At 38.9% G+C, this 144,179-nt stretch overlaps 7 protein-coding genes, 1 long non-coding RNA gene and 2 pseudogenes across 17 annotated transcripts; 8 read left to right on the top strand and 2 right to left on the bottom strand.

The window, feature by feature from the left end:
* The first annotated feature begins 855 nt into the window (after positions 1–855).
* LOC143853993 (uncharacterized) lies at positions 856–12,440 on the top strand. 7 transcript variants are annotated; one of them, XR_013237322.1, is made up of 11 exons: positions 856–1,397; positions 3,200–3,308; positions 5,389–5,621; positions 5,952–6,095; positions 6,503–6,655; positions 6,832–6,929; positions 7,054–7,206; positions 7,371–7,523; positions 8,635–8,769; positions 11,492–11,593; positions 11,756–12,440. XR_013237322.1 is itself a non-coding variant. In XM_077363688.1 (9 exons), exons 4-8 carry the CDS (start codon positions 5,987–5,989, stop codon positions 11,494–11,496), a joined length of 555 nt encoding a protein of 184 aa, XP_077219803.1. In that variant the 5' UTR covers positions 864–1,397; positions 3,200–3,308; positions 5,389–5,621; positions 5,952–5,986; the 3' UTR covers positions 11,497–11,593; positions 11,760–12,440. The 7 variants fall into 7 exon arrangements, 4 of the variants coding, with proteins under 4 accessions (XP_077219801.1, XP_077219803.1, XP_077219802.1 ...); XR_013237323.1 differs by lacking the exon at positions 6,503–6,655 and having other exon boundaries at positions 857–1,397; XR_013237321.1 differs by lacking the exon at positions 6,832–6,929 and having other exon boundaries at positions 858–1,397.
* Positions 12,441–12,977: 537 nt separating this feature from the next.
* LOC143855357 (U5 spliceosomal RNA) lies at positions 12,978–13,129 on the top strand (annotated as a pseudogene).
* Positions 13,130–13,649: 520 nt separating this feature from the next.
* LOC143854098 (uncharacterized) lies at positions 13,650–14,480 on the bottom strand. Its single transcript, XR_013237366.1, has 2 exons — positions 14,403–14,480; positions 13,650–13,953 (listed from the first exon to the last, which is right to left on the bottom strand). It is a non-coding gene; the product is annotated as an uncharacterized LOC143854098 (long non-coding RNA).
* A 2,500-nt stretch (positions 14,481–16,980) lies between these two features.
* ESP1 (hydroxyproline-rich glycoprotein family protein) lies at positions 16,981–32,691 on the top strand. Its single transcript, XM_077364262.1, has 7 exons — positions 16,981–17,193; positions 17,291–17,368; positions 25,221–25,259; positions 25,347–25,901; positions 25,992–26,087; positions 31,886–32,095; positions 32,200–32,691. The coding sequence occupies exons 1-7, from the start codon at positions 17,101–17,103 to the stop codon at positions 32,320–32,322; spliced, it is 1,194 nt and encodes a 397-aa protein (XP_077220377.1). The 5' UTR covers positions 16,981–17,100; the 3' UTR covers positions 32,323–32,691.
* A 6,099-nt stretch (positions 32,692–38,790) lies between these two features.
* LOC143854839 (zinc finger protein STAMENLESS 1-like) lies at positions 38,791–46,530 on the top strand. Its single transcript, XM_077364950.1, has 5 exons — positions 38,791–39,161; positions 43,345–43,469; positions 43,772–43,903; positions 45,103–45,184; positions 45,569–46,530. The coding sequence occupies exons 1-5, from the start codon at positions 38,791–38,793 to the stop codon at positions 46,023–46,025; spliced, it is 1,167 nt and encodes a 388-aa protein (XP_077221065.1). The 3' UTR covers positions 46,026–46,530.
* Positions 46,531–50,480: 3,950 nt separating this feature from the next.
* LOC143854840 (F-box protein At4g18380-like) lies at positions 50,481–54,233 on the top strand (annotated as a pseudogene).
* A 3,426-nt stretch (positions 54,234–57,659) lies between these two features.
* On the bottom strand, positions 57,660–60,787 carry LOC143855129 (DNA ligase (DUF1666)). 4 transcript variants are annotated; one of them, XM_077365327.1, is made up of 6 exons: positions 60,524–60,787; positions 60,104–60,450; positions 59,458–59,760; positions 59,005–59,379; positions 58,173–58,378; positions 57,660–58,089 (listed from the first exon to the last, which is right to left on the bottom strand). In XM_077365327.1, the coding sequence occupies exons 1-6, from the start codon at positions 60,682–60,684 to the stop codon at positions 57,832–57,834; spliced, it is 1,650 nt and encodes a 549-aa protein (XP_077221442.1). In that variant the 5' UTR covers positions 60,685–60,787; the 3' UTR covers positions 57,660–57,831. The 4 variants fall into 4 exon arrangements, with proteins under 4 accessions (XP_077221442.1, XP_077221443.1, XP_077221444.1 ...); XM_077365328.1 differs by having other exon boundaries at positions 58,173–58,384; positions 60,104–60,421; positions 60,524–60,782; XM_077365329.1 differs by having other exon boundaries at positions 58,173–58,384; positions 60,104–60,399; positions 60,524–60,781.
* A 29,548-nt stretch (positions 60,788–90,335) lies between these two features.
* On the top strand, positions 90,336–92,714 carry LOC143855115 (ribulose bisphosphate carboxylase small subunit, chloroplastic 5-like). The gene is made up of 3 exons (XM_077365307.1): positions 90,336–90,609; positions 91,098–91,229; positions 92,211–92,714. Exons 1-3 carry the CDS (start codon positions 90,418–90,420, stop codon positions 92,433–92,435), a joined length of 549 nt encoding a protein of 182 aa, XP_077221422.1. The 5' UTR covers positions 90,336–90,417; the 3' UTR covers positions 92,436–92,714.
* Positions 92,715–110,320: 17,606 nt separating this feature from the next.
* LOC143854841 (uncharacterized) lies at positions 110,321–110,869 on the top strand. Its single transcript, XM_077364951.1, has one exon. It carries the CDS (start codon positions 110,321–110,323, stop codon positions 110,867–110,869), a length of 549 nt encoding a protein of 182 aa, XP_077221066.1.
* A 19,114-nt stretch (positions 110,870–129,983) lies between these two features.
* LOC143854857 (uncharacterized) lies at positions 129,984–131,847 on the top strand. Its single transcript, XM_077364974.1, has 2 exons — positions 129,984–130,551; positions 130,665–131,847. The coding sequence occupies exon 2, from the start codon at positions 130,817–130,819 to the stop codon at positions 131,507–131,509; it is 693 nt and encodes a 230-aa protein (XP_077221089.1). The 5' UTR covers positions 129,984–130,551; positions 130,665–130,816; the 3' UTR covers positions 131,510–131,847.
* Positions 131,848–144,179: the final 12,332 nt, after the last annotated feature.

Below are 144,179 nucleotides of genomic sequence, written 5' to 3' on the forward strand. Positions count from 1 at the left end.
TTAAGAGACGTGGGGTCCAGCTTGCTACTAAGTAGGAAAGGGGGTAGATATACATTGGTCAGATAAATCCTACCAATTTATCAATAAGTATAGGATGCTTAATGAGTAAATACAAAAAAAAAGAAAAAGAAAAAAACAGTATGCATTTGATTAGGGGTGCAGTTTGGGTTGAGTCCGATGGGGTTGAGCTTTTGCGTAAAAGAAAAGAATTATAAAAAAATAGAAGAAGAAGAGCTGGAATCAACCCAAACCCAACCCGAATTCTGTGTAAAAGCTCAACCAAAATTCCTGCTCTGTTTGGTTGCCGGGTTTTTTTTTTGTTCCTGGGAGTTATGTGGGAGAAAAAAATACCCTGGGAGATAGGTTGGAAAAAAAAAGTCCTAGAAGTATCCTGGTAAAATAAAAATCCCATGTTTGGTTAACCGGATTATGGTGGGAAAAAAAAAAACCTTTGTTTGGTTGCTTGAACTGTTGGGTAGAAAAAAAATAATCTCAAGCTTATTTTTGGTTCCTGAGTTTATTTTTGTTCCTGGGGTTATCTTGGGATGGGATGAAAAGGCAATTATTACAAAAGTGAGATTAAAAAATTCACCCCACAAGCAATAATTACAAGAGTGGGATTAAAATAAACCTAGTGCTAAAAGGCAACCAAATATGGGATGGGACCAAAATTTAACTTACTCTCCCACAAAACTCCCTAGTTACACCTCTACATTTCAACATATTGTTCGTGTGGACCCTAATCCACACACAATATCAACTCAAGAATGGACACTAATGGCCCCGACGGAAAAGTGGGCCCGCAAATAAGTAGCAGGCTATCCTTCAATTACGTCTAACTCTGGTCAAAGTTACATCAAAGGCTGGGCTATTTTCCCAAACAACCAACTTTCCCACGGAATCCCCTTCCAAATCTCCTTCTGCCGAAATCTCGAGATCTTAAATCTCCGTAGCAACAATTTCTCACCCGGCCGGAATCTCATTACCAACACTAGTGGGAAAGGCAAAACATAATGGGAGGAAGCAGACATGAAATTGGATTCTCGGGATTTTGGTCGGCACAATCGCTGGAATCATCTCCGGAATTCTATTCGCCCTGCTGTTGATCACGCATCACAACCAAACTTATGAGTGTTGTCGTGTTGAGCACGCATCTCCACCAAACTTATGAGTTGGTGATCACGCATCACCACCAAACAAACTTTCGGTGGTCTACTGAAGTAGAAGACTTGTAACGTAGGATTATAACGTCACAACCACTCCTCCGCTTCATCTTAAAGCCAACGTTTCTTCGTTGTTTCTCATGTGGAGATTTGCAGTCTGTACTCTTCTTCTCCGTAAGGGCTCGTCTTCTCCAAAGTGGGGAGGTTTCAAGCTCGAGGGTTTTTTTTTTCCAGGTAGGTCGCTCTCTCTCTCTCTCTCTCTCTCTCTTACATCGTCTTAAACATGACAGGTTTTCCGAAACCCCCTTTTTTTAATTTTTTTTTTTTAAAAAAAAAACAGAAGGTTTTTGTGGGATTCTTTTCTTACTGGATCATCTCTGTTTTTTTCTTTTTCTTTTTTGGCTCTAAAAGGGGCTTCTGTCTCTTTGCATAAACACGGATTCTTTTCTTTGCATAAGATTCAGAGAAAAACCATCTCTCTTTTCTCTTTCATCGGTACCTTGTTTTCGGATTTGGGGATTTTGTAGCTGGAAGAGGAAGACGCGGTAGAAATTGAAGTCTTCGAGTTTTCTGATGGAGAATTGCATTTTTTGGATCAGTTTTGATTCTCTTTCTGGATCGATTTCGGAATCCGAAGGGATCCATGGCTTCTCTACTAGGGTTAGGGTTTTGGGAATGGGGTTTCTTCTTTTTTAGCCCGACGAGGTACAATGACAGTCCAAACCTCGTTAGGGTTTTCGTGTTTCGAATTTTCTAGCGCAGGAGTAAGAATTAGGGTTAGGGTTTTAGCAGACTCCCCTTCCTCGCCTTTTCTTCAAACCCTAATCCCACGGAAGAACAAAAAAAAAAAATCTCCTTTTTTCTCTGCTCTTTCTGAATAAATTTTAGGAAGTGATACATTCTCCCCCTTTACTTCCCCCGGGCTAACCCACTTCGGCGTACTCTGGAGTCATGAGTCATGTCTACTTTTTTACACTAGAAGGGGGTGTCCCAGGGAAGAAAAGGGGGATAATATATTTTTTCACTAAATTTTCTTGCGTTTGGGGCATTCCCAATTGGTTTAGTTCGGATCAATCCTAGGTCCGGATGGGGATCTGTGTTTTAATCGGGACTTGTTAATGTAGATCAGTGAAGACACGTCTGCTGGGCCCGGGTCCTTGAGTAAGATAATGACGTAATTAACTTTACTTGTATGTAAGCCAACCCGGTATTTTTCAAAATATACTGCCCACACCATAGGATGATCCAAACCGTCTACTTGATGAGACACAACTCATTCAGGTTGTACCAAAAAAATAATTTCCATAGGGTGATCCCAACCGTCTGATCTATAGAAGTTTCCACAGAGAGATGATATATTCAACCCCCTTTTAAATGCGCCCAGGAAGGAATGCTGGGACCTGATTGGCATCGTACCCTGCAGGTAGGTGTACCAATTCCCAAGTAATGAAAAGAGGTGCATTTATCATTTCTGGGCACCACTTATTTTGGTGTTCAACCACTCATTTCTCGGTTTTTATCACCGATTTATCACAGATAGGACGTGCCCCAAAAAACTGCTTCTTCATGGAATAATACTAAGAAAACACTATAAAAATAGGGACCCAGCAACGTTTTGGAGAAGGTCTAGTTGTAGATGTTCAGAACCTCAAAATTAAATGTCACTATGGGTATTTAGCCTCAAGTTGTGACTAATGAAAGGGTCTTCTTAACTCTGGACTAGGCCACCACAAAATTAATCTCTTCATTTCTTCCATTCCTTTCATAAAATAAGAGCTTGTAACCCAAGTGGGGGCCAAGGTAAAAAGAACTACTGGTTAATACCAGGGTTGATTTGAGTCTCTGCTTGCTGACTCGCCCTTCCAAGTCACGAGTTGAACTCAGGAGTCGACTCCTCTAACTCAGGGCGTATTATTTTTCAAAAAAAATAAAATAAGAGGTTTTTTTCTGAAAATTAAAGGAAACGATAACTATTTTTTTCAGTCCGAACAATTGATTGATATTTATCTGCTGAGTTTTGTTTTTCGATGATGCAGTAAGGTTTCGATAGCGATACCACAGAAGTAGAAGGCTGCTTTGAGGGTAGCCTACAAGAAGGAGAAGCATTTTCCGCTTGATCCTAGTCTGAAGAAGACCAAGCACCAGGTACCATTTTAAGTGTTTTAATTTAATAAAATTGTGGATGTTTTTTTTTTCGTGTCCGCTTTGGTAATAAATATTTATTACCGTATGGAGCTGGGTATTCTCTATGACTTGATGTTTCAGTAGCTTATAATTTTGTAAATGTGTTTACTGGGGAATCTCTCTCTCTCTCTCTCTCTCTCTCTCTCTCTCTCTCTCTCTCTCTCTCTCTCTCTATATATATATATATATATATATATATATATATATATATATGAGGAATGATAGATGCAAGGGCCCTCTTTATGAGGAATATAGATATATATATGAGGAATGATAGATGCAAGGGCCCTCTTTATGCAAGGGCCGGAGAAGGGCCCTTGAATAGATCCACATCATTGTTAAAGTCGGTTGAGAAACTGAATTTGGTTGCACTTAATGACGTGGATCTATTCAGAAGCCCTTCTTTAGCCCTTGCATAAAGAGGGGCCTTGCATCTATCATTTATATGTGTGTGTGTTACTCAACAAATATCTGATTCTAGTATTATTTCGCATTGTATTGATGCATTGTTTTGGTAGAATGAATTCATTGTGGTCTGGTTTAAAATCCGAAGGGCTGTGAGCTAAAATTTTGTGAATAAACAATGAGGCTGCAATTCTGGTTATATATATATATATATATATATATATATATTTTTTAAATTCTGGTTATATCAACCCTGAACACTATTTTAACCTTAAAAATGCAAACCATTAAGGTTTCTCTAAGCTATTTTAACCTTAGATAATTTGAGTTTCATTATTACGACCCTGAACACTTCACATTGTGAATATCTGTTAACAGATGAACAAAAAACCCCTCCAAATAACTGTATGGGTTCTGTTCTCTAGTAGGTCTAGCCTACTCCAAGAGAGAGCATGTACTCTCTAGATTATAGATCTACAAGAACCATTCTCAATTATAGATGTGTCATAATTAAAAAAATTAACTTTTTTTTTACTTCAATTCATGTATTTAGACACTTGGTAAAATTCATTTTTATACTTGATGCAATTGAATATTTTTAATACAATGAGTCTTCAAACAAAATGGAATACTTCACAAAAAGTTTTCATAAAATACGTTAGCCTTCATAGACGCTTCTATTTTGTAGGATTATTTTGTGGATTAAGGAAATTAAGCTACTTGGATCTCTCATATGACACATTTGGTAGTAGAATTCCGCCATGTTTTGACAAAATGCATTCTCTTAAATATCTAAATCTAAACCTCAGCCAAAATAAAATGAAATGGAACTTTCTTCATCTCCACAACCTTACGTCACTTCAGATGATTTTTTTTAATAATAATCACCTGAATGATATTAACACATTTTCCATATTTGCCAACTTCTCCCAACTTGATGAAATTAACCTTTCAGAAAATCCCCAATTAGAGGTTGAATTTGAATATACTTGACGTGGGTGAGAGTGCAACCACATAGGCTCACTTTTCAACAGATTTTATATTTATTCATGAGGTGGCTGCTCTCTCAAGCATCATACTGCCCGTGAAATGCCTTCTGTGATGGTCCCTAGCAAATAACTTTTTCAAAAACTTGTTTCTAAACTATTTTATTTTGAAAATATCTAAAATCTTACGATTCGAGTGAGGCAGGTGTGATGTGGAATGGATCTAGCAAGCTATGCTCTACTTTTTGTAATAATAAAGGTAATAAATAATGAATTAATAAAAGTAAAAGTGGTACTGAATTTTGTGAAAAAAATAATTAAAAAATTTATAATTCAAATCAAGTATTTGGATAGCGAAAGGGAGATGATATTTTCTCCCCCCTGCATTACGTGCGCACCCCCCCTTTTACCTGATTTGACGTGAAAAGTGGGCAACTTTATGTCAAATCACGTTATAAGGGGGGTGTACAAATACAGTAGGGGGGTGAAAATATCATCACCCTAGCGAGATTCATTTATATATTTGAAACAGTTGATTATTTTTAATACATTGAGTCTTCAAACAAAATGGAAAATTGTACAAAAAGTTTTTAAAAAAATCTCCACATACGTCAAGCTTCTTTCATGCTTTTGTTTCTTTTATTTTGCAGTATTATTTTGTGGGTTCGCGAATCTAAGCTTCTTAGATGTCTCGCATAACACAATCGGTGGCACATTTCTTTCATGTCTTGGCAAGGCTACTGAATGGTTCGTATATAGACAAAAGTGGGATGGAATTCTTGCTAAACATCTCGTTCTGCTATAGTGACTTACCCTCTCAGAAGATGCATCTCCAAGTTGGAAACATTATGGTTACCAAAAGGCCATTTTTGGATCTCAACAGGTACAAAAAACATGAAAACATGCTCCGTGTACAACTATGCATATAAAGAAAGATTTCTTATAGATTTTTAAAAATGTTGAAATTCTTAAGTGCCATCACCACTTTGCTTCCACTCTGTTTTACAACTTTTTTTCTTCTTAACTGTCCATTTGATATGTAAATAGTTCGATCTTTGTTGTTTTTGAGACATAACTCATGAACAAGTGGCCTGTAAAATCTTTTTTTTTTTGAAAGGTATGTGGCCTGTAAAATCTAGTCATAAAAAAATTGTTTCATAAAAAATGTTGAGAGTGACAAACATAATGAGACTTAATGTTCTATTCTTTGCAGGTTTATGCAAGTTGAATAATCTCAAGGAGTTGAGTATGGAATACAACAATCTCAATAAGAGCTATCTTCATCTTCCCTCTTGTATGTCCAATCTATCTAAGTTGGAAATATTAATATTAAGGGGCCATTTTGGAATCTCAACAGGTATAAAAAAACATGTTCCTTGTACAACTATGCATATAAAGAAAGATTTGTATTATATTTTTTAACAATGTTGAAATTATTAAGTGCTATCATCACTGTGCTTACATTCGGTTTTACAACTTTTTTACTTAACCGTCCATTTGCGGTATCTAACGATGGGATATGCAAAATAGTTCGATCTTTGTTATTGTTTGGCCACAGGTCATCAACAAGCGGCCTACAAAATCTAGTCATAATAATCATATCCTATACACCATATGAAGTCAATATTAGAAATATCTTAGCCATTCTTTGATCTATGAATCTTTGGCTTTTGGGTCTTGAATTTTTTTCAGGGAAAAAAATCATTCGATAAAAAATGTTGATAGTAACAAACATAATGGGACTTAATCTTCTATTCTTTGCAGGGCTATGCAAATTGATTAATCTTAAAGAGTTGCATATGCTAGGAAACATTCTCAATGATGACCATCTTTCCTCTTGTCTGTGAAATCTAACAAATTTGGAGACATTGGAATTGAACAGTGATAAGTTAGGAGGCCGTTTTGTGATCCAAACAAGTACAAAAAACAAGTTCCTTATACAACTATGCATGTAAAGAAAGATTCTAATATATTTTTTAAAATGTTGAAATTTTTAAGTGCCACCGCCACTTTGCTTCCACTCCATTTTACAATTTTTTTCCTTACCCATCCATTTGCGGTATCTAACATTGGTTCGATCTTTGTTATTGTAGGGCTACAGCCCATCAACAAGTGGCCTGCGAAACCTAGTCATAATAATCCTATCCAATACGCTATATGAAGACATGAAGTCAAGATTAGAAATATCTTAGTATTCTTTGATCTATGAATCTTTGGCTTTCCGGTCTTGAATTTTTTACAATGGAAAAAAATTATTCCATAAAAAATGTTGATAGTAACAAACATAATGGGACCTAATCTTCTTTTCTTTGCAGGATTATGCAAGCTGAATAATCTTAAGGAGTTGTATTTGGCAGAAAACAATCTCAATGATGACCATCTTCCCTCTTGTCTATGGAATCTATCCAAGTTGGAGACATTATTCTTATCCTCTAATAAGTTAGGGGGCCATTTTGGGATTTCAACAAGTACAAGAAACACATTCCATATACAACTGTTCATTTGAAGAATAGATTTCTAATATATTTTTTTCAAGACTGGTTTTGAATTTTTTTCAAGGGAAAAAAAATTATTCCATAAAAAATGTTGATAGTAACAAACATAATGGGACCTAATCTTCTTTTCTTTGCAGGATTATGCAAGCTGAATAATCTTAAGGAGTTCTATTTGGCAGAAAACAATCTCAATGATGACCATCTTCCCTCTTGTCTAAGGAATCTATCCAAGTTGGAGACATTATTCTTATCCTCTAATAAGTTAGGGGGCCATTTTGGGATCTCAACAGGTACAAGAAACACATTCCATATACAACTGTTCATATGAAGAATAGATTTCTAATATATTTTTAAACCGTGGAGGAATTCCTTAAGTCTTGCGAACTCATCTATCTTTCTAAATGTTTATTATTCCTAGATTGGTAGTTATTTAATGGCCAGTCGTAAAGTCCGGTCACTACTTTATGTCCTTTATGCAAACGCATCCCCAATTGTACACGTGGCATCACATTAAGGCCATATTCGTTTAAGATTATGACAACCGATTGGAAGGGCCAAACCAATTATTGGGCTCAAATTTAAACGTAAAGTTGAGTCCAATAATAGGTTTGGCCCTCACAATCGGTTGTGATAATCTCAAACAAACAGGGCCTGTGATCAAGGTCATTGTTCGGTGGGCCACAATGACAGATTATTTTGGGGTTGTTGATATCTCGGTGGGCCACAACAACTATCTTTGTTCGCTCACTTTTATACTCAATTTTTTTTCCTGTCATTCACAAGTGTTAATCCATTTTGAGGAGTAGCCAATAGTATTGCTGCTTCTAGATATGCAATTTATGCTATGGATTATATGAGTTTTGGCCTCTCTGAAGGGCTACATGGCTATATTCCAAGCTTCGATGAATTAGTTGACGATGTTATCAAGCAATATAAAAGCATCAAATGTAATCATCTACTATTTTATTATTACTGTACTTGTTCTTTCCACCATCTTTTTTTTGGTTTCTATCGTAATTAAGGATCATATCCTTACAAAGAAAATGAATTCAATCCTTAAGAACAATACAAATTCAATCCTGTTGAATGGCTGTGCTAAACACATAAAATACATGCACGGCACTCAGAAAATCAATGAAGAAGACAAGCGATATAAGTGGAAATCAATGGCTTCCCTGAGCTACTATGAATAGCGGAGCTCAATGTACACATGTCATTGTACATCCCATGTTGTTACAATGTTATCGGGTTATGGCTGCTCTGTTTTATACCATACGGATGGACATGGACTGTTTACTCTCAACATATCTTTACTTTTTGATTAAAATGATACAAGAAAAGAAGAAAAAGAAAAAATAGAAATGAAGCTTAGGGATGATGTTTCCATTTGGTGGTCTGCAGCAAGTTCAGAAGCAAGTGGATTACCCCAATTTCTCATGGGGGAGACCATGGGAGGAGCTGTTGCTCTGAAGGCTCATCTAAAGAAACCACATGAATGGCATGGTGTAATTCTTGTCGCCCCCACCCATGTGCAAAGTAAGACATTCAACACTTTTAATGATATTCAACTAGTCATCGTTGTATCTTCTATGAGATATCTAGAATAACTCTACTTCTCTGAATTCGAATGATAAACTACAAATCTTGTTATTGTAGTCAGCAATTTTTGTGGTTCAAGTCTGTCACTAAACTTTGTTTGTCCTTGCATCTAAATTCTGTAAAGAATTTAAGGCCAATACTTAAAACTGGGATTTTGTCTTTTGTTTTGTAGAGTTCAACTCACTCAATGTTCACCCATTATTCGCCTAAATCCTTTCCATTGGCAATTTTCTGTTCTTTCTTTTTGAAAAGACACAGAATTTTAATATGAACAGAAACAGAAGTACAACAGTTTACAATAGAGGAAAACACTGCCCCCCCCCCAAAAAAGGGAACTTCTATGACCGTCCGCTTAGCCAACGGATCTGCTACACATTGGCATCCCTCCAGAGTATGATAAAAATAAATTTTCTTTCCCCTAAACAAATCTAAAACATTCTCAGTTCAGTACAGTAGCCTTCATGATCCTGGACTGCGGCCAAGAGAAAACGAAATAACATTAGGGTGCGTTTGCTAACTAACATTAGGGTGTTCTTTTAAGCCCTTATATTTTCGAGCGACTTTTTGGTACTTCAAAAAATACGGAGTCATTCCTCGGAGTGCTCTCACCGTCGCTCTCAACAAAAAAAATTCTCCCCTTCATCTCTTATTACTTCAGCCAAGAAAGAAACCCTAATACCCTCCGTCTTTGCTCTCTCTTCGCCCCACGATAGCAGAGATCAAAGAGATTTCAGAGGCTGTCACACTCTTCCCCTGTTCTTCACCCTCTTGAAACCCCCTCTCTGTTGAAACTTGAATCCCTCTTAGAAATGGCGTCACCCTTTGAAACCCTTTCAGAAACTCTCCTCTTCTTCTCTTTTCTCCAACCAAATCGAGGATGCAATTTGCAAATTCGATGCACAAGGCGGGGTATTCTTGGGCAAATGGCAATTGCACAGTGAGCGTTGTTAACCCATGCATAGTGGGTGTAATTTCTATGTAAATTATGAGTTTTTATATGATGAAAGGCCTTATAGTCCATTATTTTTCAAAAAGTACCGTACGGCCCACACCATAGGATTGATCCAAAGTGTCCATTAGATGGGCCACAACCTAAATAGGTTGTGCCCCAAAAATCATTTCCATAGGTTGATCCTAACCCTCCGATCTGTGGAGGGGCCGCACATTAGAGTGTTGATCCCAACCCACTAAAGATCGGATGGTTAGGATCAACCTATGGAAATGATTTTGGGGCACAACCTATTTAGGTTGTGTCCGATCTTTTGGACGGTTTGTATCATCCTACGGTGTGAGCCGAGCCGTACGGTACTTTTTGAAAAATAATGGCTATGAGGCCTTTCATCATATAAAACTCGTAAGTTATAATCTAAAAGAGAAATTGAACTGGTCAAGGGCTCTACCTTTGATTGATCTGAAATCTGAATGGTCCACTGAATATGCCTTTCCTTGGATCTCATATGGTCCAAAAATCGAATAAGGTGTCAATGGACTGTGACCTAGACGGTGTGATTGATCCAAAAGTTCCGAATGTAAATGAACATGATTTGGGCTTAGTAGCTGGAAAGGAATTCGGCAATAAATCTACATTAATCAGTAACCTTTAGGCAGAGTATACCGAGCTGGAATCATAAGAATGAAAACATATCCACTGGAGAAAATGTAAATATTTGAAATGGGTTAAGAAACATGATTCTATTTTTGGAAGCACTCCATAGAATAAGAATTGATTCTAGCTTTCATAATGAGAATCGATAGAATGGTTAAAGAACACACCTTTAATGGAACCTACGCTGAGCATGCCTTGGGGTGCAGGCTCATCATGCCCCAATCAACTTAAATAAGTATTTTGGGCATAATCTACGAAACTCAAAATAAGGACACAGCAAACCTTGACAACCGAGAGTACACATGACATTGAATCAGCATGTGGATGTGAATCGTCTCACCATCACAACACTGAGCATCAGCTGATTATTACCCGATTTCAATAGATCAACTGGTTAAACTGTCCAAATCCTACACAAACCACGCAACTCAAATTTAGACCTTCTGACTAATTTATAAATTGCCAAGCTAATTTAAATTCATCCCGATTTGAAATATCTAAAAGCTCAATGTCTGAACTCTGAATTCGATTCAAACGAAACTCAAGCTGTGAAAATATTTAAGTTACAAGTCAAAATTTGACTGAACTTTCCAATCAAGTTTTTGGAATAACTCCGTTGAGTTTCTCCTCACTCCCTACAGCTTTTCCAGCTAGACTGAATCTGCATGACTTTGCAGCTTCAGCTGAAATAGAAATAAATAAATATTTCTAATGTTTCACTCATGTTACCAAATGATAAAGAGTCCAAGTAGCCTAACACTATTTCAAATCTACTTCCTGTTACTCCCTCAAAAGTCCAAACTCTAGGCCTACTTGATTTGGGGATATTATTTGTGGTTCATCTTGAAAGCCGTGTCCCTTTATTCAAGCCACCATTCTCAATGGGTGTAAGGGATATAACTCAGTAATAGAGTGTCACCTTGATGTGGTGGAAGTCATAGGTTCAAGCCTGGTTATCCCTAAACCCAATGTGAGATTTTCTACTGTTTAGTACATACTTTCTACTGTTTTATGTGGTTTTATAGGTTGATGCTTATTAAATGGTTACATCAGGATGAAGTTATTCCGCACTTGGACCCTGTAATGGTGCCTTCTCCAGTTGATCCAGATGCAGCTTGGTTTGCAGATAGAGTAAACAAGCTGCCAGAGAAGGCGGTACGAATTAGTACTTATGTTAGAAATTCGTCTATCAGTCACTATTTGAGAGATATCTGCTTTTAATGTTTGCATTTTAGATGCTTTTTTTTTCTTTTTTTCCTGTCCAAAAAAGAATCCAGCAGTCGCTAATTGAGAGATATCTGCTTGTAACATGTTAAGTCAGTAGCTTGGATGCTTTGGTGATTGTTCAAACAGTGGGAGCAAGATGTGACATCATTCTTCATGCTAAGCATTTGTTTGGTTTCTTTAAGAATCTTTAGAAACATTTTCTTCATATGATTGTTTTCGAATCGACAGTAACTGAGAGTTCATAGGCACTACTACTTTAAAGCTGCTTATGTTTTGAAAGGATGATTCCATTCAAGGAGAAGAATGGAGGAACATAGAAGGCTTGTGCTTTGACAACAGAGGAACAAGATAAAGGACAGGCTGGATTAATTTTGTAGGGAGTTGGTTTTGCCATCAAGAGTAGTCCAAGTATTTGAAGCGATCCTGACTACATAGGGGAAGAATTAGCTGACTATGTCAATGGGTTCCAATTTATTCACATAATGCCCATTGATTATAAGTTTATAACAACTTATTGCAGAGTTGATCATTGGGATGGTTCACGGACCTATGAATGGGGTTATTCTCGATGCTCAGAGAAAAAGGACGTGACTTGGACAAAAAGAGTAGTGATTGAGAAAGTTCGATCAATCAAAGATTAACCGAGACAAGATGGCAGGGAGGGGGGAGATGTGTATGTAGAGAGAGAAGAGGACTAGATGAGCACGATGTACTGGTCGTCTCTCTGATACCATGTAAAATTTTGTATCTAAGTAAATATAAAATATTTTTCTTAGTATTGTAGTTTTTATTTCAGGGGAAAATGCTTGTGAGCTGAAGCTCATATAAGCTGAGTTTTTATATGATTTTTTTTTTGAAATGGCATATTTTAAAAAAGAAACAGAAGGGACACCCGAAAGGGAAAACCCAAAGATACAGAATAAAAAATAAAAACTAATTACAAAATGACTAGGCCATCAAATAGGAAATTGATCAGACCAATACAATGAAAGGCCTTATAGTCCGTTATTTATCAAAAAAGTACCGTACGGACCACACTATAGGATGATCCAAACCATGCATTAGATGGGCCACAAAGTAGGTTGTGCCCCAAAAATCATTTCCACAGGTTGATCCTAACCCTCCAATCTATAGAGGGACTGCACATTAGAGGGTTGATCCTAACCCTCTATAGATCATATGGTTAGGATCAACCTATGGAAATGATTTTTGGGGCACTAGTTATTGCCACTCACTTGTTTTGGCCATTTCTATTAAAGTATAAAAGATTAAATAACACCTTCTCCAATGTCTTAAAAGGCTCTGGGGTTCAAAACTCCTTGATAATACGCAGAGCGAACTATTCTTTTGCCTTTTACTAAAGAATACCGTGCGTCGCCACTCTAAGAGCCTTTTGCTAAAGAATACCGTGTGCTCGCCATTCTAAGAGGCATACGCCTATTTTTGGATGGTTTTTTCACCGTTCTGTGCTAACGGCTTAAATACATTGTTATTTAAAAAAAAATAAAAAATCCTTGATATAAAAAAGCCACATGTGATGGCCAACCCAAAAAAAGGGGCCACACGAGAGCGGTAAGGCTAAAGTATAAAAGATTAAATGACACCTTCTCCAAGAATACCGTGTGCTCGCCACTCTAAGAGTCTAAGAGGCATTGGTTGTTTTAATATTTCCACCATCTATTTCAATTGAAATCTTTTCGCGGGTAAGTTCTATAAACCGTTTAAAACTCCAAAGAAAAACGATGGGAGGTAATAACCAAAACATATGTGCTGCAGTACCATTTCCTTTGCCCTTATTATCCTTTTTTCCGTAGGTAAGCTGGGATCGAACTGCGACCTCACCGTTAATACAAACCCTCTCTACCATTGAGCTACAGGTCCAACCCCACTTATCATCCTTTTGTAACACAAAGTAGATCAATAAATTTATGTCACGTTTTTTTTTTTTTTGAACCTTAAATTTATGTCAAAATGTCCCCACATAAACTATAGAACCAATGCTTTTATTTATCATCTCATTTCTAAGAACATACAAAAAAGATATAGATCATTTTAATAAGACCCCTTAGAAGATGAATTATTCTGTTCACATGATAGCTTCCAATCCTAATTTCAGTTTATTTTTTTAGATAGAACACTATTCATATTTCGACAAACGCAGTGGCCACTTTTGCTGCAGAAGGGAGGGTCCGGGCCACATAGTTTGGGCGGGCAATCACGGCTGGTATTGCACTCTCTATGATCCGCTACCTCGCCTCCGATTTCCTCTGCCGTCGAGAGTGCTGCACCTGCATAGGTTGTCAAAACGTATATTATTCATTAGAATGGTTAAACATCAGAAAATTGTCTTAAGAGATGTTACAGGGGAACAATACAAATCAGTGTCAATCTAAAACCATCCAAGTGGAACAGTACTTGTCATAAACTAGACCGTTGATCTGACCAGTGACACGTTAATTGTTCCACGAATCTATCATCGACAGGACCCACTAGATAAATGGTTTAGTTATAGAGGAAAACAACCGAAACTAATCAGGGATCAAGACAGAGATGTAGTTGTTGTTAATTTGACTAATGCAGGAAGTATATTGATCACAGCGCCTACTCTATGCGGCAGCTAAAACACAAGGAAAAATGTGAAGATATGGGTAAGTACTTCTTCATTTACTTGTTCTTGGAAAAATCATTGAAGCAAAGAAAACTGATCAGAGTTGCAAGAGAAACGAGAGAAACAAACCAGATGCCATGACGAATAGGATGACTAAGAAAGCCAACTTGAGGGAAGTCTTCTCCATATCTCCTTTTGAATGGTGCTTTACTGTGTCAACATGTCTTCGGGATTGGAGCTTTTTATAGGGGAGAGGGGAAACGTAAATACAAAATATCTACTAGATGAAAAATAAATCATCTAGATACGTCTCTGGATCTTCAGCTGCCAATTGTAGCTAGTAACATTTGTAAGAAAATCTTTTTAAATTTACATAGATTTTGTGTGGGTCCTGAGTGGAGGCATGCCTATAGTTAGCAAAAGGCCGTTTAAAACGGTTCTTTTTTCAAGATTTTCTTGCGCTCTCCTCACTAAGTCCCTCTCATGTCTATCCCTCTCCCATCCTCCCTAGCCACTGGGTAAGCTAATATTGGAAAGAAAATCATGGTTGCCAACATGTCCTAAAACCTGTAAGAATTAAAGAAACAAACGAATACAAGGTTTAAACCAATAAACCAGAAGTTTAAACAAGATTTCGGCTAACTTTCGGTACCAAACTTCATGGATTCAGAATATTGTCCTATTGGTCCAAAATCCCAAAAAAGAAAAGAAGAGAGAGAGAGAGTGTACAAAGTTAGGCCACTGATATTGGCACTACATTGTTTTAATAATTGCACAAACTCAGCTTGTCTTTTCTAGAGCTTTTTGGGAATTCCAATAACCTTCGACAACTTTTTAATTAATAAATGACAAGATGGCCCAACGCAACTGACAAAACATGGTAGTGCCAACATCAGGAGCCCATATTCAATGTCCACTAATTAGATGGTTAGTAAATGGGGCTAGTTTTTTAGCTATGAACTATTTATGTGGGTTCACCGCATCTTATCGTCTTTCAACCAAACTTCGTGTCATATAGTCATATAGATGCTAACAAACTTAGAGTCCCCCCTAGTAGGCAATACTAGGCATCATTTGGGCCCCGCTTTTATTGGATGAACTAAGCCCTTTGATCCATCATGCTTCATTTAGGGTTTTGTTGTCTTCTTCGTGGATGGGATGTTAATTCTGGCATGGGACTAAGACTATATGGTCACCTCATGATGCTCTACAATAACAATGGTCTTGATTGTGCACGCATATCCTTGGATGGGGCGTAAAAATTGATTATTTGTATTGGGAAAATCATACATTCACCCTTTTTCTTCCCCGTGCCACCCCCTCGTAGTGTAAAAGAGTGGTCATAAATACACTAGAGAGGGCTGGCCCAGTCGTTCTCTATCATATAAATCTAGACCTGGCAAACGGGTAACCCGCGCAGGTACCGGTGTAACCCGTGTGAGTACTAGTAAGAAATACCGGTGCGGGTACGGGTAGCCTTTCATGAACCCGGAACCCGCCGGGGCGGATACAGGTATACCCGCGGGTAACCCGGCAAATTTAAATAAGAAATTATATATATATATATATATATATTTACCAAGAGAAATTATATGATGAATGGGTGTATGAACACATAAAGGTGGTACGATGGATGTACAAGCCTTGATATTTAATCCAACAACGGCTTCTTAACAAGTCAGCTGCTGTTGGATCAAATATCAAGGATGAGATGATGAGTACATGTTTATACGCCCATTCATCATACAATTTTTCATTTACTTTACCAAGTGTTTGTTTTAGTACAACCAAAGATACCAGTCACATAGTCTGATTGCTTTGACTTGTTTTGTTGGCCGACTCACATAGTCTATTTTTTAGTGTTTAGTGTTTATGCCTTAAGAATAAAAAGTTGAAAACCGAATGCCGGGTAACCCGCGGGCACCAACGCCCAACCCAGATCCACCCGCGGGTCACGGATACGGGTTGGATGAGGGTATTTTTTTCGCGGGTAATGAAATTGGTACCCATACCCCTGCGGGCCGGGTGTACCTACGGGTATGGGTCCCATTTTGCCTGGTCTATATAAATCCAAACTGGAACAAACACGGATATGCGTGTAGTGATCATGGCCACTGATTTGGTGAGCCCCACAGGACTGCACGCTCCTGAGCCTCTATTTCACAAGGCCACAATAATGATCTAACCAAGGACCCTTTTATTTTATTTTTTTGTGAAAAGAAGCTTAGATAACTAATTCAAAGTGGGACCCATTGTACTCCACGAAAATCAACGGTGGATATAACAAGTATAATAACAACCTACGATTAGGCAAAAAGTGACCCGGACCCACCCGCCCGTAATTTACGGGTCCGGGTCAATGATTAGAGGCCCGTTTCAAATTTTACCCGGCCCGTACGGGTCCCATAAAAAATGGGCCGAGCCGGGTGGACCTGCGGGTGCTGCCATTGCCGGTAAAAACCAAAACGTCATTTAAGTGATATATCCGCCTCTTTTGCTTACTAGGGACACCCAATGCCAGTGTACGTGGCAATCAAACCCACTGAATTCTTCTGAGATCAAGTACATCAACACCTCTTTAGTCATTGACTCACTGACGCCGGGTGTCCCTAGTAATCAAAAGGGGCGGATATATCACTTTACGCGAAAACTTAAAAAAGAAAAACGTTAAAATGTGTTAATTGGTTTAAACTTTAGATTGGTTTTGTATTCTGCGCTATAAAAGGCGATCAAATCCCTCATAACAAAACGACACTTCCTCTTGTTACCCTTCTTCTTCTCAGTGAATTGGGTTTTTCTCAGTGAATTAGGGTTTTGCAGAAATTCCATGGCCGGAAAGCAGGGGACAAGCGAAGGTTTCTCCTCTCACCTTGCTGGAATGTCGAAACACCAGCTCTACGACATTATGTCTCAGATGAAGGTACGGACCATCCTTTTCATTCCCTTTCTCTATATCTTTCTATTCGAAGACAAAATAAAGGAACGGTTTTTTTCTTTTCTTTGTCTTCTTTATACAGACTCTGATCGAGCAGAACCAGCAACAAGCCAGGAAGATCCTCGTGGAGAACCCTATTTTGACTAGAGCTCTCTTTCAGGTACTTTTTTTCTTCACAAATTTGGGGATTTCTTGGATTTTTTTTTATTAGGTGGAGAATATGTAGAACTTTTGTTTTTGTATGCCTGATCTACTATAGCAATGTGGATAAATAAAACATATTAAAAATAGAGATATTGCTATGTGAAGCCTTTCGATGCAAGGATTTCTGTCAATTTCAGGAGTACTAAAGATAAACAGAAAAACCTTAGTGATTATTGATTTTAAACCTAAACCCTAATTATTTAGCCCAAAACCCTTAACCTAAACCCCAATAAGAAGAATTATAGTGATGATTGATTTTAAACCTAAACCCTAATTATTTACATAAACCCCTTTCTGAAAGCTCCCTAAGCCTATTTCTGATTGAACACAATGGAAATATTGTTCATTGAATCATCTTCAACTAGTGAAAAGATGTACTTGACATTTTTTTATGTTTACATGTATTAGGCATTTCGAATGAAATCACTGAAATGTTTCTGTTTCGATCCCCACCAAAAAAATACCAAAACCAAAACCGTAAGTGCATTAGTGGTTTACTATGTTAGTATGTGTTGAAATAATTATATTTATATGAATCGAATTTGAAATGTAGTGTGTTAAATAATTATATTTATATGAATTGAATTTGAAATGTAGTGTACGAATTATATATAAATATTTTTATGAATTGTATGTGAAATGTGGTATGTACTGATTTATTAGACATGCATGACAACTCATGTTACTATGTGTTCGATGTTGTTAAACCATTATAGGTGGTTTTTTTGCTTATGTGATGGTTTTTTTAATGTGAATTTGTGTTTATTCTAGCACTTATTGGCGTTCTATCCTAAATCTCCATCTTTTGCACGCATTTCTATTCATTTTTTGTAATTCTACAAGATTTCCACCGAATTTTCCATCTGAAATCGATATGTTTCCATTTCCATCACCATCAAAACACACACCGAAAGTGAAACTTGAAACCTTGAATCACATTTAGGAGGAATTTCGACGTTCTAACTGTGACAGGCAGGCATTTTGTCACACAGATCATCATAGAGATGAATTTCCTGCCTCATATTGTAAATGTGATGTTCATACAAGGTGGGTATTTCATGGTTCTAAGGCCAACTGCAAACATATGATTTTTTTTTGAGTGCTGTGGAAAGTTTTTCTATTACACTGGTGTACTAGAAGCATTGTTTCAAAACGCGAATGCGGGTCAAAACGCGCTAAAGAAAATCGTAGTAGGCTCGGCACGACGCAGTCATGTACTCTGTTGATGCAGCTGAGAGTACTTAGTTGTTGCAGTCATAATTGGGAGAGTCAAACGAGTTTTGATTGATTTTGTAGGGCAAAATGCAAACTCTGACAAGGATGTGGCCAAGGTAAAAGGGAGTTGACTCGGGGGAGTTTTAAAACTATGACCGGAAGTCAAAAGGTGAATTTTTTCTTTTTCTTTTTGAATAGAAACATCAAAAAGTGAAGTTAGCGGCCTTAAAATTGAAGGATATGGTTCCACTTGGTATGGTTGGATTTAGATGGTGAAAAATCGCCTTGAATATTCTCAAAGAAATTTTATTGGATTTTAGAAGGTTTCTACTTTTGATAAATTGAAGAGAGCTTGATCTTTCATGGAAGTTTCTGAAAGAAGAAATGGGAAAAGATGTAATTGGGTTACTATAAGATGGGGTTGAGCAGGGTTATGATTTTAGAGGGTTTTTTAGTTTTACAAAGTTTTTAGTAGTATACATTTCAATTTCGATATGCGTTTCGGTGAGGATGGAAGCAAAAACATTTGTCATCATGTATCGCTTTTGGTGGGAATTCAAAACCATCAATTAGGCTTCTTAAGTCTAGAAGGCTCTAGATATGGTGCAGAAATCTATTTATTGTTAGCCTTAGGGCCACCAAATTTATGATGTTATTTGTAAAGAAAATAGCCTTTTGCAACTTTATGCAATTTGTGAATGTGATGTCTTCAAATCGAGTTGTGATGCCTTGATCTCCTTCGGTGCGATGCGCTTGTATCCCTTTTGTGTGAGGTACTCCAACACAACTATCTTTTCTATCAAAGTTATTAATACTCCTTTTTGTTCTAGTTCTTGTTAGTTGTTACTGTTTCTGTTTCTAGTTTTATCTTCTAGTTCCAACTATCCTCTTTACTAATCTTCTATTTCTTTCTTTTATATCTCTACTCTTTAGTTGGTATTTTTTAATTTCAGATCTCTTTCTTTTCACAAGTTCTTTTCTATTTTTCTTCTATCTCACAATATTTTCTTCTTCTTATTCTCGTATGCATCTAGATATAATGCCATTAAAAAAAAATCATCTAGGGATAACGTATACACATGGTTTTAAATTTTTACCGAAACATTTCTTTTTGGCCGACCAAAACAAAAACCACTTGGTTTCGGAAAAATACAAGATTTCATTCTAAATTTCGGGATTTCGTCTGAAACATGTAACTTTTCGGATAAAAAAGCAAAGTAGCAAAGTTTCTGTCGAAATGTCGACAGTTCGATAGAAACCCTGACAAAAATCAACTCTGCTCGCATAAAAGAGAAGAACAACAAGATTCTTTTAAGTTATTTCTAATAAACGACAAAACCTAAAAGAAAAACCAATGGTGAAGAATCTTACTTGGATTTTGGCCATAATTTTGTACCGAAATGTTTTCATGATTTTACAAGATTTGGATTGAGATTTTGTACCGAAACCAAAATGTTTCCATTTGGACGATGGCCGAAACCAAACTTAAACTTTGGATATATACGAAACCGAAATGTTTCCTTTTTGCCGATGGCCGAAACTGAAACTTAAAACCTTGGATATATATCTCCAACCCCACGATCATTAGATCTAGGTTGTTCATTGTTCTATTGCATTTGAAATCACATAGATGCCCTAATTTCATCTTGCTTGCGTATAGGACTCTTAGACCTGTCATTTCAAGCCATATTGTCTCCCATCATATTACATCCCTTCTTTTTTTCCCACACCCCAATCATTAGAAAATCCTTGATCTCCTTGTGGTTCCTTTCCCCTTTGGTTCTACATCATTTTTGGTATTAGAGCTACAAGAACTAGTTTCTTCTCTTTTGGTCTTGCATCAAGATATGGGCGTTTGATACGGTAAAGGATTAGGTATGAACCCCAAAATCTTAGGATATTGGTATAACAAGGATCCAATATGCTTTTGTTGCACATGGCCAAGGATCATTGTCAGTAGGACGCATACATTTCCATTGCCAAATTAGTGAATAATTGTGACCATCAATTCAAAATTAATACATCAAGTAATAGAAAATGCAGAAAAACTCATCAAAGCCAACATGCAATGTTGAACTATTCTAATTAGGCACAACTCACAATAATGCTATAACATTCTATGATCCAAGTTGAAATACAAATAAATCAATGTGTAGTATGAATTAGATTAGTTTTTAATTTAGTCTTTCATAAAGATAATGATTTCAGCCTTAGCCGCAAGTCAGATTGCAGCCCATTTGGCAAGTTGGCTTCGTTATCAGCCCGTCTCTCGTGATGCAAAATTTGTTTAACTAGGAACACAAGTAAAAGAAGTCCTTGTTCTTTCTTTTTCAAAAGGGCAGAGGATTTGGTATGTCGCATGGCATCCTATGCAAGAATAAAAGCATCAGGTATGGGCACTAGGCACTACGAACCTTACCTAAATCGTCAAAAAAGATAAAGAATAAAGTAAGGGAGATGGTATTTTCACCCACGCACCCCCCCCCCCCCCCCCCCCCCCCCCCCTCCCCCCCTCCCCTCCCGCAGTACGCATGCGCCCCCCTTATACCATGAATTGACGTGAACAGTGGGCAACTTTAACACTTTTTGACGTCAAATCACGTTAAAAGGGGGCGCATGCGTACTGCAGGAGGGTGAAAATATCATCGCCCTAAAGTAAAACAGCGTGCACATTAAGAGTGTTCGTGGTGTATCGCTGACCCTTCTTCGAGTATCCTTATCCAATACTTGGATACTCTGAATTTTGAAGTATCCGATTATGAATTCTGAAGTATCCTAGTTTCATAGTAATAATATAAATAGCAGAATAGGATGTAGTGTCCTGCCTATGTTTTACTAGCCCTCAAGATGTGTTAGCCTATGTTTTACTACTCCCCCTCATACCATGAATTGACGTGAACAGTGGGCAACTTTAACACTTTTTGACGTCAAATCACGTTAAAAGGGGGCGCATGCGTACTGCAGGAGGGTGAAAATATCATCGCCCTAAAGTAAAACAGCGTGCACATTAAGAGTGTTCGTGGTGTATCGCTGACCCTTCTTCGAGTATCCTTATCCAATACTTGGATACTCTGAATTTTGAAGTATCCGATTATGAATTCTGAAGTATCCTAGTTTCATAGTAATAATATAAATAGCAGAATAGGATGTAGTGTCCTGCCTATGTTTTACTAGCCCTCAAGATGTGTTAGCCTATGTTTTACTACTCCCCCTCAAGTTGTGTGAGAAGCTGTACTTGCCTAAATTTCTAAGCTAAAATGTTGTTACTCTCTGATAGCCTTTGTGAATACACTAGGGGTGCAACTCGGGTCGGGTTGAGGCCAACCCGAACCCGACCCGAGGTATCATTTACTCAACCCGAACCGAGTTCCAACCAGATGAGGTTCAACCCGACCCAACCTGAGGAACTCTTTTCCCAACCCAACCCGACCCGAGTTCCAATCTAACCCGACCTGAGTTTTTAAGCTTACTAAAAACTATAAATAATAAAAAGTAAATAAAGGAATGTTGGGTTTCACTCCGGTCGGCTTGCTCAAACCTTCAACCTGGGTTAGGAAAACTGAACCCGAACCCGAACCGTCCCGACCCGAACCACATCAACCCGACCTGACTTTTTTCCGGGTTGAACTCGGCCCGAGTTGCACCCCTAGAATACACTAATTAAATGACTAGAGGAAGCCATATAAATGGTTTTTTTGTCTCCCTGCATATGAGTTTTTCTCGGACAAAGTGCTATCCCATTTCAATATGTTCATCTACCTTGAAAAAATGTTTTTGTTGGACAAAGTGCTATCCAATTTCATTATGTTCATCTACCCTAAAAAAACATTATTGGTGACCATGTAGATTGCTTCAGGAGTTCTGTGCGATCGTAAAATACCTTCCAAGTTGAAGGGAAAGTTTTATAAGACAGCTGTGAGGCCAGCCATGCTATATGGCTCAGAATGTTGAGCCACCAAGAAGCAACATGTGCATAAGATGAGTGTAGCAAAGATGCGAATGCTTAGATGGATGTGCGGCCACACAAGGTTAGATCGAATTAAAAATGAAGACATCCGTAAAAAGGTAGGGGTGGCACCAATTGAGGAGAAGATGAAAGAGCACCGCTTAAGATGGTTTGGGCATATCCAACGTAGGCCTTTGGATGCTCCAGTGAGAAGAAGTGACTCGTGCCAAGTTGATGGAGTAAAAAGAGGTAGGGGCAGACCGAAAACAACTTGGGTAGGAACAATGAGGAAAGACTTGAGGGCTAGAAATAGACATAGAACATGACCTTGGATAGGATCGAATGGAAGAAATTGATCCATGTAGACGAACCCAACTAGTGTCAGGATTAGACTTGGCCAATTTGAGCCGGATAGATCCTTTCACGTTCTCCATGAAAATTTTCTAAAGGATTCATCAGCCGACCACAACTAGTTTGGGACAAAGGCTTAGTTGAGTTGAGTTGTTGAGTTGGTGACTATGTAGGTATTAGACAAGATGTCACATCGAAGAATGACCATAGTTGCCAGAGTGGCAAATGAGTGAGAAGCGAAAGCAGGAAGTTTATGAAAAAAGAAAAAAAGCAGGAAGCGAAATGCTTTATAGGAAATAAATAGAAAAATGTGTGGGAAGCGCCATTGAAAGCCAACATGAAGCATGTAAGAAGCCTCATTGGAAGCGAACAAGTACTTAGAAAGAGGAGGATTGTACTTGGCTAGGGAGGAAGGATTAATATGGTTAAGGATTACAAGTAGAATATAAGAAGTCGCGACTAATTAGAATTACAAATTTTAGGAATTTATAGTTCCACATGTTTTCTTCGTGTATATTTAATGTCTAAGTTTTTGGAAAAAGGATAAACATAATTTTCATTTGAAACTTAAAATGAGTTTCTAAGTTTTAACTGCACTCTTTTTTTAAATACGCCCCTTTATCATTATCAGAAGGAGAAAATATACTTTTAGGAATAAATAATCACCTAAATAAGAAGCGTACTTAATTAAGAGGAAATGCATAGGAAGAGTCCGGAAAGCACTCTTCCCCTAAATTTGGGAAGCGAGAAGAACTTGGCTTCCGAAGCAAGTTTACGGGGAAGCGAGCTTCTCATCCAACTACTCAAGGGGGACCATTTTGAGCTATAATAGTTCACCGAATATGGATCCCATGTCACAATTTAGTCTCAGCTTTCAGCACTAAAATCGGCAACACTAGATTGTATCTTTCCACATCATGGAGGGGTTTGATGCTAATGAAGTCCCACATCATGATGATGCGGAGCTGTTGGGCTTAGGCAATGAATCAAGATGGGCGGCCCAGTGCACGAGGCTCCCGCCATTGTGGCGTCTGGGGAGGGCTAGATGTACGCAGCCTTACCCCTGCTTTACAGAGAGGCTGTTTCCGTGACTCGAACCCGTGACCACCAGGTCACAATGGAGCAACCTTACCATTGCGCCAAGGCTCGCCCTCTGCTTTTCAATGAATCATAATGTTAATCACAATTTTGGAATGAGGTATTCAACTCCAGGGATTTATGATAAATGATTCGCTTGCCCCGAAATGACCTGGCCCAATAGGCGACAATACTAAGATAAATTTCGATTTCAGTCATCAGTGAAACGGAAAGATTTCAGTTTCGATACTAAATTTCAGCCAAAATCTTGTAAAATTGCGTAAACATTTTGGTACAACATCACGGTCGAAACCCAGCTGAGATTCTACATCACTGGTTTTTCTTTATAATTTTTGTCGCTTATTTTAGGAATATCTTAAAGGAATCTCGTTGTTCTACTCTTTTCTGTCTTGGAGTGCAGTTGATTTTTGTCAGGGTTTCTGACATTTCGACAGAAACTTTGCTGTTTTTTTACTTATTTTATCTAAAAAGTTGCATGTTTAGCAAATTCTGACTAAAATATTAATGAAATCCCAGAATTTCAGGCGAGATCTGATATTTTTTCCGAAAACAAGTAGATTTTGTTTTGGTCGAAATTTAAAACCACGGTTTCTAATTGAAGATTAAGATCATTCTATTGTTGTTTTTTATGTGTTGTGTTTACTCTTAATCATCTTGATCAAGGCCACTGTTTTATCCTTTTTTCTTTTTATATAAAATCATCATTACCATTTTAAAAAGAAATAATGTCCCAATAACCAGTGGTTGAATGGTGATCATCTGGATAGTCAGCACAGCTAACATCGGAATAGGTGGAGAGATGCTAGGGAGAAGAGAGACATATGGAACTTCCCTTTTTCATTGCTGACTTTTAGGGGTGTTCACTGACATTGCTTATGTGGCTAGGCTTGGCTATTGTTTTCTTTTAGTTACGTGTAGGAGAGCTAGGTGAGGACTATAAATCTTTACTGGAATGGTACTGATCTGTGTAGAAAACGGGGTCGATGATGTCTTCAGGCATTTTTATTGAGTATGTAGCTACTGAGTGTAGTCTTCTGTGATCTGTTTCTTTTCAATCAAATTCCTATGTGAAACATGTTTGAATCATATTACCTTACCGTGAAAGCTCATAGAAATACAGGCTGTATTTAAATGTTATTTTAGTTCTTAAAATGGCATGCTACTCACTACTGTTTCTTGTTTATACATTTTCTTTCAGGCACAAATTATGCTTGGAATGGTTCAACCTCCTCAAGTGGTATGTCTTTCTCCTTCCGCCTCAAAATTTGTGCCTTTAAATTTATAGCATTCTGTGTAAAAAATTAACTTCTGTTCTCTTGTTTAGATGCCAAACATTCAACAGGCATTATCTCAGAATCCTCAACAATCAACACAATCAGGGCAGCCCTTAAATGTTCAAGCTGCCCATCCATTGTCCGTCCAAACCGGATTGCAAGGTCAAGCAATTTCATCTCAGCCCCAAATCCCAGCCAGACAGCAACACCAAAATCAGCCATCCATTACCATCCCACCCACATCTGTTCCACCAATAACCCTTCAATCTCAGACCATTTCATCAAATTCTCTACAGACAGGGCAGCAGGGTAAAGGCCATTTGAATGCACAGGGGACCTCCATATCATTTCCACAATTTTCCCAGATTCATAATCCATCTCTACTCCCAAATCAGTCCAATCCACCCTCAATTCACCACTCCCATGTACCTACTTTGTCTAGCCAGGCACAACAATCTTTGCAGCCTTCTGGAACTCTTCTTCAGCCGCTACAACCACCCTTGCCTTTGCAACCGAGGCCACCTTCCTTCCAGCCATTCTCACATCAATTTCATTCACAGATGGTCCCCAATACTGGCTTCCAGCATTCACAACCTTTGTTTCATGTGAGCTATGCACTGAAAATGTTTGATATTGTGCAAATGGTATTGGTTGTACAGATTGTCTGGAATAACACAGTTATTTGAATTGTTCAGTCAGGTACCAATTCTCAGTCTAACATAGGGTCTTCATTCTCGCAAGGACAACCGCCACCACTGCCGAGTCAACCACCGCCTCAGCAGCTCTATCAGGTATACTAATCTTTTGGTGCTATAACTCTTGAGTGGGTGCTCGATCTCTCACGTTCTATGTTTCCTTATCCATCCATTTCTAGATGTCATACTTTGGCACTTGATTGTGATTTTCGAAATGCAGTCTGGCGTGTATGACTTTCAATACTCAGTTTAGAAATATTAATTCCTGCCTAACCAAATCATCACAACATAATCAAAATGTTATCCTTTTGAATCGTAAGTATAAGTTGGAGGCTTAGCTCGCCCGCCTATCAATCAAAGAGGGTGAGAGTAAGTGTAAGCTCACGCGGAAGCTCGAAGAGCTTTCTCTGCAAAGAGAATGGAGAAGGGGAGACACAAATCATCATATAAACCTCTGCTTCCGGGACGAAGCCAAGCCTAAAAGATCGGACTAGCTCATGAGACCGGACATTCTGGGTTGAAAGGAGGCAAGCAAATGAAGGGAGGCATTATGGGCCGACTACAAGAAGCTAAATTTCATAGGCTCGACAGGTGTGTCAACCACCTACATATCTCCAACTCCCGTACAACTGTGTGAGCCACCTCCAACTGGCCACATAGATAATGATTCGTACGAAGGCTGAGTTTAATAAGTGACTAACTATTCTAGAGTAATAAATAAACAATAGAGGGTAGAAATTATTTCTGTGACAATTATCTTGAGCAAATAAAGTCCTAAAATCTGTTAACGTATGAATCTAGGAATGCGGAGCGACAAGAGGACTGTAACATCGGGCTGTAGTGGAGAGCGCAATATTCATTCAAGTTCTAAATCCTAATGGTCCAATGGGATCGGAGTTGAAGTTTAATTCTTAGTACAATCTTTGATACAATCAAGAAATTGACCTTGTTGTAACAGTTTTAAGCAAATAACTTGGATGCACTTGTGATTTATGAAAATGGGAGTAGCGTACAGTCCGATACAATATAGATTAAATGCTTTGTTAACTGATGGACATATAACCTGATAAATGTTTTAGAATTTGTGAAGTAAGGGATCAATGATAAATCTCAGACAAATCTATGATCAGAGATGTAAGCCAAGTTTAGTGTAGTAAAAAAAATCTAAATCTCTGTAATAATGTGAAGCTTAAAATCTCAGATTCGTGTAAGCGGTGCAAGTAGTACAAAATGAGTAATAAGGTTTGGTGTTGTGAGAATGAAATAGTATTCCTATAAGTTAATATGATATGTGACAATGGGATAAATGCAGGTAATCTGTGAATAAAATAAAGTTCAATTTGCACTTTATTTTATAGGCTACTATTTAAGAGATTAGCGAAGAATAAACTCAGTAATATAAGTTGACATGTTTCTATAATGGGGTAGTATCAGAGTCTAAGACTGAGCGTAAAATGTTATGAATAGAAATGAAAACTAATTCTGAGTGGTAAATGAAAGACGAATTTAATAAGCTTTGAAACAAAAAAAATCAATATAGAGATTGATCAATATTTTTTACAGTTTGAAAGGATTAGATGGTGAGATTTATATGTATAAGGATGAATAAAACCCAATAGAATGCAACTGCTAAATATCCTTCAATGGAATTTTTTTTTACAGAAACCTTGTTTATCACAAAGTAAATTTAAACTAAACAGAATATCAGGATAATGAACTACTGCATGAAGTAACTATTAGAAAAGAGGGAGTTCAGTCTTTTCCTGTTTGTAGAGATGGCTTTGAATTCTGAACCTTGTGAAAGAGAAATTGAGGCGAAGGGGCATGTGAAGGGATGTTTGAAGACCTTGGAGATGAAGTCCAAGCCTCGTTGTAAAGTAACAAAGCAGAAAAAATAAAAATAAAAGAGAGATTGCAGGAAGTGTAAAAAACAGATAGAAGAGAGCTTGGATGCTTGATAGCTTGTAGGGAGCTTTTGCTCTTGACTTTTTCGTGGTTTTGAATGGTTGTAGAGGTGAAAAGGTGAGAAAAATGTCATTTTTGGGATTCAATGAGGGTGTTTTTTGAAATCTGATTTGATTGATCATTGATCATTGGGCGAAATTTTGTAATGAAATTAGTGTAAAAAGGGTCGCTTGAAAGGTATTTGGTAAGGTGATGGAAGATCTTGGTAGAAATTAGGGATTTGAAAGAGATATGAGTGTTTGGGGAAAGTTTTTAAGAGGGAAATCAGATTTTTTTGTTGGAATAGGATATCTAGGGCGCAATTTTGGGATTCTCGAGTGAATTCGGCCATTTATGGGAGATTTGGGTGGGAAAATGGGATAGTTTAGGACTGGTTTTCCATTTTGGGGGGAGAAGATGAAAATCTCGTTTTTAAGTGCTCGATGGCATGGAAACGTAAATTCGAAGGGTTTTTTGGGCTTTTGCATACTTAAAAGAGGAGGGGGCATGAGTTGTAAATATTGGAAAATCAAGGGTATTTTGGTCGTCTTGAAAAAGTGGTTTAAAACCAAATACCTTTCAAGCGACCCGTTTTACACTAATTTCATTCCAAAATTTCACCCAAAGATCAATTAAATCAGATTTCGAAAAACACCCTAATTGAATCCCCAAAAATGATATTTTTCTTACCTTTTCACCTATAAATAGACCCCTCTACAATCCTTCAAAACCACGAAAAAATCAAGAGCAAAAGCTCCCTACAATGCATCCAAGCTCTCTTCTCTCTTTTTTACACTTCCTGCAATCTCTCTTTTATTTTTTTATTTTTTTTGTTTTCGTTACGTTACAACGGCCAGCGGCTTGTACTTCATCTCCAAGGTCTTCAAACATCCCTTCACACGACCGTTCGCCTCAATTTCTCTTTTACAAGGTTCATAATTCAAAGCCATCTCTACAAACAGGGAATGACTGAACTCCCTCTTTTCTAATAGTTACTTCATGCAGTAGTTCATTATCCTGATATTCTGTTTAGTTTAAAATTTACTTTGTGATAAACAAGGTTTATGTCAAAAAAAATCCATTGAAGGATACTGAGCAGTTGCATTCTGTTGGGTTTTATTCATCCTTATACAGTTTTATAAATCTCACCATCTAATCTTGTCAAATTGTAAAAAAAATTCATCTATCTCTATATTGATTTTTTTTGTTTGTTTCAAAGCCAGTATTTCAAAGCCTATTAAATCCATCTTTCATTTACCACTCAGAATGAGTTTTCATTTCTATTCATAACATTTTTACGCTCAGTCTTAGACTCTGATACTACCCCATTACAGAAACTTGTCTACTACCCCAAGAAGATCCCTTACTGGTAAAATTCTTCACCACAAGTTTTTTTTTTGGTCGTTTTTTAGAAATAAAAGGAATCTTCTTGTTCTCTTTTTTGCGGGTGGAGTTGATTTTTGTCCAGGTTTCTATAGAACTGTCGACGTTTCGACATAAGCTTCACCCTCAATTCTTCACTCCCAAGCAAGGTTTTAAATTTCGGTTTCAGAGAGCATTTCGGTCTTCATCGAAATTGAAATTTTTGGCCGAAATCCCGAAATTTTGCGCGAAATCCAGGAAACAAGATAAATGCATATTTTATTACGTAGAAAATTTTGCCCGAAATCTCTGAAATTTCGGGATAATATTTAGTAATGAATAAAAATCAGATTTTTTGGTGATATCCCCGAAATTTCGAGGAGCCATACTGGCCACTGATATGATGTAAGATGACCGGGAAGTACTGGAAATGGCAGAGAAAGTAGTATGGACAGAAAGGCAGCAACCAAGAGCTAATAATCGGACTAAATGCTAGGGTAGCAGTTCTAGAAAATTAGAGAAAACAACAAGGCAAACTGGCAGAAAGGGCAAAAGTAGAGAATGGTCCTGTAGGGAGGTGTGGTACGATGAATGAAAAACAGCAGCCACAAGGCTGGCTGTTGTGTAGGATAAAGAGACAGCAGATCAATTGAGATGTTGATCGAACATAGAAGGAATGGAGGAGAGACTGTTGGCTGCACTAGTATGCAGATTTGATGGCCAACCAGTAGGAGGGAATTTGGGCAGGAAGACATTGAAGGCAGAGGGAGAGAAAGACAAGTGAAAGGAAGAAAGGATGCAAGAGAATGAGGAGAAGGGAGGATAAGAAGGGAAGGAGGAAGGAGAGGGAAGAAAGGAGAAGGTGAAGTGAATGGTGGGGAGAGAGGATAACCGCGGGGAAGGGAAGGATGACGGCTGCTAGGGGAAAATCTCCAAGTCAAAAAACCCCCTCCGGGCTTCCCCTCTGGATTTTATAAGGAGGGTTGAGGGCTTTTAAGTGGTGGACCCTGGTGGCAACCAATAGGGTTATAACCAAGGAAGCAGAATTCTTCCTTGGGAGCCTTCGATTCCCGCTTTCGATTCCCGCTCTGGCAACCTTGAGCAGGATTCTTCCCTGGGAGCTTCGATTCCCGCTCTGGCAACCTTGGTTATAACAACCCTCTTAAGTCATTTTAGTGACTTGAGTCACTTAAGTAACTTAAAAGAGTACATATGAGCCATGGTATATGCAAGGGTAAAATAAGATGATAAGTGATATGTGGGCCCTAGATGATTGTGGGTAGCCCCCACATCTAGGACTAAGATAATAAAATGTCCAAGAAATGGAAATAAAGCGTGACTAAAACAGAAAGAAATCCTAATATAGAATGTCTCATACTCTCATATAAGTGAAAGGAACTTGAGGCTCTGCAGTAGGCCGTGTCACATCACATTGTGATCCACCAAAACACGCACATACACATATATACCCAAGGTTTTAAATTTCGAACGGAATCCGAAATTTCGGGTTTCGGTTGAGACCGAAATCGAAATGCCTATTAATCAAAACATTAATTAACTTCGATCTAAATTTCGGTCAAATTTCGCTTATCCTGAAATTTCGTCCGAAATTTAAGGGATTTCACCCAAAAATCTGGATTCTAGATAATTATTTAATATTATCCCAAAATTTCAGCCGAAATTACCGAAATTTCAATCGAAATAATGTACGAGATAACATAGGCGTTGAAAGATGTCGTTAGATTTCGTCCGAAATTTCGGCTGAAATTTCGGTTTCAGTGAGTACCGAAACACATTCCGAAACCAAAATTTGAAACCTTGTATATACCATGTGTACTTAGTTAAATCATTACAAATAATTGTAACCATTCATTGGGCAGCTGCCCTTTTATTTCTAGATAATTAAATTGCTTTCTTTATGTAAGTCATTACCATGAAATGAAATCTCATAGGCATTCCTTCATGCAAAGAACGAGAGGCTTCTAGATGCAAATTGAAACAAAGTACAGCATGTAACTAATGTAAAGCTACTCGATGCACCTAATGCAGAAGGCTAGATGACATTTTGATTTATCTTGGCCATTATGCCTTCTGGATGAAGTTGCCCTTCCTAACAAAAGATTATTGCGCCCTTACGTTTTTAGTTAAATTACACTTGTAATTACATTGGATAGACTACTAAACCACCCTCATTGGAACCAAAAACCCAAATTGTCCCTTCTATTTAGCATCCTTAAAAGACCTTTAATTCGAGTAGCGTGGAGGATGCCTTTCCAATGCCATCATCTCTCTGTCTAGTTGAAAAGCCTGCAAGATGCCTGTCTTATGGTGGAGGATCTTTTTCAACATTCTATAGGCAAAAAGTTCATTGATCAGATGTTAAAGGTTTTCAAATGGATGCGATTTCTATTTCGTGGGCTCTTCGTGTAGATCCAACCATATGGACTGTTTATATCATTCTACACAGCCGTGTGTTCTTAACATTCTTAACAAAATGTTCTTTTCCGTAAGTTTTTATTATGTTAATATGTGTGACTGCACTTGCTGTATATGCATATCCTCAGCCTTTATCAGCATTTTTTTTTCAGGCAAGTTCACAAATAGGAGACTTCTCTAATCAATCAGGAGGTTCCATCAGTTCCATGAATCAAGGAGGAAGTTCTCTCACTTCCATGCAAGTGGAGAGAGGACCTTGGATGCCTGGACCGCCAGAGAATACAACAGGTGGAGCCCAGTTGCCAGGCCTACCACCACCACCACCCTTGGTTTCTGGACAGATGGGCTCTCGCCCACCACAGGTGATTTTTTTCGACTTAAAGCATAGCAACTTTTAAATTTGGAGTTTCCAGGTTTGTGCTGTCAATGATTTCAAATCTTTCTTTTCTTTCGGGCAATGGTTTAGTTGACGCCGGAGATGGAGAAGGCATTGCTTCAGCAAGTCATGAGTCTCACGCCTGAACAGATTAATCTCCTGCCACCAGAACAAAGGCATCAAGTACTTCAACTACAGCAGATGCTCCGGTAGCGACCAAAAGGAAAGATCTCTTCCTCTTTAATTTGTCGATGATTATGCCTGCCAATTATAGGGAACCCAGAAAACCAGAGCATCTTATGGCACAATGATATCTGATTGAAGGGCTTTATTTGATCATCAAGAATTCAAAATTTGGATGATGTGATATCCACGGCAAAGCCCACTGAACATGTTAGAACTGTTGGGAGCTGCTGATCAGTGCAGCTCTACTGGCAGCCAGTAGCGGAGCCAATGTGGTTGGGCGGGGAGGGGGGAGGGGCAATATCCCCCTCTGAAATTTAGGTTCGATAGCTTATATTTGATTATCGTAAAGTTGCCCCCTTCAAATCAGGCAGATTTTTTTAGGCATATCCATCTCTCTCTCTCTCTCTCTCTCTCTCTCCTTTAACTTCTGGATTTTTTCATCTCTCTCTCTCTCTCTACAGTATATTTAATGGCTGGGTTTCTATTCTAATTATCTCTCTATAAGGAATGGCACATTTGTTGCACAATTAATTATGAGATGGCCCACTTCATAGGGTGATCCAAACTGTTCGTTATGTAAATAATCTCCACAGGATGATCCAAACCCTCCAATCTATAACGGGATTGGCCATTATAGAAACCTCTATAGATTGAAGGGTTAGGATCATCTTATGGAGATGATTTGTCCGGTACAGATTATTTACCTTATAGCCCAACAGATGAACGGTTTGGATCATCATATATAGTGGGTCCATAGTGTTTTTTAAAATTATTAGACTACTAGGGCAAGCATATTAAATCTGGAGAATTATTGAGATTTTCCAAGTAAAAAGCAATCTTTGTTTGGGGCTTGGAATTTATTAAAAGGAAGTGATATATCCGCGTCTTTTGATTACTAGGGACAACCTTGGAATTTATAGCAGCAGTGAATCATTGCCTGCAGAGGGGTTCATGTACTTCATGTCTCAAGGATTCAATGATGCTGATCGCCACATACACTGCTGCTGGGTGTCCCAAGTAATCAGGAGGGGCGGATATATCACTTCCCTTTATTAAATCACAAAGATTCTTGAGGCCATGTTATGCATGGGTGTAAAATTTTTGGTCCCAACCATTAAAACATGAGGTGGTGTAAATAGTACATCAAAATATGAGGTGTAAAACGTGGACACCACCTTATGCATAGGTTAGGGGGAAATGGTGGGCCCCACCTATCAAAACATGAAGTGTAAAATGGTGGGCTCAACATGCTATGCCTATAACAACCATTATTTGGCCCCCGGAGCAAAATTCCTGGCTCCGCCCCTGCTGGCAGCACATTTATGTATGCGTTTTTTGTGGAGTGATTCCTGGATATTGTGCTATAACCCCATTCCTTTACTCTAATTTTAAACTTCAAAATCCTGAATAATTGAAAAACCGAACTTTGACTGATATAATTCATCAATTTATGATGTATTATTATTTGCAGGTCTCGAGAGAAATCCAAAACTAAAATAAAAAACCTAGTTTTTTCTAAACATTTGCCCTCCCTGAATCCCTACTTTGCAGCTATATATGGGGAGTGTTAGAATTTTGGAGTAGCGGCTGGGATCAATTTTTCGCGATGGTAAAAACCATTCATTTTCTTGGTCTTTCTTTGAAAGAATGCTTCCTAAAATTCTTCTCTACTGCATGATTCTTACCACTTTAATTGCATTTAATAAAATGGAAAGAAAATTGCTACAAAAATCTCAACATATCTAAGGGAGTGTAATCCGTGCGGATGTGTGGCTCTTTGGCTTAATGTCATGGGTATGTTCCCCATTGACGAGAGCTCAAATTCCCGGGCTTACCTGATGTGTGTGTTCTGCCCTAAAAATTGGGCTGGGATACGCTGTCATCAAAAAAAAAAAAAAAAAAAAAATCTAAGGGAGTGTAGGAAATCTCTACTTAATCCCTACCGATGAATGGTTTGGATTCGAAAAATCACTCAGCACCCCCTTGTACTTAGTCTTAAGCCAATGTTGTCTTTCCTTAAATATCTATGGAGTTGTACCATATATTTAAGAAAACAATTACATAGGTGTCATCTTTAAAAAAAATAAAATTATATAGGTGGGACAGTCACCATTGAGACCAATGCTATTGATCAATTTTGATGTTTCATGTGGAGAGACATGTGCAATCAAGACCATTGATCTTATAAAGAATCATGTGATGTACATTTCACAAAACCCAACTTCAAATTGTTGGAATAAGGAAATTCTTTTTAGCATCATCTGTCCATGGTAGAGAGAAAACTAATTATTTCCAAGTTTAGACCATAGTGCAAATGGGCCTCCCTCTACTTTTGCCAAGGACCGGACACTGTAATGTCACTGAGTAAAACCACACTACCCCATCTAGAATTTCTTCGCCCACATCGTGAAAATCATGAATCTCTGTCTCTATCCGTAGCCTTGCAAATTCAAAAGGTTTGTTCTGTAGCCCACAGAGACACTAGCACTCTGAGAAAAGATAAAAGAAATTAAAGCAAACCCTCTGATGAAAAAGATGTATCGATTTCCTGGCAATGAAAAAAATCAGAGGTTATAAATAGAGAAAGGACGGCCGCCAGGAATTATCAAACCCAAGACTCGTCCCTTTCACCTTATCACAGAGAGATAGAGAGAGTCCTTTCACCGACCGACCGACCACGAGTCGTATTACTTTGTGGGCTTTGCACTCAAGAGCTAGCCTAGAAAGAGATTTTATCAGCTTTATTTACTTAATAATTAGATAGATTGGAAATAGTGGTAAAGGTTTGCAAGAGAAAGATAAAGCTACTGCCTCTTTAACGAGTTTTTGTTAAAAGATGCATAAACAAATAGGGCAGATGATTTTTCCGCCCCCTTAGGATTATGCGTCCCCCTGTTAACGTGAAATGTGATATTCCAAGGCAGAATTTGCTTGTATTTTCCTAGAAATGATTACATTCTCGATTCCCTTTTGTTTTGACTTTGCAGAAAAAGACAAACGAATGTGGGTTGAAGGTCTGGAAAAGGGGATGAGAATATGTCATGCCCCGACCCTACTGTGTAGATATTGTCCTGTTCTGGGTCATCTACCCCCCATCCCAGTTTTGTTTTCCAACAGCACTAACCATGCCTGACCCACTCCGTGGGGCCCGCCCCATGGAGATGCTGAAATCGTGTCTACACAGGAAGATGAGAAATCCGCATATATAGCCCAGCAACTTTTCCTCCCTTTTCGAGGTGGGATCTTTCATAATATTAACTACCTTAAATTTTAGAAAGATGCTTTTATTATGAGAATATCATTTACCTTAGAAAGATGCTTTTAACTAGGAATTTAGGATCACTTGGGATACTTGTATACGCACTATCAAGAGGATTATAATAGTTGCTACAAGGTTGTTTCACCTCTCACGACTGACTTTGTTCAAATTTCAGCCTTTGGATTTTTTTGTGAAGTAGTGGGGATTTAAAAACAAAATAAAAATTGGTGGCGAATGGTGGCATTTAAAGATCTATTAAGATTTGAATTGGATCAGCATAGGGGTGTAAACGAGCCGAGCCGAGCCGAGCTTGGCCAGGCTCGGCTCGGCTCGTTAAGCTCAAAAGCTCGGCTCGGGCTCGAACTAGGCTCGGGCTCGGCTCGGCTCGGTCAGGCTCGGCCAGGCTCGCGAGCCTTACCGAGCTCGGGTTATATTATGTTCACACCCCTCATCTTCCCTGGACAGCCCTATTAGTGTAATTTGACTACTTTTTTTACACTATGGGGGGTGGTCCTAGTAACAAATGGGGTTCCAAAAATGAAGTGACATATTTTGCCCCCCCCCCCCTTTCACTCCCTGGACAACCCTTTTAATGTATAAATTAATATATAATATATATATTTAAATATATTAAATTCTTAACGAGCCTTAACGAGCCGAACCGAGCCGAGCCTGGCCTAAATTGGGCTCGGCTCGTTAAGCTTAACGAGCCTGGCGAGCCGGCTCGGCTCGGCTCGTTAAGGATTCGAGCCGAGCTTTTTTCGAGCCGAGCTTGAGCGAGCCTCCGAGCCCGAGCCAAAATTGACACCCTTAGATCAGCATAGTTGCTACACATATTTATCTTCTTATTTTCTATTTAAAACCTTTTAAGGGTCTCATGTAAACAATGACCCATCATTAGTGGTTTCTCTGCGGTTTTTTCTAATCATCACGTATTATGATTTTCCAATATGGTATCAGAGCCATGCCTAGCTTTGTTTTTCTAATCAAGCTAACCATCATCTTAGAAATTTTGCAAGCAACCTACATACACACACCTCACCCGTTTGCCTCTATATATTCGCTCTTGCTTCTAGCACAGTATCATTCTAATAAAGTGTTTTTTTCATCAACATCCTCTTACCCCCTTCATAAAATCAAAATTGGGACCATTGATCATCTTATGTATATTTTCTTTCCACTCTATCCAATCACATGCATTGGGACAGTACATGATTTGATTAGATCCCATGACTAGTGGCTCCGAAGACTACATACATGAGCTAGGTACAACTGAGATGAACTTTACGGACCAGCTAAGAACGATCACCAAGTGACTATCGATGCCAACATAACCAGCCTTTTTCTCAAGATCAGTGACTCATATTTCCTATCCACTCTCAAGTTTCTTTGCACCGGACATGAGATTGAACAAAATTATTAGGATATAGGATATAGTTGTAAGTAAGAAAATCAAGAGGATTAGAAAATTCGCTATAGGTAAATTTTTATGTAAGATTAATTTGAATACAATTTGTACACTTGTTACATTTATCTTAGCATACGTCGTTGCTGATACAAACACATTGTGGTTGGCTTTTGATACGGTCGTTTTAGATATTTTATGTGGATACTATTAGGGCCTGTTTGGATGGCGAGAGATTTTGATTTGGATTTCTCACATTTGCATCCCTTTTTGCATTGTAATTTGGATCGGATCAAATTCTTGGATTTCTAATTCAGCAGCTGACAGTGAAAAGAATCAGATTTCTAAATATGATGTGGAAATAAGAAATTGGAAATCCATAGATCTGGCAGTTTCCTCCACCCTCTTTGCTCCTCAACCTCTCCCCTCCATTAGGAAGTACCCTCTTCCCCCTCTCTCTCCCTCTACATGAGCTGCCGGATCTATTCAATATGTATTCAAAACTCAATTCCAATTCCAAATACAAAATGAGAGGTATCCAAACGGGCCCTTAATTCCTATAAGCTAGCTTACGTGAATTTATTTAATCTGTTAGATTTATGCCTTTCGTTGATCATAGTGATATTAGTCTCAAAACCCATATTTGGTAATAGATACATCCACGAATTAATGAAGTAGTGAGGTGCATATCTTGAGCCCGACTCTACACCTCGGATAAACAGGTCCTACCTTGGATCTTGAGTTGCATAAATGTTACAATGATTAGATGATCCTAACCATCTGTTTAGAAGCCTATGAAAATTATAAAAAGTGTAGGTAATTAAATGATCCTACCCATCCATCCATATGGATCGGACCCACCTATTCACTGAGGAAGGGCCGCATTTTTCCCTGAGGATTGCGGCTGCATTCATTTCATCTTTTGCTTTTTCAAGGGAAAAGGCATTACAAAACTGGAAAAACCTGCCTTCATCTATCTGTTTATTGAAATACGTGTGGGGACATGTCTGTTTATTGAGATACGCGTGGTGACCATAGACTCCTCTCTATCTCATCTGTATTTACACCCCTGTTTTGGCCTGTAGTTATATTGAACTCTTCCCTTTTTAGTTCATAAAGCTCATTGGGAATTGTAACAGCCAATGGAAGGAGTTAAGAAAAAGGAAAACAATTCCGAAACCGAACTCCGTTTCTGAAACTAAACTAACTTCTTTCTCTTTTGTTCATTGGCTTATACATTTTCCCTAAAAATAATACTAAATAGTTCTTACTGTTAGGTAAGGTGGGATTGAACCTAACAGAGGATACAAAGCCTCAACCCTTGAGGCCCTAACAAGACATGGTTGCAACATGAGGACTTCACACCATGTCACCCATCCTAGTACTACTCTTGCCCAAGCACGCTTAACCTTGGAGATGGGATCCAGTGCATTTGTGCTGGTATGGTCCTTGGAGATGGGATCCAATGCATTTGTGCTGGTATGGTCCTTGGAGATGGGATCCAGTGCATTTGTTCTGGTATGGCCGACCCTAAATCAATGAAAGAGAAACAAAGGGAATCAACTCCACTAGGGATCGAACCCAGAGTCTCCATGGAGGATCATGATCCATCAGCTTCCGAGCTACCAGAGTCAAACTAAAAAGGTGTACAAGTCACCTCTTGGATATTTCATCGAGACATAATTGCAGTGGTCCGAACAATGACTCCTGTGCCATATTCGAACCCACCAATAGCAGTGGGAGAGGCACCGCCACCGCTTAGCATATCCACTTCCAGAAGCAGATGAAAATAGAATAGAAGATCAAAATAAAGTCATTTATCCAAAACCAGATGAGGGCTTATTCTATTCACCGAGCGGAAGCAGCAGTTCCACCAGCAGCTCCAGTTAAGATTTTGACTAGGATTAGCATAAGTACTATGCTAAACTTCTTATCTTCATTCATGTCGGATAGGGATTCGAAGTTTGTTGGTCCATTTTGGAGAACATTATGGGCAAAGTTGGGGACTAAGCTCCACTTTAGTTTGTATCACCATCCTCAAACCGATGGACAAACGGAGGTAATTAATTGGATTCTTGGCAACCTCATTCGGAGCTATGTAGGTAGCAATAGGAAACAATGGGATCTTGTTCTTGCACAAGACGAATTCGAATACAATCGCTCTACTAGCCACACCATTGGTGCTAGTCCCTTTGATGTAGTGTATGGTTGTAATCCACAGTGCCCTCTTGATTTAATTCCTCTTCCTATTATTACAAAGTTGAGTGGATGCAGAGGCAAGAGAAAAGGAAATTAAGAAAATTTATGAAAATGTTCAATCTAATATTGAGAAGAACACCCAAAAGTATAAGACAGGGCATAAAAGCATAAGAGAAAGGCTGATATCAATGAAGGAGATCGTGTATTGATTCATCTATGCAAAGAGCGTTTTCTACCTGGAAACTTTGCACACTTCAAGATCTTGCGGATGATCCTTTTCGCTTTCTTAAGGAAATTGGGGATAGCGCATTTAAGATTAAATTACCCGGTGATTATGGTTTTTCCACTACTTTCAATGTTTCTGATCTTATCCCTTATCATGAAAATGACCTAGTCAACTCAGGGATGAGTTGACATTCAACTGGGGGAGATTGATGCAAGTGCTTTCCCGCCATAATGATTCAGCCCATTTTTAGCTTGACTTTTGGACTACTAAATTGTAGAATATGGAAAAGTGGTAAACTAGGAAGTTGTAGATCTTTCTGAGATCTTTCCAACGAGTATAGACACTCGGAAATTAGAAAAGTGGTTAGAGAGATGACTGTTTTAGTGGACTGTGTCAGTAAGTTCATAGGCTAGTTACTGTGTTTGTGAGTTACTAAGTTATTTATTAGTATGTGAGTCACTAAACTAGTTAGTGGGCTACCTTGAACATTTTTTCTCATGCAGTTCTCCATTAAAAGTGCAACAACCTTCTGCAAAATGAAGTGTTGTTGAAGAAGAAATGATTTGTAATATTTTGGCAAGAATTTTACTTATTCTTCCTCCACAAGGATTGAGTTTGTCGATACTAACGGTATCAATAGTGGCTATTGTTAAAGATCTATTTAAAATTTGAATACTTATCTTCTATTTAAATCCCTTTAGGGTCCTCTTCTAACTAACAACTCTCATCCATTGACAAAGATAAGTCGGGATTGCATCTTCGACCTCTTAGTTGAACAACAAAGCCTTGACCATTGAGCTAGAGACTCAATTCTGATATTGTTTGTTTTGTTATCATGCAATCTTCATAGATCCTGGTCAAACTTTAAAAAAAAAATTTTTTTTTATTAGCGACGGATTTTTTTACCACCAAAGAGAATTTTAGAAAAATCATTAGCACAGTTATTTCTGCTGTCAAAAAAAATTTCTTTTTGAAAAGTCATTTCATTACAGATGATTTCTTTTCGTCGCTATTAGTTGAAAAATAAAAAATAAAAACAATAAGAAATAAATAATGGCAGAAGAACATCCATCAGCAATAAATTTATATATAGTGACAGATAATTTAGCGAAAGATATGTTTTTCCTATAAATATTAAATATTATTTTTTTAAAACGAAAATAATGTTTGCGACTGAAATTTCCGTCACCATTTCTTAAATATGCGACGAATAAATATTCGTCGCTAAATGTTTATAGTGACGGATTTTCAAACTTTGGTGATGCATTTTGTCCATCGCCATTCAATGTAATATTGTTAAGAGAAATACAAAGGCCTTCGGCCTATCAAAAATGTGTGCTGCACCATAAGTAGAATAATACGTTGGTTTCAAATTGGAACTAAATCCAAAACAAAACATAGCACATAATAATTCAATAGAAAGAGAGCAAGATATGGTGCGGACTTTAGACATAAACTTTCCAAAACCTTCTCCAGTAGGGGTAGGGGTTACTAATCTTAGGCACTTCCCAACTTAAAAAATGACTTAAAGGACTTCTATTGTAACTCAGATTCTAATTAGAATTAAAAATATAAATTTTCAAGGAAAACTAACCAAATTTCCTTCAGAAACATAACTTCATTTCTAAACTTTCTAATTATAAACCAGTCCTAATCCAATCTTGATACTTCAGCTTAGATCTCCTCAATTCGAATAGAAACTCTTAAAGTTTTACTATCCAAAAAATTTCCAAAACATGGACTTTCTAATACCCCTCAAAAATACTCTTTAACATTTATTTAGTACTGTGAACTTTCTAATATCCCACAAATTTCTTGGGAACTTTCTTCGTAGGTCTTGGAAAAAATATATGATTTGAAGGACCTACGGATTTTCTCTACATTAATTTGTGTATATTTGTTGTGACATCTGATGGGGTGTAAAAACTAAAGCCTATCACAGGCCGACACCTGCCCTGGAGTAGGTAAACTCAAGCCTATCACAGGCCGACACCTGTCCTGGCGTAGGTCATCCTACGTCATCGAGTTTCCCTCTATAAAAGGGGGTTCAAAGCTCAAACAAAAAGGTAATGGACAACCTCTCCAAAACTCTTAAACCAGCTCTGCACTCCTGCTCATATACTGACTTGAGTGTCGAAGGGCCTGTCCGGAGTAACACCCGGGTTGGTCGTCTGACCTCGTTTGCTTTTGTGCAGAACATAGTTCCTTCATTTCAGTTTAGCTGAACTTAGCTCCCTCACTTCGATTTCTCGGGACTCAGCTCCTCGGGTCATTCAGCTCAGCTCTTACGTCACTGTCATACTTGTTACCGATTTTCGGTCTAACAACATCTATAAAGATGTATTTGTTGGAATATTACTCATATCTGCTCTACTTTAAAAAAAAAATTAGTAACGGTTTTGGCTGTCGATTAAAGACTACATTTACCGACGGATTTCTTAACCCTAGTAAAAGCTTTATTGACATCACATTTAGCGACAGGCTTATGACAGTGGGTAATCTGCCCGTATAACCTTTAATGGATATTTTTACTTTTACTGGCGGTCTTGACCGCAGGTGAAAATCAATTTTCTTGTGTTGAGTGATTATGCCAATGTTCATTAATGTTTGCATAATTTTTTCTTATATAAAAATAAAAGAAAAAAAACATAAACACAATGAAATTAAGAAAAAGACAAATTCCTCATGTGGGTGCAACTCTCCAATACTAATAATGGTTGTTAATTATATTTTCTTGAAAAGAAAGAAAAGGCCTAAGAATATCTGTTATGATGTTATAGGGCCATTGTAAAGATCTATGAAAGCTCTATGACCATCATCTTTTCCAGTCATTATAATGACATAAAGAGTGCCATTTGAGTTCCCCATTTCCATACTCCTAGAATGGCAAAAAAAATAGTCATTTTAGTTTCCTAGACCTAAGTTTAGTTTATTTTCCGCCTAGATTGATCGTTTTGACCGATGGATGAACTCTGTATTGAAGTATTAAATGATTAAATAACACCAACTCTAACCACTTAAGCTTTAGTTGTTTCACACCCACTAGTCCCAAAGAAACTGCTTATTTTATTTGTTACATCGTAGCTATGTCATAAGGTCATAAGAGCATGCTGGGGGAGATAAGATAGTAACAATTCTATCGATCGAAAGAACCAGGTACTTTGAGGTCTTAGCATAGACTTGTAGCATGCCCTTTTGTAGTTACTAATCGTGCAGCACGTAGTAAGGGGCGGCTTCTCTTTATCTCTACGGAGTAAGTGTTGTCTATAATTCAGACACACTTTAATGCAAAAGAACAAAAGGAAATGGCCATTTGATTGTCATCTAATGTGTTTGCTTTATGGAAATTATTTCCATGATTTATGTTATTGGATACCATACTAGTGCTTGTAGTAGCAGTATCAGTTGTAGTAGTAGGGGGGAGTACATAGGCTGCTTCTTAGGGGAAGAGAAATGTAACGTCCCTATCATTCCTTCTCAACTTCATGAAAATAACAAAGCCACTTGCCTAAGCCCTCGCCCCATAAAAGTCACGAGAACCAATGTATCTTTCTTCTTCATAAGATAAGAGAGAGAGAGAGAGACCTTTAAAGCTCACTTTCACAGCACACTCACTGCCATTTGTATTGTAGTCTCAAACTGCAGTCTTATATTTTTTTTTAACCTTTCATTATCATCAACGTGAAATTTTAATTTTTAGACCTACCTATCTTCTCTTCTAAGTACCCATGTCCAAGTAAGTTCCTTTTGCTCCAGTTATCTCTTCTCCTCTGTTCCTCAAAAAAACAATCTCACTTTGATGAGCCCTTGTTCGTGAGATTTTCCTTCTTGTTTTCCTTTGTATTCTTTTGATCATCTCGATCGCCAGGGTCATCGCTGTGTATCTTCTTCTATGTTAATATAATTCTTAGCTATTCAAAAAAAAAAAAAAAACTCTCTTTGATATGCTATTTTTTGCAGGAGGCCGGAAAAAAGTTCACTAGACCTCAACAACTTGCCGGAGGAGTATGACGAACGGTATAGAGAAGGAAAACAAGTCTCGGAGGAGAGTTCGACAGTGGCAACAGAAGAAACGGATGAAAGTAGTAAGTAGTAAAAGAAACCAGAATGCTTTGATAGAAAAAAAGTGCCAAAATCTTCTTTGTGCTTATGTTTTGCCTCTCCAAGGCTTATAGCATGGACTGCATTTTTCTTGTATCTATTTTTTCTCCTTTTTTTATTTGTCACAAAAAAAAATCTCCTTATCTCATCATATTTTAAGTTAAACAAGTATATGAAACAAGACTTAAGGTGGTTTTTTTTTTTTTTTTTTTGTAATTTTGCAATATCTTGGGCTTTTTATTAATATTTCTTTAATTTGGGTCGCTTTTTATTTGGTTTGCTGCAGGGTGTAGGAAAAAGAAAATTAGTGGGGAGGAGGGAAATGAGGAGTGTGAGAAGGTGTACGAGTGTAGGTTTTGCTCTCTCAAGTTCTGCAAATCTCAAGCTCTTGGTGGCCACATGAATCGCCATCGCCAAGGCAAGAGAATATCAACACACTCATACCAATTTTAATATATATGAGCCACAAATCTACAAGGGGTTGCTCCATTTCTTGTGGTGCCATTCCATCACTCCCACCAATGAAACAAAATGGAAGATTACCTTTCTCCTTTAATATATATTTATCTTTCGCTCAACAATGCATACTATTTTTAATCAACTTTAGCTCGTCCTATCCTTGGCGGTTTGCAAGTTGGATTGATGAGTTCTCGGATTGGCATGAGTGGAGGGAACATCAATCTCTTTTCATCATGTAAGAAGATAAGCCAATAGCTAGGTCGACAGGGTGCATCTAGGGTGGAGAGTAGGAAGCCTTTGATTTCCTCCCCCTTAATTTGTAGTTTTTTGTTGTTGTTTGTATTGACTTGATCACCTTGATCGTCGGGGTTTTCCTGTGCTCTCTTTTATTAATTTAATTCATTTCCATTAAAAAAAATGCATACCAGTTTCAAAATATCCATTTTTCTGGAATTTTTTCCGAGGAGAGGGTCGGACGTGGGTTGGATGCCATACATGTGGCAAGATGTAGAGTGATCAAAGCTATTGATCTAGTTGGCCCATTAAATCAACCTCCCCATCAACATACATGAGTTGTGTGTACAGCAGCCCTACCTATATTCAAAATCAAAAGGGATTACTAGTCCCACAAGCATTTTTTTTCTTCTTCTTTTTCTTACCAAGCAAAGCAAAGCATCAACTTGTAATGGATCAAAAAAAAAAAAAATTTAAAAAAAAGAAGAAGAAGAAGAGAAAACGAAGGTAGTTAGCTTTGATCCCAATTCACATTGTATGAGAGCAAGAATTTCCCTCCAGCCTTTCTGCAGCCTATCCTCCAAACCGATTTGTTCGTTGGCTCCTATTAGATGTAGTTAGCTAGTTTTGTAGGCAAGAAATAGAAAAAAAAAAAAAAACTGTTTCAATAACATTAATAATAACATATAAGAATAGCAAGTTAGGGTTTTGATGAAGCATGATTCCAGCATATATTTTTTGCTGCAATAATATTATGAATTATAATTGTTTTCACAATCGATATGATGCAACACATTGATGGGTGCCAACTACAAATTTTGCACACTGAATATTATAACTACCAACAATATTATCATATTTTTTCTCTAATTTAAGCTAGGAATTTTCTGAAATCCTTGATGGGTTTTTGGTTTCTTTGTGCAGAGAGGGAGACAGAGACTCTGAACCGAGCTCGGCAGCTGGTATTCGGTAACGAAAGCCTAGCAGCACAAGGATCTCATTTAGGGTATGCAAAGAAAACTCAAGGCCTCCAATTTTCCCTTTTCATTTATTCAAAACTAAAATTAAAAATGCTCTGTTGTGTGGGTACAATCTAAAAAACTGCTTGCTTTTTAAATTTTCCCTTTCCATTTTAGGGGGGTAAGTGAGCATATATTATTAATTGAAAAAAGAAAAAAAGGACACAGAGAGGAGCTGTGGAAAGGAGGCATGAAGACAATTATGCATATAAAGAGCACACTGTCACAAGTACATATTGTCATATTGACATTGATCCTTCAAACTTACATGAAAAGAAAAAAGAAAAAAAAAACACTTTATTTCAACAAAGATGCCATTTTATTCTTCTCCTTTATCTTATAATGTCAGTTGATTGTTTTGTCTGAAAAAATAGGTGCAACCAGCAGCCCATGTCCTCCGGAAGGTTCCATACATCTTTACCCTTCAGATCAGTCTACACAAAATTTCCTTCACCTAATCCACCCCCCATTTTATCACCACCACCACCACCTCCTCCTCTTCAACCATACATCTATTCATCCACTTCGCGCTTTCTCCCCTTCTCGTCGCCATATCCTCTGGTAAATGACTATATCATTGGCCAAATCCTCCCTGGCAATTCACACCACAACCCAAATCCAAACTACACCACCGAGTCGAGTTACACTTGTGTCGGAGCTCCTCTTGATCATGGATTTCCCATGGAAGTTAGCCAGGCTCCGGCAACAGCGGTGGCTAGAAACACGAGACCACGAAGTATGGGGGATCAAGCCAATTGGGATTGTAGCTATGGAGATTCACAGGTCTCAGATCCTTCTATGATCAATCGATTTCATGACGAATTTTAAGATGGGAGTGAAAGTTCAAGTCTTAAGCCTAAGTATAGCATGCTGATCTTAAGAAACTAAAGCGGGTGATAAGAGGGAAGAATAAGAAACTATTCAAAAACAAAAAGAAAAAAAAAAAAAAAAAGAGGGAAGAAGAAGAAATGCCAAGTTGGCACTGCATCAGAAACCAAACATCTGACTAAGTGTTATGCCAGAAAGGATAAAGCCTTTTTACAGGTAGGACATATGGGTTGGCAGCTTTTATGCTCATAGACACACCAGCTATTTTGGCTTTAAGCTGCCTTAATTTAGGGTTTGTGTACCAAGGGTAGGTAGGTGAAACTGTGAAAGCGAAACTAGAGATGGATGGGGCAGATGGCACAGGAGTTAGATATCAACTCAAAGATTGAAGAGCCTTTTCACATCTTAAGTTAGGTTGCATGCCAAAGGACATTTTTGTCTCTCAGTTTTGAGTATTTTTATCTTTTGTAGATATTGGACTGATGTAAAAGCCATGGATGCTCTCTCTCTCTCTCTCTCTCTCTCTCTCTCTCTCTCTCTCTCTCTCTCTCTCTCTCTCTCTCTCTCTCTCCTCTCTGCCTGTTTGAGTCCAACGTATATGAAAAACCAACTTCGTCATTCTCTCATACGGTAGTGGTGGATTCCTTCTTTGAACATCCAACATATTTCAGTCATTGTCCATTTAACACAATTAGCCCGTTGTTGGGCATCACTATTCCGGACAATAAAAAATATACATACTTTGTATAAAGTGATATTGTCCTATTAAGATTACCAATATCCTTAATTAGAGTAGTTAAAATGGCAAGTAGCTATGGTTAGCTTAGAAATTGTTTTTTTTTAATGGTTAGAAATTGGCTTTTTATCCCATTTAGTTACTTTGAATAGGATTTCAGCGTTGTTTTTTTATATTTTGGATGCTTCTTTTAATATTACTTGTAGTTAGAAAGAGAGTTTAATTAGAAAGAGAGCTTAGCTCTATACATATGGTCGAATAGAATGACAAGAGCACCCACCTTATTTTTTGTACGATTAAAACATGAAATGAAAAGTGTGTTTTGTGGAGAGAAGTGTTCTTACACTTGTTTCGTGGAGATTCCTTCCAAATGTGGGTTAACTTTCAAGTCCCACGATTATCCTTCATAATCCTTTGACTGGATCATCTTTGCCGTTATAAATTGTACGTCCTTCCTACATCATTTCCCCTCTCCTACCATGGGCTGCACCTACTCCTAGCTCGGCGACATCCAGGCACCTCTAGACTAGTTCCAACCAATGATTAAAACCAAACACAATCAGAAATTTTTTCATGGAGACATCTTTCCATTCCTTTCCCTTTTCCAGTTTCCACATCATTCCTTTCCCTTTTCATTCCAGCCATCAAGCAGACCCCTAGTTTATAGAAAACCATTAGTACACAATTACCAATGTTTTCGGCCACTCAAGGTCATCTGATCAGGATCGAGAGAGAGGTGATGAAATAGACACGTGATGGACTACCAGATAAACAAAGCTAATCACCATAAAGTGCCCTATGTAGTTTAAGACAATGGTAAACAAATATATAGTGGCTGCCAAATAATTAAGATAGGATTATTATATAGGGCCCAACCTTATTTCTAAATTAAAATAAGGGCAGTGATAAATCGACTCCCAGATATCCTAAATCGACCCCCTATGTGTCTTTCTCTCTCCTCTGGGTTAGAGAGAGAAAGAGGAGAGAGATAGACACATAGGGGGTCGATTTAAGATATATGGGAGTCGATTTATCACTCCCCTAAAATAAGGATGGGTAAACAACCATCTGTCCACTTATCAAAACCCTTCCATATGTTTGAATGGATAGGACATCCACAAAAACACTCCCAGCTAAATTATCTTTACCATTCATATTGGCCTTTATGATGGAGGGTCCAAATATTAAGTATATGAGCTCCATTATCGGCCCGGGTCCACGAGATGAAGGGTCTTTTGATCAACAAACAATGGAGCTCAGTTGCATTAGTATTTTTCGTTCAGAAATATGTGTGGAGACAGTATAATTCCTCTAAAATAAGAAGTCGTACACTAATACAGTACCCCGTCCTCGAAGGGGAATAATCATATGAGGTATAGATTATTTTTCTCCAAAGAATTATTGTCCCTTTCTGGCCCTATTTTCCAATTCGAAAATAAGGTCTAGTGAAAAGTAGAGGGAGGACCACATTTTCATCGATTCAAACTACTTGTATTTTTCGTCCCTTACCATTGATAAGATTACTACAGAAACCTCTCCCATTGCATGGTCCAAATTATTCACATTGTGGCCTGTAAAGTGACTGCATCTTAAAATTATTAACACATGCTGCAACTATCTTTACAAATTGGAGGGTTAGGAGATTATCCGCTCCAGGAGTCTTTAGTATATGACACAACTATTTTAGGGTTTTGTATCTATGTCTCAAATTCTATTCAATGTATATTCCCATGCCACTTGTAAAATCTATTTCGGGTAACACACAGAGAGAGAGAGAGAGAGAGAGAGAGAGAGAGAGAGAGAGAGAGAGAGAGAGAGAGAGAGAGAGAGAGAGAGAGAGAGAGAGAGAGGAAATTCCTAAAAACAATGAAAAATAATATGCTACTTCAAATATGGTTTTCATTACAGTTTTCAAGGCTTTCATGCTCCTGTTGTTCCAGGCCTCTCAAGTGAGACCTTGGTATTTTGTAATTTTAGCATTTAGTGAAGCTCATGGGTTGCCCTCACGCATAGATGTAATGTGACGACCCAACCCCACTGTGTAAATATTGTCCGATACTAGGTCTCCTATGCTCCCCGGTTCTATTTTCCGGTATTGCTGCCGCTCATGACCCACCCCGCAGAGCCCCACATCTAGGAGATGCTGAAAACGTGTCTACACAATTGAGGGAGATAATACACATATATATAGCCCAACAACTTTTCTTCATTTTCTAATGTGGGATCTCCGTACTGTGGGAAGTCCCGCTCTGATACCATTTTGTGATGACCCACCCTCACTTTGTAAATATTGTTCGGTTCTGGGTCTCCTGCCCTCCCCGATTTTATTTTCCAACAACACATCTACACAGTAAAGAGAAAGAGTCCACATATATAGTCCCGCAACTTTTCCTCGCTCCCCTATGTGGAATCTCACATTTAATCACTTAAAGAGAAGCCATATAGATCTCTTGTGTTCTCGATTGTAATTTTACGAGTAATTTTCTTTGGATCAACGTTAGCTACAAATGTAGTCACAGGAGGAGATGAACCACATAAATCTCATGTTCTTTTGAGTGAATGAAAATTGTATTAGAAGAGAGAAAATATTACATGTTCAAGTCAGCAAGCAAAGATTGCCCAACAAACAAGGAATCTCGGGAGGCCCCTAATTTGACCAATCGATCTGCAAGGTCGCTGGCACTCCAAGGAACATGGACAAAAGATATAAATCTCTCATCATACATTGCAGAAATTTAATTAAAAAACCTAGCCAATCTCCGAGGACGTAAACTCTTACCTTGAGCCCAGTAAAATACATCAGACGAGTTACCTTTCAGCTGCAATTTACCATCCATCTGCTCCCTAAATATGCCCATGCCAGGGTGGATAGCTCGAACCCCGGCCTCCGTGAAGTCTATTAGTCCTATTGGACTTAAGACCGCATAAATGATGATGCCATTGCTATCTCTAAACACACCTCCAATTCCCCATTCCCAATGTTGCTAAGCGAGTGACCATCAACATTGAGTTTAAGAGTATGGCGGGAGATAAGGTTTTCACAAAACTGATGTCTTCTTCTTCCCAGCGGCGCCTGACGAGATTGCCTCCCAACAATAGCATGCAAACAACAATAAAGAAAAGGTTGATGATCTAGAGCTCACCCATGTCAATTGTAAATAACAATCAATCTTAGAGTACTTTTGACATATGGACACGTGGGTGAGATCGACGCCATTGATCTAATATGATTTAAGGTTATATTGCCCCTTAAGAGTAATAAGCACTAGTTATAGTTAACTGTAATCAGCCAAATTTAGTGAAATTCACTATTCATCATTTAGGAGACCACCCCACCCAGTGGCTCAACCAGGCCTGAAAATTGAACTAAACGAAATTTCTTGAACAAATGTATAAGACATGGGATTGCCTTAGAGTGACCCATAAGATGAACAATCCCAATCACCGATCTTTCGAGCCAAAGATAGTTGGCAAGATGACACGGATTCCTCAATATCTATGAGACACCGACAAGAGAGAGAAGGAAAGAAACGTGTGAGGATGTCAACTCACCACGTTTTCCGCAATAAACAGAGATAGTGGCAGAAAATATTTTGGGCTTCCCTTAAAAGCAAAAGATGAAATCAATGCAGTTGCAGTTACAGCCGCAATGTTAAAGAAGTAAAAGCAGCTCAAAAACTTAAAGCTAACATCTTCTTTCCTTATTAATCACGTCAATGACTGCTACCACAGTAACAAATAAAGCAACAAATAAAGCAGTGATCAGGTGGTGATATGAAAAGCTGGTTAGGGTTATGGTCTTAACTCTTAATATTCCGCCTTTTCTTTTCCTATTGCATAATGTCAACTTTATCTCGTGGCTATGGTCTCAAATTTCGATGAGCGTGATCAGGCTTCACCACAATCGATCTCTACTAAGCTTTGCAAGTTTAATTTTAAATAAACACACATCCAGTGTGTTTACAAATTTCAGGCACCTAACCATCGATATATAACTGTGAAATATGCGCCGAGTTTCCTGTTTACAAATTTCTCTGATGAATCAGTCAAGACTCAAGAATGACTTACGCCATCTCAATTCTCTCCATCTAACCCAAGAGTGACTCAAGGGTCTATTCATTTACAACCATGTTTGGGCCAGGCCAGGCCCGGCCCATTGATCTATTTTGTTGATCAAGGCGTTTAGGTCAGCTCCCCGGAGCATAAAATTTCTTCTTCTTCTTCTCTCTCTCATTCGCACTCTCTACTTCTCAAAGGTTAGGGTTTCCCTTTTCTGCTCTTCTTTCTCTGCATCTCCAGTTCTACGGTTTGCAAATATTTTTTTTGTTGTCTTTCTTCCTTTTCCTTATATCGTTTCGATTCTAGGGTTTGTCATTTCACTTTTCCCCATCTAGGGTTTGGAATTTCTTTTTCTTCCCCTAAATTGCTAGTATCATTGCTTTATTCATTTTGCATCTAGGGTTTGTAGTTTCTTTTTCTTTCCCTGAATTTCTAGGGTTTTGCTAGAAATGTTAACAAATCTAAGCTTGAAAGAAGATCACTTCGATCGTCTCCCCAATGCGCTCCTCTCGCTCATCTTCAATCGTCTTCACGATGACAAAACCCTAATCTGGTGCTGCGCTGTCTCTAAGCGTTTCAATTCCATTATCCTTGAGGTAGAGACCAAGACCGTCCTTATGGGCTACTTCATTGGAATAAGGCCATATAATGTGGCTCTTAGGGATCACTTTGCAAGGAAATGGAAACTCGATTTTCAGATCTTTTCCCTCAAAGAAGGTTTCTTCCTATTCAAATTTGGAAACCCAACTGATTGTACCCAAATCTTCGGAACCGCAGGCCATAGCTATGGAGGAAGAACCCTTATCCTCCAAAGATGGACCCCAGGAATGTCTCTCGAGAGGCTAAAACTAACCTCAATCCCCATCTGGGTTCGTTTTCCTGGACTCCACCTAAAGTTTTGGAGCCGTATAGGCCTTAGTAAATTGGCTAGTATCATAGGTAACCCTATCTGCATGGATTCCCATACCGCAGATGCAACAAGGCTTCTCTACGCCAGTCTTTGTTGAAGTCCCTGCAGGAGAGGAGCTTCCAGACTCGATCCGAATTCGCACCTCAACTGGAGTTGAAACGCAAGAGGTTGTCTATGAGTGGAAACCAATTCCATGTCACTACTGCAAAGACTTCAGTCACTCAACTGAAAACTGCATGCACGCCCCCAGGGCCCAACCAAATCCTCCAAGACAGGAATCACGATCAAACCCTAAGGCAGCCCAGGGCCCCAGGCCCCAACCAAATCCTCCAAAACAGGAATCGAGGCCAATCCCTAAGGCAACCCAGGGCCCTAGGGCCCAACCAAATCCTCCATAACAGGAATCACGATCAACCCCTGAGGCAACCCAGGGCCCCAGGGCCCAACCAAATCCTCCAAAGTAGGAATGGCGACCAATTCCTAAGGCAATCCATACTTCTGAGGAGCGGAAGGAGACTGATACGAAGCACAAAGGAAAGGCTGTGAAGGAGGCTCACCTTACAAAAAAAAAGGCATCCGGGTCCAGGCCCACTCACCCAAACCCCATCAACAGAATGATGAATAGTAACCCAATGAACACAATTAGAGCAACCGACAAATTGAAGAACAGTTTCTCGACCATAGCGGCGACTGATGTCGAACAGGATCAAGAGCCCTCCCAAGCAGGTCTTGAGGGGGAAACTAAGGGGAGAGATGTGGATAGATGATGCAGGAACATCCCCTTGGAATCTGCACATCAGCCTTCATTGCTCTTTAGTTTAGTATTGCTCTTGTTTTATTAGTAGTTAATTGCAATTAGTGTCATTTTGTGCTCTTTTGTGCTTATTTGTCCTTTACTAACTGCTTACGGGTAGTTTACGAATTTGGTGTTTGTAATGGGCTATAAAAGTCCGCTGCCTTTTCATTTTTTTTTTCAATTAGACCTTATGTTGTATTTTGAGAATTTGGAGGATATTAAAAGTTTTCGTTTGGAAGGAAGCTTATCTTGGAGAGGGTTCCTTCTTGCAAATCCATGGAAGGAGGGTTTGAAGAACCTGCTATTGGATAATCAAGAGAGCTGGTTCTTCAGCTCCTACCTCAATTCATCATCTTTGATCCTTGTTTGGCACGGAAATTTGGGTACAAGAGAAGCTAGGCACCTCCTTACCTAGTTCTGCAAATCATTTTCAAGATCTCAAGAAATTGATGCAATTTAGCTGAAGCTAGAGTGAGCTCGTCACTTGAAGAAGTAAGAAGAACCTATTGGTGTAGACTCTGTCCAGATTTACAAGCAATGTTGAAATCCATGGAAATTTCTTGAACTCCTTGGCTTAATCCCTATATAATCTTGCTGTGGTAAGTATCTTCTTCCATCCTCGATAGATCCCAAGCAGGTCTTGAGGGGGAGACTAAGGGAAGAGAAGTGGATAGATCCCAGTCCAAAGATGCCTCAGAAGATGAATTATTGATGAACCACATTGACTCCGAAGGTGATTGAACCTTAGCAGAAGGTTCCAAAGAAGAAATACCTCAGCATTCCTTGCCTATGGCGCTCCTGAAGATCCCAACATTCTCCCATCAAGCTAGCTGATTATGTAACTCAAGAGTACTGAGCAGTTTGAACTCTTAGGTTTAGTGTTCTTTTTTTCCGTCTATCCCGAGTTTTTGGATCTCCCTCTGTCATGTATCCAAGTTATAGGGATGGTTTCCTGTGCCCTTGAATGTAACATCTTTCTCTTTATCTAATAATCCCGTAGGGTCCCTGCCAAACCCCAGCTTGCTCAAGAACTGTGTGAACCTTGCCTCTACCTCCTTCCAAAAGAAGTCTTTGGACAATGGCAATTCTGAACCTCCTTTGTCAATTGAAGATCAGGGCAGCATTTCGGAGTCATTCTGCACCAATGGCAATTCTGAACTTCCCTTGAATGATTACAGCCCTGATAGCTTCCTCTCTGTGGCAATACCTTTTGCAGCAAATTGTCGCGGATCATTCCACGCTTCAGAATCTAGTTCTAACAGATGCTGATGGGCAAGGAATGCTCTCTATGGGGAAAGAGCAGCTCAAGGAGTACTGAAGTTTGCCATTGGCAGCATCAACATCAGAAAACCGAACACAGGTGCCGGCTCTGAACATGAGGTTTGTGGTATGCACCCTCCCTAGAGTTAGGATCAGGTTATGCGCTGGAGGGAGCAACACTTGTCGCAATCAGAGCGGTTGACCATTCTATCAATTGGGAGAAAGATGTTCTTGTGGCTGATGCTTTTGACAGACCATTTGGTGGTGAAGAGAAAGACATACCTGTTAGAAATGAATCCCTTCTGAGTTGCGCTTTAGAAATATTGTTTGGAATTCGAAGGCTTTTGGGACTGGAGATGAGGTATACCTTTATCTCTACCAATTTCTGTTGTTGGTTGTATCTTGCTTGCTTAAAGTGAATGAAAAGAAATGCTTTCTTGACATGCAGTTAGAAATGTCTCTAATGTTGCGTTGTTTATTTTCTTTCCTGTATAATTTTATTCAGTATGCAGAGTCTTGTGTGATTCATTTAGGAGTTGTTATTATGGTGCATGAGCATAAGTACAAGTGTGGGCCTTTTGTTCAATTATCCAAATCATCTATCGGCTTGGTCTTGCTATGCATATAAGTGGTTAGGATCAAATGGAACACGTGGCCCCAACATTTGCTTCTGTCACACATATTTTTCCAACAATGCACATGCTTCTTGTAACAATTGAAGTTGATTTCTTTTCTTTTTTTAAATGGAATTGATGTTGATTTCTATTATTTTTCTTTTGTAGTTTGGTGCGATTCAGTAATGTAAACTTCTGACAGATCTTCTAAATTTCAATACAAGTGAACTGTAATAACTTTGTTAAGGTAACAAACTCTTCCAGCTTACCTATAAAAAAAAAAAAAGGTAACAAACTCTTCATGATAAATTGTATCTTTAAAAACTACACTGCAGTTTGTAGTAGCATCCCCTCCTGTCGTTATTTTATTATACAGTACTGAAAAAAATATTTAACGGTTCATGAGTTGTCTTGGGTGATCTTACATGGTTCTTTGCCTTGGGGGAGTGAATGCTTAGAGAGGCAATACTGTGTTAGAGTATAAGTGTATAACTGTATCTGCAGGATAAGCATGAAGAGCGTTTTGAGTCGTCAGTTTACCCTATAAATAGTTTTGAATCCTACTAGCTCAAGAATATTATGTATCTAATGGAATTCAGAGTCCAGGGCTTGAGTGCTTGTTTCTTTTGGTTCTGTAATGAGCACCTAACCATTGACCACAAAGGATATTAGATAAATGATTTGGGTTGCTATTTTCGTTTGTCCAACAAGTCAAAAGTCATGATATTTGTTGTTTATGATATAAATCTCAATTTCATGGTGTGCACAATATGGATCAGTAGTGAATTTTAATGTTGTTGGTCATCATAGGAATCATTGTGTTACATGTAGTTCTTAATTCTTATGCAGAGAAAACTAGTGTGGAGGATTGTTAGTTTACTGTGTGTGCAAGTTGTCAATTTTGAAACACACACATTGCCGCCCTTTCCTCTTCACGGTCTAAGAAACCGATTAACATGTCCCTCAGCACTCCTCCTTTAGCTGACAAATCCGCTATCTCATTTGCCCGTTGGGGGATATGGTGGAATGATATAGCGAGGCGTTAACATATGTCAGAAATTCATTGATAACACTTGCCAACCTTCATGGGACTCGAGATTGCTCCTTCACCCATGCCGTCTCTTTTGATGAGTTGCCTTCCACGACATGCGGACACCTAATTTAGTCACGAATTCTCTTCCTGTTAGGATAGTTCTTACTGTCGCCTTATCTGAATAGCTCCTACCAAACAGTCCAGAGTAAGCATGAATAATATCCCCAAACTCCACCAATTCTCACCGGACCTGGGTTTCTAAATTCATCTTTACTTTTTTCTTTTTTCTTTTTTGAATACTCAAATGCATCTTTACTTAATAGAGATCTTTTGCCTACCTACTTTATCCCCAATGACCTCGCCTCAGTTCATTGTCAAAATATGGTAGTGCGGATATGCGTCCCCTGCATAGAATTATAAGGCCCTGTTCGGATTGAGAGAAAAAACATTTCTGACCAAAAATTTTCTTTCTTTCTATGATTTATAGGGAAATGATATGATTATGGTTAATTTAGCTTGATGACATCATAAATTGAAGGTCTCTCTAAATAAAAATTGAATAGGGTTTGTTCAACTTATCTGTCTTCGAGTGTAAAAGTTGTAGGAAAATTTGGAAATAGACTCCTTTGATCCAAACAATGGGTTGTCAAGTAAAAGAGCAACTTGCATAAAAAAAGGGTGGCCCAGTGCACTAGGCTCCCACCATTGTGGGGGTCCGCAGGCACCCGGGGGGGGGCTAGCTGTACACATAAACAGGAGTAAAAATTAAAAATAAAAGTATAATTGAAATTTCAAAATATTTGTTGGTTTTTTTTTTAGCCTTTGTGCTGTATATTTCTCAAAGTTCATATATTCAAATATCCAAGGAAAAAGGGTTATCAAGTAAAAGATCAACTTGTATTAATAGAAGGAAAAAATATAAAAGAATAGTTGAAATTTGAAAAGAATTATAATATTGTTCTTTTTTCTTTTTTGAATTTCTTTAGTATATTTCTCAAAGCTCATTTATACAAAATATCCTAGGCATATTGAGTATAGTTGATAAATTCTCCAAGTGAGACTATCCTAATTGAGCTGATCACTTCTCTATGGTGATAATTCTTGCAAAGCACTCTTCAAATGTCAGTGTCAGTTTCACCATGTGACAGTCACCAAAGGGTACGTGGTAGCATTTTCTAGTGGGTCCAGACACTCCCTCGCAAATTCAGATGTGGATGTCTTCTGATACCTACTTATTCCATAACAAAGATTACTTAATTGAGTATAATGTGAATTGGCTTGCCTGTTATGGAATTGACATATATAAGATAGTTGTGTTTAATTTTCTTTCTCCTTGATGACTGGAGGATTTGGTTTTGTTTTCATGGATTTTTTTTGTTATAGTTGGCTGGCTTTATTTACTTTGTTGTTCTCTTCTTCAAGATCTCCTTGGTCTTTGCTGTTTCTTTGATTGCCATTCAAAAAAACTAGTATTACTTATTTCTTATGATCTTATTTTAACAACAATCAAGGAGGGTTGCAGTTGCATTGCAGCTTTGGCCCCATCCATTGTTATATCGTGTCACTTGAGTCGGTGGTTCGATTTCCATTGACACACTGGCGTAGCCGAAAAAGTGTGCCCTTTGGCCTACCCATCCTTAATTAGGATCTAGTGGACTCACCTCTCATCACTATCCAATCACGACAAAGCAGCTATGAGATTCACCCGTACCTGATCTCTGGTTCACATAGTATTGCTTCCCTTATTAGAGGGGTGTTGGTATCATGAATTTGTCTGCATTCAGTTCTTAATACATTGATAAATAAGCCATGAATATGTTAAATAATGCCACATGGTCATACTAGAATGTTTTTTGAATCCAAGCTTTTTTTTGGTCAGTATATCTTATGATGAACAAACCAGATCAGCATAATGTATAATATAATCATATCTTGCCCTGCTTAGATAGTTCTTGAAGCTTTTAAGTGTACCATGTGCGTGCCACATTACCTGACAACACTGACGAAGGTTCGAGTCATTTTGATATTTTCAAAGGCTACCTTTTCCTATTCATTATCCCTTCTTTTATTATAAAACCCCTGTTCAGGACTGTAGCCCCACCCATATAAACAAATCCCAATAAAAAGCAAAAGAAAGTTAAAGCTATACTCATCTCTATCTCCTCTCCCTTCTTTTTGCTTTGTCATTGCTCTTCCTTTTCAATGTACATGAGATCATACGACATATCTACCTTTACTTTTCTTTTTGCTTTGTCATTGCTCTTCCTTTTCTATGTGGATATCTTTTGATATGGGTCTTTTGGCTGCCATTTATTTTCAGTATTTACAGATGGTAACAGTGCATATTCATTTCATGTACATTGTCTAGTCATCAAGCAATCCAAATAACTTGGTGTCTTCAAAGGTGGGCCAGTGTGCAGGGAAAGAAAAGTGGGGAAGAATCTCTTTGTAGTTTCCCATCCCAAACTCTTACTTTGCTCATCTTCTCCTCACACCAGTGAAACTGCTCTTCACTGATCTCTGACATCCTCAAAACCCTCGACACAACTTTCAAATCTATTAGACCCATTTGTATTTCCATCTCATCATCCTCTTTCAATATCCTTTTCCTTAAGCACTTTCGACGCCGCCTGAGGTCCTTGAGTTTCCTTTTCTTCTGTGGATTTATATAAGAATAAGAACAGAGGTATTGTGTGAAAAATAAAGTAAAATGCAAGCAAGAAGAGACTATTAACTCACTTTTATATTAGCTTTCTTGATTAAATGAAGTAAGGCTGGATTGACTGAGCTTTGGTTCTTCTTCAGAAGAGTCCTAAAAATTTGCCAGTGGTTCTCTTTGTCTGCCTTGAGAAAATTCATGAAAGTTCGAATGGCATCTTCCAGTACTTTGAGAAATTTAGCTGATGAAATCTTTGTACTGTCATCTTCTTTGCCCCTATCAGCTTCTGACTCTTGGATAAACCAAGAAATGAAATGTCAATAATAATAATAAAAATAGTTGTCAACCTGTGACCCGATTTCTTAATTTTATGACTCGTGACTCAACTCGACTTGTGACTCGTAAGAGTTTTTGACAAGAGGGGAAATTTAGTTGACAAAAATATAATTATATATCAAAAGGTGAAGCATGGATAAAATATAACCCAATAGCACATAGATAAAGCACTAAGCCAAAATATAAATAGCTATATGCTTGTAACTTGTATGCACAAAAATAATTAAGTTCGAAGTTCCAACTTCCAAGTTTTCAACCATCAAAACAAGAAAGCCTAGGCCCAGCGACTCGACTCGTAAGAGTCTTATTTTTTTGAGTCGACTCCCAGGGACTCGTTCGAGTAAGCAGACGACTCGGACGAGTCTTTGACAACGCCTCGAAAGCCCAGTTACTCAACTCGAGTCGGGAGTTGACTCGTACGAGTCGTAAGAGTTTGATGATGATGATGATGTATTAGTAGATTATCCATGCCTAACTGGACTATTCGATCAGCTTCCGAGTCTTCAAGAAAAGCCAGCAAATACTATCAAGAAAAGACAATTGGAGAATGATAATTTTTTATTTATTTGTGGGTACCTCTGAACTCAGGGACCTGAAGTAAATTTGGTGTTGCTATCCTCATCCGAGCAAAAACTTCAGGCCTACGACCATGTTCGTATGGCTCATTCTCGATGAATCTCTGTAACAGAACTTGAAATTGCTGAAACTGTTGAGCAATTTGGCCAGGGCACCTGGAATCTTCCTCACCTGGGGAAGCTTTCCGCTGGCGGAGATTCTTGTAGTTCCAATTAAGAGCTTCCCATGTCAAGCTAATTTGAGCCACATAAGCTGTCTCCAGTTCTTGGTAAGGGCTCCTACCATACTCTGGAAATTCTCTGTTTTTTGTACTGAACTTATGGACTATCCTTTGTGAAATCGATCTTGGATTTATTTGTACAGACTTGAGAGATTCTGACAATGGGTATTATATTTTAGGCAGTTTGTTTAAAAGCAATAGAAGATAAAGCAATAATATAAAGGAAAAAAAACCTGTTTGGTTGAGTTTTTGTGCGCTAATCCGATCGAGAAACAGCATTTCCTCATCGTATTTTCGGAACACAGTAAAAGTTTCCCAGTTGGATGAGCTTCTTCGAGACGAAGATGAGAAGGGATCTTCAGTCTCAGAGTCCCGGAAATTTGTTGAGCTTCTCCATTCGCGAGAACTGTTAGAGGTAAAACCACCAGTAAATGATGCTGCACGAATTTCTTCCCCTTCAACTTCTTGATCCTGAATCTTCGGGTTCTCGGCCTCCAATAAACTTTCATCTACTCCATTCTGCGAGCCGCATTGATCTGTTTGTTAACAATAAATTTATTATCAGTTCTGGTTTCATTGTTGAAAAGATTGATTATGAAGAGCAAGGTTTTAAATTTCGGTTTTGGTGGAAATTTTGCCTGATATCTTGTAAAAATCGGTTCATAATTTCGGTTAAAATTAGCGAAATTGCGGTGGATAGTGTGTAAATTTCGGTGGAGGTCATGTAAATAGTTGTGAAACTGACAGTGAAATTTCGTAAAAATCTGATTCTGCGGAGAATTTTGTTTCCATCCTAACCGAAACCGAAATATTTTGGCCGAAATTTAAAACTATACTATGTAGCAAAATTGAAAAGCTTTTAGTTGCTATGGTGTATACCTTTTGAAGTATCAATATTATCATTGACTAACAATATCTCATGATATGGCTCCACTGGCTTTGGCATTGGCGTGCTATTTTGGTCAGTGTCCTTCATTTCAATCTCCTCTATAGGATCATCTTCTCCGTCATTTTCAGACTCCAAAGCACAGTAGTAGTCTGAATGCTGTTCTATGGTGGAGGACTTGGCGGCGGCAAGAAGAGAATCCTGTTGTGAGTTTCTAGAAGCCAAGAACAATAGATCTTCCCCGCCATGAATGACATCAGCCACAAGATCTTTCTCTGACCCTTCATCGCTGTAAAACACAAGCTCTCCATCTTCAGAGCCATGATCACATCCATTAATTCTACGAGGACAGTAAGAGAGAATAAGAAATGGGTCTGTATGAGAGAGAACAAATGGTGGAAAACCCAACTTACCCAACACTAGAGGGTGATCTTGTGTTTGCTGAGAGAGTTGCCGACTTTTCGTAGGTTGTTTTCCGGCAAAGAGATAGGAAGAACTCAGTGAGGAAAATGGAGGAAAAGTAGAAGAAGAGGAAGAGAGAGTTGAAGGAGGTTGAGACATGAAAGAAGAACATCACTGCTATTTTTATTGAACATAGCAGAGTGTTTTAGCCATGGGAGATAGTCTCCCAAAGAAAGCAAGGCAAGGAAAGTAGAATTCCCCTCCATAAGAGAGCATTTGATGCCCAAAATGCCCCTCATTTCTTTGAAAAAATGGCCGACATAACTGCTTACAAAAGCTTAAACTACCAATCAAGAAATCGAGCCCACTTGATCTTACCATGCGAATTAAGATCTACCGTCGATTGCTGTCAAAGCTTTGAATGATTTTGGGTATTTTTGTGAGAGGGATTTGAGTATTCTTGGCCGCTCTCACAAGAAATCCGTCTTATTCCATCCTATTATTAATTTAATGTAGGATATTTAGAGGCCGTTTGAATGAGTTGGGTATTTTTGTCATTGGAAAAGTTGGGATATCTTCCTTGCTGGTTCTTCCCTCCTTTTTTTTTAACTTGCCCGTTAAGGTTTCCGTGTATGAGAAAGTTAAGGTGGGTCCCACTCGTATGCCAAGTGAGCACGTGGATCCGTGCACCACACGCCTAAATTCCAATTAGGCATCTTAATGCGTGTGCTAATCATCTTAAGATTTTGATAAGGGAATGTCTTAAGTATTTTCGCACAAAGCTATTTCTTGGCTATTGTGGCTGAATTTTTCTTAGTTCATTCATGTCATAACAGGTGACACTTCTCAACCGGAAAAGAGGGGATGCAAGATTGCTTTTGAGAAATTTCCTCGACAGTCTTTTGATAATTATTTTAATGAGGGGGATTTGCTCGAATATTCTTTCAACATGCATATCTCATGTCTGCTTCAAAAGTAGTATCCTTTGCCCTACCCCATCTTGCAAAAATTAGGAGTTTAACTCGGGTCAGATTGGATCGGGTTGGGGCCAATCCTAGCCCAACCCGAGATAGCATTCTCTCAACCCTAATCCCATCCAACCTGGGTCGAGGATGGTCAACCCTAACCCAACCTGTCTAACCTGTTTTTACCAAATGAGTTGGGTTGGGTTCAGGTTAACCTAGGGCCAAACAGAAAAATATGTTAACAAAATATAATCTTAAGATATCACGGTAAAATTAGAGGGCAGAAGTCGGCTTTCGGTCAGGTCACTCAAGCCCTCAACCCTAACTCAACCCAAAATTAAATCGGGTTGGCTTTTCCTAACCTGAGGAAATGCCAACCCAACCCCCAACCCAAAATCGGGTGAATCTGTCAGGTTCAGGTTGAGCCTGACCCAAGTTGCACCCCTAACAAAACTTAATTCAACAATATGAGAAAAAATAAAAAGAAACCAGTTCATCACGTTTGGCAAACCATACCAGAAATGTTCATTTCTTAAAAAAAAACATGAAAAAGGTGGTAAATCATTGAATTTTGAAAAGCTCATTTTAGAAATTTTGGTTCTCCTGTTTCCACCCTTTCTTCTTCGGGGAGAATGAGAACGAGAATGAGAACGGTTGCCGGATATACCATTAGGTGTCCAACAGGCTGTGTTCGTAATTTCCAGAAGGGGAATGGTACCCCCCCCCAACTGACGGATAAAATTCCCCCCTTTAACGTTATTCGTTAAGTTTTATAGGCAAAGAAAAACGTTAAAAGGGGGCATTTTATCCCTTTTTTTTTGGGGGGGGGGGGGGGGGGGGGGGGGAGGATATCATTTCTCTTTCCATAATCAGTAATCGGAATCGGCATCCTATTACGTTTTCATCTTAAACAACCAAATGAGGGGGGGGAGGATATCATTTCTCTTTCCATAATCAGTAATCGGAATCGGCATCCTATTACGTTTTCATCGTAAACAACCAAATGAAAACAAATTACAAATATTAATTACAAAAAATTCAATTAAAATTTGATTCGGACAGGGGGCGGAATCAGAATACCACTTCTTGGGGTGGGAAATAGATTCCGGCACCCCCATCTCTCCTATTAATATTGCTCGGTGTCATTTTGCTCTCTGTTTTCATTCATTTTTTTGAAACAAACACCGGAATCGGTTAGTGATAGAATTGGAATAGGATTCCAATTCCAATGCCTTTCTGGCAATCCAAACCCAAAAATAGGCTAAACCATTCCTCCTCTGCTATGGTCGAAGTCTTTAATAGCTTGAGCGGTTTGTTTGTAGGGACGAACAAAAGCGTTCTTAATATAGCTTGCATACTCCACGAAGATAACCCGCTTCTCAAGGCGGGGAAGGACTAATGATTCGATTCCGAAGCAAGGGGAAGAGGGGCATTCGAATCTTAAGTTGAAGCCGAAGCAGAAGTCCTAAAGAAGAAGCGAATCCCGATCCCTCATCAAAATCATTCATATCAACTCTTTCCTAATAATCAGTAAAATCAGAAGCAGTGTAGCAAAGTTCTTTTCTATAGTATATATGGGGAAGGAAGCAGAAACAACCATTCAAATAAAGGGGCAAATAGATAACTCTCTGGCAATCCAAACCAAAAACCTCACCCTTATTGGCTAAGATTTAGCTATGGAAGAAGCTCATGAATATTCCTTAATTAGAAATATTCCAAGTTGATAGTAAGAGGGCTCTACTTGCTTTGACTTATTGTTAAGGTGGGACGAATGCTAAACCGAAGGGCGCCCTTGCAAAACCAACCAGAAAGATGCCCTCATTGGATCCAACCAAGCTTATACAGGCTTATACATAAGGGGGGCAGGCCTTCAAATTTTAAAGGGAGCTGGGCCCAATTGAGTTGGGCTATTAAGGATTTGGCCCACGACAACAGGGGCAACTGCCCCCCTTATGCTACATGTAGCGCGCTCGGGTGGAAATTGTGGGACTTACCCATCAAAACAATAGGCAAATTGGTGGGCCCGACCAGATGCATGGGTTTGAATTGAGTTGGTGGGACCCACCATGTCAAAACAAATCACTATGAGCATCGTGAGTAATTCGGTCTTACAAGGTACTTTTCATATTTGCACATATAAGGACATTTTGGTCACAGATTGATGGCACGACCTTCTTTGCAAAATTCTGTCATACTTGATGGGTCTAATTGCAAATTGTCGTACTAGAAGACTCTTTTTTGCAATTAAAGCAAGGTACGTTTGCAAGTAGAGTCATCAAGTTTGAGAGAATTTTGCAAACGGCTGGTGGGGACTCTGAGTTCCTCCTCCCATTCATAAAAGTCTCTCACGGCACATGTCGACTACATCGTGTGTGTGAATTCATGTCCTCACAATACCATAATCTCGCCAATAAGATATCTGGTTGGTATGGGGGTCAAAGATTGACATCTTAATTTGTGAGGGATAGTCCCCGTTTTGGAAAGAGGACAAAAGTCTGGTCTATGCATTTGCATTGTATCTTAATCGTCTTTTGCTTTTGATCCATTTTTCTTCCCCCCCTGGAGAAAAAAGCAAGAAGAGTGGTGCATGTTCCTCTTGGATTCAATGCTTCTCATCCTTCATAAAGTGGACGCGTTTTATGAGCTTTTCCACCCTTCTTACGTTTTATAGGAGGCCCCGCATCGATCATCACAATTCTAGGGAACTAGGGGTGCAAGTTACTTGGCCACGTGGTCGTAGGCCTTGTGCCAGCAATGCTCCATAGTTTGGACTCTTAATAAAGATAATAATAGCGCATTTTCTATCAGCAATTGCTTTGGGATAGTTGGTTAGCACCATGATCCTACAAGTGGTATCAGAGCCAGGTCTCAGGTTCGAGTCCCCCAGAGATCAATGTTAGGTTGGGTTGAGAGGGGGTGGTTGTTGCCCTAGGCCTTGTGCCACCAATGCCCCCTAGTCTGGACTCTTTTAAAGATAATCGTAGCGCCTTTCCCATCAGCAATTGCTTTTGGGATAGTTGGTAAGCACCGCGACCTACATAGAGGCTCTGTCAATACACATGATCTCAACATGTAGACACAAATCATATGGATCCTCATTCGAACTGCCTTTCCTCTAGTGATTCTCAACATACGTGATCCTAAGCCAAAATTTCTTTGTTGTGAGGCTATCAACTCCGTTAGAGAAATGTGATGGTTACGATCACGTACATGTAATGCATATACGGACATGCGTTGATTTATAAATTATATTATTTTTATTATTTTGTATTGAAAATTAATTTTCAACTAGGTGTCTTTATCAATCTCATGGCATGTGCATTGGAGATATTGAGGGGTGGTGAGCCTACCACATTAGTTGGTGAACCAACTTGGCATGTGTGGCTCATCAGGTCGTTAACAATATCCCACGTACTGAGAGGGTAGTTGTCTTAGGTGAGTGTGCATGATTGGTGGTGGTGGGCCACAATGGGGATGAGAAGTTTCTTCAGGTTTGAAGAAGAGAGTCACAACAAAGAAGTTGATATTGGCCCTTAATTGATTGTAAATAGACATAATACATAATCTATGAGTGGAAATGAAAAAATCTCTCATGTTTGTAGAAATGGAAAAGCCTTTCCAAGTTACTAGAAAATAAAGGAACTGCCACCAAATGGGGTATAAATACCCTGAAAATCGGAAAAGTCATCCAAGCAACATATGTGCTGAAGAAAGGACTGACTAATTAGCACCCTCCAAAGAGAACATGAACTCATGTGAGAAAAGTAACCGTAATCTCTCTTCCATTTTTCCCTTTTAGCATCCATATGCTTGATTTAGGAATCTAGAATTTCTCCCATTTTTCCCTTTTAGCATCCATATGCTTGATTCAGGAACCTCGAATATTGCAGGCTCTGAGTATTCTTTCATGATCATAAAAAATGTAACCGAATCAACTGCTCTCTCTCTCTCTCTCCTTTTGCATGTGCTCCTCATGGTTCATTGGCTTGTACCATGTGTGGGTCCTAAATAAAGGGTTAATTTAGACCACATGTGTGCCTCATGAGTAGACCACATGGACCACATGTTGCCTCGTGTCGTGTAGGAGAGAGGAAGGGAGGTGACTTTGGGAAAGACTCTCTACCCTTTGTCCTGCACCAGCTACTTCTTTCTAAATCTTCTCTCTCTCTATATCTCTCTCTATACCATATGTATTCCAACTCTCAAGCCCGTGTCTATTTTTCAATTACAGCTCCTAATTTTCTAAGAGTAAAACTCCCAATAGCCTTTAAGGAAATTTTCACTGCAAATCAAAGTATTTAGTTCTATCATTTTCTTCCTCTTTATAGTTATATATTTTCTGTACGGGAGATGATATTTTCACCCCCTTGCATTATGCATGCGCTTTCATTATAACTTGATTTGACGTGAAAAATGGGCAACTTTAACGCTTTTTTGACGTCAAATCACATTATAAGGGGGGCACATGCGTAATGCAGGGGGTGAAAATATCATCACCCTTTTTGTATTTTGAATATATATTTTCATTAGCCAACCCCAACTAGTTTAGGACCAAGGCTTAGTTGAGTTGAGTTGAGTTATTGAGTTGAATATAACAGTTTAGGGAAAAATACATTTAGACCTACTGTGGTCTCAATTTGTGTAAGGTAGAATCCCTCAGTTGACGGTTCGTCCACAGATTGAAGGGTTAGGATGATTCAATGGAGCTGATTTTGGTAGTGCCAAAAAATTCAAAAAAGCTTGGGCTTTTACATCCGGCTTATTATAGTAGATATCGATTTTTATTCAATTCATGCATTTAGTCATCTTCAATTGAAACGTCGGTCTTTTTCTTCTTCCCGTATAAATGCGTACATCCACCGACCCATATTCCAACAATGACTTGTTCCCTCCTTTGCTTTACACTTAAAAAATGCTTTTAACATGTTCCCAGAAAAGTATAAAATAGAGAGAGGGAAAAGTATAAAATAGAGAGAGGAGTTCCATTACCAAAACAGTAGCATGCGAAATAAATGATTTAAAATCTGTAACACAAATACGACCGCATCGCGGGTCTACGCAGAAGCCTCGAGGAACCCCACGTCACCAAATTAGTGGGGCCCACCACAAGCCACGACGTCACAAAACATACGTCATTATTCGGCAACTTGTACGATATTTGACGTCGTCATTCAACGACTACTAATATAAAAACAATCTCTAAATGACTAATTCGCACCCACTATAGGATAATTTGCACCCCTGTCAACATCAAAAAAGTGTTATAGTCCCACAATTCACGTTGAAAATACGGGTGCAACTAGGGTCGTTGGGTCGAGACCAACCCTAACCCGACCGAGGAACCATTTACTCAACCCAAACCGACCCGAACCCAAGTTTCAACCCGATCCGAGGAACCCTATTTTCCAATCCGAACCCGACTCGAGTTTTTAAGCTTAAAAAAATAAAAAAAAATGTCAGGTTTTCACTCAGGTTGAGTTGCCAACCCTTCAATCCGAACCCAACCCGTACTCAACCCGAACCACCTGACCCGCCATTTTTTTTTTTTTGGGTTGAACCCAACTTGAGTTGCAGCTCTAGTTAAAACTTACAAGTGGTGCGAATTATCCAACAGGGGATGCGAATTTAACATCACCCTCCAATAATTTCTTTTAGGAAAGGAAATTCTCTCTGCCATCCATTTATAAGACCAAGCAAGCATCCCCCTCTCCACTCGCCAATATATTAAAAATAAAACCTCCACTTTGCCGTTACCTGCCGTTAGCCAAGAAGAAGATGGAGACGGGGAAGAGAAAACGATCTGCAAACGGCGGAGATGACGGAGGGAGATCGACGGCCAGGATGAAGGGGAACGATCCAACGGCCACGGAAGACGAGGTGGAAGAGTTTTTTGCGATCCTCCGTCGAATACATACAGCGGCAAGGTATTTCGGAAACGGAACGGGGAGTAAAATGAGGTGGAAGCCTTCTTTCGAGTGGGATGAGTTTGTGAAGGGGGGTAACCCCGTTAAATCTGACGGAGAATCTATAGCTAAGGAGAAAATCGTAACGGGGGAGACGGAAAAGAGGACGGAGGAGAGGATGATTTTTGACTTGAACGCAGAACCGGAGCCGGACAAGAGCCGGAGCTAGGTGGAGGTGTTTTTCTCACGCTGCGCATTTTGGCATGAAATAACTAACATGCGCACTTTACACGTGTGTTAACATTTTTTTCTTTTTTTCTTTTTCTTTTTCTTTTGCATACACGGGATGTTTTAAATGTTGCTTGCGTATTTGATGGATGGAAGATAATTTTTGAACTTACCATATTTTGTTTCGGAAAATGATATCAGCACAACCATGGTTTAATATTTACACAAACCCAACTTCTCTTTTCTCTTTTAATTGGCTTATGAGAGTGTTTTTTGGGAATCTATGACAGCCCTTTAAATAATAAAAGACGAGATGAGTAGTGCCAATATCAAATCATGGTTGTGCTGATATCATTTCCCTACGTTGGAGTTTTATTTTTTTCCTCGTAGCATTATATGGATCCAAGCTTGCTAGTAGTTACTTGGTATGACATTTTATTAATGAGTTTTTTGACATTGCATTAAATCCAACCATACCCCATTTTTTATTATTTTTTGGTGGAAATTATCCTAATCCAACATAATTTCCTAACTATCTAGGTTATCTTGTTTAATCTCCCACTAAGATACTCTAATGATGGGATATCAACCCAATCCAACGGAGAGATCTCATATATTCTAACAAAAGTAATTTTTAGGGGTATCCAAAAATTCCTTTTGACCTTAGGCTCAGTTCACTTGCGTTCCCTGGAAAGCAAATCCCTGGAAAAGAGCCTTTTTTTTCCTTGACAAGACCTTGACAAGAAAGAATTCTTATGTTCACTTGCTTTCTAGTGAAAATAGAATTACACATGTGAAATTTCTGCAATAAGTCAAAAAATGACATGGAAAAACCCATTCCCCCCCCCCTCCTTTAGGGATTTCATTTCTGACAAAAAACACACAGATTTCGTTTCCCTGGGAAACTAGTGTAAGAAGAAGGGCAAGCAGTTTCCCTGGAAACCTTTTCCTTCGCAAGTGAACAGACCAGAAACAGTCCAGGGAAACCTTTTCCTGCACAGATTTCCTGGATTTCTTTTCCTAATGCCACGTCAAATTCTCGGGAAATATTTTCTTTTCCTTTCCCAGGAAAACAAGTGAATAGAGCCTTATTGAGTGAGTGACCCCTGCTAGATTATTTAATAAATAAAGATATACTATAGCAGGAACAAGACCACTCCGCAACCCTTAGAGCTATGTCTAAAGTAGAGGGAAGAACAACTAGGAGTATGATACCCTTGGAGACGAGCACAAAGCAAACAAGGGGAAAAGACAATACATGAGCTAGAATTGTGCAAATTGTGAGGCTTGGGAGACACGTGATCCCAGTTCCGCCCCCCATACTCAAGTGAAGCCATGTTTATTGTGATCTTCTATCATCTTCTAGCTCTTCCTCGGCTCCTAAACCTTTAGGGGTAGGAGTTCTATTTTCTTATGTTGGGGGAGAAGTAGAACCCTTGAGAAAAGGAAAGCTAGATTAAAAGATAAACCATTTAGACACCTAGAGAGTCCATCTAAAGGCCATATGCTCATGTGAATATTATTTATTACAGCATTAAGCAACAAAATTGAGTTCATTTAGAGTGGAGATGAATTTTAATTATACGAACACCATAATGCATTCTATTTTAGTCACTAACCATCTATAAGCAACAAAAAAAAGATGCCTTTCCCACCACCAAGCAAGGTGTTCTGTCAAATAAAAAACTACTTTTCACACTAGTTGTTCTACTGTTCTTAGAAGAATGATGCCAAGAATCTACATGGTACAGAAATCTCCAACGCCAATTGATGCAATATAAGCATATGATGCCATCAAAATTGGTTCTTACTTGCAAATAAGAGACCTAAGTTCTATCTTATTTGCTAATGGGCCACTAAAGCCTATGTGGAAATCTTTAACTATATAATACCAAAACTATTATAAAATAATATTTGCAAATAATTATATTTAAATTCAAAACCATTCGCATATAAGACTGTACGCAAATAACTTTCAAAGGCATCCAAATAGGCCCATGACAGCAGTATATAGCAATCTGTTTAATAAGTGCTGTGAACCATTTCCATTGGTTTGTAATTAATCAGTATCTTTAGATTTTACATGGTAGCGTTTTCTCCTTGTAGAAAGAGTTAAAAACTGAATAATTAAATAAAATATTAGGTTTTGTTAGGCAAATATTATTAAAAAGGCTTTCTCTGTTATTTTAAGTTCTATTTCCTTATGTTCGGAGTGGTTAAGAGTTGCTTCCGAATCGCTTCCGAAGATTCAAGCCCATTTAGTTGAATGAGAACGAGAAGCCTTGCCGGACACGCTCTTAAGTGATGTACAACCGTTTCTTATGGACTCCTAGTTTCTACTTTTTTAGTTAGAGGAATGCTAGACTCACACGAGCCCTTGCAAAAAAAGGGTACAAGGGCACTTCCCATTCGTCAATTTTCATTTATGACTGTTATGATTGTAATAGTCTTTTAGAAGACTGTCTATTAGTTTTAGGAGAATGAGAAATAGAGTTTGAATAAGGAGAGAAGATGATTCAAAGTCTACATATAATAACAAAAACAAGTTCAGTTTTTATCACTTTCCTTTCGGATTCAAGGTTTGCTTTTCTACCACGGTGAGACGGTGATGTGCCATTTTCGATGTGCCGCTGCGTCCACAAGTACAAGTGGAATTGGGAATCTAGTATTGATATTGAACTCTTCACACATTAATAACTACTACTAGTACTCTTTATCTTAGTTTCCTTTTTTTTGTCTTCTTTCTTAAAATGGCAAAACATCCCCTACCTATGCCATGTGGTGTGTAGGGATTTATTCGGTTGCAACTTAGGTCGGGCGGGTCGGATTTTCTAGAACCCTACCCTACCCTAGAAACTACCTTGGGTAGGGTCAGGTTTTTTTAAGGAAAACCCACGGTTCGTAAACCCGGCCCAACCCGGGATTGTTTCTCGGGTCAGGTTTTTTCATACTGTCGCACTGAGTCATGCAAGCAAATGAGAAGTTTGTTTTAATAATTACGTATCAAATGGTAATTTCAGAGATGTGGTAATCAAATGGTGATTCTTCTATTAGTCAAGAACCAGAGAGCCCTGATTTTGTTTCAAAGTTTCGGCCGGTGTGAACCTGCTTTGTTTGAAGAAGCAATGCATGAAACCTTCTGCAAAACTCGAATAGGACCTTCAATGAAACCTTCTGCAAAACCCTTCTACTCGTTGCTTGAAGAAGAAATGCTTCAACCGCTCTTCTCCTCCGCCTTCCTCCTCTTCTTCTTCTCCTTCAAGTAATGACGAAAGAAAGAGCAGTTGAAGTTATCCTTTTCAGGCAACAAGAACGTAAAATGCTGCAAATAGAGTGGAAACCTCCTCTCGTCTTCTCCTTCTGCTGCTACAAACAGAGAGGAAAAAGCTTCTCGTGGGAAAATAGACAAGTGATAGAAAAGGGAAATGATACCTACACAACCATATTTTTTTATTTTCGCTAATACATCTTGTCTTTTTTAATTTAAAGAGCTGTCACAATGTTATTACATATCCCAAAAAGCTCTGACGAGCCAATTAAAGAATAAAATACAGTGGGTTTGTGCAAATATCAAAATAAGGCTGTGCTGATAACATTTCCCATCCTTAAATGCTTAGTTGGTTCTTTGTTTTCAGTACTGCATGTCAGACACGTTTTAAAGCTGGTAAGAGGAGTTATAGGAAACCAAATAACCAAAAAAAAAAGAAAAAAGACTTAGCTGTCAATGCTACACTGGCGCACTAAGTCATCAGATACTAGGACGACTCGTAGTCGGCGGCTAGCATTCCTCGTGATAAAATATAAAGACTGTGTAAAAAAGGAAACCAGCTCGGGTATTCGGGTTTTACCCCTTTATACCCGACCCTACCCGAAAATGCCCTGGGTTTTTTCAATCTAGAACCCAACCCGACCCAACCCAACCCAATAAGTTTTTCGGGTAGGGTTGATGCGGGCCGGGCAAAACCCTAGCCAAGTTGCAACCCTACTTACAAGTATTCTATTTTATGAAAAAGTAAAAATATCTGACTCAGTGTTGGAAAATAATAATATTTAGAATATGGATCTGATCTATGGTTTATTCGAACCCAAAAAATCTGCAATTTGAAATGAAAAAAATATCTTTCTGTTTGGAATTCAGAAATAAAATAGAACTTATCTGTTTGATTGAAAAACCCTCTGAAAATCGGATTGAAAAGAATAAGGCTGAGTCGTGCCACTCGTCACTCTCCTTGAGAATCGTATCCGCCCCCTACCGGTGCAACCGGAATTTGCGAACCGACGCTCCAAGATAAAACAGCCGAAGTTGGCCCCAGTCCACGTGCACTCGCTGACTGGTCCACCCAGAATCACGAATGAAACTGTGCTCAAAAAGAACGGAACGAAGGAGGAAAAAGAACAGAACAGAAAGTGCAAAAACGTCTGTGTAATTTTCTATGTTCAAAACAATCTGTCTCGTCCCCTTTTATAGACCAGAAAATGTCTGTTGGGGAGAGCCACCATTAAAACACACCCTTAAAAGCCAGTAACGTTATTTCTCCCAACAGTCATTTTTGTGACCGTTGAGATTTTAAACGGTTCTTTGCAATTAAGGTGGTGTGTCCATATCAAAACCAAAGGGTAAAAATTAAAACGGTTTTTTTGCAATAAAATAACCTTTTCATTTAAACCTAAACCCAAACCCGGACCTCGGACCTCGGACCACGGCCCGGCTCGGCGAGGCGAAGCGCGCGCGAGCGTGTGTTTTTTACACATGGGCTTGTGCTCTTCTAAAAGCCCAAGACAGGCTCAAGCCTTTCTCCAACTCTCCATCTGAAAAATTCTCTCAAGCTCTTATGTGAGACTATTTGTTTTGCCTTGGTTTAGAGAGCACAATGTTCACACACACATCAAGGTCTTTGGTTCAAGTCCCCATTCATGCAATTGATTCTAGTTTTCAAAGAAAGAGGAGAACTTTAATTTGAACCTTCCCTCCAAATTTTAAACACAAAACAAAAGCATCTTTGACTTTTCTATTTAAGTTATTTGAAATTGTCCAACACACAGTCTAACATGCTAGCTAACAAGGCTGATGAAATTAGTGGGTTTCATAGTCTGAACTATGGGCATACGATTGCACCGCAATATGGGTGCAATGGAGCACTCAAAAATTTTAGCGCATTGGAATAAGCTGTCTCCTTTTGAATATAGTTTTTTATTTTTTAAGGCATGCCTTTTTTATGAGACAGGGATACGTTAGTAATCTTCTATGAGATAGAGTTATTTTGGTCATTTTCATGCTAAGGGTCTTTCAGTCATTTATGAGATAAGGGTCACTTTGGTAAGCACAGGTGAAAAATGATCTGATATATTGGTAATGATAGTAAGACAATATTTCTCGGGAGATGATATTTTCAAACCAACCCTCTCACCCTCTCCCCCCTCCCCCACCCCCACCCCCACCAGGGTGATTTGACATGAGCAGTGTGCAACTTTAACGCTGTTTGACATTAAATCACCCAGGAGAGCGCATGCCTAATGTGGGTGGGCGTGTTTGGGGTGGGGGGTGTGAAAAAATAATCACCCTTTTTCTTTCTTTCTTTTTTATTTTTTTAAGGCGGATTTTATCTACCAAAAAGAGGACACAGAACTTCGCCTCTAACACAACAAGATATGAGAATTTATATGATGCCCGACCGTCAAAATAGCAAGAGGAAAGAATAGCCCGGTTGGCCATCATATAAAAACTCACAAGATATATGAAGAGAAAAGAATAAAACCCCTTTAGTCCTTTTCCTTAGACATTGTTCTAAGGGTTGGGCAGTGGTCTACTGGTCTTGCCCTGCTATTGTATCATATTTCTTTATTTAATACACTTGGTAGGGGTTTGCCTAACCCCCCTTACCCATAAAAAAAACCATTTACAAAGAAAGCATGCTTTGTAAAGGGTGTTTGAGGAACATCCTTTGAGAGAGACAACAAATTTCTCCAAAACCGTAATGGGAGCCATAGGCAAAAGGGTAGATCAATATGAATTTTGACACAGGCTCTGAACATAAAATTGGGATCAGCGGGTGTTGGAGGCATTTTTAGAGATTATCGTGCATTGTTTTAATGACTTTCACTGGACCGGCCGGCCAGAGAAAGTAAATTCAACTGAGGCAGTGGAGAGAGTTGTTTTAAGTGGCTATTAAATTTTCATTTCTTCCGTCACTGAAAAGCTAATCATGGGGGAGTCCACAAATGTCTTAGCTGGGAAGAAAAAGAATTACCACGACCTTGAAGATTAGCAATTAAGGATTATCTTGAAGATAATAGATTTATTTGAAAGAATTAAGGCATCATTCTGCCATCAACATTCTGTGCCTATCTGGTGACTTATTGTTCCTATGTTACCAATGTATAAGATTCGGCGGCAAGATCGTGTTTAATTTTAGTAGCTTCTGATTATGTATTGTGACTGTTCTGCAGGGACAACATGCAATCTTATCTTTTGGTTGTAACTAGGGCTGCAACTCGGGTCGGGCAGGTCGGGTCGGGCTTTGGAGAACCCAACCCTACCCGAGAAATATCTCGGGTCGGGTCAGGTCGGGTCGGTTCGGGTTTTTTCACGTTGACGCAGTTTTTTAAGGAAAATTCTTATTTAGCAAGGCAACTCAACTCATAGAAGCAGAAATTACACTCACATTACACTTGAATCAAACAATGATGTAATTACACTCACATTACACTTGAATCAAACAATGTTGTAATTACAATCAAACATTGCTGAATCAAACACTTGAATCAACTCAACTCATAGAAGCAAAAATTACATTCACATGCAATAATAGTGGGTGCGTGGGTTTGCACTTTTAACTTTTAACTAACAATAGAAAAAAATGTACATACTATAACTTATGTAACTCGGGTCGGGTCGGGTCGGGTCGGGCCCCTTCAAACCCGGCTCGACCCGAGATTCATGCGGGCTTTTGAATGCTCAACCCGGCTCGACCCGAAACCCATGAAACCTGAACCCAACCCAGGCTATTTTCGGGTCGGGTCGATGCGGGTCGGGTAAAACCCGGCTAGAGTTGCAGCCCTAGTTGTAACTCTGTTTCAGTTTGAAATTAATTGAAAGGTTTTTACCGCTCAAATGAAAAATCAATTTGTTCTTGTTGCTATCTAGAAATTTCCGAGCTTTTAGTTGTAGCATTCAAGTGTTGTTTTTTATCTTAAGCACCTATAAATCTTCTATATGGCCCATATGGGAAGTAGGACTGCCAACAACTAGGTCGGCCCATGCTCAGGCAAGATTAGAAAGGGCTGCCTATACAAATCGAACCAAAAGTAGGGAGTCGTACCACCGTGGCTCGAGCCCTTATCTCTATTGGAAGGAGTATTGTGTTACAACCATGAGGTTGTAGGCTCAACCGGGCTCACATACAACAAAAAGTGGGGGATGGGATACAATGGAATGGGCTGATTTTGGGCCACGCACTTACTAGGGGATACAATGGATAGACTGATTGTTCTTAGTTGTGACAGAGGCGAAATCAACTCCTAGGGTTTGAAAGTTGTCAAACTTGCAAGATTTTTACTAGAGGCCGGCCATGATTAGTGGGAAATTTTATTTATGATTAGCAAAATGCTCTCCACTAGTGCATAACATGTTGGATTGTGTCACCCACCTTCAGGGCCATGGCTATTTTCAGATCGAACTTTGGAAATAAGTAAACTATTTTAATGTCTACATCTACGCACACTCAGAGAGAGAGAGAGAGAGAGAGAGAGAGAGAGAGAGAGGAGAAGAAGAAGAAGAAGAAGAAGAAGATATGTTTCAGAACCAACTAAGGGCAAGCCCTTGAGGCATGGAAGGGGCAAGTGGACAACTGCCAAGGCCACCTCTTCCACACCTATCTACCTATTGCCAAGGGCCTTGGTTACAATCCGTTTGGATTAACTTACAAGTTGGATCCTATTCAGAGGGTTCTTTGAATCTTACTTCCAGTGTCTACATCAACATGCATTTCCACATGGACCATCAATTGGAATGTCCAATGTCTAAATTACAATCCTCTTTCCTGATGTTTTTACCATTTTCTGTGCCTACAGAATTTATTCAGCCCATCTGTTTCGTTTGGTAGGTAAGCTGGGATTGAATCCTGGACCTCAGGGTTGAAGAACATAATCTTTGCCAACTGAGCTAAGGCTCAACCCCAATTCAGTCATACTATGACTAATCTAAACTTATAAATAAATATAGTATCCTTCATATATACTCTTTCATTTACAATATGAAGGGTATTTTTATACAATAGCAACGTAAAACCGAAGCTATGACAAAGTATGCGGCTATGTTTGGTTTTGATTTAACATGATTTCGAACCTTAGGATATGATCTGAATATGGTTGACGGAATCCATCCAAATTACGTCCAGATATGATCTGAATATGGTTGACGGAATCCATCCAAATTACGTCCATGTTCTGTCCATTAAGTCGTAGCCCTGTGGATTTATCAAACCGTCTAGGTCCGTTGACACTCCTACTGTAGACTGTGAAACAACTAATTACTCCAAAAACTTAAGCAGCTAGAGTTGGTGTTATTTAATCATTTATAAATCAACACTCCCCCTCATCCTCATGTGTGACCTCTTTTGGGTTGGCCATACTCGTGAATTTTTAATATCAAGGAGTTGTTGGGTATTGAACCTAGGACCTTCCATGAGATAATCTTTGATACCATGTGAAACTATAGAGCACCGGATAGTCTTTTTTTTTAATGGCACAGGCAAAGGAGGGATCCTTATGCTCTGATATCATGTGAAAAAACCCATTACTCCAAAAGCTTACGCTATTAGAGTTGTTATTTAATCATTTATTCTTCAACATAAACCTCACATTTGCAGCTAGCATTCCTTTTTAGCCTATGTTAGCAAATTTTCATAATTTTTACTAAATATATATTTTTCCGCAAACATATCATTGACAATTTGTTACGGTTGAACTTCAATTACTTCAAAAGGTCTGTACGTTTTTTAAAAAAAACTTCGTTTTACTCCATTTTTTTTTCAAAAAAAAAAAACAATAAAACTTTTGAAAAAACCTTCACAATGGATTAGCCTCTCTCCCCTAAGCAGGCAATTTCATTTTTTTTTTTTTGGCTCTTTTCATTTTTGTTACTCAGATTACTTCCTATCAAGATCTTCTGGTTGATGAAATTTATTTAAGATCAAGAAAAAATATAGATTTTAAAACTCATCTTGAGGTCCTAGATGAAATCCAAATGTGAGATCTAGCAGTGTTGGGTCCAGAAAACAGACATTGGTGGAATGTATGAATGAATCTAATTTAAGCATATGCCAATAAGCTCTAAGTCGAGGAACTTCAAAATATGGCTCCTTTTGGTTTTAGGTATAAGTCCATATCCTCACATCTAGTTTGTTGATGGCCATGTATTTACAATATAGGAATTGATACCAGTACACAGTCAGAATATTAAAGGGTCCCATCATGATCTGATAACATCTTGCCATAATATTGACAATAATAACAGAATGTAGTAAAATACAATTCAAAGGATTTGTTCTACTTGGATTAGGTTTGGTGTATTTTATGTACACCTTCACGTATTTAAGATGGTTCTGAGTTGGAGATACAACTCAACAAACTCGATTGACCGGCATGAACATCGGATGAGGTCGTGAGGTGGTCATCATCCCAACACAGAGAAAGGTAGAGAGAGAGTCACAAGGGTAGAGAGGCGTGGCTAGAGAGATTCTAGAGGGCCAAGAGCATGTGATTGAGTTGGTAAACAAAGAAAAAAAAATTCCGTGTTTTGCTACATCTCATTCTCTTCTCACCCACTATCCCCTCTAAAATCTCTTTTTCTCCTACTCTTTTTTTTTTTTATGGGTAATACGGGGTTTGGCAGACCCCAACCAGACTTTATTAAAAAAAGAAATGAAAACAGATTACACTCTATGATAGAGGACTCCCATGAAATCCTCCACTAAAATTTGATCAAGATCACAAGGAATATCATGAATAACAATTGGGTCACCTTTACAGGGACAGTCTTCTTTCGAGAGGTAATCAGCTGCTCTGTTTCCTTCGCGCCAAATGTGGCTGGTCTCCCATAGTTCAATTTCTTGGAGGATTGCCTGGATTTTTTCAAGAGTAGCAATTTTCTTCCAGGGGCATGGTTCTTTTCCGTGGATAATATTCACCGCATGGAGTGAATCAGACTCCATCCATATCTTGGATAGTTGGAGCTTTTGAGCATGAATTAAGCCTTTGTGAATAGCCTAAATCTCAACATCCTGGATTGTCCCTATCTCGGTATGGGTAGAGAACATAGCAAGGGCAGAGACATTTGCATCTCTGAGAATTCCGCCAATAGATCCATTGTTGTTGCTTATGGAGGCATCTGTGTTGAGTTTAACCGTAGGTGAGAATGGAGGGATCCATCTGCAGATTTTGGGCTCATGACAATCTGAAAACAGGGGAAGATTCAAGAACGAAGCTATCTTCTGATTTCTTTCATCAAGGCTTCTTTCAGGTTGAGGAAGAGGATACGTTCTCTGGCACTCTCTAGAATTTTCCTGAGAATGCTTTGTTTGTGCATTTTTTTCCCTCGAAGATGCGATTGTTTCTCTCGATCCAAATATGGTAAATTGCTGGAGTAAAGAGAAGATGAGCTAAACAAGCGATTTGTCCTTTTTTTTAAAAATCTGCTTCGGATCCAAGCTTCTTCCTCAGGGAGACTTTTCTTCTGCTTCCTACGGTATGTAAGACACCAGAAGATGAAAGAAGTCTTTGATCACCAGGGGCTAAAATGGGGCCCGGCTCTAGAGTTCTTGTGTTTTCTTTCTTGTTGTGCATGTTTTAAGTTTTGATTTCAAGGGCATCATGCCCTTGTTTGTTCTGCCCCTTCCTTAGCCATTGTTCAGAGGTTTGGGGGCATCGTCTTCTTCCTTGGATTGTATCATCTTTCTTTATTCAATATCTGGTAGGGGTCCGCATAACCCAGCTTACCGATTAAAAAAAAAAAAAAAGACACCAGAGAATTGATCTCCAAACCCAAGCAGAGTATGAGCAAGAAAAGAGAAGATGGTTTAGGGATTCAGGTTCTGCATTACAAAGAAATCAAGTAGAGTCAATAGAAGGATTTAGCAAGGGAAGTCTATCACGGGTGCTTAATTTATTTTGAATTGCTTGCTAGGCTATGAAGGAAAATTTTGGGATGTGGCCTTGGGAACCAGATGGAGGAGGTCTAGCTAGTTTTCGGGCTATGGGTTCGCGTTGAGTTCCATGTTAAAGTATAAAAGATTAAATACTGCCTTTCTCCAACAGCTTAAACTTTTGGAGAAGTTGGTAAGTTAGCATGGTATCAGAGCAAATGCCTAGGTTCAAACCTCCTTGATAGCAAAATCCACATGCAATGACTAAACTCAAAAGTGGGGCCACATGTGCCACGTGTAGGCCAACCCTAGATAGTGGGGCCACACGTGAGGGGGAGGGTTAAAGTATAAAAGATTGAATATTGCCTTTCTCCAATAGCTTAAGCTCATGTAAATAATTCTCTTGTTGGATCATTTCCCACCAGCCATTAAGCTTGACATCTGATACAGAGGTATTTGAAGGAATTAGGGTAGTGAGGGATCGAGGAGAGATTTGGGAAGATAATGAACCGATCGGATGCTAAGGGTCATCCCAGAATTTGAGATTGCATTGGCTCCCCATGATGTAGCAAATGTTTGGCTTCATGAGGTCTCTGGCCTTGATGATACTCCTAGCTGCCCAGGAGAGGGCTAACGGCATCTTTAAATTCCAAAGACTTATTCCTCTAATATATTTCCTTTTAAACCAAGTGACCCAGGGAGTGTTTCTGTCAATCAGGATGCTCCATAACTGTTTCATATGAGCAGCATTGTTCACATCTGCAATTCTTCTAAAACCAACTCCTCCTTCATGCTTTGGTCTGCATAAGGACTCCCATGAAATGGGATGGTAATTCTTTTCCAGCTTACCCCCACACCATATGAAATCTCTATAGATTTTTTCGATTTTGTTTAGGACTTCCTTCGGGATGTGGAATGCAGCTGACCAATATATTTGGAAAGTACCAAGTACAGTTTTGATCATTTCAATACGAATTTTTCTTCTACTCTTTGCCCTCTCTTACACTAGCTAAACAAATATTCCATGAATTTTTATTTTTGTGGTTGCCAAATATGCCCCTATGATTGCATCTGTATGATGATTGTAACCAATTATATGGCGGGTGTAGACACCCCATTTTGACCGAGCCCTTTTAAGTTTTGTTTTAAATAATTACCCTAATAAACTAGTGTTCTGCGGTCCCAAATTGCACCCTAGCGGGTCCCACCAAGGTCCCTGTAAAATTTCGCCAAGATCCGTGCACGTTTGCCTAGCAAACGAGCTAAAGACAGTGTCATGCTGCAAGTTCGGAAGGCGGGGGTGAAATACGTCATTTCCCATGTAAAAGAGGGCACTCTTGGCAATTTTATGTTGCTTCCTTCACAAGCAATCTTTTATGGCCATTAGATCAAATCAAAGGGTTTAGATTAAGAGAGAGAAGAGAAGTTTCTTGCCCCCGTTTTCTACTTGGACCCCCCCTGTTAGTTAGAAATTTTCGGAAACTGCTCATTAGGGGGTTGTCCAAGAGAAGTTTGGGGGGCCGAATATGTCATTTCCCCTAAAAGGGAAGGAATATATCATTTTCTTATTCACCCCTCTCCTTGCCTAGAGCTAGCCCCTTGTAGTGAAAGAGTAGTCATAGTTGCACCCAAGAGGGTTGTCCAGTAAAGCAAGGAGGGGTAAATGCATCATTTCCCTCTTCAAAAGAGTGATCCGATTAGGGTTGAGGGAGCCCATTTGTTTTTTTTGGGAAAAAAGGGGGAGAAAACAGAGGAGGAGAAAGAGAGAGGGAGCTCAAGCTCCACTGATTCAAACCTTCATCTTCTCCAGCCGCATCTCCGGCCCATCGTCGCCCACTCACCCCCAACCATCATCCACCATCAAAACCCTCTTCTCCATCTCCTTCTTCAAACCCTATTCATCTACCCCAAGTATCACCACCTATTCACGAGCAAGATCCATAGATTCCGGCCTGGAATCCGGAATCCGTCCATCTTCTACATTTAACCCATCACTACCATTTTTAGTCACCTAACCTAGCCCTAGACCTCAACCATCAAACCCTCTTCTCATTTCACCATCCCCACCCGAGCACCATCGGCTCAATCACCCATAAAACCACTTCTATGCAAATCCATCATCTCCATTTTTTCCGACAATACTCGTCGGAATCCGACCACTCTGTTTTGCTTCACAATCATGCCATAACCTTTCCCTCTGCAAATCAAACCTCCGTAGCAGCCACCGTCCACCATCTCTTCCTCATTTCCACCACCACCATCGAACCCTCCACTTGCATCCCCTTTACCACCATCTCTGCAACTTCACCATCCACTAGTTTCATCATCTATTCCAAACCCATCTCAAAAATCCTTCCCTAATGGCCATCCCCATCATTCACTATGATCTCCAATTCCGTCCAACTTCCATTGATTCCGACTATTGCGGACCCTCGGCTATGCAAACCCACTTTCTCCTCTACGATTTCCCGACAATCCTCTTCAATTTCCAGCAAATCCATTCTGGTAACCCCACGGGTCTTGGTCATGATCTCCAGTGCAGCCGAGAAAGGGGTCTCTCTCTCTCTCTCTCTCAATTTGAAGGATTGGCAAAAGATCCCCTTCTTTGCTGTTGATTTTACACCCCTCAGATTTTTTTAAATTTTGGGCCTAGATATCATTTTATCATTCTTTGCCCCTTCCATAAAATCTGTCTCTATCTATCTTTTGAATGTTCGAATGTTTCTTGCGGCTGCTTGCAATGATGGTGGTAGCGAGCCTCGTGCCCCTTCATCTCCTCCAATTTGCAGCTTGTAGTGGCCGCCTATCTCGATCGGGTCTGACATCAAAGCATCCTTTTAGCTACCCTTGCCCAGTAGCCCAGGTAATGTACTTGGCCTTTCTTTAGTTCATTTTTCACACATAATTCAAGTCAATTAGTATGGAGTAGGAGTTGCAATTTCAATTTCCCTTTGATTGTGTGTTTTCTTTAAGAGAGGATTACAAAATATCAAGTGATTTGTGTAGACACCCCATTTTGAATAAAAACCGTAATAAATTAGTGCATTAGAGTCCTAAATTGGTCCCTATAGTAGGTTAGGATCCCATTTAAGTTCCTTTAAAATTTTGTCGAAATCCGCCAAGAAATGGCAAATAAGATGAGTGCAGTTTGTAGCGTTGTGTGGTATAGTGTAGCAGAAGGGGGGTGTCTTATCCCGGTCAGGGGGTTGCCTGGGAGAAATAAAACGTGTGTAATTTATAGTGAGGGGTGTCCCTGGGCAATGGAAATGGTCGAAATTTATTTGCTTAATTTTTCATTAAACTTTTTCCAAATGACCACCGTTTTACAACCAAAAGCAAAGCAAAATTTTTGAAAAGGGGTTGTCCTATAAACTAATGGGGGACAAAAATTAAGGAAAAACTCTATAAATAGAGCATTTGGGCTCTCATTTGAAAGAGGATTAGGGCTCTTAATCTAATTTTAGAGAGAGCGAGAGAGAGAGCTTTATAAAGAGAGAGAAGATTCTAGAGGGAGAGAGAGAGCTTTCTAGAGAGAGAAGATTCTAGAGAGAGAGAGACCTTTCTAGAGAGAGAAAGAAGGACATCTAGAGAGAGAAATGAGATCTAGAAAGATAAAGAAGGAGATCTAGAGAGAGAAAGAAGGAGATCTAGAGAGAGAAAGGAGATCTAAAGAGAAAAGAATGAGATCTAGAGAGAGAAAGAAGCTTTCAATGAGAGATCCAAGAAGAAGAGCACAAGGTTAGTAGATTTTAAGTTTGATTTTGAGTTTTCTTTGAAAATCGAGCATAAAATGGGAAATCTAAGTGGAAAATGCTTAAAAATGGTTAGATCTAGCAACCTAGGGCTAAAATTTACCAAATTATATTTAAAAAATATTTCTCATTTGAAGATCTAAAGCAATTTACCTCAAATTTTGAGTTCTAGTTGAATTTTGTTGTGAAAATGGCAAAATAAAGTGCTGTCCAGGCTTTTTTTGCCATTTTTCATCAATTTTCGATTGGAATTTATGATAATTTCACACGAAAAGGTGTAGTACTCGTTGAGATCTTCGATTTGGCATATAAAAGCCCAAAATTGGCCAAGAAACGAAGAAGTTATGGCCATTTTAAGATTTCAGCTCAAAATTCGGTGAAAAATGGTGAATCTATGTGTGTTTTTGTGAAAATTCCTTAAAGATCTTCAAAACTGAAACTAACATGGTTAGATCTAAGCCTAATCAGCATGTATTATCATATATTTGTGTCAAATTCCCATAGATATTCTGTTTGAATGAAGTTTTGATTTGAAATGTCATGAAATTGTGTTGAATTACATGCTGTCTAGATTTTATTTTTAATTTCTCACTAAAATCCGGTTAGATCTAGCAAAAGTGATACATACGGAAGTTGTAGATTTTTCCGAGATCTTTGATTTGACATCTTGCGAGCCCCGTAACGATGAAAAATGAAAAAGTTATGCTACTTGTAAGATATCAGCTAAAAACACTACATTTTCAGGTTTGGACTTGATTGGAGATAGTCTTTTTTCGGCCACTTCCGGCAAGATCCACCCGATTTTGTCAATAGATAAAAGTTTATTGGATCAATTTACGAAAATTTTGTAGTTGAACACTTTTCTTGAAAATGTATTTTTGATCATTTGTTTTGCAAACCAAATCAGAACTTTTGAAAAGCAAAACTGCATAAATGAAATCTGAAATCAGCCCAAAGATGGCCCTTTTCCAACCACTTTCGGCAAGATCCAGCCAAAATTGTTACAAAGAAAAGTTTATTTGATCAATTTTATAAAAATTTGTAGTTGAACACTTTTCTTGAAAATGTATTTTTGATCCTCTGTTTTGCAAAATCAGATCAGAACTTCTGAAAAGCAAAACTGCAGAATTGAAATCTGAAATTTTCCTGGAGATGGTCATTTTTCGGCCCCTTACGGTGAAAACCGTATGAATTGCATAACTAATCAAATGTTCCCCGATGTGTCCCATACAACTTTAATGTGTATCACCTTTGCTAGGTTTGCCATTTGGATATTGTAATTTTAAATATAAATTTTCAGCTTCCATGTAGAATGCAAATGCGTGCTTTTGATGCTTGATTCATGCTTAGCCTAGTTGGCAATGAAGGCGTTAGCCCAAGCCAATCCTTAGAGGGACCTACTTGGCCTTCTTCCCTCTTCTTTTCTCTTTCTTTAGGAAGAAACCTTCTTAGCATTTTAGGTACCCTTAGACCTTAACCCCATTCATTGTGAAAGGGCGATGAAGGCACTAGCCCAAGTTCATCCTTAGGGGACTTGCTTAGTCCAAGTAGCACTCCCCTCCTTTATATAGTAGATTAAAGCAGTCTTTTAAACACTTCCTTAGATAGAATTTTTTCCTCATTGCAAGGGCAATGAAAGAGATATCTGGAGCCCCCACTAGGAGACATGCTTTGTCTCATTAAGGTGTTTCTCCCTCGGGGGCAAGCCTTATTGTTTAGAGCATCCCCCTTTGAGAGTCTGTATTAGTTTGGTAGAGAGTTTACCCATAGGAGGCATGCCTGGCCTCATTTACAGGAGTCCGTCGATAGGAGATAAGCCTTGTCTCGTTTAGAGAGTTTCCCTTTAGGAAGCTTACCTAGCCTCATGTTAGAACCCTCCTTTCTAGAGCGAGCCTTTGACTCATTTGCCCTCCCTTATAGAGCAATAGAGAGTCTTGGACTCATTTGCTTTCCATTTAGAGTTGGTTATTCTTTATGTTAGGGGTTCGCCCCGTAGCTTTATGGTTTGCCTGTTAGATGAGAGTTTATCCATTAGGGCTGTTAGCACTTTTCTTTGTTAGAGACTATCTTAGTCATATAGAATCTTCAGTGCTAGGGATCTTAGATTGTTTTCGCTGCTCCTGGAGCACTTGCTTGCGTGTTGTGGTTCGTCTCTTTGAGACGCTTGTTGTTTGTTCGGGGTTTCCCCTTTAGATTTAGGGCTTTGCCTTAGTTTGTGGTTATGTTTGCGTGTTCCCTTGAAGGGTGAAAACATCTAAAGATCCAAAAACATTGGAGTATTTTAAAATCCAAAAACATTAGAAATTTGAAACTCAAAAACATTTGAAAACTTTAAAAATATTAAAAACATTTGAAAAATATTAAAACCCTTAAATCATTTGGAGAAGTTAAGTTTTCGTTGGCGTAGTTAGGAAGTTTCATTCGAACTACGTTGGCTTGATCCTCTTTCACGAGGTACGTAGTGCAGCTTGGAATACACATCCCAAGTCCAGCCAAATTTTGTAAAATAAATCATTTAAACCTTTTAAAAATACAAAAATCTTTTATACAACATGTTTTTTCGAAAAGCTCTTCCTCTAGAGTTAGGAGTGTTCTAGATAGAGAGTTTTAGAGTTAGGAGTTTGTCCTTGATTTGTTGTGTCTTTGCTTTAGAGTTAGGGGTTTGTCCTAGAGTTATAGGAACGCCTCCGTCCGGTCAGCTGGCGATCCACATCGCCGACTGATGACTAGAATATCTAGTCCACCCTTTGTTTTCCTTAGGAAAAACAGCCTAGTTACACATAGGTTAGAGGAACCACTTGTATTAGCTTAGAACTAACCTGCATTTACTTAGGACATATAGGGTGTCCTAAAATCTACAATTCACTGGAATTTAAATAATCGCACAAGAAGCTTTAATAACTAGTCCGGTCTTTTAGGTCGAGTCTAGGATAGAGGTCTAGATATCTTAGGTATCATAGCTTAGAATAGGTGCGAAGAACTACGTTGCCTTGATTCTCGTGGAGGCGGGGATACGTAGGCTTCTTTGGATGAATATCAGACCATCCAAGGACTCGGGCTACATCGTTTAGAGTCTTATGATTTGTTGTGTTGTTATATTGTATATTTTGTTGTATTTTCTTACTTTCTTGTGCAGACCCTATACCTGTAGCTGTAGCATGCATGTGTTTGTCCACCAGAACTTAGACTCCAGTTAGGTATGTCACTCATAACCTAGTTGTGATTAGGCGACACATTTTTTATTTTGTTTTGTATGTGCTTATTATTTCATCCCCTGGTCATGCATGATTAGGTAGACGTCTTCCCGAGGATATTTTGTTCCCATTTCACATGATTTGACCCAAAATTCTTTGGAGTTAATGAAAATGGCATAAGAGACCAAGTGCTTGCACTTGGACGAATTGGGGGTGCTCTTCGGACCTTCTCCATTCTTAACCAGGCACGAGCCCATATATATTTCTGGTTATTCATTGCATAGAGGATTTGATTTTGGGGTTCCATGGCCTATCCATGGATGGCGACTCTGAGTTATTTTAGGTACATCATGGTTTGAGGATTTATCCTTGGATCAAGAGGTATCTAGTTTGTATCGCCACTCGTGCTATGCTATGAGGGTGGCATCCGTTTCGAGAGTTCCTTGGTAGAGCTCTCCTTCATACGTGGATGATCCAGAGAGTGTTGGGGGCTCGTTCCTCACCTCTCTTTCAGGATCGGGGTCCACAATTTGGCATGAAATTTCTAAGGTTTTGTTCGATTTTTCAAGTAAATCATGTTTAGGCATGCCAGCTGCTTTGGGGAAAATTTCAAAACCCTATGTGCTATAGACCCACTGTTTGGTAAAATGGATGCAAAGAATTACGAATGGAGTTATCATATAGGAGGGTTTCTACTTTGCCTTGTTCTTTGAAATAATTGTTTTAATTTCGGGATAGGTAAACTAAATCCCCCCTTTTTGTGGAACCTCGGGCAGACCACATAACTGGCTAGAGGTGGCTATAGAGTCTGCAAATTTCTACTCCTCATCAGGTTGTTAGGATCGATAGGATCCAATCCGGCAAATAATTCTCATTGAAATTTTTTAGATTCATCTGTCTAGAAATTTGTACTGTGCACATCTCTTTGTTGATTTCCCTTGAAATTTTATGGTGTTGCCGGGGAGGTTTCGAGTCTCTCGAATGATTTCCATTGAAAGCCCTGAATTAGTTTATCTGGAAATTTTCATTGGGTCCGCTCATTGATTGATCTTCATCATGGTTTTCATTGTGTTGCGGAGTAGTCTTATGCCAACCAAATGATTTTTATTTAGAACCATGGGTCTACCCATTTAAAAGTTTATACTGTGATTTTCGTCGAGTTACCAAGGGATTGTGGGCCTACCAAATCATCTCCATGGGGGGACTTGGTCCGCATATCAGGTGGTCTTCATCGTACTGTCAATTCAATGTCTCTTGAGCCAACCCCGTTTACTCTCTTCCTATCTTATCTCCCTTTGTAGGATTTCCACCGGGTTAGGAGCTTCCTTTCTTTTGGGATTATTCTTTGCACGTTCATCGGGATCCTTTTCGAGTTTCGGGATTCCATCGATTTTGGAGACACTTCGTCATCTTCCTCAAGTTTAGGCGACGATGGAACGTTTCTTGAGCCCCCCCTTCCTTCCTGCCTTAAAGTTTTCGTAGGTTAAGGGATTCCCTCCTCTTAGAGTATTTTACTAAGTTAGGACCCTTCCTAAGTGATTGATCATTTAGTAGATCTTCTTATAGAGTTTTTGTCTGTCCCCTTTTGATTAGAAGTTTACCCTTTGGGTTATAAGTTTTTCATCTCTCGTTTATTTAGGGTTTTCCCTCGCAGGTTAGAACTCGTCTCTTTTGGATACTGGCTAAGCATCGTCAGCTTTTGGTCATCTCTTTGAGAATATTTTTCTCGTATGGGAATTTTAGTTCTCTCGTTTGTCTTCTTTCCCCCAAGGCTTTAGGGATCCCGTTTCCCTCTTTAATACCCTACCGTGATATGGTGGGTATAGAGGCTCTTCTATCGGATCACCTTCCGAAAGGGTGTTAACACACTTTTAATCACCAAAAATATAAAAACACATCAAAAGCATTTGAAAATATCAAAAACCTTTAAAAAATCTAAAGTGATGAGTTTTATAGCGTATTAGGAGAGTTCGATTTCGAACTACGTTGGCTTGATCTTCTTTCACGAGGTACGTAGTGCAGCTTGGGATCTTTATCCCAAGTCCAGCCAAACTTTTGTAAATAATATTTTAAAATCTTTCTTGGAATAAACAACTTTAAAACCTTGTTTTTAAAAAGATATTCCTCTAGCGTTAGGAGTTTTTCCTAGATAGAGAGTTTTAAAGTTAGGAGTTTATTTTTGATTTGTTATGTGCTTGTTGTGTGTTTGTGTTAGAGTTAGGAGTTTGTCCTAGCTAGGAGCGCCTCCATTCGGTCAGTTGATGATTCACATCGCCGACTGATGACTAGGTCTAGGATGCGTTAGTAATCTCATTGTTTCCTTAGGACACACAGCCTAGTTACACATAGGTTGTAGGAACCACCTACATTAGCTTAGGGCTAACCTGCATTTAGTTAGGGCATATAGGGTGTCCTAAAATCCACAATCCACTGGAATTTAAATAATCGCACAAGAAGCTTTAATAACTAGTCTGGTCTTTTAAGTCGTGTTTAGGATAGAGGTTTAGATATCTTAAGCATCATAGCTTAGAATAGGCGTGAAGAACTACGTTGTCTTGATTCTCGTGGAGGCGAGAATACGTAGGCTTCTTTGGATGAACATCAGATCATCTAAGGACTCGGGCTTAAGCATTAGAGTCTTAGAGTCTGTTGGTAGCACTTTAGAGTTTGTGTTTGTATATTGATGATGATTTTTGCATAGGATCATGGTAGTGTATGTTCATTTCTTGACTTTCTCACATGCTTATTCTTTTATCTGCATGTATTTCTGTTTATTCTTTATTTCGTTTACAGTATCTTAATGCATTTTGTGATTAACTGCTAGTTTTAGATTTCTCATCATGTGCAGACCTTATACCTTTAGCTGTAGCATGCATGTGTTTGCCTATCAGAATTTAGACACCTATTTAGGCATGACACTCATAACATAGCAATACTTAGGTAGCACACTTCTTTTATTTATTTTGTATGTGCTTATTATCCCCGGGTCATGCATATTTAGGTAGACGTTTTCCTCGAGGATATTCGTTCTCATTTCACATGATTTTCACCCAAAACTCTTCAAAGTTAATAAATAAATGGCATAAGAGACCAAGTGTTCGCACTCAGGCGACTTGGGGGTGCTCTTCGGACCTTCTCCATTCGTCATCAGGCACGTACCTTTTGTATCTCTGATTATCCATTGGAAACAGAGCATTTGTTTTGGTTCCATGGCGTATCCATGGATGGCGACTCTGAGTTATTTTTAGGTACGTCTTGGTTTGAGGATTCATCCTTGGATCAAGATGTATCTCTTTCATTTTATATCGTCACTCATGCTATGCTGTGAGGGTGGCAACCGTTTCGAGAGTTCCTTAGTAGAGCTCTCCTTCACGTTGTGGAGATCTCAGAGGATTGCAAGGAGATATCGCGTCCCTCAGTACCTGTCCTCTCAGATCGGGGTCCACAGCAGGGTCCACTATGGACGGGTTAGCACGGGGATGATCTACCCGTTCGATCAATGAATTTTCACACATCTTATTGGTGGTGTTACCCATCTTTAATTTTAACACTCTAGTCAGCATGCCACCCATTGACAGCTAAGCATGGTGATCGGTAAGTTTTTTCGAGGGTGGCCCATCCATGGCGGACCCTACAAGATAGATAGGGGACGGTTGATATGTACTTATCATGGTGTATAAGCTGTAGTTACAAAGTAGTTATCATATAGTTGTTTATGTTAGGGTTGTGGGTATTAGTTTTTATTATGTGTCATCTTAGCGGGTAAGTGGGTTGATGATGTGGTACTCTCTTTGTGATTGTATTTAAGTTCTTGGATTTTAATAAAATTGAAAGGAATTTTCAGCAACAAATGAAACTTTGTTTAGGAGACTAATGGTTCCTCTCGAATTGAAAACCAGTTGATACAAGTGTTTTTTCAAGTAAATTTCCTCTTAACATAAATTTTTTTATTTAGCTGGATTGCAGGAAATTTCTGAAAAGGAAAAATATGTCTAAAATTTCCTACTTCCATTTCAAAATAAAAATTCTAAAATTTCCTACATTTTTTGGTAGGTAAGATGTGATTGAACCTCCGACCTCCAGGTTGAAGAGCATTGTCTTTACCAATTGAGCTTCAGGCACAGCCCAGTTCTTATTGACCGTGTCATAAAATGAACTCGGGGTAGAAGAGTATTGTCTTTACAGATTGAGCTACAGGCACCACCCCATTTCTTACTGACCAAGTCATAAATCCTAACAAGGACACTTCTATTTCATGAGAATATCCCTCTAAATTAACCATAATCATATCACTTCGCTCTAAATCATGAAAAGAAAAAAAATTCCAAGAAATGTTTTTCAAGAAATTGTTTTTGTTGCAATCCAAACAGTGTAACAGATAAGTGGGTAAGAATTTTCAAACGAAGGGCCAAGAAAAGACCACATAGAAACTCAACACCAATCACACACACAAAACATGAGATAAGGTGAACTAGGTCTCGACACGTGTCACGCAAAAGGGTACGTAACGATAAGGATGTAATCTAAATTTCCCCTTTGTATGTGGTTATCAAGTATAATGTTATCACTTTAAAATCCAACGGCCCATAAGGGGTCTAACATCTACCATCAGAAAAGAGGACCGTTGGATGAGCAAACACCTTTGCCAAGGAGAGGGCAAAGATAATATATAGGAAGGTTTAGGAGAACAATTTCTACAAACAGATTGAAGAAGAAGAAGAAATGGCTTCCTCTATGATGCTTTCTTCAGCAGCTGTAACCTCTACTCCGGTCATTAACCGCGCCGCTCCGGCACAATCCGTGGCGCCGTTCACCGGTCTCAAGTCTAACGCAGCCTTTCCGGCTACCGGCCGGAAAACCAACTCTGACCTGTCTCAGCTCCCTAGCAATGGTGGCAGAGTCCAATGCATGAAGGTGACAGAGGAAAAAGAGAAAAATTGACAATGGAGAAATGGGTCACGTAGATTTGCGTTTGAGTCAAACAAGACTAAATATTCCTTGATTTTAGTGTCTTTTGATATTGGAATTTAGGAGTTACTAACTTCTCCTTGATTTTAGTGTCTTTTGATATAGGAATTTAGGAGTAACTAACTATTCCTTGATTTTAGTGTGTTTTGATACAGGAATTTAGGAATTGCTAACTTCTCCTTCATTTTAGTGTCTTTTGGTTTAGGAATTTGTGAATTACAAACTTCTCCTTCGTTTTAGTGTCTTTTGGTATAGGAATTTTTGAATTACAAACTTCTCCTTCGTTTTAGTGTCTTTTGATATAGGAATTTGGGAATTACAAACTTCTCCTTGATCTTAGTGTCTTTTGATATAGGAATTTAGGAGTTGTGAAGGTTTATGAAAGGCTATTGGTTCTAATTGGCTTATTTTTTGTCATGTATTTGCGTGTGCAGGTGTGGCCTCCTAAGGGTCTCTTGAAGTTTGAGACTCTCTCTTATCTCCCACCACTCTCCCAAGCGCAATTGGCCAAGCAAGTTGACTACCTTATTAAGTCGGGTTGGGTACCTTGCTTGGAATTCGATGAGGTACTCTCTCTCTCTCTCTCTCTCTCTCTCTTTATATATATATATATATATATATATATATATATACACACTACTAAAAAAGGCCTACAAAGAACTGTACGGACCACATCATAGGTTGATCCAAACCGTCCATGTGACATAATATCAATAGGTTGTGCCCGTAAAATCATTTTCATAGGCTGATCCTAGGTCTCCAATCTATAGAGGTTTCCATAATCCGTTGTTCGTCTGAAGGCGCCCGGAATTTGTAAATATTTTTACAGGTGTGCTGAATTCGTAATATCCTCAAAAAATTAATAAGGAAAAGTAGTTTTTTCGTAGTTGTCATATTTTGATACCTCTTCTTGTAGTTTTTTCTGTAATTGTCATATCCAGGTACCCATTGTCCGTAATTTTCCTCCCAAATTTTACTACTTAGTGATTATTGTTGCTAGCTTCTTTCTTTACTTATTATTGCTAACAACCTTTCAAGAAATAGAAATAGTATTTCCTTGCAGTTTTTCATCACATCTAATAAGGCAAATCTCTGAATACATATAATTGCAAAGGATGGGCGAGACATAGCGTTTGGAGAAAGTGGCTAGCAAATCAAGACTCGAAATTACCAGCAAAGTGTTAATGCCACAGATTTTGCAAATAATTCCGAACATTCATACCTTTTTTATCCTCACATGGATAGTATGTACACATATGTGGGGAGGGCAAAAAAGGGTAAAAATCATCCACATTGACGTGTCAAATGAACAAAATTCTCTCCTTTTCTCTTCTGCTATATAAGGGCGTTTATGGCGCTAGCATTGGGCATTCTTTTTCAGCTGGTCTCTCTCCCCCTTTCGTAAGGGCGTGTAGTGTAGGGCACGAAAAGGTTTTGAAGCATGCCCCTTGTCACGATATACTAATGAGGGAGTTTATGGGGCTAACGATAGGCATTCTTTTTTAGCGGGTCTCTCTCTTACTAATTTGAGTGTTAAATTTTGACAGGTGGGCTTTGTGCGCCGTGAATACCATAGATCCCCAGGGTACTACGATGGACGCTACTGGACCATGTGGAAGCTCCCCATGTTTGGGTGCACCGACTCATCGCAGGTTTTGGCAGAGCTGGAGGAGGCGAAGAAGGCATATCCTAATTCCTTCGTTAGGATCCTAGGCTTTGACAACCTACGCCAGGTCCAGTGCTGCATGTTCATTGCCTACAAGCCCAAGTGAAGCAATTCAAGGCTTTTATGATCCCCCATCCATATCTACCTCTTTTAACTTTGTTATGTTATTTTTCTTGTTGTTTTTTTCTCATCTTTTCCTGCTCTACAATCTGATGAGAATGGAGAAACAGTCCATAATGTTTTGTTGGTGAAGAAGCTTATGGCTCCAGCTACATATTTCCACCATTTATTTTTAGTTTATGGTTGGGGTTCATGTCTTATCTTTCCACTTTTTTTAAGCTTATTGCCATTGGTGATCAATAAAAACGAAATATGTTTCACACCACATGTTCCTCATCTTCTTTAACATTAATGATAATGGATGGTGAAATACGCATTGGTGATTATGTTGCATTAGTTAGTCAAACACAAGTCAAAATGACGCTAATTTAGCTCCAAAAATACAAAAACAAAAGTTGCTAATTGGTTCATGGGAGACTTAAGATAGATACACAAGAGATGTGATTCTCTCATTAGGCAAGGCAAGAACAGGAAAGCTAGTAAACATCCCTTAGAAAATGTTACATTTGGCCAAAGGTTGATTGTGGGTTATTGTTGTGACAATCCACGATTGGACTCTCTTTGAGTAGAACGACATGGGCCCTCTTTGGTTTGGTATGGTTCTCGTTGCTATAATAAGGAAATTTTCACACTAACCATTCGGTAACAAGGACCAACTTGACCCTTAGCCCAAGTGTTATATTTGGTTATTTACTAAATTCTCCCTTTGGTGGAGAAGGATGGATGCTTCCCTTTCTGTCTTCCTTGGCTGGCCTTGGCAAGATGGGGTGGTCCTTGACTTGGCTTGGGCTCTGAACAAAAGTTTCTTTATTGTATCATTTCGCCCTACTTTTGATTGATTTCTTTTTATTTATTTACTTATTTATAAATAGGAATAGATTCATTTCATTTTGAAATTTCATTTATTCTTTATTATTATTTCAATTTTGGCGAACATGTAATTTTCACACTAAGTAGAACGACATGGTAATTGCTTGAGTTTATTGGCACAATTATTAAGAAAATATATATGATGACGATAATGCCCGCTTGGTTCTTATAGGAGGCAGGGGCTGCCCTGTTTCCCCCTTAGCTCCTTCGCTTCCCCCCCCCCCCCCCCCCCACCCCCCACCCCCCCAATGAAGATTTAGGCGAGGTACAATCCAGAAGATGATGGAAAGAGCCTCTTGGCTCCATCTACAATGCACAAACACCATCCCCCCGCTAGCGGGCCTTTCCTCGAGAGGTGGAGCCCCATCTAAGCTCCCTTCCCTCTGAAAAAGCAAAAGATGACTCATTTAGGCTTGGTAAGTTACATGAGAAAAAAATAGCCCAGATAATTTTACAGGGGTAGTGGCTAAAGTATTTATGCTCGGTAGCATACAATCACCTGGTCCAGAAGGAAAGGCTAATTCAAGATTTAGCGTCTTGTTTTATAAAGAGATCGGGTGAAGACAAGGATCTGGATCTGATGTGCATCGAGATCGTTCAACATCAAATCCTTATATAATCTGCATGCATCCAATTATGCAATCTTACTAGGAGAAATTATATGGTGTAAGGGCTTACAACAATAAGGCCTTTGTACGGTGGAAGTACCATCCTTGATATCGGATTCAACAGCAGCTCCTCAAAAAGTGAGCTGCTGTTGGATCAAATATCAAGGGTGGTAGCCCTACCGTATTGTTGTAAGCCGTTGCACCATATAAAATCTCTCTTACTAGAGGCTAAAGTGTGGCAGACAATAACACTTCCTAGGGTTTGCGCCTTTGCGTGGACGCCTACTTTAGATAAAATTCTCACCATATAATTCCGTAGATTTGGAATATGTATGGAGTTAAATTTAAGTTACATGTGGAGTAAATTCTTTGTAGATTTGGAATATCACGAGTCTTCCCATTCAAGCTTTCAGAGCTCCTAGAAAGATGGGCTTTGGCCCCTTGGCGTAGAAAAGAGAAGAATTTAAAGAAGGTGATCTTGGTAGCAGATATTTGAGTTTTATGGAAAGGAATGCACGAGGTGTTTAGAGGCTTTGTGAGCATTTTCTTTTCATAAAGGCCGTTGCTCTTACAATTGCTTCGGCCCTTGCCTAGTTTCCGAAGGTACAGGAGCTTCATAGCAGCAGATTCAAGTATGGGGTAGTACTAGACCAGCGAGGATAGGTGGGATCCTAAGATACGAGGATGGCAATACTATATGGAATCTATTTTTCAGGCACTATTGGAATCACCGATTCCAATGAAGTGGAGATGACGGAGGTGCACAACAGAAAAAGGATGTTGGAGCAAGATCACTTACATAAAATCATAGTGAAGCGTGGCGACTTAAATGTGATAAAATGGTTAGATGGTAGATCATCTCCTCCTTAGTGGTTTGCTCGATGGATTGATAAAATATCCGATCCGGTAGCAGGTTTGTTTGTCTCAAATTTTCATGTAAGGAGGTCGGCAAATTATAGAAATGGAGAAATATAAATATCCTTGACATTTGATCCAACAGCAGCTCACTTTTGAGTGAGCTGCTCTCGCATCAAATATCAACGGTGGTACTTCCATCGTACAACCTTTACTGTTCATACGCCCACTTAAGGTAACTCCTCTCAAATTTTAAAAGGGAGACGATACATACGCCCCCTTTTCTTCTTCAGGCCACCCTCTTTAGTGTAAAAAGTGTACTCATATACATGCTTTTAAATTTCAATTTCGGATTTCGGTGGGGACCGAAAACGAAATTTTGTGAAATTAGGAATTTTGCCATTTACCAATTTTCGGCCAAAATTTTGGAATTTCGGTCCGAAATTTTGAGAAAATGCCTTTATTATTTTTTTTATTTTTTTTAAAGTGTTACAAAATTTCAGCCTAAATTTTGAAATTTCTGTCCGGAATTTTGAACTTGAGTACCAAATTTTGGAATTTCGGTCGGTCGAAATTTCAGTTTTTCGGAAGTCCGAAACCGGTACTGAAATCGAAATTTTAAACCTTGCCCATATACACCAGGGGCCGGGTGGTTTATCAACCTTGAGCTCGCAAGTTCGATCCCACCTTAGCTAACAAAAAAGTACAGGCTTTGGGATGAAGGGGGATAACATATCACTTTCCACTTTAAAAAAGGATCCCTAACAGGGGTTTGCTAGCGTCCATCGCAGAAGACTTTTCGTGGATGGTCTGTTGCAGCTGACAACAGCCACAGAGTGAATGAAGACAAAATCTAAGAAATAATTAAGCTCCTAAAAATTAGAGTAAGAGAAAGTCCGAAACTATATGTGCCCATCTGGGTCCCACGTCTGTGATCTGTCCCGTCAGCACAACCAGCAACCAAAAATTCTAGCTAAATACCAATGAGAACAACTTGATTAGATGAGCCTAAGGCTTTGATCCGACAAAAGAGGCCTACATGATCAACGGTGTTGATTGCATATCAATAAGACTTCGTACAGAAAAACACTCTCAGCAGTAGCACATGTTTTAATAAGGGAGATAATATTTTCACCCTTCTGCAGTACGCATTCGCCCCCTTATAACGTGAACAGTGGGCAACTTTGACGCTTTTTTGACGTCAAATCACGTTATAAAGGGGCGAAAAAAGAAGGTTTCCTACTCTACTTTATTCCAAAATCTACATAGATTACCTAAAAGATGGTGCAAAGGATTTACGGTAAAACGAGATCTCTTTCTCACTCGAATTCACCTCAAATTAGTAGCTTTTTTCTTTTCTTTTTATATATTATCTACTTTTTCTTCTTCTTCCGGATTAAGCAAGGGCAGGGATGCTGCGATTACGACGATCCCGGCAATCAAAACCTTCGATTCTGACCGCCGGATTGTGTGCGAACTTTGTACGGACACATCCACTTTTCCGACCAGATCCTGCCGGAGAAGACGAGAATTTCTCGTCTCCGAACCGAGCATCGTGTATCAGAGGGTTCCCTGCTCGGATCTGTGGAGAACAGTAAAAATAAGGCGGTGAAGAGCTATACCCTCCCTGTGATGAAAACAAGAACAGGACGATAGGATCTGAGAAAACAGAAAAAGATTGAAAATTTCAACTCATTCGATTCAAAAAAGGATGAATTCCTACTCATTCTATATACAGATCAAGATATAAAGAGGGAAAAACAGAGTTAAAAAATTATTTAAAATATATTGAAACTGAAATAAATTTCTTCGTGTTTAAAAAATAAAACTTTTGCTTTCTTTATTAAGAGAGCTCTTAAAAAACAAATATGGGCAGTGATATTCGCCCCCTCTGATGGATATTTCCCCCCCCTTTAACAGTATCGTTAGGATATACAAAGGCGTGGAGAAGCCACCGTTAAGTCCAAAAGGCTTAAAAGTTGACGATTTCTGTTGAGAGAGGGGGTGGGGATCTCAAGAACCTCAAAAAAAACATAAAAAAGACGGAAAATACAGCAATATAGTGATCTAGATAAAATAAAGGGAAATGTTATCAGCACTACTGTATTTTGAAGAGGACACTCCTCACTTTATAAATAGTACAGTATGGCCCACACCATACTATGATCCAAACCGTCCATTAGGTGGGCCACAGCCTAAATAGGTTGCGCCCCAAAAATCATTTCCCTAGGTTGATCCTAACCCTCCGATCTGAATGTTAGAAGGTTGATCCTAACCCTCTATAGATCAGAGGGTTAGGATCAACCTATGTAAATAATTTTTGTGGCACAACCTGCTTAGGCTGTGGCCCATCTAATGGACGGTTTGGATCAACCATTTTATAGGAGAGTAGGAGAAGAATTGGCGTCCGGTATTAGATAAGCAGTGGGCAAAACATGGAAAAGCCCGAATCAATTTAATTATTTTTTAATCTATCGCGCGAAAATGCGCATCGGTTATTGCGCGGGTGAAGGAAAATAAAGGGGAGAAGAGAGCAAAAGGAAATGGAGGGTAAAATGTAATTAAGTAGGAAAATACTTGCTTTAAAGGAAGAGAAAGGGCGAGTTAAAAAAGAAGAAAAAACGGAAAAAAAACGAAAAGAGATGGGGGAGCATATTGCGATAAAATCTCTGACGGGGAAGAAGAGGAGGAGATTTTTTTAATTTTCGTCCACTCTTTTTTTTGTTCTTTTTCCCCTTGACGGCTGGGCCGGCTGGCTAACGTATTCCCACCATTTGACCCTTCTCTCTCTCTCTCTCTCTCTCTCTCTCTCTCTCTCTCTCTCTCTCTCCACACACACACACACACGACAGGAACAGTTTGTGGGCCCAACAGAAACCATTGGTGGAATGGTGGGCCCATCTTTGAACAACACAGGACCTGCCCATACCACACCATAGGATAATCCAAACCGTCCATTTGATGGGCCATAAACGTAAATAGGTTGCGTCCCAAAATATTTTTCCATGGGCGGATCCCAGCCCTCCAATCTAAATAGAAACTACATTTATGCAACCTCTATAGATTGTGACCTAAAAAATGAACGGTTTGGATCATCCTATGAAGTGAGCCCCACTGTACTATTTTGAAAAATACTGGTACGTGGTTGGCAGTTACACTTGGAAAAACGGGGATCCGCCCCGCACGGTGCACGGCAGGGATTCCCTGATTTGGGCAGGGGATGGGGATGGGGACGGGGACGGGGACAACTCTAGGCTCGGCCCGGCCCGATTTATTACATTACATTACCCTATTATCAGTACATAATATGTATTTTCAAAAATAAAAAAAATTCTATTTTAAAAATTCCAAATATGCCCTTTGGCTTTTGCCTTTTACTGTGCCGGGCAGGGATGGGGATTTCCCGCCATCCCCAAAGCTGGGACGGAGAATTTTCCAAGATGCAGGGAAGGGGACAGCGTATGCAACATCCGGCCCGACCCTGCCCGTTGCCAGCCCTTGTGTCGCGCCCCAAACCAAGAACCCGGCGATTGGTGTTTTTGCATGATTGGGTTTTAAAAATTATCCCGTCTTCAGTGTCTCTTTGATTTATTATTTCATGAATGGCCAAAGTTTTGGTTTATAAAATAGTGTTCTAAGAAATCTCTTCACTTGAGTTGTAAATCCATTTATGTCATGTATTGGACATGAGACCCGTATACGTTTGGTTTCAATATGCCTTGGCCCTCCTTAGCTTAGTTACCAAGTTATTGGAAAACCGGTAAAATATTTTTAACTTGAGTTAAAAATCCATCCATAATGGAAAACTTTTTGCTGATCTAACGCTTGGTTCACTTGAAATGTGATATGTTTTTTCAAATGAACTATACTTGAAATATGATAAGTTTCAATGGGAAATGGACCTTTAGTACTCTTTATGTAAATTATAGATTGAGATCATGGAGGCTTTTGTATTGGTTGAATAAATTTATTGGGTTCCTCTTATGCACGGTTTCTTTTGTTTTAAATGTTTTAGATCTTCCCTGAAATTTGTGTCCTGGAAATTTTTATCTTTACATTCCTGAACCTAAATGAAAAGGACTGCAATATTTTGATTTTGTTGTAGACTTATTATACAAGCCAAGATATTTGAAATAGGTTAAAATCCATCATGTCATGGGTTGAAATCCAGACCCATAAATCATTAACTTCAAGTTTGCAGATCCTATGCTTCATTTGTTTGAAATATCAAATATCATTAGTTTTAAGCTTTAACAATGAAATGGTGTTTTGGTGCTCTGTATTAGCTCATGCATTCACAAAAAGTCTAATTGAAAAATTGATATTTTTAGCTTCTATTTTTCTTCCCTCTTTACAGAAGCATGGGTGGTTTCTATTTTTTGTACATTATATTGGTGCCTATTAGGAGTTTCAACGGATCCGTTACAGATGAGATCTGCCTATGTCTTGGTCACAACCTGTTCTCCCTTTTCGGTCAGATTCTTATCAGAGTGCTTTTATGATTCTCTTCTCCAAGTAGTCTAGGTCACACTCGATTTCGGACCGTCCATCAGAGTGTCTAAGGTTTTACTCGCGTTGAACACAATTAGGGCTCACCATGTATTAGGCTAACCTTCTTGAAATGAGTAATTTTAAGAAAGTCCCCATCACACATACGAAAATGAGGAGACAAATGTGGACAACATGTCTCATCATTCTATCTACAGCTGCATTCATGGGAATTTTTCCCCTATCTCCATTGAAATTTTACACATAATATGATGGTATGCCCAACTATTACCGGTGGTGGGCGCTCTCACATCCTCCTCCCTTCAGTTGAGAAACAACAAAGGTGTGTTGTTATTTTCAATCACAGACAACTTCTACCTAGGGTTCCCTCACATTAGTCTGAAATCTATTTCCTTCCAAGTAACGGGGTATTCGTCATCATTTTGGGAAAGGTTCCGATTCAGGTCACTCGACTACTCCTTCCTAATGGGTTCTAATTTCCCTTTGTCAAGAATCATCATGTATCCCTGTAGATAAGGCAGATTATATTTTCCTAGAAAACCCTTTCCACGGTCGCTCCATCCGTGATGGCCCACTCTATTGTAACTTTCACTCTGGTTTTTTTTTTACCACTGCAGCCCTTTCCAGGTAGTCCTCTCCAAAATTCACCCCTTATGTGGCTGCTCCGATTAGGTATGTAACCAATTCGCCAAAAGACTTGTAGTTGATGGAACGCATTAATCTAGGTCTTCTAAACCTGTTCCATACCAAACTGGTCTCACCTAATCCCGTACCTAGGCAATCCCCCACATAAGACCATAACAATGTGATATCTGCCCACGTTATTCCCAATGTCATGGTCGGTTTAGACAGCTCTTTACCTATGGTATCTTGTCCTGTTTCCCATATCTGTACTAGAGTTCTTAGAGGGAAATTTATTCAATATCTGCTAGGCGTTGATATGTATGCGCTATTCCCCACAATGCACCTCAATCGAACACGATTCTTAGTCTTCAATTTGTTCATTTATCCAAACCATTTCTTCGCCTCACCATGGATGGACAATGGACAAAAAATCTCACCCATCAAACTATCATAAACCTTTGATTTGTGGAGGCCTATTTACTGAATATAAACGGGCAGTTGTTTCTTTTACTGTGAAATGTAAGAAAGATTAACCTTGTGCTCGCCAACAAAGAAGACATCCAGTACAAGAAAAGGCCGTTGGGGCAATCAAACGAACAAAGTAACCGTTAGGAAGAAATTTGAAACTGCCGCAATGGTGAAATAGATGAAAGAAGGTGCATACAAAGCTTTCTATGAAATAAAAGAAGTGCCCATCAGAGCAAAATTAACACAAAATCAAACGAAAGTTCTGAAGAAGATACCGAATTCAACAGTTAAATCTTAAAAAGATCAAACAAGTACCCCCAGCTTGGCTTCTGAGTGCTTTTTGGGAACTGTAATAACATTTGACAGCTATTTTAATAAGAAAAGACAAGCTGAGATTCTGCAATTATTAAAACATGGTAGTGCAATTGTGCAAATTTCAGTTGCCTAAAAAAAGGTAGCCATTCAACCAACGAAAAAAAAAAAACGTAGCCTGAAAAAAGGTTAGATTCAATACTGAAATTGAAGAAGTGCTATAGAAGAACAAAGAATTAGAAGGACATTGTACCTAAAGATGTAAAACTAGGATCACGTATTCAAACATCTTGTAAATCATTGTTTAGACTTTAGAATGCCATGATCTATTGAGAGTTAATATAATCTAACAATGCAATAAATCTAGAATACAAAAGGAGGATTACAACTTACCTCGATCAGCCATGACAACTGATCGATTTGGGCTGGATCTTCTATATGACCTGACCTCTGACAAGGAAGATCTCCTTATTATCAGTTAGATGGCAGCAAAGACAAACCCTTTACAAGAAAAAATTACTGCTAGTAGTCCACTATAATAGAACTCTAATAATTTAGTTAACTAGTAATCCTTATGTGGTTACACTTAGGGCTACACTAGCACCCATGTAGTAATAGGATTAGATGCACTAATTATCCTTACACCCCTTGAGGACCAATTTTGGCGGTATCAAAAAATGCCCTTGTGACTACGGTCTATAAGTTTGAATTTTAAAAAATTCAGCATATAAATCACAAAACCCCTTTATTAAAGTGCCTGAAGAGTATCCTTCTAACACTTGGAGATTTAAACATCTCATAAGCACCCTTGGAGATTTGATAGATTGTTTGATGAAATATTTGATTGGATGAGGTCCTTGGAGGTTGAGTTTCTTCATGTTCGGCGTTCTACGAATCAGGTAGCTGATAAATTAGCTAGAGATGGTGTCTCCAAAGAATCTCTAGCTCTTTTCGATTCAGTTCCACCGTGACTATTTTCCTGTTCTTTATGTTACATAGTTGTATTCTCTTTCTCTTGGTTGTATTTTGACCATCTCGGTCCTATTTCTTAATAAAATTGGCTACTATGTTTCAAAAAAAAAATAGTGTCTGAAGAACACACAATTACAAATCTAATTAATCTTCATCTATAAGATGGCACAATCCTCAAACGACATGCGCGGACCTTGTGTGCATGTGTGTCAACCTTACCGCATAAAAAATCAAACACAATATTCCGAGATGCCATGTGGCGTCAAAATTACGCCCTCTCGTGTCCTAACCAATGGGGAATAAGTCATTATCTTCTAAATTACTTTAATTATCACCACCATTCAAAAAGAAGAAATGGGTAGATGCTTCTACAGTTTAGAAACATGACAAGAAAATTTAATCTTTCTCCATCTCAAGGACTTTGTGTGTGATCCGGCTGGGTATTGCTCCTTCAACGCCTCATATACACTAACACCGAACCTCATATACACTAACACCGGAGTATTATCCATTTGTAGATGAATTGAAAGGTGAAGTATCCGAGAAGGAAGGGAAAGGGAAGCAATGTATGGGGCTTGTGTTTTTATTCTCCTTTTGTCTCTGTCAAGTTGTCTCCATATGCGTGGGCCTGACTCATTCTCTTATTGATTCATGTTCTCTTAAGCATACCCAGCCAAGTAGCTATCAGTTTTATATTTCAGGACAGTGGAATTGGAATTTCTTTAACATGTAGGGACCATCTTCAAAGGTTCAAAACTAACTTTCGACAAGATAATCTAATAGGACGTTCTTATACATCCCAAGTTGATAAATCCTGGCCCACTCAAATACTATAAATCAAATAACAAAGAATAAGATCTTTTCAAAAAAAAAGAAAAAAAGAAAAGGGAATAACAAAGACTAAGCTTAACACACAATGATGCAAGATTAACGTATGGACAATTGGGTAGGACCTTACCACCCCCTTAACAGCCTACTCCCAATTGATTCTACGCAAAACATTGACTCCTTCAAAGAGCCCTAATGTTTGTTTATATGTAAATATTAAACATAGAAAGACCTCAAGATAAGTGTAGAAATTAATAACTAAATAAAGAGTATCATAATCTAGACTGGTATCCTACATCAATCCTAGTTGTTTAATCTGACACTAGACAAACCAATGGTTAGATCTTAAGAGGATAACACTTCAACCAACAAACCCGTGAATGGATGTGGAAGGGCTTATAAGGACTTGGGCATCCTACCTTAATGGCTAGCTTTTGGGGGTGACTTCTACTCGGGTCCTAACAAGTGGTATCAAAGTCTGGGCGTCGTAACCCTTATGTACCCTCGAAGATCTTGGTAACCCCGGTGTACCCTGAGGATGGAGAAAATCCCTTGGGGAAGATCTTGTAGTTAATGCTTCCGGGAATCGTGATGTGGAGCAATTTTTGGGAAAAATCTCGAGTGAATGGATACTGAAGGGCTCAAAAGGACCGGGGCACCCTCCCCTTAACCACTAGCTTTTCATGGTGAGTTCTACCCGGGTCCGATCATAATCACCACCAGACCCCAACGTGACACAACCAAACCATAATCACCACCAGGTTTCATCGGATGAGCCCTCTTGGAAGGTCTTTAGGAGCAAACTTTTATCCCTAGTTAAAATATTCATCTTTTTCACCTCGAAAAGAGAAGTCATTACTAGTATCCCTGCTAAGAGAAATCTTGGCGTCTTGATGTTAAGTTTTTCCTACAAAAATGGTTAGAAATTAATTATTGGAACTCATATTAGATGACACGAAGCTCGTAACACAAGAAAAACGAAAGGATCTGATGGCGCCAAAATCTTATTTGAGCCTCCGTTGTGCATTGTGGGCACCCTCCAACGCTAAGTCAGATAATGGCACCACACAGCATATGAACAAGATTAGTTTATGGAGAATGGGAGATTCAGCTTGTTTTTTGGATGGAAGAAGATCATACCTTAGAGCGTGGGGTCCCTTTTTTTATAGAGTTGGAGTGCTTTGCAGCTTAGGAAGCTTGCCTTTCTTGGAGTCTTTTCTTAATCGATGACTTTCCCATGAAATTGGTTTCCATGTCTATCTAGATGAGCACCGAGTTTTCTTATGATACCTGGTTTCTAAGTATATTTATACTATAAGGAAATTGCCGCATAGGGTATGGAGGCACTTTCTTATTTGGCCGGGTCCTATATTGGATGGGCGATTTTCACCCAACAGGATCACTTGAGCAAAAGGTCTTCTTTTTCCAAATGTTTTTAGGTAGAGAGGAAAGTATAGGCCAAACAAGATGCCCACTCATTTTGTTTTGTCCGTGGCATGTCTTGTTTTCTGTCGTTTTGTCAAAATAGATGTAAAATTTTGACTCCGTTCCTTTCGACGTAAAAATACATGTAAGATTTGTTTTACATACTTTTTTACTTCGAAAGGAACGGAACATGAAACAAATTTTACGCCCATTTTTACGTCGAAAGGAATTGAGCCTTTATTTCAAGGAAAAATTGCCAATGGGGGACACCAAAATACAAGAATTGTGAACGGGGGACACAATTTTGAAAAATTGTTAAAGAGGGTTGATAACCCCCTTTGAGAGTTTGATAACCCCATTTTGAGGGTTGATAGCCCCCTTTTAGAGACTTGATAACCACCATTTCGTCCCTCTCTAATAATTTTTCAGAAGTGTGTCCCCCATTCACAATTCTTGTATTTTGGTGTCCCCCATCGGCAATTTTTCCTTATTTCAAAGCAAACGAGAACAGGGAATGTGAATCAAGCTGTTGGGAAACAAGAAACAAAAGGATTTGGTCAGGATGGCCCACCACCACCGAGTTTTGTATTTGATATGGTTCTTTGCCCACCACCACCGAGTTTTGTATTTGATATGATTCTTTGATTCCTAAGCAAATCACACAAAAAATGTGAAAAATAAGAAAAATAGGTCGCTTTTTCAGATTTTCTAGAATATAAAATAAAGTGGCTGAAGCTAGTAAATTGAGGGAAAAAGAAAATCAATCTAGCGAAGAAAGAGAGGATAGATTTAAAGAAGAATATAGGGAGATAGAGGCATCCAACCCTATGATGGGGATGTTTCCTTTTCTTCTTTCTTATAGATAGTAGCATCTTTGAATTTTGAACAAGTTAATCGCACTCTTTCCTTCTTTTTCTTTATGAGAAATGGCATTTGCTTGTGAAAAATGTTGAAATTGTCCGGAGTATGAATTAAAGAGGATTAGAGATGATAAATTTGCACCGCACCCCTTTCACGTGAATTGACGTCAAAATTGTCTCGTTTTAACAATTTTTGACGTAAATTCACATGAAATGGGTGCGAATTTATCATCACCTAAGAGGAAACAAAATGGGATTTGCTAGGGTCATCGCAAAAGGCATTTCGCAGCTGGTCTGTCGCATGTGAGACATGCGACAGGCCAACCACGAAATGCCTTTTTGCAATGGACCCTAACAATTCCCAACATAAATATATGTGATATGTCTTGTCAAACTTCTTTGTTTGGATTTTTTAGAAACTAAAATTTTTTTTTGGTGCAAACTAAATATAGATATAACAAGTTGATGAAATGATCAAACAAAGATGATTCTAAAAATATTAACCATTTAGGATTGCCTACTTGAAAAAAGATCAAAACCCCTTAATAAAAACTTTCTTTACTCTCTCTCTAGGGTAAATTTCTTCTTCTACGCTTCTCTTCTTCTTTAGGGTAAATCACTAAATTGTATAGAGTTTGCGCAAATCTTGCAGGCATCGAGGTAAATCGGATCAAGATAAACTCGTAGGATTCAAGCTATATCAAGTATGTGCCAAGGTAAATCGTATAAGAGTTAGGGTAAACCGAGTAGGAGTCAGGGTAAATTAGGTTGAAGTTAAGGTTAATCAAGGCATCGTGATAAATCGGGTACGAGTTAGAGTAAATTATGAGTTAGAATAAATCCTATTAGAAATCAAGGTAATATTTTAATAGCAATTGGTCTGTATCCTGTGGTACCCAATGTAGTTGAGTGTGCATTATCTTAGGACCTTCATGTGCTGGATCACATACGTATTTTATACCCCACATTAAGCCTTTTGAAGACTATTGTGGAAAATATGCATGGTATACCCAACAACTAATAACGTGGGGCATAAAATAATGGACAATCGAATTGAGCCCCGCAGCTGATAGATATGTGTCCCACAGGCCTCAAATTCTGGTAGGGGTCCTGCCTAACCCCAGCTTGCCCACCAAAAAATAAATAAATGTGTCCCACATGAGGCCCTCAAAAGTCCTACTGTTGCACCCACACATAGGGCATACACACATCGTATTGTGGGGCCTCAAAATAATGGACCCCCAACTAAACGTGGACCCACGTGTGATGGCGCCCACATGAAGCCTTGTAAACACTTATGGAACACTCCCACGGTACACCCTCATATATTTTACTATGGGCTCCAAACCATGGTTTTAAATTTCGACCGAAATCCGAAATTTCATATTTCGGTGGAGACCGAAACCGAAATTCCATTTTTTGCCTTTTACCAAATTTCGAAGTCCGAAATTTCGATAATTTCAGTCAGAAATTTCGATTAAATGCCTTTATTTTTTATTTTTTTTAAAGTGTCACAAAATTTCGAACCAAATTACAAAATTTCAGACAGAAATTCCGGATTTCGCCGAAATTTCGGCTTTCGGTGGGGTTCGAAACGGTTACGGAAACCGAAATTTTAAACCATGCTCCAAACTAGTGGACGCTAAACTAAAGTAGGCTCCTTATTTGATACACCTTATACAGTAACATAGTAGAGTGGTACCCCAAAATAATTGACCATCAAGTAAAGTGACCCCACATGGCCACACATGAAATGGATCACATACATATGTAGGAAAGTAGGTAGAAATATAATTTTCAAAATTTGCATGCAATATATTATATTTAAGCACGGTCATTTTATACATCCAAACCTCCAAAATGCACGTCACACCCTCTCCTCTATCCTTCGAGAAGATCAAGTTCCCCGTTTCTCCCAAATACATGTCTTGAAATCTAATTTTAATTAGACCATAGGGCCCATGGAACACCTAACCATTAGGCTTGTTGACAGACTCGGATGGTCCAATGGATCTGACACATTTAACTAGGAGACACCGACATGCAACTTGGCCCATATAGGCCCTGCATCTTTATCATATCAAGAGATATTGGCCCCGATTTTTTGGGTTCCCGATATTTGAGACATTGAGATTATCACTCCACGTGCTAACTCGTGTCCCGTGTAGTCTGTAATTCACGAACCACGACCTCCATGAGTCGAATAAAGCAGTTTGGTCTTTGGTGGTACGTGTAAGATGTACTGTCAATGCTAAATTGACTCCTCAGTCCATTAAACTAATGGAAACATTTGTTTCTACTTTCTAGTCGTCCATCTAGAAACCACTCGTTAAAAAAATCTAGGTCCTACATGACTCATACGCACCAGGAATAGTCTAGTAGGCTGTCCAATTCTAGAGTTGGCATCCCACAAAAGACATTTTCCCGTGAAAGGGTCTCAGGAACTTTCCAGAGACCCTTGCTAATAATAGTCTAACAGCAAGGGGTGTGGAAATATCAATTACTTCTGAAAACAAAAAATAAGCATGGAATTGATATTTCCGCACCCCCACAGTCTTTGCTATGATAGGGGTTCAACCTGAGCCAAGTTTTGTTTTTTCCAGGGACAGATTAAATTCGCACCCCCTGTAGGATAATACGCACCTTCTAACGTGAATTGTCTTTCTGACGTCAACTCACGTTAAGGTGGTGCGAATTATCCTACAAGGGTGCGAATAAATCATCGCCCTTCTATAATCTATACCCTTCAAAAGTTTCTTCTAAACGAATCTTTTCAAACGGTCCAAGGTCTCAACGGCTATTTTCAGGGATAGATATCGTCAACTTTTGTAACCCGTTCGTGGAGGACAACCAAGTGAATTGGCACAGAATAAAGGATTTTTTAGTCATTTTAAAATGACGTTTCGTGTCGGTGATGATGAACCGTAGTGGGGTCCCATCGTGGGACATGATAAAACCACGACACGACACGACACGATACCAGAATCACAAAACAAGAAAATATCCTAACCCATCACGTGACAGGTCCACGTGGCAGCTGTCACGGTGACACCGGCTCTGATTCGGTGAGACAGCGGTTCGTGAATCCCGTTTGCGTTCCCGAGAACGCCTGCTTATGAAGCTACGCGCCGAGTAGGTTGTTGTAAGCACGACGCGTGCTTGGCTATATGCGTGGCGTGGAAGGAGTAGTGGCGTTGGAATCGGGGAGGATAAGGTGGGCATGTTGCGTGATTAATGGAGCGCGAGCCATGACCTTTTCTGCATGGGGCTTTGGGTAGCGGTTTGCTTTGGATTCTATCCGGACCCGGCTCGACTCTCAGCTGCGAAAGGACTGATCCATTTAACTTTGTTGGGACATTCCGTCGAAAGGACTGATCCATTTAATCTCTTACCTACCCAAAAAGAAAAATAAAAAGATTAATCTCTTGCAAAAGTCAGTCGAAAAATGCTTTTCTGAAAAACTAATGTGTTGGCATTACCGTGTTTTAAGGGAAATGATATCATTGGAACCATGTTTTAATAATTACACAAAGGGCAATGATTTTTTCACCCCCCTTATAGGATTATGCGACCCACTTGAAGCGTGATCTGACGCGTTAAATTCAGCCCACAATTCGCCTTGGGGGAGCCAAAAAATCACCTCCCTTACACAAGCAGCTTGTCTTTTCTTTATTAATGGGCTTGTGAGAAGATTTTGAGAACTATAATAACCTTTGACATCTCTTTAAATAATAAAAGACAAGATGAGTTAGTGCAAATATTAAAATATGTTTGTGTTGATATCATTTCCCTATTTTAATTACACCAACTCATCTTGTCACACCAAAATCTCATTGTCCGATTTTGGGTTTTCTCACCCCCTCCGGTTTTGTTTTCCAGCAGCAACACTACTGTGGTTGACCCATTTAGGGGTGTAAATGGATATTCGAAAAATTCGATTACCGTCCGCATCCGAATCTGTTTAAAGTGAATATTATCCGAATCCGCTTCAAGCAGATGTTATCCGAATCCGTTTAGGAGATATCCGGTTTGAATCCGCTTCAAGCAGATATTATCCGAATCCGTTTAGGAGATATCCGGTTCTTAACGATCTGAATCTGGTAAATGATGCATCCGATTTGTTTAACATCCGAATCCGACAAGTACATCTGTTTATCCTGAATATCCGCATCTGTATCCGTATATCCGAATTCGTATTCGAATATCCGGATTCGCATGCAAATTCGGATATCCGGTTACATATGCGGATATTCGAATCCGAATTCAACTTCAATTAGATAATTTTGGATATTTAACCAATTCATTTAAAGTTACAGACATGAATCGAATTCGAATACGGATACGAATTCGGACATTCGGATATGATTTATTCGAATTTGGATATTCGGATATGATTTGAATCCGGATAAACGGATACGGATAATATCCGAATTCGAATAATATCTGTCGGATGCGAATTCGGTAATGAATAATAATTATCCGTCGGATTCGGATACGGATATTGAATATTGTAATCCGATTCGAATTCGGATATAGCATTATCCGATTCGAATTCGATCCGTTTACACCCCTAGACCCATTTCATAGGGACCCACCGGGAGAGGGTGAATCCACGTGTATAGGCTAGCAATCTTCTCTCCCTCTACTATGTGGGATCTTAACAATCTTGTCTTTTATAATTTAGTGAAAGCATATTACAGTTCCCCAAAAGCACTAGGAAGCCAATTAAAAAACAAAAGACAAGCTAAGTCGGCATAATTATTAAAATATTGTAGTGCAAATAGTAGTAGACTCATGTTATAAAAACAACGGATGTGATACATGTGTATGCAGCATGAAATATTGAGACAACACCTATCCAACTTACTGGAGAATAAGAAAATAATTATCTAATCTAATCTAATCTAATCCATTCCTAATTTTAAAATAATTGAAAAAATTTGGGCCAAACCCACTTGTTTAAAATATGGAAATGTCTGAAAATGTTATTTACCAGAGGAACCAATCACCAAACAAAGAAAATGACAGATACCAAACCCCATAAATTACATCGTCCACAAAAGGATATTATAGTCATTTCATGTTCCGTTTTGCTAATTTCAAAACAGCAACGGATAAACCGGGGATATTGTAGTAAATCTCTTACAACGCGATTCCTAGAAAAAGACGGACGGGTAGACGACGCAAAGAACTTTTCCTTTTCGAAAATGTTCGTTTTTGCCTAGCCGAGCCAAGCCGAGCCAAGAGATTGGTGGGTCCGGATTCGAAACCTCGAATTCAAAGTGGTTAATAGTGGAGGACACAAAAAGAAAAAGCAAGACGTCCGTGATGGCCTAAGTATCCGATGAACACGCGCGTACGTACCAGACTCCTTAAATCCCCACTCTTCACATTCCCCTATAAAATCCCAATCCTTCCCCCTCTCCTCACATACACCGAAACATACAACTATTTAAATCACCCCCCAAAATTCTCCCTCTATAATACTTTCCCCTTCGTCCACAACTAGCATACACCGCTCCCTCTGTGTATCACACCTCATGGAAGACAATACTACAAACAAGCGAGTTCGAGACGACTCGGACGAGTCGCCGGAAACGAAACGCCTTCGGGCGAACCTGTTAGACATTTTGGACGATTTTGATTCCGCCGGTGACCGGAATCTGGCCAATCAGGATCTAGCCTCCGTCATGAAAAGCTTCGAGGAAGAAATACAATCTCAAGATGATAAAAACGAGATTCTAACTCAAGCCACACAGATTTCGTCTGACTCGGGCGAGTCTCTTCCCGATCTTGGGTACCTTCTAGAAGCTTCCGACGACGAGCTCGGCCTGCCGCCAACTTTTTCCGTCGCCGGAGAAAATGATAAGGAAAACGAGGATGATATATTTTGCGTGTCGGACGAATCGGCTGGGTTGGAAAAGATGTGGCGGTTTGATGATGAGATACCGAGTTATGACGAGTTGGGTTTTGGCAGCCTTGATTATGAGAAGAATAATGAAGAGGCTTCTGTTATTTTCGAGGGTCTTTTTGGGCCGTCCGATTTTTCGGAGTTTTCGTGGCTGCACGAATCTCTACCGGCACGGTAGAGATTGTAGGGGATATTTTTTTATTATTATTAGAGATGTAAATTTCGACAGAGAAAAATGAAGATGAAAGATACGTGTAGGATCAGATCAAGACCGTCAATTTCCTGCTTCAAAGTGGTTTTAGTGAATTTCTTTTATTTTTTATTTGTTTTGGTATCACAATATCTACTACGCCATCAAAATATTCTATTGGGTCCCACTCGGGAGCTTTGGGTTGGGGACTGTCAACCCTAACCCAACCCGCCTCTTAATCTCTCAACCCTAACCTAACCCATCTAACCCAAAATTGGGTTGGGTTGGGTTGGGTTCGAGTTCACCCAAGGCCAAACAGAAAAAGACATTAACCTGAAGAAAAACAAGATAAAATTAGAGGATTGGGTTGGGTCAGGTTACCAAGGATTCAACCCATACCTAAATCAAACCGAACCCAACCTTACCCGAGGAAATTTCAACCCATCCAGAGCCAAAATCAGGTTGAACACAACGGGTTTGGGTTGACCCCAATCTAAGTTGCACCTCTAATTGGACCGCTGTCCGGGATTTATAATTCAGGATTGTAAAATAATTCAGGATTTATAAATCCTGGATTTTAAATCCAAGATTGCAAATTTTTTAGCTTTTGAAATCAAGGTTAGCTTCTCTCCTTACAAAAAATAACTACCAAAAAAGTTGCTATTTTGCAAGTAGAATCTCTCTCTCTCTCTCACATGGCCCCTCTACCACTACATTACTAGGTAATGGCATGGTTTCAAATTTCGGTTAGGGAATGAGTTTAGGTTCTCACTGAAACCGAAATTTCGGATAAAATCCCCCGAAATCAAATAAAAGAGTATTTTATGTGTTACAAAAATTTTCCCGAAATTTTGGCTGAAATTTCTGTAATTTCGGCCGAAATTTCAGGAAAATATTAGATAAATATCAAAAATAGAGATTCACCGTTTCGAGTATTCCCCATTTCGGTCTCGGTCTCTACAAAAACCTGAAATTTCAGATTTCGGTTGAAATCTAAAACCATGGGTGTAACGGAAACACTACTCTACATGGGAACTACAAGGACAGATTGGGACTTGTCACCCCGCTCTTGACCATAGTTACAAGAACTCCGTTGTAAACCGTGGTTTTTAAAAAAGAAATACGTTTTATTTGTTTAAAACTCCGTTTAAAACTTTTACAACGAATAAAACTCTTTTTTTTTTTTTTTTAAAGGCAAACATTTTAAACTCGTTTTTCTGGCCAACTTTCCAAATTTACCCACGCCTTATTTTTTAAATGACAAAATTCTCAATTCATTTTTCTCGTGTTTCCGTTTTGTTTCTCGTGCTTTCCGTTTTGTTTTGCTACATTTGTTTTGAACAAGTACCGTATTAAACTCGAATTTTTGCCATCCTGATATTTTGCCGAGTCACGTTTGGTTAACTATTCTCTTGACTCCTAAATTTTTAATTCAACACTACCTACCATAAGAGGTAAATACCAGGTGCCACCAAACTGACCCGAGCCTAGTAGCCAGTCTCTTTGCAGTGATAAATTGACTCCCCAAATTGATAAATCGACTCCCCATGTGTCTATCTCTCTCCTTCTATCACTCCCCAAAATAAAACCTTCTATAGGTTTCTACATGATGTAGCCTTGTGTGGGATTCGTGCTCGTCGTAAGCTAAAAAAAAGCAGGCCGAGCCATTTACTAAAAATAAATTCAAAGGAAGCTGATATTTCCCAAGCTTTATTTTTATACTAAAGCATCCGTCTTTATTGAAAGAAATAGATTCTCCACTAGGCCCTTTGAACAGCCAAAATTATGAAAGATTAAAATAAAGGTGCCAGTAACCAAAACGCAAGACCAGTACAGAATGGCTCTTCAACTAACATGGCATCGGTAGTTTTGATTAGCAAGCAGAAACATTGCTTGTGCTGTGTCACATGTTTTGGGAGTCCTTTTTATTAGGTAGGCCTTAAAATGTTTTTGAACTAACAACAACTATACTTAATAAATAATGACCAACTAATGGTCCCACCTGTCGTCTGTAATTGTAAGTATCGAATTAGAGTTTATAATTTTTTCATTCCTAAATCCTAATATTAGCTGAGTGAGACGCCTCGAAATTTCTTTTCCCCCCATGTCAAGAAATGGTGCAAAAATTCCCCGAACAATGCTGGTTCTCTTTCCCCTTTATTATCTTTAACATAAGCTAAGGGGCCCGTTTGGATACACGGATTTTAGAATCCGAGATTTCTTCAAAATTGTAGCTAAGAGACAAGAGAAGAAGCGGATCAGCCATCGTTTTGGACTCGTTTTTTACTTCTCACCCTTCTTTCCGCCAGCAAGAGCGTAGTAGATCCTCCCATATTTCAATGTTATAGAAATCTCAAGATGCGTGAGAGATTTTTGAAAACATGAATTTCTCACTTAAAATCTAAAAAACACTGTCAGGACAGCATACAACAGCTAGATCATGAACCCTCATTTACATTGTTTTCAAACTAAACCTGGATTCTAAAATCTGCATATCCAAACGGCCCCTTAGTATTTTATTTTACATATTTTAAATAAAATAAGCCATATCCTTCCGAAAATTGCCCATATCTCAACCACACTTGATTTTTTCATTTAAAAAATTGTGTACCATAATATTTTTTGGGCTAAATCCGAACAGCTTCTAAAAAAGATATGAGGCCTAAGGGCATTACTAATTTACTATGATACCATTACCATCTCATCTTCATATCTAATGGGAGGCTGAAATCTATGCTATTTCATGTGTACGTGGTGGAATGAGTTTGGCAGTTCTAATTTCTATATAGAAGGAACCATTGTTGCCAAAATTGCGTTATGACATTGTGAGAGACGACGTGAAGTGTCGATTAACCTAGATGGGATTACATTGATTGGAAGATAAGATGTCAAGTCTTTCTATGCGTGTCCTTAAAATTGCTAATTACAATCAACCAATGCAAATGTGGTGCGTGTACAAATATCATCCACGCAGAGAGAGAGAGAGAGAGAGAGAGAGAGAGAGAGAGACCAGTGGTTGTGGATATGTTCCAACAACCTTTCATAGATTTTCATAAGACGCATGGAAAACCAATCTCACTTTAGAATATTTTCATAAATACTTTTAGGGAAATGTTATCAGCGCTACTGTATTTTGATGATCACACTCCTCACTTTATTAAAAGTACGGTATGGATCATCTAATGGACGGTTTGGATCATCCTATGGTGCGGGCCATGCGGGCCATACCATACTTTTAATAAAGTGAGGAGTGTGATCATCAAAATACAGTAGCGCTGATGACATTTCCCTATTTTTATTTTAAAATATAAATATGTGAAAAGGTACGTATGTTGTTCTAAAAGAGACTAGTTTTATTAGATGGCAGTTTGCCGATTCCAATTACACTTTTTTGACATAGGGTATCCCCAGCCCATGTTAGGGGGAGTAATCCCTTTTGCTATGTTTGATTGCCTAAACACTACTTACAAATCTTCCACCATTCTTCTCGCCATCTTCCACTCTTTTCTTCTTCCCTTTGACTCCGTCTTCTTCCCTTTGACTTCGTCTTCAGTTAATCTCACATCCAAATTCAACCAACTAAACAGGGCATATGGATGAGCGCAATCACCCATAAACCACTCACATCGGGTTTACTATTTGGGGATTTGAACTCTCATCACCAGGGACCAATAGGGTGCACACCCATGACTTTAAGCCAAGGACTCAGTTTTAATGAAATGATGCTTGCATGCTCTCATTTTCAATAAAAGTGATTTGCTAGAGTCCATCGCAGAAGGCATTTCGCGGATGGTCACTTCAACAGCTTTTGTCTTCATCCACATGGTCTGACATGTAACAGACCATCCATCCGTGAAATGCCTTTTGCAATGGACGCTAGCAAATCCCTCTGTAAAAAGAAGTAATTTATAGGGTCTCATTTCAAATCAATCTTTTGAATTTTTTATGGTTCTGGATTTGTGTCCTTCCTTAGAAATTATATGGTGTAAGGCCTTACAACTATAAGGTCTTTTTGAGAAGCTCTGGTGGATCAAATATCAAGGGTGGTACCTCCACTATATAAAAACTCTTCCTTTCTATACCATTTAAGAGGGGGCATACTACTTAACAATTAAAGCTAAGGTAAGGTGCAGGCTAGCCTCATGCATGTGGCAAAAACCATCTACTAGGGCGCCCTATTGGTCATGCTCAACAAAGTTCATTTGTAAGGGCACAAAAAAATATAAAATTAACCGAACCATACATGCACTATTTTGAGAAGGGTTTTTGCAAGGGAGCCCTTCACTTTATCATTCCTCTTTAGATAAAGCCTTAACGTTTTGACTTTAATTCGATATTGCCACCTGCATACTTACACTGGCATATTAAGTGGTTATCACTTATCAACAGACATATGCAAAAACTTTGGTTTCCAAGGGTAATTTATGTGGCACTCTAAACCAAAAATTGGACAAGAAAGCCTCTAGCTCCTCTAGCTTGCTTTCATTGGAGTAATTCCCTTTCTTAAGTCCTTCCCTTTCACCTCTACTATTTGAATCTCTTGGCTACTGGCAACAAAGCAATTGCTCTTGGGACACGACTTGCATGGACACGTATGACATTTAGATTGGGCAAGCCTCCTTCAAATCTTATTGTTGAGTTCCAAGTCAAGCCCTAGCCTCTTCATGGCAAATGTGAGCCCGACCTATTCGTACCTAAAATAAACAAAGATTAGGTTAGAATTCTGGTGGCAATCTCTCTCTGTCTCTCTCTACACTTCTTCCCTCTGAACTTTTGGAAATCCCAATGGTCAATGTTTTTGGGAAAAGATCAATTGGGCTTTCGGTTACCAAAAATCTTGACCCTTTACAATCGAATGGCCAATGTTTTTAGGAAAAGATCATTTGTGTTTATTGTTACCAAAATCTTGACCCTTGGTATTTTAAACTTCCGGGTTGTAGTGTGGACATTTCCCATTGAAATCCCACTACGTGTTTTTGTAAAAGTCTATTCTGGCTTACTTTTCGTGGGCTTGTAACAATAGACGTGAGATAATTCATGAACACCGAGTGAAGTCCATAAGAAGCCCATTATGAAGTGGGCTTCGATCGCCAATTTTTCTTTGTGATGTGCTAGGGATCATCACAAAAGGCATTTCACATAAAGGTTGTTGCATCAGAGTGCAGCCATCCCACCTCTGATGAATTAAATGAAACAGCCAAAATCTGAGGCTATGTAGCTGCACTGTCATGCAACATCTTTTTGGTCCTTAGTAAATCCCTTTTTTTACAATATTTGAGCTGGGGTTGCAAAGTTTTGGGTGGATTTTTAAAAACAAAAAGGGAAATGATTTGAGGATGCCGAGCCTTCATGTGATCCTCACCACCTACACAAGTCTGTTGATTTGCCACATGGACAATCAAGTCTGTTGATCCAACTTGCGAACACAAGTCCACCCTGGTGTTATTGGTCTGATCCTATAACGATCAGATCTATTAGACCTTATTTAGGGTTTCGCCAAATGAATCTATTAGATCTTATTTAGGGTTTCGCCAAATGAAGCTAAAACATTGATTATATCGATGTAGCTGTTAGAATTGGTGTTATTAATTTAATCATTTTTACTTCAACACCCGCCCGGTGTAACCCTTCTTTTGTGTTAGCCATACATGTGGATTTTTACTATCAAAGAGTTGGTGTGTTCTAAATCGAGGGCCAAGTGAAACAACCAATTACAGCAAAAGCGTAAGCCGTTAGAATTGGTGTTATTTAATCATTTATAATTCAACCTAGTGAATATGATCAAGTACAGAGCTAGGCCCATTTGTCTATGTTCAAGCAAACACTTTTTTTCAATGTCTGCAACGGAAAAGGCTCAGGAAATTTGTGTACCGGATCCCAATTTGACATGTCATTAGGCAAACCAGGTAAGAAAGAGTTGAAGTAAACTCGGTGCTATTCACATCGCTCCATTAACAAGTGGGGGCCATTGCAAGGACTTTGATCATAATCACTTTAGGTGGGTATGCCTAAGTCAAACTTCTCATGGGCTGCTCAGTGTAACACATTACATGGTCCTATTCCACACTAAAGTTTCATTTTAACCAGCAACCACCAAGAAAGAAAATCATGGTGGACCCTGCAAATTTTGTGTATCTTGCTTTTGTGTTCGCCCATTTGGACAAACCATAATGGTGCGCGCATTGACGCACTATTTTATTGTCACAGATAAGGGTGTCAATTTTGGCTCGGGCTCGGAAGCTCGCTCGAGCTCGAGCTCGGCTCGAAAAAAGCTCGGCTCGAATCCTTAACGAGCCGAGCCGTTAGGCCAGGCTCGGCTCGTTAAGAATTTAATATATTTAAATATATATATTATATATTAATATATACACTAAAAGGGTTGTCTAGGTAGTGAAAGGGGGAGGCAAAATATGTCACTTCTTTTTTAGAAGCCCATTTGTTACTTGGACCACCCCCCTAGTGTAAAAAGAGTAGTAAAAAAACACTAGATAGGGCTGTCCAGGGAAAATGAGGGGTGTAAAATTAATATAATTCGAGCTCGATAAGGCTCGCGAGCCTGGCCGAGCCTGACCGAGCCGAGCCGAGTCGAGCCTGGTTCGAGCCCGAGCCGAGCTTTTGAGCTTAACGAGCCGAGCCGAGCCTGGCCAAGCTCGGCTCGGCTCGGCTCGTTTACACCCCTAGTCACAGACTTTATGTAATGTGTGAAAATAAGGGACCTGTCTCTGCCTCAAAAAGCATATCTTGCTTTTGTTTTTGACTCGGGTTGGGTCCTTGGGTTGGGTTAAGGAGTAGGAAATGCCAACTCGATTTAATTATGGGTCAGGCATGGGTTGATCCCTGGGCAACCTGACTCGACTCGAACCCAATGATTTCTAAATGTTAGGGTTATGATTTCTTTTCTGTTCTTTTCGTTTTTTTTGTTGTTCTTCTATTTTTGCATGGTAAGAACCTGAACCCAATTCGTTCCAACCCGGCCCAACCCAACCCAATTTTGAAAATCGGATTATGTGAAACAACCAATTACTTCAAATGCTTAAACTGTTAGAGTTGGGTCATTCATACTTCAAAACTCCCCCTTACCTGTGGCACCTCGTTTTTGGGTTGTTGTCACACTTTTGAGTCGGCTATACACATGAATTTTTAATATAAAGAAGTTGTTGGGTTTTGAGCTCAAGATCTATCACAAGGCAATGGCTCTTATACCATGAGAAACAACCAATTACTCTAAAAGATTAAAGTGTTAGAGTTGGTGTTATTTAATCATTTATGCTTTAACAGATTTACGATTGGATACGTGGATTTTAGAATCCAGGTTTTAGATTGAAAGCGGTGTAAAATTCTTGATTTTACATTTCATTATCCTGAATTTTAAGTAAGAAATCCAAGTTTTAGAAATCTCTCACCCATCCTGAGATTTCTAAAACCTGGAAACACAGGACGATCTTCTACTCTCTCCCTCGACAGAAAGAATGGCGAGAAATCAGAAAACGGCAGACGGTCTCCTTCTCACATCTCCCATCCAAGATTTTGAGGAAATCTAAGATTCTAAAATCTGTGTATCCAAATGGCCCCTAAAGGATAGTGGTGAGGCTCCTTGAAGGCTCCGGTTGGGTTGGGTTGGCGTGGGGTTGTCTCAAAGGCGACCAAACCGGCCCGAGTTGCACACCACTTTCATTTGGATGATTTTCATTTTTGTTTGGTCATTTGCTTTTGTTTCTTGGAATCCCCAAAAATCCAAATGGAGAGGAAGAAAAAATTACTGAACAGTTGGCAACAAGGATATGGGACCCACAAACGAAACTTATTCTTGCCACTTGTCTGGTAGCAGCTGACGTGGCGTTAGTAGTTGCGTAGAATAGCGGGAAATCCGGCATTATGGCGCGCAGGTTTCTCGTGAGGTCCACGTCGGCGTCTTTGGCGGGAAACCAAAGTAGCAGCTCATCGGTGCACTCCACTCTAGTTGCGTGCCTCACCCGCTTTCTTCTTGCGTGTATGTATATATGCCATACATGTTGCATGGCATGCCATTCGAAGGCATGGGCATGGGCATGCTAATCGCATGACAAAGATTTGTCTCTCGGCGTCTTTCTTTGTCACATTACCCACTCTGACTTGAAAGAAAGAAATCATCGTGCAAAAAAGAAGCTACCCACTAGATTCGCGACACGTGGAAGACATTGTCACCTGAGGTACGCACGGGTTATTAATTAAAGCTTCTGGCACTGGCAGCGAAAATAAAATTACAAAAAACACACTCCAGACAATTCTTCAATGCTTGTCCCCTCCTTTTGACTGGTTATTCCACCCACCCTAGGCTGCCTAATTCCTGAGCCTATCACCAATGCCGGGCAATTCCACGAAAAGGATTGGAGGTGATAGACTTGGAGAGTATTGGAATAAGTAGTTAACATGGAGTAAGGGTGCAAGTTTGGCCTGTCAGCCCTGACCCGCCTGAGCCCGAACAGGGTCGGGGCTGAATTTTCCAACCCTGAGGGTGCGGGGGTCAGGGTTTATTTTTTTTTATCCTGAGTAGGGTCAGATTTTGGTTAATGCCTCGGTGACCCGGCCCGACTCTAAGTTTTCTATTGTATAATTGAACCATCTCTGCATGTTTCTTTTGCTAATGTTTTCTATTATCTTGGATTGATGTTTCTTTATATTATTATTATTAATTGTCTCTGTTGCCCGTCATATTGTCTTATTTTGTTCTCTTTCTCTGTTTATTGATCATTTTGTTCTATATGATCAATGGTTGCTTTATTTTTGGCACTCTTAACAGGTATTTGTACTAGGGTTAATTAGGGCCGGCCCGGCCCTGCCCAATCAGGGCCAATGAGGGCGGGCCAGGGCCAGCACTGAGCCCTGTATAACGGGCAATGGTTGAGGTTTTTCGGCCCTGATTCAGGGTCAGGGCCGAGATAATGGGATCCAGTGTTGGGCTAGGGTTTTGAAAAACCCAACCCAACCCAACCCGGCCCTGTTGCAGCCCTAACATGGAGGATACCAGCATTGGATTTCCTTGGAATTACCTTATAGCATAGTGGTAAATAGTGTTTGTTTGCACACATATTCTTAAAGAGTAAGTTGTTTGGTTGGCATTAAAAATTTTGTCCCAGGGAGTTTTTAATCCAAACAGTGAAGTGCGATTTGCTAAGTTTTTTTTTTTTCCTAACCAGCCAAAATTTAGGAGTGTCATTACCAAATATGGGAAGGGAGGAGAGAGAAGGAAGATAGAGAAAGAGAGAAGACATGATTCCTTAGGAAAGAAAAAGAGGGGACAATGAGTCAATGTCACCACAGAAGCAATCATTACAAGAGTGTGATTAAAAAAAAATTAGTGCTAAAAGGCAACCAAACATGGGATGCGACAAAAATTTTACTTAAAACTTCCTAGGACAAAAAATTTACTGGCAACCGCTTTGTTTGGAATAAGTAGGGGTGTCATTACCAATATCGAGAGAGAGGTCCCTAATTATTTGAAGCAAAAAGTTTTTTTTCTTCTCTATTTCCAACCCCGTCACATCTCTTTACCAGCTCCGTTTGCTTGCCGGAATAATTTTGATTCTTGGGACTTTTGTGGAATTTCCGCAGGAAACCCACGTTTGGTTGGTGAGCCCAAAATAATCTCAGGAACCAAAATTACCCCGCACGAAAACCTAGGAAGTAAAAAAAAAAAAAAAATACTCCCAGGAACCAAAATTAAGCTTGCAAAGAATTATTTTTCCTCCCAACAGTTCAAGCAACCAAACAAAGCATTTTTTTTTCCCACATAGTTCGGTCAACCAAACATGGGATTTTTATGTTACCGGGATACTTCCAGGGAGTTTTTTTTTCCCCACCAATCTCCGAGGAGGTTTTTTGTTCCACAAAAATCCCAAGAACCAAAAAAATTCTAGCAACCTAGGGGCCCTTTCTACCCTTGTCCAACTGAGCAAACGAATATTTCGTGATTTTTTTTTTCATGGTTGCCATACATGTGATTCTTGTACGATTATAGTTTTTTTAAGAAAAAAAGAGAGAACAAGTAATATGGGCTCGGGTTTGTAGCTCAAAGGCTGAGGCTTGGCTTCTCAGCCAAGAGGTCGCAAGTTCGATCGCAGCTTACCTACGGAAAAAAAAGGGGAAGTAATATTTACGCCCCTTTTGATCACCAGGGACACCCAACGTCAGTGTATCAATGGCAAAAAGGGAGATGATGTACTTTATGTCAAAAAAATCCAGTGGCTTTGATTGCAAAGTACACTGGCAAATGGGTGTCCCTGGTGATGAAAGGGGAGTAAATATCATTTCCCAAGAAAAGGTATAAAAGATAGATTAATTGCATGGACAGGTCATGTCTTAATGGGTACTTGTATGAAGAAGAAAAATATAGAAGTAATTACCAAAAATACAGTTGAATAAGTTTTTTCAACTAGAAAAAAATCTCTAAATTTCCGTATGGATTTGCTAGGCAATTTCGAAGACAGTCAATTCCCAGCTCACTTTTGCAAGAGAGAAAAACCATGGATTAAATGTACAAGACAAAATCTGCTAAAATGTGATCCTGTGTGGCTATTTTCTCCTTCAAAAGTGAGTCGTGAAATGGCTTTCCAGAAAATTGCCTAGCAAATCACACTTTTATAATTATCGAAAGGCAAATGATCAATGCGCCCCTTTTCATCACAAGGGACACCCAATTGCAGTGTATGTGGCAATCAAATCTGTTGAATCCCTCTGACGTGAAGTACATCAGCCCCTCTGCAGTCATTGATACACTGCTGCTGGGTGTCTCAAGTGATGAAAATGGGCGTATTTATCATTGCCCTTATCGAAATCATGTATGATTTGACAAAATGGCTATAAAATTTTCTAGCTTTGTTATAGTTTGGGTGAGCAAGCACCAGGATTTTTCATCTCAGTGGCGGCCCCAATAAAGGGTCCAATAATTCTTCAAGAGGGTTAATAACGGGGTAACACAATTTGCTGCATATCACGCATGGCACCTTGTTGTGCTTAGTGTTTAATCTTTATCTTAGACTAATGATGTTTGCACTACCATATTTTGATAAATGCACTAACTCACTTTCTCTTTAATTTTTGAAACATCCGTTTAGGTTATAATTACAGATCCCAAAAGTAGGAAGCTGTTTAAAGACTATTGATGTTTGCACTACCAGATGGTGGCTCACCCCAAGTACTAGTCATTTTAAATGTTCAACATGAAGTAGTGGTACAAAATTTACTTTCATTTCTTCCCCTAGGAAATTAGCATGATTATGAAATTAGGATTGTCATACTATTCTTATATTAGGAAAATTGTCAAGCCACGATGGGCCCCACCAACTAAGCAGTCCAAATTATGTGCCACCATGGAGGCTGTTCTAGCTCCATGGAGATAATAAGCCGGAGTTTATTTAATCCTTAGATAGGCTTGCTATCATCTAAGGTTGCAACTTGGGTCTCCTTTTGACTTGGCCCGCATGATCAGACTTGAACATACCTTGGGTCGGATTTAGAAACCATGGGTCTCTCGCAATGGGTCGGTTTTCAGTTTGAAAAACCCATCCAAATCTCAGGCCGGATCAGGTTTAAAGAACGAAAAAACTCGAGACTTAAAACCCGACGTAACTCTTATAGGAACATATCATATTAAGGAGGTGGTCAGAAACATTATGATAATGAATTAGAGAATGAGAAGCCTTGCAGAACACCCCCTAAATTGCTTAAATATCTCTTACATACATGATGAATTATTTGGAAAACTACTAAAAACCCCTACATCAAAACCTATCTACCATAATCCTCATAAAATTTTCTTAATTACGAATACTACTGCTCAAGCCTTAAATAACTTTTAGATTTTTCTTCATCAAATTTACCTTTAATTGTACATAAAGTTTACTTTTAGTTAGTAGATTGACGGAAATAGTTGAAAAATTCCTAAAATCTCTCCCTCTGTTAATGATATTAGAAACACATTAAAACACTAATATTTGAAAGAGTCTCTCTCCCAACCGATCAGACTCCCATCTCACACAACCACATACAATCTTCTCTATTTTTTGAACAGAAGTAACTCCCTCTTAAATGATTGACTAATGCTTACGCCTACCAGCAATCAATACCCATGGGTGTAAATTAGAGGGTCTCACCCCATCAAAACATGCGGTATAAATAGTGGCACTCCCACACCAATTTATTAGGCGTAAATAGTGGACCCTGCCCTATTCACGAGTTTGGTGCATATGGTAGCTAGGCCCCCACTCATCAAAACATGAGGTGTAAAATGGTGGGCCCACCCTATGCATGGACTTGGGTGGAGATTATGAAACCCACCACATCAAAACAATATGTAAAATCGTGGGCCTCACCTGATGCATGAGTTTGAGAAGAGTTAATGGGACACAGCCTACCAAAACATGGTGTTAAATGGTGGGACCACCTCCATCTTCTTCCTCATCGTCTTCTTTCTTTTCCTCTTTTGAGTTGCAGCGATGGTAGTCGGCGGTGGTTGAGATGAAAAAACAGAAAAAAATTAGAGAAGAGGAAGATGAGGGCATTTTCATCTTTTTATCATATGTCGTCACTCTTTAGTTCATACAAAATACACTAACCGCTCACCAATATTTCAGAAAATATAATGCAAATTCTATGTAAATTTCACCACATGAATTTACATCCATTATAGGGGCGTTCCTTTAAAAGAAAAAGTTAAAAAGTGGAGAACTTGTCAAACATGACACAAGAGGTGATGTAGATTAAGATAATCCTGTGATATAAAAGGCAAGAAAGTATATGATGAAAGGCCTTATGAACACGTACTCATCATCCCATCCTTGATATTTGATCTAACAACAGCTCACTTTTTGAGGAGCTGCTGTTGGATCAAATATCAACGGTGGTATCGTTATCATACCATCTTTACGTGTTCATACAGCCTTTCATAATATAATTTCTCATAAAAGGCAAGTAGACATGAAAGAATATTTTAAAGTTGTTTTAAAACAAAGATTTGCATCTAGACACTTGAAAGAGAAGTACCATAACAGTATCTCATGGGTCCAAAGAGATTGTATTCATCTACTCTTAAGGCTGCGTTTGGATTGCTGGAATCACGAATTGGAATTGACATCATATTCCAATTCCTGTTCCTATTATCTCTTAAACAATATGAGAAAAAAAAATTAGAATAAAAATTTTAATTAATTTTTTTTAATAAAAATGCCATTATGATTAGGGCGTAATCATAATTCCACCTCGGTGTCAATTCTAGCTCTTGTCAATTCTAGCTCCTTGATTCCGTTCTCTCGCAGAATTAGAATCATTTCCTGATTCCAACAGCTTATGAGTTTGGCAATCGAAACACACCCTTAATTTTTTTGGTAGGTAAGTTGGGGTTTGGCGGAGACCCCTACCACTTTATTAAATGGAAAGAAAGATGATACATTGGTGGGGTTTGTCTTCGGTAGGAGAACCACTATCATCTTTTGGGCTAGCTTCCTGTTTCTCTGGATCTTCCTCAACGTCTCTCGTACGGGAAGATTTTGCGAAGGGACTTAGCGCGCATGCCTTTGACGATAGGAGAAGAAGAGGAGGAATTTTTCCCTTTTTCTTTTGTATCTTTTGCCAAAACCCTTCTTTTGAATTACCGGAATTGGAAGGGGGGCCGGGTGTCATTTCCAAATTATCTGGGTTGAGAGCTTCTTTTGGGATTGAGCCTTTGGCTCAATGGACAAGGCTTTCTTCTTTGACCTAGAGGTCCGGGGTTCAATCAACTTACCTATCAAAAAAAAAACAAAAAAAAACACAGCCTTAAATTAATGTATAGACTAGATAGAGAAGAACTTCATTTTTTGGCAAAAAAACAATAAATATATTTTTTGCAGTTTTCAATTTTCATTAGTAAATGCATTTGGAGTTGGAATTATTATTTAGAGCATGAGACATTATTGTTATTATCATTAGTAAATTGAGAGGCTTTATTCCTACATTATTTAATTGATCGGCATTTCCTAAAACGATTTGCGTGAGGTGAATGCTATATTAAATTATTAACATCATACCTATGATGCCATTGGCTTTTGTCACATTGGATCATATTAGTTTTTTGAAATATTATAAAAGGAAAAAGTTGTGAAACGCCCAAGTCTAAACACCATCATGCCTGTGATTTGGTAGTCGATGGCCGTTCAATTCATACTCTACAGACTCTTGATTAGATGATCTTAGCCATAAATTCGGAACTTACCTATGGATGGACAGTGAAAAAGTCATAGGCATCAATGTACATAAATCCGACTGGCCATATTGATTTTTTAGAGCATATGATTGACAACGACACCCCACCAACATCTTCAAGTTGAACTTACCGTAATGTGGCAGTGATTGTTGAATTTAAAAGAAAAGCTATTAAAACCAAAGAAATAATTAAATTAAAATTCACCTTGAGGAGGTACAGCACTTGGCTAAATGGCAAGATGAAAGGTGCAAATCGTGAGAAAATACTTTGCCAAAGCCAAGGTCACCCCCTTTTATATTTCAGGTGGCCATGTCTGCTGCCTAGAATTTTTTTCCATGATAGATCAGGCTCTCCAAGTGGAGATGAGGGTGAAGTCCCTATAAGTCAGGAAACCAAATCCAGTGCCTCTCGGGATGAGATTATGAAAAGGTGGATGGATTTTTAGCCACGTCTCATTACCAGAGACACTAGTTTCATGGATTTTTAGCAAATTCACCCTTATCTTATCTTCACTTGAAGACATGATTTATCATGAAAAAAAATTCATGGTAGCCAAACGTGGCCTAGATCTCTCCCATTTGGAAAGGATAAGGAAACAAAATCCCTGTTGTGGTGTTTGTTCTTATCAAGAAAATGTCCACATTTCATGTCATTAAGTGTTATTTTATAGTAAATAAGTTGGAGGGGAGTTTTTCTTTTTGCTGCGAAAAGCCCGTAGTTGTGTAAGGGTGCAACTTGGGTCTGGTTGGGTCGGGTTGAAGGCAACCTGAACCCAATTTGAAACTATAAACTATCAACCAGAACCCGCCCTAATCCGACTCAAGTTGCAGTTGAGAATAATGTGGGACATTTCAGTCATTTTTATCGCCGCATTTTTATACGATGCCCGATCGTGAAGTCCGGTGTGGGTTGGATCAAAGATCAAGGGCGGTGCTTTTGACATACTGCCCACCAAGGTTTCAAATTTCAGTTTCCGAATGCGTTTCGGTCCTCACCGAGGGCCGAAATCCCACGAAATCTTATGAGCGGCTATTTTTTCTCCTACATTATTTTGATCAAAATTTCTGAAATTTCGAGATAATATTAAATAATTATCAAAAATCCGAAATTTTGGGTGAAATTCCTAAAATTTAGTACGAAATTTCTTGAAATCCCTAAAATTTCGGACCGGATAAACGAAATTTTGAAATTTCTGCGAAATAAAATACAGCTTCGGGTTTATCGATTTCGGTTTGGTTATGGACCGAAACTCCAAATTTCGGATTTCGGTCGATATTTAAAACCGTGCTTCCCACATTGGACTTGACGGTGGGGGCATCATGTAATTTCTCTTGGTCACCATTGGGAAAGAAAACAAGAAAAGCATCTGCGTTTCTACCCAAGAGGAGTGAACAGAATCTTGGGTTGCGTCTATTCGGTAATTGTAGTCTGATTTGATAGGGATTATCGTAGAAGACATTTCGCGTACTAGCTGTTGCATGGGAAAGCAGCCCCCTCATATGAATCAAATGAATAAGACAAAATCTGTTAAAAGTGAGCATATGTGGCTGAGCAAATCCTTATTAAATATTTGACTCACAAAAATAAGCGGGGGCAATTTTTTTAGCACAAGGGAATTGATATATTTGGCTCCTATTTCTTCCTTGTTCCACCCCTTGAAGTAGTGTTGAACTCTGGTCGGGTTGGACTCAACCCGATCCGACCGGAGGAATCCCTTTTTCCAACCCCAACTCGACGTGGTTCAACCCAACCTGACCCGAGTTCAGCACAACCCTACCCGACCTAAGTTTTTAAGCTTACCAAAAAAAAATTGATAAAAAAAGTCAAGTTTCGCTCGAGTTAAGTGTTGGCGCGATTTGGATTCTCGGAGTCTTGGCGAAAGCTCATCGAAGAAGCAACCCAGAAGTGCTGGTTCTCAGTGGTTTTGAACGGGGAACCAAATGGATTTTTTAAATCTTCGAGGGGTCTCAGACAAGGCGATCCTTTGTCTCCTTGCCTCTTTATTATTGCCGAAGAAGTCCTAAGCAGAGGAATATCTAAACTGTTCCGTGAGGGTAAGGCTAAGTATTTCTTGAGAAGTAAAGATAGCACCCCAATATCTCATTGTCTGTTTGCAGATGACACCGTGATCTTTTCAAATGGAGGGAAAGCAAGCTTGAACCAGATTATGAGATTCCTAAAGCGGTATGAAGCTATGTCAGGCCAGCTAGTTAACGCTAACAAAAGCAGCTTTACCACATCAGACAAGATGACCCTCAGTAGGCAAAGAGCTATTGGCAAAAGTACAGGGTACATGCAAAAGAAGTCCCCTATAATGTATCTAGGAGCTCCCCTATTCACGGGTCGTCTTAAAGCGAGTTTCTTTGATGGGCTAATAGATAAAGTTCGGAAAAAGATTGAAGGATGGAAAGGGAAAATGTTATCCTCTAGAGGAAAACTTATATTAATCAACCATGTTCTATCAAGCCTTCCCATCTTCATCCTGTCAACATTATCCCCTCCAAAAAAGGTTCTCCAGCGCATTGACAGTATAATGGCCAACTTTTGGTGGGGGAATTCAGAATTTGGGGCTAGAAACCATTGGGTTGCTTGGAAGAAAATTTGCAAGCCAACAGACGAAGGGGGATTAGGCATAAAAGCTATGGAGGACCTATGTATTGCTTTCCGAATGAAGGCTCTTCATAGGCTTCACCAATCCCATGGGCTATGGGCCTCATTCTTGAAATCTACCTACAGCAGGGGTAAACACTTAAATTTAGTGGAGCCAAATGCAGTCTCATCAAAACAATGGAAAAATATTATTGCTACAAAACCCTTGTGGCAAGAAAATGCGAGGTGGACTGTTGGAAAAGGAGAGGTGTTTTTCTGGACAGATATTTGGATAGGGAATAAGCCATTGGTGGAATATACAACAGGATTCCAAGGAATCGATCTTAAGGGAAAAATCAAAGACATGATCAATGAGAATGGAGAGTGGAAGAAGAGTCATATATTGCCTTTTTTTCCTGGTGGTTGGGATGCAATTATGGACAAGGTTAAGATCGTCATCAACCGATCGCCTGACAAGCTCATTTGGGCAAAAACATCGTCAGGTAATTTCAGCTCTAAATCGGCTTGGGAAGTATGTAGAAGGAGTGGCCCTAAAGTGAGTTGGGCGCAAGGTATTTGGGATTCCATCCCACCTAAGATGGGTTGTTTCTCTTGGAAACTTTTCCTCAATGCCATTCCAGTGGACAGCAGAATCAAAGATCTCAAAATCCAGATGGCATCCAAATGTGAATGTTGTAAGCACAGTAAAGAAGAATCAGTTGATCATCTGTTAGGTAACAGTGGCCTAGCAAGGGGAATCTGGGAGTTCTTCGCAGACCTCTGGGCCATGAAACTTCTTCCATTGCAACCAGTAAGGAGCAGGATGCTTGCTTGGATATCATATGGCAGGAAAAGGAGCACCCAAGCTGGATTTCTCCTTGGCATGTCAGCTTTGATTATCCCTTGGGAAATCTGGAAGGAACGTTGTAATAGAAGAATGGAAGGTAAAGAGAGAAGTACAAATTGGGTGATTCAGCAAATATTAAATAAGTTAAAAACTGTGAGCTCTAGCCAAAAATTCACCAAAGAAAACAATATGGTGGAGTGTTTAGCTTTGGAGCAAATCCAGATTGATCCGCAGAGGCAAAAGATCAGCAGGGATAATTGGATTTGGTGGGAACGTCCGATGATTGGTTCGCTCAAATTGAACATTGATGGAGCAGCCAAGGGAAACCCAGGAGAGTCGGGAGGCGGTGGAGTTATGCGAGATGCCAAAGCAAAAGTTATATTTGCTTTTGCGTTCTTCTACGGGACATCTACCAACATGGTGGCTGAAGCGAGAGCTCTATTGGACGGCCTTAGGCTATGCAAAGCCTTTGGGTTCAAGAATTTCGTAGTAGAGTCAGACAGCAAAGTTCTCATGGACTTCATCTCTAAGAAAGGAAGCCACCCCTGGTCCATCTCTTTCTTCTGGCCCGAAATTATAGACCTCATGGACTTCATGGGCCCTCATCATCAGCACCAGTTTAGAGAAGGTAACCAAGTGGCAGATGCTCTTGCAAATGAAGCTTGCAAAGCTAGATCTCATCAAATTTTCCATGGATGGTCAGAAATGCCTCGCATAGCCCGGGGGGCTGCAAGATGCGACACTAATGGTTTTCCAAATATTCGCCCAAGCAAATGAACGAAGCAGGTGGTGTTGTGTAGGGTCTTTGGTTCCCCTTTGTTTGTCGCGGTCTAGAGGGCTGGTTGTTTGCCCTCCTTTTGTATTGTGCCTTCAATAAATAATATGCTGAGGCCCGCCCCGGGGTCGCATTCCTTTCCGGGTTAAAAAAAAAAAAAAAAAAAAAAAAAAAAAAAAAAAAAAAAAAGTTGCCCAAACCCTCAATCTGAACCCAACCCGAACTCAACTTGATTGGGAAAACTCAACCTGAACCCGAACTCGACCAGACTTTTTTTTGGGGTTGAACCCGCCCAGAGCGGGTGTAAAAACAACTGTAAAAAATACACCCGAGCTGGGTGCCCACGGGAAGAAAAGGGGTCAATGTGTCACTGCCCTCCTAATAGAAATGGGATTTGCTGAGCTCCATCGCAGAAGGCTTTTTGCGGCCGGTATGTCGCAATTCAGACCAGCCACCTCTTGAATGGATACAAAAGTTGTTGTGTCCATTCAAAGGTGGGTGGTCTGAAGCCAGCCGCGAAAAGCCTTCTGCGATGGTCGCTAGCAATTCCCGAAATGGGATGTGAGTCCCAGAATTGGGATTTGCTAGAAATTACGCAGGAAGTGGTTGTGTGGTAATTTTCAGAAAACCGATGGCCAATTTGGAAGCAACAGGACTAACCCGTATCGGGAAACTGAAGCGTGAATGGAAAGCCACCGCATGGAATGCCAGGCATGGAAAGTCATGCATCATGCATGCGCGCATTCCATGGTAATGCCAGCTCATCCTCTCTTTATTTTATTAGCACCCCATTGATGCATGGCACCGCTTTGGAAAGGGCGCTCAAAAGACACAGAGAACCAAGAGGCAGAGGGGAAAAAAAAATATCAGAAAACCAGTAGAAAATACAGAGGAAAGAAAACGGAGGATATTTTTTCCTCTTTTCTTCTCTTCCTAAAACCCCTTTTATCATCTTGGGAGGGGTTAAACCAGAGCCTTAGATTCCTAATCCTCTTCTTTTCTTTCTCTGCTACATATATCATTTGTTACTTCTAATTTTATCCTCTTTTAGAGGTTTTGTATTAGGAAGAGAGAAAGAAATTTATGTCGGAGGGATTTATTTTGTTGTTTGGAGCTCAAAAGCAGCTCTGGCTTTCTTCTATTTCTCTGTTTTTCTCCTATCTCTTCTTTATCTGCATGCAATCTCAGTCTCTCAAACAGATATCTTCTTACAAGTGGAGAAAAGCTTTACCATCAACAGGGTATGTCTTTCTTGTAAAACCCACCAAAACCTTTTTTTTTTTCTTTGGCTAATTTTCTTTGTTTTTCTTAATCGGACTGATGGGTTTTCCTTCTTTTTATTTCATTTTCTCAGGACTGGCTTTGGATAGAAATCCATAAAAGGGGTTTTCGGAGGCACTCTAAATCTATAGACTGTTGAGATATTTTGTCCTTTTTTTTTTCCCTTCACTACCTATATATTTTTTTTTGGTTTCTCTTGTTAGAAGGGTATTTTTTTTCTGAGAAATGCCAGGACTACAAAGGCAGCAGGTATTAAATCAAGACATGGTATGCCAAAAATCGAAGAAGAAATCTGATTTTGCCGAAGAAGCAAAAAATATGAGGAAAATCCGTGTTATATGTCATGATCCAGATGCCACTGATTCATCAAGTGAAGATGAAGATTCCAAATACAAGAAAACGGGTTTAAAGCGGCTAATCTGTGAGATTAAGCTCCCTGTAAAATCAACTCCGTACAATTTCGAGAGGGAGAGCTTTTCTCAAGATAGCAATAATACCAAAACAAAACCCCGCAAAAGGGCTACAAAAAAGGCTACAAAATCTCCCTCTAAAAATACAGTGGTTTTACAGAAGAGCAAAAACTCTCTATCTGTCTCGTGCTTTTCTCAAGACTCGGAACCCTTTTTCTCGCTCTCATCTCCTTCGTCCGTTCTAGATGTTTCAACCCCAGTTTCTTTAATCAACGGCTTGGATAATCCAATGAAGGGGGAAATCAAACCATCGAAGGGCACTGAACCCAGATCGGTTTTCTTAGAAGAGCCTTTGATGCCGTTAGATTTTGATTCATTTATGGAAGATCTTGGGGTTTTAGAGGAGGAGGGTTTTGTGGGTTTGGAAGATCTCCCACTCTATGAAAATGATCTCTCGGCTATGAATTTTGATCTGGATGTGGATTCCCTTGCTTGGTTGAATCTCTGAAAAAAATGCCCTAAATTTTGCAGTTTAGGTTGAAGAAATAGTATTCTTTAGTTTTTCATTTTACATCTTGTTTTATTAGAGGTATGGTTAAACAATCTCGAGGGCTTGAAGAAGTTCTTGAATTTCTAATCTTTTGTTATGGGGGAGACTGTTAGTTGGAGAGAATTCTTGGGTTTTTCTGTGCTTTAGAGCCGTTCAAGATTATTTTTTTTCTCTCCTCAAATGAGATATTGAAATCCACCACTCTCTTCCCCCTTTTTTATATATAAGATGTAATAGAGGCATTTTCTTGCTTGTAGTTGTGCTTTTTATATGAGAAGTGGTGTTATTTAACAGAAGATGAACTCTATTTTCCGTCTCTGTTACATAATCTTTCGTCTGCATTTTTTTTCTGCAATAATCTTTGTCCTCAACTATGCGATAACTTAAATTTGTAGCTGAGATTTTGATGAATGTGATTTCTGTTTATTTTAGCAATTTTTGGGAAGAGTGTTGTGGGCAAAATTTGACCAATTTTGTTCTTTACCTCCTCCCATCGTTTTGATTACCAGGGACACCCTCAGCCAGTGTATCAATGACTAAAGACTAAAGTGGGGTTGATGTACTTGACGTCAGAAGAATTCAATGGACCAGATTGCCACGTACAGAGCGTGCAACTCGGGTTGGGTTAGGAGGGGTTAGGGTTGCGGCCCTAACCCGGCCCATCCCGAACCTCGGCCGAACAAAAAAATACAAGGAAAAAACATAATCCTAAGAAAATCATGAATAAAAATTAGAGGACAGAGGTTGGGTTGCATCAACCCTAACCCAACCTGAAATTAAATCGGGTTGGCTTTTCCCTACCCTAACCCAACCCGAGCAAAATTCCCCGTCAGGTTTGGGTTGAGCCTGACCCAAGTTGCACCTGTACAAACTGGCGCTAGGTGTCCATAGTAAAGGGGCGGATATTACTTCCTAAAAAATATGGTAGGAAAACGTGTGGTGATGTCCTTCGTGCGTGTGGGATGTGGCATATTCTTGACCGTTTGATCAATTGACTATCTATTTGTGCGCTCCTCATGTAACCTTTGGGGGGGGTGTAACTTGGGCGGGCTCAACCCGAACACGACGGGTTCAACTTGGGAAAAAGTCGGGTTGGGTTTTCTCAGCCCGGGTTGAGGGCTTGGCAACCTGATCTGAGTGAACCTGACATTTTTAATAATTTAAAAAAAAATTTTAAGCTAAAAATCTCGGGTGGGGTCGGGTTCTGGTTGGCAAAAAGGGTTCCTTGGGTTGGGTCGGGTCGGGTTGAACCTTGTCGGGTTGAACCTTGTCGGGTTGGAACTCGGGTCAGGTTGGGTTCAGGTTGACCAAACGGTTGTTCGGGTTCGGGTTGGCCTCAACCCGACCCGACCCGAGTTGCACCCGTAGGTGGGGGTGGCGGGGTCAATGCATGCATACATGCTGCTGATGAACGGTTCTGGTCATAATAGAGCTGATCAGGACATCAATTGGTGGGGTCATTTAGGTTTCAAATTGATGTTCAGAGCATAACAACAAAAGAAAATGCATGGTGGGAAGTGGGCAGGGTTTCAACTGTCGGTTTCAGAATAAGTCTCGTTCCTCACCAAAGCTTAAATTTCGAAATCCGATACATCAATTAAATTAGGTGCCTGTTTGGATGCCGATAAGATTTTGATTTGGATTTCTCACATTTGCAGCCAATTTTGCGTCGTGATTTGGATCCAAATCAAATCCTTGGATTTTCAAATCAGCGAATGACAGTGAAAAAAATTGATTTCCAAATATGCTGTGCAAATAAGTGTAGACACCCCATTTTGAACGTGCCCTAAACCATCCAATTTTGTGTAAAAACCCCATCAAATGAATGAGTTAGGATCCCAAACTTCACCCTAGGTTGGATTATGGTCTTCTCTTCCCCCCTGCACAATTTTATCGAGATCGGGGCTCGTTTGCTTAGCGAACAGATTGAGAAGATATGTGTAGTGCAAGGAGAAGGTGGCCTGCATTGTTTCCTTGATTTACCCCGAAAACTTTGAATTTTAGGAAAAAACCAAACCAAATCAAGCCCCTAAGTGCCCATGAATACATTTTTAGAAACCTTATAACCTCAGAAAAATCCTCGCAAAATTTCAGAAAGTTTCGCCGAAAAAATTCGAAAAAGACAAGCGGAGTTTGTGTGGTTATCAGGAAGTGGGGGTGCATTAGCCATTTAGGGTCGCGCATTTGTGCGCTTATCAAATTTGAAGTGCCATTATCAACTCCCAAAATTTTCTATAAATACGAAAATCAAAGCTCATTTAAAAAGAAAAGAGAAATTCGTTTTTTAGAGAGAGAGAGAGAGAGAATTAGTGAGAGAAAGTAGATCCCGTTGTTCTTCTTCTCTGATCAATCTCGTCCGGCCAGATCCACCGGTGCTCTGGTGAGATCGGCAACCTCCGATCGTATTCTCCATCTCTTCTTCACTTCACCACCTGTTAGCCGCCACATTCTTTCCTCTCCGGTCAGTAAATCTGAGCTCCGGTCATCTCATCAAAGATCCGATCGTTGTTCTTACCATTGCTGTTCACTTTCATCTTTTATAACCTCGATATTATCTGTTTGCAACCATTTCCACTATTTTTGAAACTTCTCTTGTTATTTTTCTGTCTGTGAAACCCTATTTTCTTCCTAAATCATAGATCGAAGCCTATAAACCTGAAATCAGAGCTTTGAACTTGAAATTGATGACTTACAAGCATAAAAACCTTAAGATCTTAGATCTTGAGTTCAAAACCCTAATCCATCATTTCATCTTTTCCGGCTAGCTTTTCCAAAGAGAGAGAGAGAGAGTCGATCTTGATTTTTCTGATCGAAATTCTACCGAATTCCAGCAACTCTTCTTATTCTCCGGTCGAATTTCAGCCAAGATCATAGAAAAGAAGGAAATTGCAGAGATAACAAGCTTAAAAGGAAAAGTAACATCGCTCTTCATATCTTCAGGTATTTTACTCAATTCTTTTATAATGGATGATAGTTTTTTCTTTCATATGACTTGATAATGATTGATCAATGGAAGTAAAGATAGTGAGCTCAGATTTTAAATTTATTTTCTTTGAATTGTGTAATTTTTTTTTAAGCTAAAGTGAGAATCATCCATTTTTATTATTTTTGTTATTTGTCTTGCTTCTTTTATCTTAAAAATCTTAGATCCACTAGAAATCCTAGTCTTGCATTTTTTCTTTTTTTTTCAACAATCTTAATTGCCTTTAAAACCTTTGAACTTAGTTTAGAAACCCTAACCTTAGCTAAAAAGCTTAGATCCATCACTATTATCATTTTGATTGCTTGATTTTTGCTAGATTTATTCACTGCTGTTTGACCGAAGCTTATAGCTACACAGATTTGGTTTTATACGGTTTAGATTTCTTGTATTTATGAGATTCATCATAATCGTGATTTTATTGCTAGAATTTTCTGCAATTTTGGCAATTTTGGCTGACAACTAGAAGTTTTAAAAGAGGAAAGAAGAATACCGGTATTCCCATCTAGATGATATTTTATTCTGAGTTGAAGTGAGTATATTATTTTTCCTATCATTTGTTGTGATCAGATAGAGGTGTTAATGTTCGTTTCTGTAAATTTTGGTTTAGAGTATGAATTTGTTAGTTAGAGCATTCAATATTTTCTAGAATTTCAGTAGATGAATATTGAAAAAAATGAACGGATTCTAAAATTTTAGTAAAGAAATTTACAGAGTTTTAATCATTTTCTGCAGTGTATTTGGAAAATCAATCACTCTTGTCACCATGTACATATGTATGGTCAGTTTCGGTCCATTTCTTGGTTGTTTATACTAATAAGTAAATATTTCAGTCCATCCTTTAAATATTTATGCCAACAGGTAAATAATTCAGCCTAGTTCTAGCACAAATTTTTGTCCATGAATTAGCCTCTGTTTTGCCCACAGTTTAGTCCATAAGTCAACCCATTCACTTACAGGTCAGCTCATGTTTTCCATGCTACCAAATCAGCCCATTTTCTCATTGTCCAGTCCAGTGTTCACTCAATGCCCATCCAGTTCCTAACCCATCAAATGGACAATCAATCCAATGCCCATCTAATTCCCATCCAGTGCCTAACCTAACTGGTTCAATGCTTATCCAGCCCTTGTGCCCTTATGAATAATATCAGCTTTTTTTTTTTATATAGTTTTACCACTGTTTTTTTTTTTTTAAGAATGAAGAAAAAAGAGATAGAAGAGATCAATTGCTAGGTCAGTCGAAAGCCATGAAAATTTTTAATAAGCTTCTGCTCATAAAGTATTCTTCCTAAGATAGTGTCTTATAATTCTATTGTTGTAATGAACCGATAATGATGTGTTTTTTTTTTTTTTTTTTTTTTTTTTATGAATTGTATTGATAAGTTTGGATTTGAGGAGGAATGTGTTAAAAGTGGTATAAAATTTAGATATTGGGTAGAAGTATTATCACCTTGGATAATGTTTGGTTACTTATAAAATTTAAATTCAGTTCCTTGCATATTTTTGAACCACCATGTACCATATGCATATCATTCATTCCTTTTTTATCCTCTCCATGGTTTGTTTTATCACCATTTTCAGTTGAGCGTTATTTTTTAATCTCCCTCAGCCCTGTTTAGAGTTTAAATAAAAGAAGAGGAAGGCAGAGATTGTACAACTAGCAGAAAGTTATAGTGCTGACCCTGATCTTTCAGATTTCAGTTTTGGTTATATTCTATAGATAGTTAATGGAAATTTTCTAGAGGTTTGAAAATGATTGAATTGTGAGTCATGATAATTAGCAAAGTTTATTGATAATGAAAATGGTAACCTTGGAATTTTGATATATTGTTTGGTAATTGCGTTAATAAATTTTGTTTCTTTTGAGATTTCTTGTGAACAATCTTAATGGCTGTATTGATAATGATAGAAGTAAAATGAAATTTTGGTTAATTATCTCACAAGGTAGTGTTTACATTTCTTGTTTGAACATACCCATATTCAGGTGATTACATTAACAGAGCAATAGCAGTTTTTTTTTTTATTATGTTTTACATTCCTTGTTTGAACATACCCATATTCAGGTGGTTACATTAACAAAGCAATAGCAGATTTTTTTTTTTATGTTTAGCATTCATCAGTTCATTATCAGCAATGTTTATGTAATGTGTATGATGCTTGGTAATGAAAATAGTCTTGTAGTTATTTACTTTACAATTTATGAAAGTGTATAAGTATATTACTTGAGCCAAAAATTTATAATTAGATTTTGTTAATAATATTCCCATTGTTTTATCCACAAGCACATAACTGCTACCCATTGATTCTTTTCACTAGTACATATTGCTGCCTATTGTGGTTTACTGTTTGAGGCTCATTGTTGCACATAACTGCTACCCATTGATTCTTTTCACTAGTACATAGTGCTGCCTATTGTGGTTCATTGTTTGATGCTCATTATTGCACATAACTGCTGCCCATTGATTCTATTCACTAGTACATAGTATTGCCTATTGTGGATTACTGTTTGAGGCTCATTGTTACACATAACTGCTGCCCATTGATTCTTGTCAATAGCACATAGTTGCTGTCTACTGTGGTTCATTGTTTGATGCTCATTATTGCATATAACTGCTGCCCACTGGTTCTTTTCACTAGTACATAGTTGCTGTCCATTGTGATTACTGTTTGATGCACATTATTTCATATGAACTATTGTCCATTGGTTTGTTTCACAAGCACATAATTAATATCCACTATTACTATTGTTCACCTGCTTGCTGTCCATTAGAATAAGAGTAAAGGGCGATGAAGGCGCTAGCTTAAGCCCATTTTTAGATGTTTTTAATTAAATAAATTGTTTAAATAGGAAGAAGGAGATCAGATGACTACTCTATTCGATATTATCGACATGAGTACTGTCTGATTTCAAGGCGGGATGTGGAAATATTATCATGTGTATTATGATATCAGATGATTACTTTAGCATCATCTGATTTCATCCCCATATTGGGGTGGTGTGTGTGGTTGGGAATAGAAGTGTTTGCTATTGTTTACTTTTATTTTATTAGGCTATCCAGCGGCTGGTCTGGACTAATTAATGTTGTTTACCATCTTATGATTACTATGTTCTTAAAAATTCTTCTTTGATTAACACTTGATTTATTTTTATAAGAATAGAATAAAATTTGCGATTATCTGGTAGCCTCTTCTTCTTTTTTTTGATAGACTAACACAGTCTTATAGATTTCTGTTAAATTTCTTTAGATATTAGAATTCCCTCTCGCTGAAAGGGCGATGAAGGCGCTAGCCCAAGCCCATCCTTAGGGGACTTGCTCAGTCCAAGTTGCATACCTCTCCTTTGTATATAGGAGACTTGCCTAGTCTCATTCTCTTACTAACCCTCCTCTTTGTGCGTCGTTTGGTTTTGGGAGAACACCCTACTCGGCTTGGCTTCATACCCCTATCCTATATGGGTATCTGGTTGCACATTTGTTGCACCCTAGGGCTAGGTAGCTGTCCGGCCCGGCTGGGTGTTTTACCTTTGCCAAATATGCACAAAGTCTTTTTTTTTCCTTGTTAATATTTTTCTCTATCCTACCTCTGTGTCTAAGAGACTTACCTAGTCTCATTTTCTTGCTAAACCTCCTCTTTGTGTATCATTTGGTTTTGGGAGAACATCCTACTCGGCTTGGCATCATACCCCTTACCCTTATGGGTATTGGGTTGCACATTTGTTGCACCCTAGGGCTAGGTAGCTGTCCGGCCCGGCTAGATGTTTTACCTTTGCTAAATATGCACAAGGTCTTCCCTTATTACTTGTGAGTTTTATCTCAGCTTGATAGTCTCACTAGCACCCTTCTTTATCTCTTTTTCTTTTAGGAGACAGGCTTTGTCTCATTAGCACCTCCTTCTTAAGAATCCTATTTTCAGAGTCAGTCCTTAGCCTAGGAGTCTGTCCTTAGCTAGAGAGTGTAGACACCCCATTTTGAACGTGCCCTAAACCATCCAATTTTGTGTAAAAACCCCATCAAATGAATGAGTTAGGATCCCAAACTTCACCCTAGGTTGGATTATGGTCTTCTCTTCCCCCCTGCACAATTTTATCGAGATCGGGGCTCGTTTGCTTAGCGAACAGATTGAGAAGATATGTGTAGTGCAAGGAGAAGGTGGCCTGCATTGTTTCCTTGATTTACCCCGAAAACTTTGAATTTTAGGAAAAAACCAAACCAAATCAAGCCCCTAAGTGCCCATGAATACATTTTTAGAAACCTTATAACCTCAGAAAAATCCTCGCAAAATTTCAGAAAGTTTCGCCGAAAAAATTCGAAAAAGACAAGCGGAGTTTGTGTGGTTATCAGGAAGTGGGGGTGCATTAGCCATTTAGGGTCGCGCATTTGTGCGCTTATCAAATTTGAAGTGCCATTATCAACTCCCAAAATTTTCTATAAATACGAAAATCAAAGCTCATTTAAAAAGAAAAGAGAAATTCGTTTTTTAGAGAGAGAGAGAGAGAGAGAGAATTAGTGAGAGAAAGTAGATCTCGTTGTTCTTCTTCTCTGATCAATCTCGTCCGGCCAGATCCACCGGTGCTCTGGTGAGATCGGCAACCTCCGATCGTATTCTCCATCTCTTCTTCACTTCACCACCTGTTAGCCGCCACATTCTTTCCTCTCCGGTCAGTAAATCTGAGCTCCGGTCATCTCATCAAAGATCCGATCGTTGTTCTTACCATTGCTGTTCACTTTCATCTTTTATAACCTCGATATTATCTGTTTGCAACCATTTCCACTATTTTTGAAACTTCTCTTGTTATTTTTCTGTCTGTGAAACCCTATTTTCTTCCTAAATCATAGATCGAAGCCTATAAACCTGAAATCAGAGCTTTGAACTTGAAATTGATGACTTACAAGCATAAAAACCTTAAGATCTTAGATCTTGAGTTCAAAACCCTAATCCATCATTTCATCTTTTCCGGCTAGCTTTTCCAAAGAGAGAGAGAGAGAGTCGATCTTGATTTTTCTGATCAAAATTCTACCGAATTCCAGCAACTCTTCTTATTCTCCGGTCGAATTTCAGCCAAGATCATAGAAAAGAAGGAAATTGCAGAGATAACAAGCTTAAAAGGAAAAGTAACATCGCTCTTCATATCTTCAGGTATTTTACTCAATTCTTTTATAATGGATGATAGTTTTTTCTTTCATATGACTTGATAATGATTGATCAATGGAAGTAAAGATAGTGAGCTCAGATTTTAAATTTATTTTCTTTGAATTGTGTAATTTTTTTTTAAGCTAAAGTGAGAATCATCCATTTTTATTATTTTTGTTGTTTGTCTTGCTTCTTTTATCTTAAAAATCTTAGATCCACTAGAAATCCTAGTCTTGCATTTTTTCTTTTTTTTTCAACAATCTTAATTGCCTTTAAAACCTTTGAACTTAGTTTAGAAACCCTAACCTTAGCTAAAAAGCTTAGATCCATCACTATTATCATTTTGATTGCTTGATTTTTGCTAGATTTATTCACTGCTGTTTGACCGAAGCTTATAGCTACACAGATTTGGTTTTATACGGTTTAGATTTCTTGTATTTATGAGATTCATCATAATCGTGATTTTATTGCTAGAATTTTCTGCAATTTTGGCAATTTTGGCTGACAACTAGAAGTTTTAAAAGAGGAAAGAAGAATACCGGTATTCCCATCTAGATGATATTTTATTCTGAGTTGAAGTGAGTATATTATTTTTCCTATCATTTGTTGTGATCAGATAGAGGTGTTAATGTTCGTTTCTGTAAATTTTGGTTTAGAGTATGAATTTGTTAGTTAGAGCATTCAATATTTTCTAGAATTTCAGTAGATGAATATTGAAAAAAATGAACGGATTCTAAAATTTTAGTAAAGAAATTTACAGAGTTTTAATCATTTTCTGCAGTGTATTTGGAAAATCAATCACTCTTGTCACCATGTACATATGTATGGTCAGTTTCGGTCCATTTCTTGGTTGTTTATACTAATAAGTAAATATTTCAGTCCATCCTTTAAATATTTATGCCAACAGGTAAATAATTCAGCCTAGTTCTAGCACAAATTTTTGTCCATGAATTAGCCTCTGTTTTGCCCACAGTTTAGTCCATAAGTCAACCCATTCACTTACAGGTCAGCTCATGTTTTCCATGCTACCAAATCAGCCCATTTTCTCATTGTCCAGTCCAGTGTTCACTCAATGCCCATCCAGTTCCTAACCCATCAAATGGACAATCAATCCAATGCCCATCTAATTCCCATCCAGTGCCTAACCTAACTGGTTCAATGCTTATCCAGCCCTTGTGCCCTTATGAATAATATCAGCTTTTTTTTTTTATATAGTTTTACCACTGTTTTTTTTTTTTTAAGAATGAAGAAAAAAGAGATAGAAGAGATCAATTGCTAGGTCAGTCGAAAGCCATGAAAATTTTTAATAAGCTTCTGCTCATAAAGTATTCTTCCTAAGATAGTGTCTTATAATTCTATTGTTGTAATGAACCGATAATGATGTGTTTTTTTTTTTTTTTTTTTTTTTTTTATGAATTGTATTGATAAGTTTGGATTTGAGGAGGAATGTGTTAAAAGTGGTATAAAATTTAGATATTGGGTAGAAGTATTATCACCTTGGATAATGTTTGGTTACTTATAAAATTTAAATTCAGTTCCTTGCATATTTTTGAACCACCATGTACCATATGCATATCATTCATTCCTTTTTTATCCTCTCCATGGTTTGTTTTATCACCATTTTCAGTTGAGCGTTATTTTTTAATCTCCCTCAGCCCTGTTTAGAGTTTAAATAAAAGAAGAGGAAGGCAGAGATTGTACAACTAGCAGAAAGTTATAGTGCTGACCCTGATCTTTCAGATTTCAGTTTTGGTTATATTCTATAGATAGTTAATGGAAATTTTCTAGAGGTTTGAAAATGATTGAATTGTGAGTCATGATAATTAGCAAAGTTTATTGATAATGAAAATGGTAACCTTGGAATTTTGATATATTGTTTGGTAATTGCGTTAATAAATTTTGTTTCTTTTGAGATTTCTTGTGAACAATCTTAATGGCTGTATTGATAATGATAGAAGTAAAATGAAATTTTGGTTAATTATCTCACAAGGTAGTGTTTACATTTCTTGTTTGAACATACCCATATTCAGGTGATTACATTAACAGAGCAATAGCAGTTTTTTTTTTTATTATGTTTTACATTCCTTGTTTGAACATACCCATATTCAGGTGGTTACATTAACAAAGCAATAGCAGATTTTTTTTTTTATGTTTAGCATTCATCAGTTCATTATCAGCAATGTTTATGTAATGTGTATGATGCTTGGTAATGAAAATAGTCTTGTAGTTATTTACTTTACAATTTATGAAAGTGTATAAGTATATTACTTGAGCCAAAAATTTATAATTAGATTTTGTTAATAATATTCCCATTGTTTTATCCACAAGCACATAACTGCTACCCATTGATTCTTTTCACTAGTACATATTGCTGCCTATTGTGGTTTACTGTTTGAGGCTCATTGTTGCACATAACTGCTACCCATTGATTCTTTTCACTAGTACATAGTGCTGCCTATTGTGGTTCATTGTTTGATGCTCATTATTGCACATAACTGCTGCCCATTGATTCTATTCACTAGTACATAGTATTGCCTATTGTGGATTACTGTTTGAGGCTCATTGTTACACATAACTGCTGCCCATTGATTCTTGTCAATAGCACATAGTTGCTGTCTACTGTGGTTCATTGTTTGATGCTCATTATTGCATATAACTGCTGCCCACTGGTTCTTTTCACTAGTACATAGTTGCTGTCCATTGTGATTACTGTTTGATGCACATTATTTCATATGAACTATTGTCCATTGGTTTGTTTCACAAGCACATAATTAATATCCACTATTACTATTGTTCACCTGCTTGCTGTCCATTAGAATAAGAGTAAAGGGCGATGAAGGCGCTAGCTTAAGCCCATTTTTAGATGTTTTTATTTAAATAAATTGTTTAAATAGGAAGAAGGAGATCAGATGACTACTCTATTCGATATTATCGACATGAGTACTGTCTGATTTCAAGGCGGGATGTGGAAATATTATCATGTGTATTATGATATCAGATGATTACTTTAGCATCATCTGATTTCATCCCCATATTGGGGTGGTGTGTGTGGTTGGGAATAGAAGTGTTTGCTATTGTTTACTTTTATTTTATTAGGCTATCCAGCGGCTGGTCTGGACTAATTAATGTTGTTTACCATCTTATGATTACTATGTTCTTAAAAATTCTTCTTTGATTAACACTTGATTTATTTTTATAAGAATAGAATAAAATTTGCGATTATCTGGTAGCCTCTTCTTCTTTTTTTTGATAGACTAACACAGTCTTATAGATTTCTGTTAAATTTCTTTAGATATTAGAATTCCCTCTCGCTGAAAGGGCGATGAAGGCGCTAGCCCAAGCCCATCCTTAGGGGACTTGCTCAGTCCAAGTTGCATACCTCTCCTTTGTATATAGGAGACTTGCCTAGTCTCATTCTCTTACTAACCCTCCTCTTTGTGCGTCGTTTGGTTTTGGGAGAACACCCTACTCGGCTTGGCTTCATACCCCTATCCTATATGGGTATCTGGTTGCACATTTGTTGCACCCTAGGGCTAGGTAGCTGTCCGGCCCGGCTGGGTGTTTTACCTTTGCCAAATATGCACAAAGTCTTTTTTTTTCCTTGTTAATATTTTTCTCTATCCTACCTCTGTGTCTAAGAGACTTACCTAGTCTCATTTTCTTACTAAACCTCCTCTTTGTGTATCATTTGGTTTTGGGAGAACATCCTACTCGGCTTGGCATCATACCCCTTACCCTTATGGGTATTGGGTTGCACATTTGTTGCACCCTAGGGCTAGGTAGCTGTCCGGCCCGGCTAGATGTTTTACCTTTGCTAAATATGCACAAGGTCTTCCCTTATTACTTGTGAGTTTTATCTCAGCTTGATAGTCTCACTAGCACCCTTCTTTATCTCTTTTTCTTTTAGGAGACAGGCTTTGTCTCATTAGCACCTCCTTCTTAAGAATCCTATTTTCAGAGTCAGTCCTTAGCCTAGGAGTCTGTCCTTAGCTAGAGAGTCTGTTTTTTCTTTCAGGAGTCAGTCCTATCATCATAGGGGTTAGGATTTTATCCAACCTCTCATCAAATCTTGTGTTTTTTCTATCCGCTCTTGTAAGGTATAGGATGCTGTCCAACCCTTGCAGAGTTGTTATTCTGTTCATTTTCCCTCCGCAAAGCATAGGATGCTGTCCAACCTTTGCGGGATATCAGGAGTCTGTCTTCCCCTTATGATGATAGGATTTGTCTCCCTTGAGTCAAAAACACTTAAAAACAACAAAAACATCTGAAAAACCAAAAATCTCAAAAATCTTGAGTCATTAGGAGTAGTTAGGAAATCTGTTTCGAACTACGTTGGCTTGATCCTCTTCCACGAGGTACGTAGTGCAGCTTGAGATTCTTATCTCAGGTCCAGCCAAACCTTTGTAAATAAATCATTTACCCATTTTAGAAAAAAATACCAAAAATCTTCAAAACCTTGTTTTTCAACAAGATCTTCCTCTAGAGTTAGGAGTTTGTCCTAGATAAAGAGTTTTAGAG

The sequence above is a fragment of the Tasmannia lanceolata genome, unplaced genomic scaffold (genome assembly GCF_043159265.1).
Source record: "Tasmannia lanceolata isolate RefF3 unplaced genomic scaffold, GAP_Taslan_0.1 ptg000020l, whole genome shotgun sequence".
Taxonomy (NCBI): Eukaryota; Viridiplantae; Streptophyta; class Magnoliopsida; order Canellales; family Winteraceae; genus Tasmannia; species Tasmannia lanceolata.

Excerpts from the sequence above, each read along its gene's own strand:
- LOC143853993 (XM_077363686.1), top strand. The coding sequence starts at position 5,987 with ATGGAATACAACAATCTCAATAAGAGCTATCTTCATCTTCCCTCTTGT. Across the intron at positions 7,207-7,370 it reads CCATTTTGGGATTTCAACAA|GATTATGCAAGCTGAATAAT; the intron begins GTACAAGAAACA and ends TTTTCTTTGCAG. Across the intron at positions 8,770-8,889 it reads CGCCCCCACCCATGTGCAAA|TCAGCAATTTTTGTGGTTCA; the intron begins GTAAGACATTCA and ends TTGTTATTGTAG.
- ESP1 (XM_077364262.1), top strand. The coding sequence starts at position 17,101 with ATGGCCGGAAAGCAGGGGACAAGCGAAGGTTTCTCCTCTCACCTTGCT. Across the intron at positions 17,194-17,290 it reads ACATTATGTCTCAGATGAAG|ACTCTGATCGAGCAGAACCA; the intron begins GTACGGACCATC and ends TTCTTTATACAG. Across the intron at positions 26,088-31,885 it reads CGCCTCAGCAGCTCTATCAG|GCAAGTTCACAAATAGGAGA; the intron begins GTATACTAATCT and ends TTTTTTTTTCAG.
- LOC143854839 (XM_077364950.1), top strand. The coding sequence starts at position 38,791 with ATGAGGGCTTATTCTATTCACCGAGCGGAAGCAGCAGTTCCACCAGCA. Across the intron at positions 39,162-43,344 it reads GCTAGTCCCTTTGATGTAGT|GAGGCCGGAAAAAAGTTCAC; the intron begins GTATGGTTGTAA and ends TATTTTTTGCAG. Across the intron at positions 43,470-43,771 it reads AGAAGAAACGGATGAAAGTA|GGTGTAGGAAAAAGAAAATT; the intron begins GTAAGTAGTAAA and ends GGTTTGCTGCAG.
- LOC143855129 (XM_077365326.1), bottom strand. The coding sequence starts at position 60,684 with ATGTTCTTCTTTCATGTCTCAACCTCCTTCAACTCTCTCTTCCTCTTC. Across the intron at positions 59,380-59,457 it reads ACAAAAACTCAACCAAACAG|AATCTCTCAAGTCTGTACAA; the intron begins GTTTTTTTTCCT and ends ACCCATTGTCAG. Across the intron at positions 58,090-58,172 it reads TCAAGAAAGCTAATATAAAA|AAGAAAAGGAAACTCAAGGA; the intron begins GTGAGTTAATAG and ends ATAAATCCACAG.
- LOC143855115 (XM_077365307.1), top strand. The coding sequence starts at position 90,418 with ATGGCTTCCTCTATGATGCTTTCTTCAGCAGCTGTAACCTCTACTCCG. Across the intron at positions 90,610-91,097 it reads GCAGAGTCCAATGCATGAAG|GTGTGGCCTCCTAAGGGTCT; the intron begins GTGACAGAGGAA and ends TTGCGTGTGCAG. Across the intron at positions 91,230-92,210 it reads CTTGCTTGGAATTCGATGAG|GTGGGCTTTGTGCGCCGTGA; the intron begins GTACTCTCTCTC and ends AAATTTTGACAG.
- LOC143854841 (XM_077364951.1), top strand. The coding sequence starts at position 110,321 with ATGGAAGACAATACTACAAACAAGCGAGTTCGAGACGACTCGGACGAG.
- LOC143854857 (XM_077364974.1), top strand. The coding sequence starts at position 130,817 with ATGCCAGGACTACAAAGGCAGCAGGTATTAAATCAAGACATGGTATGC.